The sequence below is a fragment of a genome, unplaced genomic scaffold (genome assembly GCF_019419815.1).
Source record: "Pyrus x bretschneideri cultivar Hongxiangsu unplaced genomic scaffold, Pyrus_bretschneideri_v1 Contig74, whole genome shotgun sequence".
Taxonomy (NCBI): Eukaryota; Viridiplantae; Streptophyta; class Magnoliopsida; order Rosales; family Rosaceae; genus Pyrus; species Pyrus x bretschneideri.
The window spans coordinates 110,722-218,927 of NW_025999814.1; the positions used below are offsets into that span (position 1 = coordinate 110,722).

At 38.0% G+C, this 108,206-nt stretch overlaps 15 protein-coding genes, 1 long non-coding RNA gene, 1 other non-coding gene and 1 pseudogene across 18 annotated transcripts; 8 read left to right on the forward strand and 10 right to left on the reverse strand.

Annotated features, from left to right (window-relative positions):
- The first annotated feature begins 792 nt into the window (after positions 1-792).
- On the forward strand, positions 793-4,039 carry LOC103950429 (aspartate--tRNA ligase 1, cytoplasmic). The gene is made up of 5 exons (XM_048574700.1): positions 793-895; positions 1,150-1,214; positions 3,268-3,375; positions 3,486-3,599; positions 3,698-4,039. The coding sequence occupies exons 1-5, from the start codon at positions 793-795 to the stop codon at positions 4,037-4,039; spliced, it is 732 nt and encodes a 243-aa protein (XP_048430657.1).
- A 16,993-nt stretch (positions 4,040-21,032) lies between these two features.
- LOC103957212 lies at positions 21,033-23,753 on the forward strand. The gene is made up of 5 exons (XM_048574701.1): positions 21,033-21,680; positions 22,041-22,117; positions 23,130-23,181; positions 23,277-23,329; positions 23,750-23,753. Exons 1-5 carry the CDS (start codon positions 21,474-21,476, stop codon positions 23,751-23,753), a joined length of 393 nt encoding a protein of 130 aa, XP_048430658.1. The 5' UTR covers positions 21,033-21,473.
- A 7,547-nt stretch (positions 23,754-31,300) lies between these two features.
- Positions 31,301-34,403, reverse strand: LOC103950347 (annotated as a pseudogene).
- Positions 34,404-36,779: 2,376 nt separating this feature from the next.
- LOC103950348 (auxin-responsive protein IAA31) lies at positions 36,780-38,122 on the reverse strand. Its single transcript, XM_009361544.3, has 4 exons — positions 37,768-38,122; positions 37,369-37,580; positions 37,149-37,245; positions 36,780-36,985 (listed from the first exon to the last, which is right to left on the reverse strand). Exons 1-4 carry the CDS (start codon positions 38,004-38,006, stop codon positions 36,931-36,933), a joined length of 603 nt encoding a protein of 200 aa, XP_009359819.1. The 5' UTR covers positions 38,007-38,122; the 3' UTR covers positions 36,780-36,930.
- A 5,711-nt stretch (positions 38,123-43,833) lies between these two features.
- LOC103950350 (titin) lies at positions 43,834-46,745 on the reverse strand. Its single transcript, XM_009361545.3, has 2 exons — positions 46,550-46,745; positions 43,834-45,690 (listed from the first exon to the last, which is right to left on the reverse strand). The coding sequence occupies exons 1-2, from the start codon at positions 46,592-46,594 to the stop codon at positions 44,104-44,106; spliced, it is 1,632 nt and encodes a 543-aa protein (XP_009359820.2). The 5' UTR covers positions 46,595-46,745; the 3' UTR covers positions 43,834-44,103.
- Positions 46,746-51,274: 4,529 nt separating this feature from the next.
- Positions 51,275-55,259, reverse strand: LOC103950351 (pectin acetylesterase 10). The gene is made up of 12 exons (XM_009361546.3): positions 54,655-55,259; positions 54,232-54,314; positions 53,806-53,935; positions 53,612-53,685; positions 52,891-52,977; positions 52,690-52,814; positions 52,541-52,601; positions 52,305-52,358; positions 52,145-52,222; positions 51,904-52,009; positions 51,639-51,784; positions 51,275-51,508 (listed from the first exon to the last, which is right to left on the reverse strand). Exons 1-12 carry the CDS (start codon positions 54,890-54,892, stop codon positions 51,401-51,403), a joined length of 1,290 nt encoding a protein of 429 aa, XP_009359821.2. The 5' UTR covers positions 54,893-55,259; the 3' UTR covers positions 51,275-51,400.
- Positions 55,260-56,675: 1,416 nt separating this feature from the next.
- LOC103950430 (protein NRT1/ PTR FAMILY 4.5-like) lies at positions 56,676-59,866 on the reverse strand. The gene is made up of 6 exons (XM_048574702.1): positions 59,681-59,866; positions 59,020-59,110; positions 58,649-58,866; positions 58,036-58,458; positions 57,812-57,936; positions 56,676-57,588 (listed from the first exon to the last, which is right to left on the reverse strand). The coding sequence occupies exons 1-6, from the start codon at positions 59,864-59,866 to the stop codon at positions 56,676-56,678; spliced, it is 1,956 nt and encodes a 651-aa protein (XP_048430659.1).
- Positions 59,867-59,939: 73 nt separating this feature from the next.
- On the reverse strand, positions 59,940-67,574 carry LOC103950353 (GPI ethanolamine phosphate transferase 3). 2 transcript variants are annotated; one of them, XM_048574692.1, is made up of 21 exons: positions 67,148-67,573; positions 67,028-67,062; positions 66,816-66,937; positions 66,469-66,558; positions 66,221-66,340; positions 66,036-66,119; positions 65,794-65,871; positions 65,213-65,338; positions 65,041-65,130; positions 64,618-64,653; positions 64,486-64,541; positions 63,592-63,736; positions 63,035-63,479; positions 62,832-62,923; positions 62,113-62,662; positions 61,759-61,894; positions 61,526-61,567; positions 61,212-61,368; positions 61,012-61,095; positions 60,772-60,926; positions 59,940-60,673 (listed from the first exon to the last, which is right to left on the reverse strand). In XM_048574692.1, the coding sequence occupies exons 1-20, from the start codon at positions 67,402-67,404 to the stop codon at positions 60,783-60,785; spliced, it is 2,889 nt and encodes a 962-aa protein (XP_048430649.1). In that variant the 5' UTR covers positions 67,405-67,573; the 3' UTR covers positions 59,940-60,673; positions 60,772-60,782. The 2 variants fall into 2 exon arrangements, with proteins under 2 accessions (XP_048430649.1, XP_048430650.1); XM_048574693.1 differs by lacking the exons at positions 59,940-60,673; positions 60,772-60,926; positions 61,012-61,095 and having other exon boundaries at positions 61,227-61,368; positions 61,515-61,567; positions 67,148-67,574.
- A 111-nt stretch (positions 67,575-67,685) lies between these two features.
- Positions 67,686-70,294, reverse strand: LOC103950354 (F-box/kelch-repeat protein At1g16250). Its single transcript, XM_009361550.3, has 4 exons — positions 70,025-70,294; positions 69,788-69,910; positions 68,879-69,454; positions 67,686-68,506 (listed from the first exon to the last, which is right to left on the reverse strand). Coding segments are annotated over exons 2-4 (1,161 nt in total). The 5' UTR covers positions 69,790-69,910; positions 70,025-70,294; the 3' UTR covers positions 67,686-67,923.
- Positions 70,295-71,024: 730 nt separating this feature from the next.
- Positions 71,025-72,904, forward strand: LOC103950355 (rhomboid-like protein 14, mitochondrial). Its single transcript, XM_009361551.3, has 2 exons — positions 71,025-71,389; positions 71,863-72,904. The coding sequence occupies exons 1-2, from the start codon at positions 71,177-71,179 to the stop codon at positions 72,658-72,660; spliced, it is 1,011 nt and encodes a 336-aa protein (XP_009359826.2). The 5' UTR covers positions 71,025-71,176; the 3' UTR covers positions 72,661-72,904.
- An 850-nt stretch (positions 72,905-73,754) lies between these two features.
- Positions 73,755-78,339, forward strand: LOC103950356 (DEAD-box ATP-dependent RNA helicase 50). Its single transcript, XM_009361552.3, has 8 exons — positions 73,755-74,119; positions 74,314-74,942; positions 75,439-75,633; positions 76,070-76,257; positions 76,856-77,069; positions 77,360-77,491; positions 77,648-77,823; positions 77,959-78,339. The coding sequence occupies exons 1-8, from the start codon at positions 73,831-73,833 to the stop codon at positions 78,194-78,196; spliced, it is 2,061 nt and encodes a 686-aa protein (XP_009359827.2). The 5' UTR covers positions 73,755-73,830; the 3' UTR covers positions 78,197-78,339.
- A 733-nt stretch (positions 78,340-79,072) lies between these two features.
- On the forward strand, positions 79,073-80,941 carry LOC103950357 (50S ribosomal protein L18, chloroplastic). The gene is made up of 3 exons (XM_009361553.3): positions 79,073-79,264; positions 79,955-80,116; positions 80,567-80,941. The coding sequence occupies exons 1-3, from the start codon at positions 79,088-79,090 to the stop codon at positions 80,714-80,716; spliced, it is 489 nt and encodes a 162-aa protein (XP_009359828.1). The 5' UTR covers positions 79,073-79,087; the 3' UTR covers positions 80,717-80,941.
- Positions 80,942-81,012: 71 nt separating this feature from the next.
- On the reverse strand, positions 81,013-81,516 carry LOC125472813. The gene is made up of 2 exons (XR_007254717.1): positions 81,391-81,516; positions 81,013-81,313 (listed from the first exon to the last, which is right to left on the reverse strand). It is a non-coding gene; the product is annotated as an uncharacterized LOC125472813 (long non-coding RNA).
- LOC103950431 (cation/H(+) antiporter 19-like) lies at positions 81,292-85,207 on the forward strand. Its single transcript, XM_048574699.1, has 3 exons — positions 81,292-81,658; positions 81,815-82,816; positions 83,661-85,207. Exons 1-3 carry the CDS (start codon positions 81,470-81,472, stop codon positions 84,921-84,923), a joined length of 2,454 nt encoding a protein of 817 aa, XP_048430656.1. The 5' UTR covers positions 81,292-81,469; the 3' UTR covers positions 84,924-85,207.
- A 6,708-nt stretch (positions 85,208-91,915) lies between these two features.
- Positions 91,916-94,561, forward strand: LOC103950358. Its single transcript, XM_009361554.3, has 5 exons — positions 91,916-92,181; positions 92,496-92,607; positions 93,830-93,901; positions 93,995-94,212; positions 94,300-94,561. The coding sequence occupies exons 1-5, from the start codon at positions 92,072-92,074 to the stop codon at positions 94,400-94,402; spliced, it is 615 nt and encodes a 204-aa protein (XP_009359829.2). The 5' UTR covers positions 91,916-92,071; the 3' UTR covers positions 94,403-94,561.
- A 102-nt stretch (positions 94,562-94,663) lies between these two features.
- On the reverse strand, positions 94,664-96,366 carry LOC103950359 (probable glycosyltransferase At5g03795). The gene is given in 4 exon segments (XM_009361556.3): positions 94,664-94,834; positions 94,837-95,261; positions 95,497-95,717; positions 95,719-96,366. Coding segments are annotated over 4 exon segments (1,227 nt in total). The 5' UTR covers positions 96,241-96,366; the 3' UTR covers positions 94,664-94,775.
- Positions 96,367-97,926: 1,560 nt separating this feature from the next.
- Positions 97,927-101,657, forward strand: LOC103950360. The gene is made up of 10 exons (XR_007254704.1): positions 97,927-98,386; positions 98,510-98,579; positions 99,296-99,420; positions 99,617-99,725; positions 99,823-99,886; positions 99,978-100,033; positions 100,277-100,384; positions 100,542-100,691; positions 100,796-100,968; positions 101,130-101,657. It is a non-coding gene; the product is annotated as an uncharacterized LOC103950360 (transcript).
- A 319-nt stretch (positions 101,658-101,976) lies between these two features.
- Positions 101,977-104,359, reverse strand: LOC103950361 (DNA repair RAD52-like protein 2, chloroplastic). The gene is made up of 4 exons (XM_009361558.2): positions 103,895-104,359; positions 103,782-103,819; positions 103,096-103,187; positions 101,977-102,373 (listed from the first exon to the last, which is right to left on the reverse strand). The coding sequence occupies exons 1-4, from the start codon at positions 104,242-104,244 to the stop codon at positions 102,239-102,241; spliced, it is 615 nt and encodes a 204-aa protein (XP_009359833.1). The 5' UTR covers positions 104,245-104,359; the 3' UTR covers positions 101,977-102,238.
- Between the last annotated feature and the right edge of the window lie 3,847 nt (positions 104,360-108,206).

Below are 108,206 nucleotides of genomic sequence, written 5' to 3' on the forward strand. Positions count from 1 at the left end.
TTGCACACATTTTGGGAATCAGATAGGCATGCAGTTTATTAAACAAAAAGATTGTAATGCAACAAAAACTTATAACATGTGAAAGTTTTAACTAAACAACGTATGTCACTCATCATGTCACGTGACATACAATTGTTAACCTAATTTTTCTTGTATGACATGCTAAGAATAGGCAAAGTAATTGGATAATTGCAGACTATAAGCATGCAAATGATCAACATAATGATTGTAACGCTGTGTAATGTAATAGTAAAGTGACCCAAAAGTCAATTAGGCCAATGAAAGGCAATTTCATAACTTATGTAACAACCATAGAGAAGAAGAAGAAGAAGAAGAGGAGGAGAAAGAGTAAGATGGGCAAAGCAAATTCCATAATATACGTCACATTCAGAAAAGTGTTCACGTGTAGAGAGTCCAAGGGAGAGAGGGGTGGGGGAGGAGAGAGAGGGTGTGTTTGGGAGCGTGCGCCATGTGCGTTGGTGCAGTCGGCGACCTTGCTGAGATGATGAGATAAGAGAATTTAAAAACCAAAAAACTAAAAAATAAAAATAAAAAGAAAATAGTGATGTTCCTCTAATCTCCAAAAAGCCCATCTCACGGATCTTGCCCCACTCTTCCTCTCCACTCCTATATATATACACTATCTTATATAATTATTGTGCCATATCCTCCTTACGCAGCTCCTGCATAAAAAGCTAGGCCTGAGAGAGATTTCAGTCGTCCTCTTCGTTCAGACTACTGTATTCTAAACATAACATTTTCATTGGAGAACGCCAAGTTTTAACAGCACAAATGGCTTCGTGGAAGAAAACTATTACAACTCCATTCAGGAAAGCTTGCACTTTCTTCAACCAGCAGCCAGGAGGGAGAGAGCAGAAGAAGTCTCAGCTTCAAGGTATATACAAACATATTACATCACTTTTCTTATGTGCCGGAAAGTGTTGACGTTTTCTTGTCAGACTATAAATTTAAACGATCGATTCTTGTCAGAATATCCGGTTCAGATTCACAGTTTGGATATACACACGTTTGGCAAGAGAATGTTGCTCTTATATAATATCAACATATGGATATTAATGTGAATTGTGTATACGAGTCATGTATGGGAACCTAAGAGTTGATGATTTCCATGGTACTTAATTTGAACAGGGAGTGAAAGTAGCGTGATGGATCTGCATGGAGAAGTGATGGCATGCTCATATGAAGATGTTCAGGTGATGTGGTCTATTCTGGACAAGTCCAAGGCCTCAGCCTGCAGCATCACTTCTTAACATATATAGATGGCTATGGCTATCTATAATTGAGGCCAAAATCTATCTCAAAAAACAGAAAAAAAGAAAAAGAAAAGAGAGAGCCCACGTCAGCAATTAGCAAATATGTGCATACAATTTGGGTCAAAGCTAGCTGAAAGTAGAGAAAAAGAAGGGGGGATTTGTGAGGCTTTTAATTGTAGAATTGCCCCCATTACAAGAAAGGTGTTTTGTTTAGTTTGTAATTTGTTAAATTAACGAATAGGCTAATCCATGTGATAAACATCGCATTGAGATTATTAATGGAAAATTTAGAAAAGTATTTTCATTTTCTTCTTATCTTCTTCTTGTTTCTCTTGGTTTCTCTGTAACTACCACCTTACTTCTTCTTCCTGGTCCTCATTAAGAAGGCTTTTGCATTATTTTAAGAAAATTTGGAGACGTTAAGGAGGAGAATTTCAAACTACTCATGAGATGTTATATAAAAAATTAAGACAAAATTAACCATACGTGATAGGTTTGTGATACCACTACTTTAACGGCTTCTTTCACGTAAGTCCATTTCCAATTGATCCATTATACCCAAAATAAAAAACAAATTTTGCATGGTCAACTGACTTGTTTTGCTTTGTAGTTCATTTTATTGGTTAGAAAACTAATATAATATCTTAATTTGATGATATTATAGATCAGATTTTTCTGTATCGGCAACTGAATATATTAAATCTCCTTCACCAGTTTCTGTAAATCCATATAAATTAGCAGGACAAATCGAACAAGGTGCAGGGAATTCTAATGAAAATATCAAAAAGCTTCCAACTACTTTTTTCAGCGGTTTAATAAAATCCAACACATTGCTTTTGTAATAAATATCTTGTGCTTCTTGTTGTACTTGCTAGAAAACAAATTTACTACCCAACATCAAAATTTCGCATCTACTCCATATGACACAAATGAATATGCCATTCATGGCATCGAATACAAACGGTTCGTTTGAAAACCCAATTTTTTATTTTATAATAATGAGGAAATTTGTTTGGTAATTTTCTTCAATTTTCGTTTTATGCAGAACTTAGAAATGACTTCTTTCTTTTCTTTTTTCGTGTTGTTAAATTGTGAATTTAGAGTTATAGAATGAAATGACACATGAAAAAGAGTCTATGGCATTTTTTTTTTTTTTGGGTTCGAATGACTTTTGGTGAATTTTGGTATCGTTTGGTACGCGGAACGGGACGGAGTGGGACCAGGCGTTTCGTCTCATGTTTGGTGCACCTAAAATGGGTGGAACACGCTGTTCCACGGGACAAGTTTTGGGTGATTTTTCGTTCCGGCTCCCTCCCTGGAACGACTTGTTCCACATCCGTGGGACACAAATTTATAACATTTTAAGACAAAAAAACCCCTTGTCTTTTTCAATATTTACACCATTCAAATCCTAAAAACAAACCCTAAATCCATTCTCTGCTGCTGCTCTCTCTTCCCGTAGACTTCCTCCTCATCTTTCCTTCTCATCCTTCTTCTTCATCCTCTCCTGTAGCCGTCGACTGCACCCAGCCAGCACGCAGCAGCACGGAGCCACTACCGTCGCACTGCAGATTGACCCAGGTATGCAATTGATATCTTTTGTTGCTGATTTGGGTTGTGTTAATTACTGGGTTTTGTTAATTATCATATTTGATTTGTTAATTACTGGGTTTTGTTAAGATTTGTGCAACTGGGAGTGCGAGTGCATTCTTCGCTGGGTTTTGGGTTGGACGGGTCATGCTGGGTTTAGGCAATGAAAACAGTGGATGGGGTTTGGGCGGAAACAAGGTTGTTTTTCTGCTGGGGATTTTGGGGCGATTGATGGTGATGATATCCATGGATTTTCAGAAGAAATTGATGAATAAATAATAATATTATATAGGTTCTTGAAAAAAAAAAAAAGGAAAAAAAAAAACAAGAAAGAAATGGATTGAAAGTTCCTATGATTGTATTGGGTTTTGATTGAAATAATTGAGATGTTGATCTTAATTAGGTGGAGGTTCAAGTGAGGAAGTTGTATTGTGTGAGTAAGGCTGCTGTTTTACCTATTAACATTGAGGATGTTGCTCTGAGTGATGTCGAAATCGAAAAGGCTTTGCAGGTACATTTAGATGATTTATTTTGAAATGGATTATTGAAGCTTTGTTAAGCTTTCTGGGACTTTCTCTCTTTGTACGTGTATATTCATTGGGTGGTATGATGGGTTTATAGGCCGGAGAGACACTTGTTCGAGTTAATCAGGATACCCGCTTGAATAACCGAGTTCTTGATTTGCGAACACCTGCGAATCAGGGGATATTCCGCATTCAGAGTCAAGTTGGCAATGTAAGTAGTCTTTCCACCATTTGCAGCTATTTATCTTTTTAAAGCTAGAGAAAATCGTTAAGAGTTTAGTTCTGTATGTCGGTTGCATTGTTGTGTAGATCTTTAGGCAGTTCTTGATATCCGAAGGCTTTTTTGAAATCCATTCGCCAAAGCTGATTGCTGGTTCAAGTGCAGGTGGAGTTGCTGTTTTTAGACTCAACTACAAGGGTCAAGATGCCTGCCTTGCCCAGTCACCTCAGCTTCACAAGCAGATGGCTATATGTGGTGACTTCGGCCGTATTTTTGAGATTGGTCATGTTTTTAGAGCTGAGGACTCCTTCACCCATAGGCATTTGTGTGAGTTCACATGCCTTGATGTTGAGATGGAGATCAAGAGGCACTACTTTGATGTAGAATTAGTAATTTTTTGGGCATTTGTTTACCTTTATCGCCCTATATGACGATGTATGTTAACTTATGGTGCAATTATATGCTTGTTTGTTCAGGTCATGCATGATCATTAAACTTATATATTTTTCAATATTGCATGGCAACCATGACCATAGAGACAGAACCAGCCATCTCATTCATGCTAGCCATCTCATCACTTCCAATATTCACTGGCTCGAGGAAGTCTTACTTCATCAACCTAAATCATAGACGAATTACAAATTTTAATGGGGTTTGCATGCGGAACACAATATATACCTAATAAAATTTGGACCAAGAAAAACAAATAATGGATAAGCATATAGTGTTCAAATTTGAACAAGTTTAAAAAAAAAAAAAAAGTCTCATCCCGTTTCACGCATAAATATTGTACCAAACAACAGACGGAACATGAGTATTTTAATCATTTTAATCTTTTGGTTCCGTTCCGTCCATGCGCTGCCAAACGCAGAACGGAACAACTGTCCCGTTCCATCTTGCGCGTACTAAACATAACACGAAACATCCGTTTTGTCCCATCCCATCTGTGTACCAAACGGTACCTTTTAGTCGTTAGATCCAAGGGTTGGTCTGAGGCAGTCGAGGCCTGAATTTGATTCACTCGAAACCAAGAGTTGTGCGGCCGGATCCAAGTCGACCCAAAAGCTAAGTTTTGAGTTTGGAGTGCGTTGCATGTTTTGTGACGTAGAATTGGTGTTGAGGAAGGAAACCAAACTAATGAAATAAAAACTTGATTGATTTTAGGGAGATTTCAAAAAATTGAAAAGTGACAATTTTTTATTTTGTCATCAGTAAAAGGAAAAGTGAAAACTGAAAAAGAAAGGGTTATAGAACAATGTCCAAAACTTGCAGATGGCATTTTTACGTAGTGACAAAAAGCAATCATACATATGTATTGTGATGCGATTTCAATCTCTACCGATTTCTCCCTAACAACTAACTATTAATCTACTAAACACTATCGTTTGTTAGAAAAATTTCAAAACTTACGTCCATGATTGTCTAACGTTGGATTTGAACTTTTAATGCAAGGACAATTCAAAAATTGAGATAGTTTTTCAGTATATATAAGAAAAAAAAAATCGAACTCTTGATGGTTAGATAGGTCAAAAGTTCGATTTTTGGAGAACTCATTATCCCATCCACCGTCACCACTTAAGCTAACCCCAAGATCTTGAAGAAGCTATAAGTTCTCCATGATTTGATGACATTGAAGTTTTGGATAAGTAGATTTATGGAGATAAAAATCAAGACGAGATTCATGACTTTTTTTCTTTAATACTCATTCCTTTCTCAAGAAAACAAAGACTAAAAACTAAAAACATGACACATGCATTTGTAATCACCGATTGAGAACGGGCTAACAGCACACAATATCGATTAAATAAATCTTATACAATCTGTCCAAAACAAATAATGGAGGAACAGTGAAGCACAATTTCTGGAGGAAACTGGTGGAGCAAAGAAAATGTACCTGTCGATCAAAAGTACAAATCCAGTACAACAATGCCGTCCTCCAAATTGTTTGTGTCAGGCAATTACATTATTTGATTTCTTAGTCGGTGGCTTTACAAAAAGGCCACACAAATTGACTCATTTGAATTGATTGATTTCAGGAATCAAAGCAGGGAAATTTGATATATAAGTAGGCTCCATAAGCCTTGATTGGGGTTCTGGATCGTCACTATTTTCACACCGGTGAATATCACCGACAATGCAGGTGCAGGTCATCTCAGTTATCAAAGCAGTGCGTCCGCCTCTCCACTTGCATTCACTCAAGTTAGAATTATCATTCCTCTTTGTAAAGAAGAGTAGGTTTAGAATATCAAATTGTCAGAATAAAAAAGTGCCACGAACCATTTTTCTTTTTCAACCATCACTAACACTTGGATGGATGGATGTGAATAATGAGTGAATCTGTCTTCTTCTTCCTTTAAAGATCAAATTGTCCTATTGCGGCAAGTGGAGAAATGAGGATGATATCCTAAAGTTTGTAATGCAGGCTAGATGGCAAGCAAAATTTTTTTTTTTAATTTTCTTTTTAAGCATTTGAGTGCGCAATATAAGCTAAATGAATAAAGTGGAAGAGTGCGTCGGTGTGTTATCCGGTCGGTGTGTGCCACTAAAACTCAAGAAAATTTTTATATAGGACAACAATAAGGCCATCGATACTTTATGAAACGAAATGTTGGGTGTTCAAAAAGCAATACGTGCAAAAAATGAGTGTAGCAGAGACGATAATGCTTGGTTGGATGTGTGGGCACACAAGATGGATAGGATTAAGAATGAGGATATTCGGGGTAAAGTAGGAGTGGTCGCAATTGAAGATAAGATAAGAGAAAGTCGGTTAAAATGGTTTGGTGCTCTGGTTAGAAGATGTGACTATGAGATAGAGGCTTAGGGCAAAAAAGGTAGAAGAAGATTTTGAAAAAGATTATAAGAAAATATATGAAGTAATTGGAGCTAACGGAAGACTTGGCGCACATGCGCAATGACGTTCTAATATTCATGTAGCTGACCCTACTTAGTGGAATAAGGTTTGGTGGTGGTGCTTGTAAGCATTTGAGTGCACAATGTGAGTTTGGGAATGCCTGCAACCGTTGTGTACAACTGACCTCTCACATCCAGCTCTTAACGTGCTGATCACGTGACAACAGATTTGAGAGGTCGGTTGTATACAACGGTGTTGTAAGTAAGAATTCATATATGGAGGGCCTTTACAGGGTTTGAGCAATGAACTTAAAGAGCCAATATTGGTGTCAAAATGACCAGCGAGTTTTCACTAGGTAGAGAATTCAGACAGACATCTGATCTAGCTTGTCAACTACAGGTACCCTATTTCATGTTACAATTTACATCAGTCACATAATTCAGAATCCCGCTTACAGATGCCCTATGTAAGTTGTATCAGTTCCAACATGTTACTAGCATCACAAGCAGAACATGCAATATATAATATATATATATATATATATATATATATATATATATATATGCGCAGTGATGCATGAAGAATGAAAGTAAACAGACCTGCACGAATGGGAGCCATTTGGTTAAGTGAATTGCAGGGTGTCTTCTCCTTTCTTCTAGCAGAAGAGTTCCAGCAAGTAATAGGGATTGCTCGAGTAATGGAACATGGTCTAGAGAGAGCAGGGGCATCCTTATTATAGCTCTTAGGGTTTCCTCCAATACCGCCTATTATGGTAATTGGATTGATTCCTCTAATCACCATTTAATCCATATATTGTCCTACCAAGGCATATATTGATATCTTCCTTAATTAGGTCTTTCCAATAGTCAACTAATGAGCTAACAATTCCACGATGCATGCTAATCATTCAGCTAATCACATTGAAGGCTGATTACTTGCCATGCAAGTAACATCCTTCTAATTGTGATTCGAAACCCAACACTGGACAATTCAACATGGTTCTTACATTCTCCCACTTTGAGTGTCAAGTGTTTTAATTCGATCGCAACATGTATCGTGGTGATCACTGAATTATTAGCACAACGGTTGTCCCTATAAAACAGGCATGTCCAAAATCGAAACACAGAACTATGGAAACTCAAATGCATATCTTTCTGCATTCTTGTTCCATAATTACTGGTGCATGATCTCAGTGCATGACTGCAGATTATGCTAAGGTGTATGGGACTGATTATCTTGATATCAGTTTCACCCATTTCAATAATCGAGCTTTAAGCTTAAGTTTTGGCTCACAACATCTATCGACAGCCAGTTTATGCAAGAGTATGAACAAAATAATCATCATCATGACAAATTATTGGATGAATTCATAACAATTGATAGATTTAGATGATGAGTGGTCTAATTAACCATTACTCCCACTCATTTGCAGATTCAAATGTTTCATGAACTCTCATGTTATAAACAAGTTTCTTGAACACTCCCACTAGCAAAGCCTTTGTCATGGGATCAACCAGCATGTAATTTGTGCCAATGTGTTCAATGTCGACAGTCATCTTCCTTATTTCATCTCTCACTTTCAGATACTTCATATCCATAAGCCTACAAGCTAGTGACCCTTTGTTATTTCTTGAGAAGAACACATCTGCTTTGTTGTCACAAAATAATATCAATGGCCTGTGGATTGAATCAACCACTCTCAAACATTTGATAAGATTTCTCATCCCTATTGCTTGCTTGGTCGCAGTGTAACATGCAATGAACTCTGCCTCCATGGTGGAAGTGGCAATTGAAGATTGCTTCTTGCTCTTCCATGACATTGCTTCATTTGCTAGCATGAATATGTATCCACTTGTAGATTTCCTGTCATCCATGCAGCCAACTAAGTCTACATCACAGTAGGGCACAATTTCAAGATTCTCCATATGACTGTAAACTAGCATGAAATCTCTTATCCTTTTCAAATATCTTATTACTTTCTTGGCCGCCACCCAGTGAGTTGTACAAGGATTTGATTGAAATCTACCCAGTACACTCACATCAAATGACAAGTCAGACCTTGTGCAAACTTGTGCGTACATCAAACTTCCCAGTAGTGATGCAAAAGGCTTGTTTTTCATACTTAGCCTTTCTAGTTCATTTTTAGGGCAATGATCACTATTGAGTTTGTCACACCCTTGCGTATAGGCATCTCTCCTCCCGAGCACTTTTCCATATTGAATCTTTTGATCACTTTGTCAATATAAGCCTTTTGTGATAGTCCAAGTGTCCTCTTGTTTCTATCTCTTCGTATTTCAATGCCTAGAACAAAATGAGCTTGTCCCAGGTCCTTCATTTCGAAGCTGTCAGTGAGCATGTTTTTTGTTGTACTCAGAAGCTGCATATCTGAGCTTGCCAACAACAAGTCATCCATATATAGGACTATTGGAGCAATATTCGAAAATATGAAAAATAACAATATAATTCCAATGATAATAATCATAAGGAAATTCACAACATCAATTATATATGAGATTAATATAAACAACTAGAGAGAAAGTTAGAATAACTGACAAACTTGGAGATTGAGGCTTGCATAAATGCAATGTCCTAAAGATAGAATTTCGCCCCTACTCTTGTGCTTGTAGTTCGGTAGGCGTCAATCTCCCATGATTCAACAATCTATAATCCGAAGTCAAAGCATTTCAATTTTCGGACTCTAGCGAACTTTATATATTCCGTACTCTCAAGACACAACTCGGAATTTGACTCACAAAGCATGAGAGAAACAAAGTGGGGAAACCTTATTTCTCCATAGTAAAAATTAACTCTAATTTTCTATATTTAATGGTTTCATGTGTTTTAACAATATTTTTCATTCAATTATTAAAATTATATATTACAATATTTCATATTATAATATATAATTTCCAACAAGGACTAGAAAGATGAAATTTATCCACTTACTTTCAGGTAGATGCAGTCATCCATTTTATTTTCTTCAAAACCAAAGATAGATATGATTTCATCAAACTTGAGGTACCACTATCTCGAGGCTTTCTCTAAACCATAAATTGACTTGTGCACTTTGCAAACCATAGACTCATTCCCCCTTTCAACAATTGTTTCATGAAAATTTCTTCTGTTAACTCCCCATTTAAAAAGGTTGTTTTGACATCCATTTGATGCAGTTCAAGATTGAAGTGTGTTGTGAGAGCCATTATAACTCTGAGAGAATCTTTGGACGAGACTGGTGAGAATGTCTCGTTATAATCTATCCTTCTCTTTGAGTGAAACCTTTTGCAACCAATCTGGCTTTGTATCTCTCTACTTGTCCTTGAGCATTTCTTTTTGTTTTAAATAGCCACTTACAACCAATTGCCTTTTGAGATGCATGTACCAGAGACCAGACCCTATTCTTTTTCATGGAATCAAGTTCTTCAAGCATTGTTGTGTGCCATAAGCATGCTTGAATGGATTCCATTGCCTGTTTGTATGTGGTTGGATCATCAATGTCACCAAAATCAGATTCAGATTCCTGCAAAAAAACATTAGTAATTTGAAGAGATAGTAGGTTTCTTGATTTTCTCAGACTTTCTCAATGGCATGGTGCTTGCTTGAGGATTGACTTGTGGTATATGGATGTCAATACTCAATTGAGGTTCACCAGTAGTGGTGTTTGGAGCTCCTGCAATAGTTTCAGTCATATCATTGTTAAATGCAGTGTCACTGGGAGGATCCTAAGCTTCATTGTGAAATTGAATGTTGACATGTGCTTCTTCTGTTGTCACAAGTCTCTCATGCAAGTTTTTGTCACTGGTGTCATGAATGAAATCAGTGGGGGAAGAATGTTGGTTGCTTCAATAGTAGACTCAGGTGAATTATCAGTAAGTTCTTCAAAAGTGACAACATCTGTGGAGAAATGAGGTGGATCAGTATTCTCAATGAACTTTGCATTGTGAGTTTCTTGTATTCTGGTGTGAGAATTGGGACAATAAAACTTATATCCCTTTGACTTCTCTGAGTATCCAATAAACTTGCAAGTCCTTGTTCTTGGATCTAACTTCTTCTCATATGGATTGTAAAATCGTGCTTCTGCATCACATCCCCAAATATGAAAGTGATTGAAGCTAGGCTTTCTTCCAGTCCAAAGTTCATAAGGTGTAAGATGCACTAACATGCTTGGCACACGATTAACAATGTAGTTTGCAGTCTTGAGAGCTTCACCCCACAAGAAAATAGGCAACTATGATCTTGAAAACATGGATATCACCATATGTCTTTGAGTGTTCTATTTCTCCTTTCTGCAACACCATTTTGTTGTGGATTTCCAGGGGTTGTATATTGTGCCATTATACCTTCTTGGAAGAGATAGGATGCAAAGGATCCCAGCTGTTGTCCCTTTTCAGTGTACCTGCCAAAGTACTCACCACCTCTATTGGATCTCACTATTTTTATTTGTTTTGGAAGTTGTTTTTCTGCTTCTAATTTGAAAATTTTAATACACTCCAAAGTTTGAGACTTGTGTAAGATTAAAAACAAGTAACAATATCGTGAGAAATCATCAAAGAATGTTACAAAGAATGTGTTATCACAGATAGTTTTATTTGGGAATGGACCACAGATGTCAGTGTGAATAATTTCAAGTAAATTTTGACTTCTTGTGGCATGCATTTTTCTGGCGTTAGTGAGTTTGCCTTTAAAACAGTCTATGCAATCATTAAAATTATCAGAATTCAACCATGGCAACATGTTTTGCTTCATTAGTGTGATGATTCTTTCTCTAGAAATGTGCCCCAGCCTCTTATGCCAAAGCATGGGGGATGTTTCATCAGTGAGCACTCTTTTAGAACCAGCAACGTTTACATTGAAGCATTCATTCACATAAGCACATTCTAATTGCCACATATCAGTTTTAAGAGAAGCATGACCAAGCAAAACATCTTATTATTTGAATGGAAAAATTTGACACTCTCACTATCACCAGTAAATATGAAACCAGACTCAACTAGTTTAGAAGCTGAAATCAAACTCCTCCTCATTGAAGGTACAAAAAGAACTGGATTTAAGACCAAAATGAAACCAGAAGACAACTGCAACTTGACACTTCTAATTGACTCTACAGCCACTTTGCTCCCATTTCCCATAAGGGCATTGTAATTAGCTTTATTTGTCTCCTTTAGTTTTGTAAATCCCTGCAAACAATTGGTAATGTGAATGGAGCTGCCAGTGTCAAACCACCAGCTTTTTGGTGGGATAAAAACTAAATTAGACTCTACACAAACAAAAATATTTATAATATTACCTTTCTTAATTAACCAATGTTTGAAACCAGCAAAATCTTTTCTCAAGTGACCAACTTCTTTGCAAAAGTAACAAGGTTTATCAGTGGCAGGTGCATTAAAATGACTCTTGGTTTTGAAATCATGAGATCCTTTAGAGGGGTTAGAACTTTTAGCTGAAAAGTTTGAGTTCTTTCCTTTCTTACCAGCAGGCAAAGTTTTCAGGACAGTGGTGGCAAGCTTCTTACCCTTGTTGGAATGCACTAAGTTCACATTTTCCTCCTTGTCAGCCTTGAGTCTTTCCTCTTCTTGCACACACATGGAGATTAAGTCATTCATGCTCCATTTGTCCTTCTGAGTATTGTACGAGACTTTCAACCGACCATATTGAGCTGGCAAGGAATTGAGTGCCATATGAACAAGAAACTCATCTGTCATTGGTACTTCGAGATCCTTGAGCTTTAGTGCAACGTCTGATATTTTCAGCATGTGTTCTCTTACACTCCATGAGCCATCATATTTCATGCTTGTGAGTTTGGTGAGTTGGCTGCCAGTCTCAGCTTTCCCAGATTCTTGGAACTTGTTTCCTATGGTGTCAAGCAGTTCTTTGGCTTTGTCACATTTCGGAATTCCACCTCTGACAGTCTCATTGATTGCTTTTCTCATTATTGCCAGTGCCATCTTGTTTGCCTTATGCCATTTAGCATGCTTGGTTTTCTCTTCTGGAGTGCTTTGAGGGGTAAGTGCTCGAGGTTGATCTTCATCAATAGCAATATCGAAATCCATGAGTCCCAATTCAATCTCAATGTCCTCCTTCCATTTCTTGTTATTGGAACCATTCAAGGCTTCAATATTAGTGAAGTTGAGTGAGGTCATTTCTGCACCAATACAGACTCGCAAGACATTAGTGTTGTTCATGTTTCATATTGACAGATATCAGAGAATTAGTTATAATTTAACCAATTCCCAACTTCATGAGTTGTGCAATTCAAAATCATCTTTAGACCGAGACTAATGACACTAGTTTTGCATAGCCAGTACATAAAATACAAGGGAAAATACATATAATTTCAACACTTTTGAGCAGATGAAATTTATGCGTTCTTGTCAATTCCAGGTCCAACTATACATTGATTTAAAGTCTCTCAGAACCAATGAAACACTTTTAAGCAGAATCATTTTCAACAATGACTATAAACCACTATTTTGTCATAAGAAGGTGATAAACAAGTCAACGCTTTTGAGCAGATGAGCATGTTAGCATGTTATCCTGCAATTTCGAATTCCATGAGTTGTCTTATCTGACTAACAAATTTTTGAATTCTAGTTATGATTTAAAAGTGTCTGTATATATGTATATATGTGTATCAATAGTGGAAGCATGTTATAGGATCAATTTTTAGTGTATATATATACACATATCAGCAGCATATAGCAGTTAACACAGATATCAGTAATTGGATTTCGATATCATGTGTTTGAGTGATTGAATAAGTATCATAAAAGGATGCCAGACATATTGTTTGGCTCTGGTACCAAATGTAAAATGTATCAGTTCCAACGTGGTACCAGCAGCACAAGTAGAATATATATATATATATATATATATATATATATATATATATATATGTATGTATGTATGTATGTATATATTATATGCAGTGATACATTAAGAATGAAAGTAAACAGACCTGCACCAATGGGAACCATTTGGTTAAGTGAACTGTAGGGTGTCTTCTCCTCTCTTCTAGCAGAAGAGTTCCAGCAAGTAATAGGGATTGCTCGAGTAATGGAACATGGTCTAGAGAGAGCAGGGACATCCTTATTATAGCTCTTAAGAGTTTCCTCCAATACCGCCTATTATGGTAATTGGATTGATTCCTCTAATCACCATTTAATCCATATATTGTCCTACCAAGGCATGTACGTGATATCTTCCTTAATTAGGTCTTTCCAATCGTCAACTAATGAGCTAACAATTCCACGATGCATGCCAATCAATCAGCTAATGACATTGAAGGCTGATTACTTGCCATGCAAGTAACATCCTTCTAACTGTGATTCGAAACGCAACACTGGACAACTCAGCATGGTTCTTACACCCTACACAACTTAATTTCAACCATCACAGCTGTTTTATAATTCACCGAGCAATCCTTTCTTCTTTCGCTTCAAGGGCCTCCACTTCCACGGTAGATAGAAGATCAACGATGGGTTCGTCTACATTCCACTCCTTTCTTTTCCTGATACATTTAGGAGCAAAGTGGCAAACCACTATTAGTAATTTTCACTTTTTCTAACAACTCTATCAACTAAAAGAAATGTTACACACAAGGTACTGAACTTAATCATATCAATCAGAGGGTTGTAATCAGATAAAAATGATGTTCCAACGCTGGAGGGTGAATGAACCCTAGACATTGAACACTTATTATAAGGGACGCTATCAGTGGGCAAACTCATAATATTGATCGAGAAATTCAGTACAACCTTGTGTTCGAACTCATATGATCTTAACATGAACCCTAAATCACATATTGAGGTATACGACTAGAACACTTACCTGTTGAAGACATTGTTGCAACCCAAGAACTTCTTCTACTCACTAGGAGACCTTTATATTCATCTAGTGATAGAACCTATATCGCATAACACTTTCTCTGTGAGCAGGGAATTCTTGTACTTATAGGGGCAATGGCAGCCAACTCCCATGTATCATGGAGGGTTGGTTCTTTCCCGTTGCCTCAAATCCCTAACGTGCAGGAGCAATTGTGATTAGTGCACATTTTCAAATGCACATTGGAAGTGTATTCCTCAATTATAGGAGATAGCTTTACATGTATTCAAACTCTATTTGATTTGTATTAACAACCTATTAAAGTATTCAACGAAAGGTTCATTTGAGGGTGTGAGGAGAGAGAAATGAAGGAGAATGAAAGAAACAAAAGCTAGATAAAATTGGAGTGAGGAGGGCGGGAGGAGAGAGAAATGAAGGAGAATGAAAGAAACAAAAACTAGATAAAGAAAACCTACCAAATTGTTTTCATTTTGAGTACTCAGTGCACATTTCCTTCTACTTCCTTCCAGTTCCCAGCACACCCCCCCCCTCCCTCTTTTCTCCAATGAAGACTTGGGGCTCATTTGGATTTGCTTTTAAAATGATTGAAAGCGCTTTTATAAAAAAAATATTTTTAGGTTCCAAAAGCACTTGAAGGGTGCTTTATGCAAGAAGCACTAGTTATGTGTTGAGAGTTGTCCCACATTAGTGAGGGGACAAGTTTGCTATGTGTTTATATGGTCTTGGGCTACTCCCTATATTGCCAATTGATTTTATGGTGGAACCTCAATTTCATCATGGTATCAGAGCAGGTTGTGTTGTCCATGTGTTAGGCTTGAAAATCGGCCACATGTGCAGGGGCATGTTAAGAGTTGTCCCACATCGGTGAGGAGACAAGTTTGCTATGTGCTTATATGGTCTTGGGCTACTCCCTATATTGCCAATTGGTTTTATGGTCGAACCCTAATTTCATCATTATGTGCTTCTTCCATGAAGCACCAATTGGTTTCACGGTGGAACCCCAATTTCATCATTATGTGCTTCTTCCATGAAGCACCACTTTAAGTGTTTTTCCAGGATTTACATACATTTTTACTAATGATTGGTTTTAGAAACATTTTCACCAAAAGGACTTTCAGTCATTTTAAAATTACATCCAAACGAGCTCTAAGACTCCTTATTCCTGCAGAACTAGACAACCGCAGTAGCAATGGACATTAGGACTCAACAATAGCAGGAAGCATAGGCGATGCAGACGTCTTTGCTTTAACACAAACGACAGATCGTTTGTTACGTGTATATATATTTTTAGTTCTTAAGTCCTTGTTTAAGTGGCAAGAGGTGGATTGTCATCCCACATCGGTGAGAGAAAGAAAGAGTTTAAATATAATAACTCCACTCTAACTAACACCGTATTGGTGTTGTTAGAGTGGGACCATATATTAAAAGTAATGTGTTTTAGCTAGGATTTGTTATTTGCTGAACTAGTCAAACTCTTAGTTGTGGCCTTGAAGACGGTCACTATACCTTCTTGATGTGGTACCAATATTTGATAATATTTGGTTGCAAGGGTTCCGATATCAGTTACTGATGCACCGCCAACTCAAATTACACGGTAAAACCAAAAAAGTAAAAAATACAGGCACTGTCACTAATTTCTGATGAAAAATTACTGGCACCTAATTGTAGTGAAATTGGTAGATAAGGAAAATAAGGAAAACGAGGCACCTAAACCTAAAATGCCTCTAAAATAGTTGGTAGATATATGATGATGAATACCTCTATACGTCCCTTTCCTTCATCATTTTATAAAATCTCAGCATTGGAAGAGAAGCATGTATATGGACTACTTCAAAAACTTCGAGTTAAGTAACACATAAAATATCATAATTAGTAACTCCAAAGAAATGCAACCACAGGGTGGGTGGAAGCAAATTTAACAATGCATGATAATATGGTTTAGCTGACTAGCTACACTACTTGAGAATTTTCATGGACGGTGACCTCGGCCTCCACCAAGCATCCATTACAAAATCGCCCTTGCCGGCCTGACAGAAAGTGTCCAGTGCAATGAAGTAAGACCAACCCCAACTCGGACTCGAGGCATCAAACCAGTGATTAGTAGCTACATGAATAGAATAGATTATTTCACTTATATAAATACACACGCACGCACGCACACGCACACGCACGCACACACAAAATGTATACCTTCATGAATAAGAGCGCATTGTATATATATTAATAGAACGTGCGCGTCCAATCTAATACCAATTAATTAGCAATAGCATGGAGAGACTTGAGATATTTAAAATATTTAGGCAAAGCTTCCTTTTTCGATGTGGAATATCTAAACGTAGTTAATTATATATCCACAGAAAGAGTTCAACCTTTATTTGCGTATAGTACCTTTTTGACAATGATTAGTCTTGCGATTCATTCGACAGACGATGCGCAGGGAAAACTCCACACAAGTTTTGGAGCGAGGAGGGAGGGTTTCTGGATCAGCCAGAAAGGAGAAATATGAGTACCTTTTCCGTCCGAGTTTCCCTTAGGATAGCGCACTATCTTCCTGTAACCACAAACAGTACGTGAAATTTAAGGACAATGCCTCATTTATAAGTTGATTTGATCTTCAAGAGCAATGCTTCATTGGGCACTTTATCTGCTAGACTATATTTCAAATTGCATAGCAAAATTGGCTAAAACAAAAATTATTGATATTGGTGATGGCCCATGCTTGGTCATGTTGGTGGAGCAATACTTTAGTACTAAAAACTATTTGTCGTTGGAAAATTGAGTCCCATGTAGTATTACAAAATAATATACAGTTTATAAGTGGAAGGTTCACTACTAATGTCATTGGGGTAATTTGATAAAAGTCACATTTAATAATAGGTAGTTAAGTTGTGGATAATATCAGTGATGTTGGTGGGTGGGTGGTGGATGATGTTGGGTCAAAAGGCTGACCATGCTCGGCACAAGGGTATTAAAAGAATAAGTCTTCAAAATGTGAGTTGGCTCTAGTGAATGAATAATGAATGGGCTCTTGAAAATACGTGTGAGCTCAAACATAATGAAATTGACCAATTTTTACGTGAAAAGTGGTTTTCCGGTGTGAAACTGTGTGGATCTATTGTGAGGATGCATGTTAGAAAATATAGTCCGACGCTTGGAAATATAACAAGATAATATACATTTTATATGTGTAACAAAGACTTTTTAACTAAAATGGTCCCTGAGATTTGCACAACTCCTCAATAGAAGTAGTCCATGAGTTTGTCCATTATCAATCATTTTGGCCATTCCATGAAAATTCTCGATTAAATAAGGTTAAAATAACAAAAATTTGTCAAATCAGTTGGCCCATTATTTATTAAACTGAGGGTGTTTTTGTTATTTTGGTCCTTATTTGATATAATTTTTTTGTGGAATAACCAAAATGATTGTTGGTGGACAAACTCAGAGACTACTTCTATTGATTTCAAATCTCTAAAGCCAAAGTGATGAGTTATGCAAATCTTATGGAACATTTTGGCTAAAAAGTCGAGGAGTTGACGCGTTGCTGAGCGAGTTTCTGGAATGTATCTCTTTCGACAGAGTCAAATTATTCGGCGCTCAAATCCCAGTCGTCGTCCTCCAACGCCATTGTTGGACAGGAAATTCAGAGAGTTGCAGAGTGCCAAGTCACAGACTCAGTGAGTCACCACTCTTGCATTTGCAGAGCATTTGAATTTTTGGGGTTTTGGATTTTGACCTTTTTGCCCTTTTTGCGACATGAACGTCTCTCTCAAGCGCCAAAAATGAAGAAAGTAATGGTGAAAAATCTGCAGCCGTTACACACGTGATTTGGGGGTTGAACTCTTTACATTATGATGTTTATGTAACCAACCCAACAAACAGCCTTTAGGCTTCCTATCTAGGCCCGTCATCAGGATGGCCCACCAGGCCCAAACTATTTTTCTTTTATTATTCTTTAGGAATTTTCTTTTAATCATGGTTTTCAATCTGATTTAAGGAAAACGAATACCACACAATAATACAAAAGAAACGATCAAGGTGCATACCAACCATCGAGTGGAACATCAAAGTCAAAACGACATGGCAGACTATGAAGATGGTTTCTAGTGACACTTAACAACATTTTTGCATCCTTTACAAAACAACTTATGTTAGACATGTCCAAAGACAAATATGACATGGTTGAGAACTTGAGACGATTTTAAGAGAGCCACTCTCAAAATTACCCTTTCTTAAGTAGCTAGAGCATGAACGAGTTGGGAAGAATACATTTCAAATCGGCAAATCTAAATACGCAACAAATCACCCAAAACTTAAGAAAATGAATAGTGAAGAAAGGAAACCACCACTTTCAACTTTCAGGAAGATTTTCAATCGAATGAACCCCTAAACCATCAAGAAACTGATTAGCCGCAAAACCCACTGAGCACCGCGACCACCACTTCTTGAATCAAATGAACCTCTAAATCATCAAGAAATTGATCAGCCGCAAAATTCACTAAGCATCGCGACCACCATTTCTAATTTTCACGAAGATTTAATTTTGCAGAGGATGAGAAGGATACACCACCTAAGGAGGATACACCTATGTTGAGTTCACTAATTTCATCCTGTTTGATGTTTGTTTTAGACGTTATGCACACTTCTCACTTTTCTCCTTAGTCTATGGGTTTTTCTCCCACCTTAGGTTTTACTCATAACGAGGTTTTGTGAGTTTTACTACCAATGCATACTTTCTTAAGCTTGAGACTCGCATTTGTCCTTTGTGCCGTCAACTTCATCAACTGTTCTACCTTATTTGCTAAAGATCTGATGTGATGTTTTGTTGAGTATTTACACACTCAAGGGGGGAGTGTTGCAGTTATATTTGGAATAGGAATGTGATTGTGTAAATCCTAGTCTATATAGGGATATCTTTTATATTCCTTTTAGTAGTCTAATTCATATTAGAGTTGTAATCCTAAAAGGGTAAGATTTTACCTATCCTACTATTATAAATAAAGGTACAAAGGGGTTATACAACACACACCTCATTATTAAATCTCTCTTTTCTCTCTCTCACTACCGTAGGCCTCTCTCTCTATTCTCTTAAAATAGCTCACTTAAATAGGTTTACAACATGCATAAGTTTTTTTATTGCTAGAAAAAAAGTGAAAATTAAAATATTAAGTATAGGTCCAATTAATCAATTGTAATATAGATAAAATCATATGATGATGATGATTTTTCATCTCAATCAAAAACTTATTTATGAAAAAATTATACTCATATTAATATGTAAGAAGATGAAAATTTTTGGGGCCTGCAGAAATTCAGCACCCTATACACTGCACCTTTTGCATACCCCTAACGTCGCCTCAACTCCGACGACAATGACATTGACCTCCACTAAAGTGACTTTTGTGGTGAATGTTGGGAACCCCACCAAAAGCTCTGAACCTACGAGTAGCTATAAGAGGAAAATCAAATTGATTCTCAGTAACTCCCTCAGCCAATGTTAAGTAAAGTGAAAGATGGGTACCCTTTGAAGTACTATTTCCCTTGGGATATATCATTATCTTCCTGCAATAACCAACAAATTAGTGTAAAGTAAAACTCCAAATAACGTACAGGTTTTAATGAAGATGCATTGAAGAAAGTTGACAGTTATAAAAAAGAATGCTTGCTTAGTTTATTATCTCTGGTTCCCTGCGGTGAATGGTTTGGAGTAATAGCATTCATCTTTTAACTTTGAACATTTCTTAATCTTCCAAACATGCGTGTACTTTGCAGCATTCTTGATCATTGATATGCAGGTTCCTTTGCCTGCTCTTCTTTCTTTACGGACAAAGACCTCCGCTCCAAACACACAGGTGTCATTAATGACATATCCATTGGAGGCATCAGTAAGTTCTTCAAGGGAGATAAGTTTATTAAAACCCACATCAGTCGCCTCCCCATGAAGGCACTTTTGCATTATCTTATCATCTAAGTACCGCAACACGAAAAAAAAAAATCAGTAAAATTGAGCAATGTGTTTTACATATAATGAAATATTAACTGTTCTATATGATCTGCTGGATGCATGAGAATTAAATATAAATAGATGGGTATATAATATACGGAAATGAGTTCTGCACACTCCCTTGATTCTTCTTTTGATTAGATTTATTCAATACAAAGACAAAAAATAAACTTAGGTGTTCAAGGGGAGAAAAGGAGTGTGTGGATATCACTTAGAGAAAACACACATACACGTACACACATCATGTATACCTCGAAAAACCACGTAGGTTCCCTTTTCCTGATCAAGGCAATGCTACCTGCACCACCGTACACACATCATATATGGCGATTCTTTGGAATGCTACCTGCACCACCGTGTCCTCTGCCGTCTTAAAACATCCATGGGTAATTCGAGCAATGGAGAAATACAACAAATTTGAAGTCCGGGCGGTGGCTTCGCTCTCATGCAGCGTTGTTGGATTGCTGGCCTCCTGCGCAACATTATTCTGCGTGGTTCACGCAACCAGACGACGCCCCTTCCCACCCCCTGCACCCCCCCCTCCACCGGAGCAAGTAGTCCGAATTCAAGTGGTGTTCGACTCCAATAATCAACAACCGGCGATACGTACGGAGCAATTGTAGTATTTTAATTGTTTTAGAGTGAACGGTTCTAATTTATATATATATATTTTTTTTTTCTTCTAACTTTTGCGTGCTATTTTTTTTTAAATATCCCTAACTGCTAAACATTACTTTAGTCTAAAGTAGGAGGGAAATTGGCACTATTCATATGAACAGTGTTTTGGACCACATTTTAGTTTATTTACAAGATTGCCACTATGGTGAAGGCGGCTGGGTTAGTTCGTTTTGGGCTGTGTTTGCTGGGCTTACCTCAATTGTTGACGAGGCTGGCCCTTTGGGTGTTCAAATGATGGGAATGCCCATCTAGGGTTAGGATCCGACGGCCCGGATTAAAAGTTTGGAGGATACTTTTGTCATCTTAATTGTCGGAACTGATTGGGATCGATGATGAGGGGATTGTAGGGCAAACGGGAGGCCATTATCAGTTTCTGCTACTCTCCGCAAACCCAAATTTCTTCGTATCGTTCCAGTATTCAACGACAAACCCAGATCCCTAAACGCAAATTTCTTCATTTTTTTCCCTCCTCCCGTTCCTACAGGAGCGTCAGATGTATCCAGATGAGCTGATCCTCAAGTCCAAGATCTTCAAGGCCACATCGTCACCAAAGTCATCGAGTACGGCTAGAAGCATGTCGAGCTTCGAGACGGCGATAGCACCGACGTCGGCAAGAGCGGCGATTAGACTATCAAGAAGTTTGTCGGACTTCATCAACGAGATCAAAGCTGATCAGAATGTTCTCTTTGATCTGGTCTTGGTGAGTATCGTGATCCCAACTCTTTGTTATTATTAGTTCAATTTCTCTGTTCGAGTCACTGCAGAGTTTTCTGTCACTCAAAAGCAGGAGTCGCTTCGGCTCTTCATTGTTCAGCAGCTACACCAGAAACGATTTGATTTGATTACGAGTCTTTATCTGTTTGAATAATTATATATATTGTTCGGCTGTCTGCTATACAAATTACCACAAAACAAGAAAGATTTAGTCACAAGTAAATAAAACTATAATTCTCTCTTAATTAATGCTGCAAAATCTGTGTTGGGTCAATAATTGCAAGCTATTTTTTTCGAGAAACAATCAGATTATTGGATCTAAGTTTCTAATTGTTTTAATTTTGAGGCTTCAATAAAATCAGCACCCACAGCTGGAGGAGTCAAGAAGCCTGACCGCTACCGACCTGGAATCGTCGCTCTTCGGTAAGTTTTCAACACAATATAGTTCAAATCCTCTAAATCATGTTCTTGAATTTTACAATTATGTATCGTGTTCTTTGCATTTCGTTATCCGAACTCTATTCGTTGAATTTGGTTACCTAAATCGTGCCTAATATTTGATGTGGCCAGTGGCTTTGTTGTATGGCTGGCTGATGTGATTTGGGAGTGTTTTTAGTCAATGGGAGACAGGGGACAAAGGTGTGGGGCAGCGAAGTCACGTGGGATTAGGAATTTAGGATAGTAGAGTATTTGCTAATTTATAGGATTAGAAGTCTTCCTTTAGTTTTGTCTTGGTGTGATGAAAAAAAAAATGGGTGAGTAATTTTAACTCCTGTTTAAGGTAATAACATGTGAATTGTTCTCAGGTATATTGGAACTAAATTTTTCATGATGCTCTTTCCTTTTCTTTTCAGTGAAAAAACATACTAAAGCAACAACGTTATGGTGGTGGGAATAAGCGTTCTCAGGTATGTATGGATGTGTGATATGAATTAGCTGACTGGTGTTGAAGCATCAGTCAATAAAAAACAGATAGGATCTCAAATATTATACATTAATCCATGCATAATGTTTTTGTTATCCGCCCTGCATCAAGGTGAGAAAGGCCTTCTTTATTTCTGGCTCAATTATTAATTGAAAACTCATTCATATTTTTTCATAGAAATTCTGTCATTATGCACTGCTGTTTAATTGCTCTTTTTGGATTTTCTAGCCAAAAAGTAGGTCAGTGTATATTTATTTAGCTCCCCTGATTTTTTTTTTAATTTTTTTTTTGTTTGTTTTGTTGGGTGATGCAGTTTGATCGAATCAGGTTGAATTGAATAATCCTTGAAGTGACAAGAAGGAGCTGACTGAGCAAGTAATAATTCTTAATTACTTACATGTTTTCATTTTAATTTATGATTTGATTGGCCCTCATAGAAATTTCGAGCTCCATAATTGTTAGACCATTGATGTGTTATGAGTATTGATTAGTGTAGTTGTGTAAATATAGTGTATGGGTGTTAAGTAATTCAGATGTTATAGATGATCTCAGAAGGGAAGGGGTATCCCCTTCTTCTTTTTTCTCTTGAACTCTCTCTATCAAAAAACTAAAACATGGCCGCCAGTTTTCTTATCCTTTAATCGCCGATCTCCTCAGGTTTGCCTCAAACCGGTGAAGGAATCAGGGGAACAGAGCCCAGACTATAAGAGGTATATTTTCACATCCCTAAATTTTTATTTTATTTTATTAATTTCAATCAGATCTGAGAATTTCTAAGTCATGGATCTATGAATAGTGTGTGTTGAGTCTCTGAGCATCTTTATTTTTTTTTTTTTTCATCAAATGGTCTCTGTAGTGTCTGTGTGTGTTTGTGCATCCATGTATGAATATGATCTCTGCAAGCTCATTATTGTCCTGGGAAACCACCTAAATTATTGATACCTTGCTTTCTACGTACAATGTTATCAAGTTCTATTTTCTAGATTTCTGATTTTGGGGTGGAGGGAGTGCTAATATAGTAATTTTCAGGTATTTTGTGTCTTTTGGGTAACTTTGTGATATGCAGTTGATTTTAGGAATTGATTTATGGTGGAATGCACTGACATAAGTTATTGTTTTTGTTAATGCAGATGACGAAAATTGACCCGAGTTCAAACTGAAACAATATGATTATTTTGGTTATGGTGAGAACTCAGAACCCTTTCTTAATCTTTCCTGTTTTTGGAATTGAGAAATTTGGTTAATTTTATGATGATTCACCGAGAATTTGTTAATTGCTTTAATGCATATAAGATAGGGTTTCTGCTTTGTAGGATCTATTTCTGGTCTTTAGAAATTGCTTGATTTGGTATTGTCAAATGGTATATGAATTTCCATGTTCACTTTGTCAGTATGTTGTTGTAGTAGTTTAATTGGATGCGATATAAATTGAGGTGTTGACATGAAATCGGACACAGGTAGTTTTCCTTGATTTCACGGGATAAAGTTGTAGTTTGATTTAGGCTATAAATGATAACCAAATTAAGTTGAATGAGTTGTCACAATCAGAGACGGCTGATGGCATTTTGAACTGCTCAGATACAACTGAAGTGGAGAAGGATAGCTCAGTGGTTTCCTAAGGTGCAATGCTACTTCAGAATGCTTTAGTTCAGAAGCCAGCAGAATCAAATGACAATCTTGGGCCAAGAAAGAAATCATTATCTGATATTGGGAACCTACTGGTATGCTTCATTATCCTTTTTGAACCCTGCTTTATTTTTCTTAAAGAACTAAAATGTTTTATAGTGAGTACTTTATTCTCTGCTCTATTAATTTTCTTACCCTTATATGGGACTGTTTGCACTTCAGAAGTATTTTTTTAAGGTACTTATGACTCCTAATTGCCATTTTGCATTCAAAATATACTCTTGCTTGCTGCGGTTTACCCCTTGGAGCATTTCATTTTGTTTCTCCTTACTCTCTGACTAAAAATTTTTAAACCCTATATAGGTGAATGCAGACGCTGCAAAACCTGCCTTAAAGAACTGTAGATGCTGAAGACAAAAAAGAAGCAAAGGATACATTGCAAGCATAAGGTTGAGATATGGAAGAGAACATTATTCTTCATTTGCCTACGCTTTTTACTACAAATTTAATTTATATGCTGGAAACTTACGGTGTCATATCATAATTCAATACGAATATATTTGGATTATTGGATAAGCATCGGCCAATTGGAAGGTTATTAACTTTTCTTATAAAGAAATCAAAGTCATCTTCTCATTTTTTACGTTGAAGATTTGGTTGCATTTTAATATTTATAGGCCAAGATGAAAGAAAAAGATTAGGCTAATTGTTTATGAACCCCTAAAATCTATAGTAACCTATTGGAAATTATATGATATTTTAGATGTCCTAAAGGTTAACGTGCCAAGTCATTATGCTGGCACTATTCTGTTTTAGTATTTGTTGGATTAGAATGTACTCATTGTTTTAACTGAGTATTATTTTTGAACTCTTATGGAGCTTCTTTGGCATGGTAAGTTAAGTTGCATATCCTTTTTTTCGTTAACGGAATTCATTATCTTGCTATATTGGCAATTAGCAGTGTGTGACAATTGGTAAAGTGTACGAATAAATGTGTGGAAGTTTGAATTGTACATATGAAAGTGAATTTGAACAACTCTAACGATTGAATTTGTAACACAGTTTAGCAGTTTTTTTCAAAAACTAACTATTTCTGCCAAATACTCAAGTATTATGTCTTCTACTTTTCTACTTTCCCTTTTCTGTGTTTTCCCCATGTAGTAGGCTGATTACATGAAACAATGAGTATAATACTGATGATGCAATATGATCTACAAATGAATGGTTTCTTATGGCATGCATATCCATATATAGCAAGCAAAGTTTCACTTAATTGGTTATTATATTTGATTTGAGTTAAACTTGAATTCCTGGATTTTGACTTTTAGTTTGTTTCTCTGTTGCAGAGTTGGCTTCATTTCATTCTAGTGACTCTTTAAATAGGTCCAAGAACTCACTAAATAGGTAATTGTCTTATATCTTCTTCCCTCTTTGTGTTTATATTTATTTTTCCTGAGTTGTGTTCGAATATGACAAACAAGAACTACAAGGGCAGCTAAGAATATCCAACAATCCATTACCGGTTGAACAACTAATTGGCCATATATTTTAGTACAGTTAGGTCAGGTTTTTGGGGATGGTTGTCTCTCTATATATTTGTTTCATTTTCTCTCATTTTGGGTATTCTTCTCTTTTCTGTGTATTTATTCTTTGTTTTAAGGTCAGTTGCCTATTTTTATTTTATGTTTTTTTTTGTGGGTTTTCAATTCGTTAATTTGTGACTCTGTTTAGATTTTAATTTCTTCTTTCGTTTATGATTAAATTGATGTTGGGTTTTGGTTGTTGAAAATATGATTTTTTCTGCTTAAGCTTCTTGGCATTTTTCTGGGATTTTTAGGCTTTCAGTTGCAAGGGTAACAGAAAACCCTAAAATCCTAGAAATCGGTATTGGTATTTGTATTAATGAATTTCCATTTCTCTCCCAAAACAATTTGTTAATTGAAAATTGTTTTCGTTCTGCCGAAGGTGGTAGTGAAATTGGATTTACATAATGACAGAGAAAATAAAAAGGCCTTGAAAGCAGTCTCCAGCCTTACAGGTATCAATTTTTTCTTTTAAGCATGTTGGTTTAATTTGGCTCCGTGAAAAACTTAGAATATAATAAAAATGTAAAAACAATTCTGAATTATTTTTCATTCATCAGGACCCACTAAGTTCTTTGTATTGGTTGATAAGTTAATGAAAATTTGTCAAGTTTTATGTTTTTATGTATGCTTATTGTGTATAAAATGATCCATGTCTGTAAAAATTGAACCTTTGGCTTATTTCTATTCAAAAATTAAATTTTTCGATCTGCTTTTTCATATTGTGGGATGAGTATTTTGTAAGAACTTGACCTTTGGCTCATACATGTGTAAACCTGAGGATTTGGAGTTGTTTTCTCTGTTGGTTATGAATTTTACGTGACTAAATTGGTGGTTTCGTATATTAAGTTAAGTTACAAAGTAGATTTTTCCTTCGTTTTGGAAAAGTGTGTAGATGAGATTATTTTGAAGTTCCTGTTCATTACAATATTATGATTTTGATAAGAGCTTTGTCTACATGTTTTTTGTTGAGTAATGGTTTACTTGGTTAGAAGAAACTCTTTGAGGTTATGTTAAAATCTATTTTGTGGATGAATCTAATTAGTTAAATTTGGCGGGTTTAAGTTATGTAAGAAATTTAATTGCAAAGTTGAGTCTTTTTTTTTTCTGAGTTATGTTAATAATTCTACCTAATTTTTTTGTAAATTCATGGTTGGGTTTAAGTTATATTATTAAACATGGATCATTCAAGTCTCAGTACAACTGGATGTTTGTTTACTTGCACAAATTTTTTGTGCATAGAAGTTTGTTTCTGCTTCTCAGGTTCTTTGTCCCCGTGTTTATTAATTGTGTTTTTCTCTATTCATTTGGGTTGTCTCAGTGATTGAAGATCTTAGTCAAGGTTCTTTCCCTATCATTTCAAGCTAGATTAGCTGATGAGTGATGCTCTTTGTACTGGTGCGGTATCATTGGTGCTCACTTTGTATTTTTCCAATCACTATATATCTGCTCAACTCCTGGGTCAATTATTTGCCAGTAGAATGTTTAATTGCTTGATCAATGATGTCGATTCAATTTGAAGAAGAGATAGTACTTTTGTTCAATAGGGATTGAGACTCATATATGAGTAAGATGTCCCAATTGTTCATTGATTCTTAGGTGCTATGTCTTTTTAGTTGCTTTGTGTAGAAACTATTCATGCCTATTGCGCCTAATACATTCAAGTCTCGCAGCAAAGCGCGGGCATATTTTCTCGTGATATCCAAAAGGATAGACAAACTACCAGCCTAGCAATAGAAATCTACATATACCTGAGGCCATGGCTCCAAATCAGTGGGAATGCATTTTGAGATTCCAACAACCAATGTTGAAACAATATAAGGGATATGAACTACAACATTTTCATATCCCCTTCAAGTTGTGATTGGTAGGGATGTATTTATGCTATTCCTACCAATCACAACTTGAAGGGGAGTTTGAATACCGCGAAAAACCCATTGGAATAGCTATCAACAACTTACAAGATGATGAATTGCGCTTTCAGGTACGACTAGCAAAATTGTTGAGCTTGGGCTCAGAGAGGAAGTGGTTGAAATGTGCTGTTGCAGATTCTGATAAGTGTAAGCTCAAAAGGAAAAAAGCCAGTGAGAGAGAGTAGAGCTAGAGAAAGAGTGGTTGTTAGAAAAGTTGAGGAATCTTTGAACCCTCCTCAAAGACTCACAAGATATGCAAGTTCCACCGTACAAAATTCTACACTCCAGGCTTATCGCAATTCAATGGAATACGACATGCACAACTATGTCTTCTTCCGTCTTAGAAAATCACAGGGTAATTCGAGGAATACAGAAGTACAAGAAATTTGAAGTTTGGGCGGTTGCTTCGCTTTCATGCAACATTCTTGGTTTCCTGGCCTCCTACGCTACATTTATATATGTGATACACGCCAACCAAAAGAACCCCCACCCCTACACCGGAGCTGGCGATTCCCGCCCCTACACCCCTTCCCTCCTCCACTGGAGCTGGCGATCCAAGAGACGGTCCTCGATAACAACCCAAAAGTGGTCAGAATACCAGTAGTGATCGACCCCAACAGTCAAGACAAGTGATACATACTGAGCACAATCAAAGAACCGGTCAAGGGACGGTCCCTCGAAACAATCCAGAACTGGTCAGAATTCAAGTGACAATCAACCCCAACAATCAAGAAACAGGAATACAACAGGCGATCGACCCCGTAAACCATCAAGAAACTGATCAAATGCAAAACCCACTGAGCACCGCGACCACCACTTCCAATTTTTCGAATGAACCCCTAAACCATCAAGAAACTGATCAGCCGCAGAACCTATTGAGCACCGCGACCACCACTTCCAATTTTCAAGAAGATTTTCAATTGAATGAACCCCTAAACCATCAAGAAACTGATCAACCGCAAAACCCACTGAGCACTGTGACCACCACTTCCAATTTTCAGAAAGATTTAATTTTGCAGAGGATGAGAAGGATACACCGCCTGAGGAGCATGAGACTGTTGTGCAAAGAATTGATGAAGGAAGACAGCATGGCTGACAATGATAATTTGGGGCAGTAGTTGTATACAATTACAATAGGGCGATGTTCAGTGCATTTACGTGACAAGATCGACGTTAACTTTGTTACGTCTTACTTTTTCATTTAAACAATTCAATTTGAACAACATGTAGCTTTCGATTAAATGAAAAAGTAAGATGTAACAGAGTTAATGTTGATCTTGTCGTGTAAATGCATTGAACATCGACCTATTGTAACTGTATACAGCTACTGCCCCAAATTCTCATCGTCAGCCATGCCGTCTTCCTTCATCAATTCTTTGCACAATAGTCTCATGCTCCTCAAGCTGTATCCTTCTCATCATCTGCAAAATTAAATCTTCCTGAAAATTGGAAGTGGTGGTCGTGGTGCTCAGTGGGTTTTGCGGCTGATCAATTTCTTGATGGTTTCGGGGTTCATTCAATTGAAAATCTTCCTGAAAATTAGAAGTAGTGGTCGCGGTGCTCAGTGGGTTCTGTGGCTTATCAGTTTCTTGATGGTTTAAGGGTTCATTCAAAAAATTGGAAGTGGTGGTTGCGGTGCTCAGTGGGTTTTCCGGCTGATCAATTTCTTGATAGTTTACGAGGTCGACCGCCCGTTGTATTCCAGTTTCTTGACTGTTGGGGTCGACTGTCATTTGAATTCTGACCAGTTCTGGATTGTTCTGGGGGACCGTCCCGTGACCGGTTCCTTGATTATGCTTTATATGTATCGCCGTTTCTTGACTGTTGAGGTTGACCACCACTAGAATTCCGGAGGACCGTCCCTTGGATCGCCAACTCCAATGTAGGGAAGGGAATCGCCAGCTCTGGTGAAGTGGGGAAGGGGTGTAGGGGAGGGAATCGCCAGCTTCGGTGTAGGGTAGGGGGCTTCTTTTGGTTGGCATGTACCACGCAGAGGAATGTAACGCAGGAGGCCAGGAAACCAGGAATGTTGCATAAAAGCGAAGCAACCCTCCAAACTTCAAATTTCCTGTACTTCTGTATTCTTCAGACTACCCAATAATTTTCTAAGATGGAAGACACAGTTATGCATGTCGCATTCCATAAAATTGCGATAAGCCCTGGAGTGTAGAATTTCGTGTAGTGGAACTTGCATATCTCGTGAGTCTTTGAATAGGGTTCAAAGATTCCTTGACTTCTCTAACAACCACTCTCTCTCCGACTCTACTCTCACTCTCACTGGCTCTTTTTCCTTTTTACTGTCCTTTCCAATCAAAATCCCTATAGCGCAGTAGCACTGAGAATGATACTTCTAGGGCTGGTTCAATATGGGATACCGAACCAAAAACGGCATATCAAGTTCCAAACCGACTATTTTCGGGATAGAAATTTGATGACCGATCCCAAACCAAAAATTCGGTATTCCCGAAATATTTTCGGTATTTCGGGATTTCCCAAAACCGAACCTGAAATCATCCAAACCTGCATTAAAAATTAAAATTTTAAAACCCCAATTTAAAATCAGAGACAATGGTGAATCGATGAAAATTGAAGGTCGAGAGAGAGACAGAGAGACAGAGTGTAGAGATAGTCAGACATTCGTCTTCCTCATGGCCTGATCCCTTAATTCGAAACCCTAAGCCCCAATTTGAAACCCCACACACATAGAGAATCACTGGAGAGAATCAAAGGTGGGGATGAAGCAGTGAGGTGTGGTGGTGGTCGAAGTGGAGAGAGTTGGTCGGAGTTTGATTGTGAGAGGATGGGTGGGTCTTCGAATTCGAGAGGAGAGACAGAAAGACTCTGAAACTTTGGCTAAGGCAGAGATGGGAGAGACACTTTGTCTAAAGAATTTGAGTCTTTAGACATCTTTTTGCAAACTTTACTTATTTTAATATTATATAATAGGCTATGTTTGCAGTTTGCTTGGTAGTAATTTAGACAACACACAATAGTCATGTGCTTTTCTGCACACTTTGTTCTTTGGTAGTGTGGGAAATACGAAGCAAAAGGAAAAGAAGATTTCGAGATTCCTGAACAAATGAAATCTAGAAACCAATCCCATACCAAATATTTCAGTATTTTTCGGTAGGGGATTACCAAAGTTTGGGATAGTTTGGGTTTGGGTTTGAGATTTTTTCGGTTTGGTTTGGGATTTTTGAGAATTTTTTCCAGCCCTAAATACTTCTATGAATAATATATATAGGGTGGTAAGTTTCAACTTTTGTCCCTAGATTTTGTTAATTAGCAGAATCATCAACATTTTGTTGCGAGGTTATTTTGGCAACTAGGATTGGGTGAGGTTGGTTAAGATAATAATACAGTTAAGTCGGTGGTTGTTGTAAGCATCCTATTACACAATTAGAGTGTGGGAATACCTGCAACCGTTGAATACAACTGACCTATTCCATGCAACTCTTAACGCGCTGATCACATGACAAGCGGATTTGAGAGGTCGGTTGTATACCACGGTGTTGTAAGGAAGAATTCCACATATATGGACGGCACTTTGCCGGGTTTGAGCAATGAACTTGAAGAACTAGTTTTAGTGTCAAAATGACTAGCCAAGTTTCACTATGTATAGAATTCAGACAGACATCTGATCTTGCGAGTCAACTACAGTACCCTATCATCAGTAACATAATTCAGAATCTAATCTCTTACAGGTGCCCTACACAACTAAAATTAAACCATCACAGCTGTTTTAATTCATCGAGCAATCCTTTCTTCTTTGGCTTCAAGGGCCTCCACTTCCACGGTTGATAGAAGACCAACGATGGTCTTGTATACATACCGCTCCTTTCTTTTCCTGATACATTTGGGAGCAAAGTGGCAAACCACTATCAGTAATTTTCACTTTTTCTAACAACTCTATCAACTAGAAAAAATGTTACACACAAGGTACTGAATTCAATCATATCAATCAGAGGGTTGTAGTTCGGTAAAATGATGTTCTGAAGCTGGAGGGTGAATAAACCCTTGATACTCACACATAATATAGGGGCCGCTATCAGTGGGCAAACTCTTAATATTGATTGAGAAATTCAGTACAACCTTGCCCTGTCTTCCTCACTTTAAGAGAGTGAATTTGCCAGCGTGTAGGACTTTAGCATCTGTATGTGCCTTGGATAGGTTAACATTCACACGGAAACAAAGTATTCAACGAAAGGTTTGTTTGATAACTATTTCATATGTAGTTTTTATTCTTTCTTGATTGAGATGGAGGAAATGCATATGGAGGAATGAGGAATGAAAAAAAATGGAGGGAGGAGGGCGGGAGGAGAGAGAAATGAAGGAGAATGCAACAAAAATTAGAAAAAGAAGCCTACTAAAATTGTTCAGTTTTTAGTTTTCATTTGAGTACTCTTCTAGTGCACAGTTCTTCCACTTCCCTTGAGTTCCCAACACCCTCCATCCCTCTTTTCTCCCATGTATTTCCTACTCCTAGTCCTAACAAAAAGGTGAAAACTAAAAACAAAAAATGAAATGGTCAAACAAGCCTTAGTTTCCCTTTCCCGTTTCTATGCGGGACGACCAAATCATTCTATAGGTAAAGAATGGAGGCCATAGTCTTTGTTGTCAAGCATTTTCCTCCTTGAAGTAGATCTACACAGGAGTGAACTGGTGATTGTGAGTTAGGTTGATAAGTAAGAAAATTACAGTTCAACAGTGTAGTGATTCCAGGAGGATTAAGGGCAAAAGAAGATATAGAAAATATATGATCTTGGTCTTTGGGAGACCAGTAAAAGGTTGTCTGTAGACTCTGTACCCTAGTGAAGTAACTAATTACCAGGTTGAATCTGAAAAGAATTCCCCTAGAAACTATTGCCAAAACAAGAAGAGCAACTTATAGAGAGAAAGAGGTGCCCACAAAAAAATGCCAAATACATGCATAAAAATCAATGAACATAACTGCAGTAATTTAGTTTATTTAACAACATAGACCATGAAACTTTCCAATTTCAGCGGAAAAAAATTTCAAAAACATAGTGGGTAAGAGACATACCGAACAACACTAGATCTGTGACCAAGTAACTTCACCAGGTCCAATCCAGTACTACTGACTTTACTGAGAGAGAGAGAGAGAGAGAGAGAGAGAGAGAGAGAGCCAGAAAGGCGAATTAATCACGCATAAATTATATACTAGCATGTAGGCTTCACCATTTACTCTCTTCCTATCTTAATTAAACTAATTGTGCACAACAGCTAGGAAAAGGGGAAAAACTTTCATTTCTGTAAAAACACAAACCTGACTGGAGCATACTCAACTCCACGGCATCCCTTCTTGCTTATTCTGGTTTCTCTTACTGAAGCTACACTTTGAACGACAATCTAGAAGATGAAATACAAAAGAACCGTAGTAAGTGGGTACAGGTTAAAATGTTCATTCACATGATTTGCAAAATTTCTCATATAAGGTAGCATAAACACATATTAAATCAAAGAAGCAACAAAATCGAACCTCATACAGTTGTTCTCTAATTGAAAAGGCAATTGCCGGCTGCAAAAGAAGAATAACTTCTTTTAGCAAACAGAAAAACATCAACATTCCAAATTTGACACAAACGAGAAGCCTTTGCCCAAATTAACTGCGTTCCCCAAAATTGCAATCATTTTAAAATTAAAAAAAAACTCTGAGTGTGATGACTTACACCAACTTCAGGGTCTTGAATACCTAAATCTGCGCAGAAGGTTTTAGCAAACTCTTCGTGATCAGTTTCGAAGTTGTTCGAGTCTTGAAATCCACCAAACATAGACAAAACCCATGAGTAAGAGCAGGATGCAGTGAAATGATAAGATGAAACAAGAACTCTCGAAGCTTACGCATAGAAACTGGTCCCTAATGACAGTGCGGTTCACTCGAAGATCAAGCTGAAAGTAGAAAAACATCGTCACAACAGTGTCAACAAGAAAAAAATACATGGAAAGGTTGTCACTCTCCGCTGTACATGTCTTGCCCCTCAAGTGATCGAAATTCAACAATTTGTGACTGACACCAGACAACATAGTCATAAGCTATCAACATTAAGCATTTAATACAAAATTTGATGGGAAAATATTTGACAAAGTTGAAATGCCAACCTGAATGGCAGAAGCAATGACTGTAATGAAACCCGGAGGAAGCTTCAAGTCTTTTGCTGTCCTCCTCGCAAACACCACAATCTCCGAGTCAGGGTCTGTCACCAAAACCACCAAATATCAAAACCCAAGTTTCAAAATTTGAAATAAAAAACACAAACAAAAACGAAAATTTAGAAAAATCCAGAGAAATACCAGATGGGTTCCAAGTGAAGCAGTCTTTGAACCTTTGGCCGTCGATGTCGAGGTCCAAGCGAATTGGTACGAAATTCTGAGCTGTTGGCCTGCCCCAGTGTGAAATTTGTCAACACAATCAAAACTTACCGGGAAATTTTTCATCTTTTCCATGAAAAATAATTTATTTTTCCAGGAAATTGAAGACGAAAAGCAAAAACTTCAGAGAATTCGAAAAAATTAGAGCAAGAAGAAGTAAGAAACTCACATTCTGAACTTGACAGGGCCTCTGGAGGAAGCCGACGGCTGGCCCTTCATGGCTTTCTCCTCTCTTTCTCCCTCCTTCCACCATTTTTTTTTTTTTTTTTTTTTTGTTTCTTCAGTTTATTGAATTTCCGAGATTCCTTCTGCTTTTGTTTTGTTTCCCGAAAATACCCTTCCAGATGCGTTCTTCCTTGATTTTTTATTGACGGGTTTGTTAAGTTGCGGGTACGTTTGAACTCGATGTCTTATGATCCATTAACCCAACAATTGATTGGATTGGGCCAATGCGGTCCTACCCGCCAGTTTTTTTTTTTTTTTTTTTTTTTTTTTTTTTGGCTCCCTCCCGCCAGTTGTGGATCAACATTTTATGGAACAAAAGGTAGGGGAAAAAAAATTACAAGCGGTGTTTTACATTAAATTACACTAAGGAGAAAGGAGAGGAATTGAACTTGAGACGCAATGGGTTAAAAAATAATGTTTTAACTACCAATACAATTCACCACTTGCGTTTAATTCTTTTCTATTATGTGCAAGCCAAATACTAACTAAATAAACAAACTTGTATTTTTTGTTGAGTTTTCTTTTTAAAAGTGCAATATTCTAAACAATTCTACTTTACAAAGAGGGTGATTAGAACTTTTTTTATTGAAAGGAGATTAAAACTTGAGTAGAAGGGAACGGAGTCAACGGACACACCAACTTAACCAATTGGCATGATATCTGCACATTTATTTCTTGGACTTTTAAAATACAAATTTTCAATGCGTTTTTCTTCATAAATTATCTTTGAACTGAATCCAAATTAGTGACTGGAAGATCATGGGCCCATAAAGTCCAACAGGGCAATAATTTAACGTATGAAATTGTGTTGACTCTCTATTTGTAATTTGGATGGTGCTATCCACATATCTCTTTTTACCTCCTACATATTTCATGTTAATTTATATCATTTAATCTTCTTCAATATATTCGACCCTACAACAAAAAATTGAAAAAAAAAAATATGAAAGGTAAAAACATGTGTATAACCTAACACTTTTCCAACTATATTGACTCTCTATTGTAACCCACCAAATTCACATCTCTTGATGTTCAAATTCTGCTCATAGCAAGGGAATAGCTTGCATATAGCCTTTGTTCCATACCTCTTTTTCTATCGCTTAAATGACTAGTTACGTGATAAGAGATATAATTATGAAACGAGAACATAAGTTTTCAAGTGATGATTCGAGCTGGTATGGTTTGGTTGTTACGTTGTTGATTGGGCTTGAACCGGTAAGGATTGGGGTACCTAACATGTACAGTGACACTCTAGACCTTGGATAGATTTCCAACATGACATCATTGATGAGGATGACTTGGTAGCTAATTAATTAAACTTTTATAATTCCCTTGGTGGTCACACAATTTTAATCAATAAGGAAGATCATTGCCCCATTTGCCATTTGCCATTTTTCTCTGATTATCAATTTAGGTCCCTTAGTACTGCTCCTGATGTAATGTAACCTAGTGGTTGGTTCATCTAAGTTGGCCTGCCAAGAATATAACAAGAATAAATAAAAGGGTGTTGTGGACAACAAACTTTAAGCTTAGCAGCTGAAGAAGATCTTTCGCTATTTCAATTGTATGCACATAACAAAAGAGATAGATACAAGTAGATACGCAACTGGTTTAAATTCTCTTTAGCCGTTGAGACTACGAAAAATAAGGTTTAGCTTCCTAGTAATTTTTGAGACACCACCCCCACGTTTCAAGAAATTGGGTGGTCAATGTTTCCACGTCTTAACATTATTATTAAGATCAAAATTATATGCTTATAACTTTATCATCTATCTGTGAATTAATCCGAGTTAATTTCTGCAATCAAAACGATAGGAATCATGAGCATGATGGCGTGCACGTCTAAGCTCACCAACACGTGTAGCATGCAAGTCAGGTCTTTGATGAGGAAGATAGTTGCTAATTATAATTCTTCATCACGGGAACTAAAAGGCAACAATCTTGTTGTGATCACAAGGGACTTTAAACCACACAATTCCCACCTAACAACGCGAAAAGCACAGAAGAGAAAAAAAGGAAGTGCACAAGGAAAAATAAAGACCAAGCATGGCCCTATATTAGCAAATTTTCTACCCTCGTAGCAATATTTCAAAAGCCCCATGTTTTCCTTCACCGTTACTTCTGGAATAAGTGGGTTTGATGTGGATTTTGAAGATGCTTCTGAGAAATACAAGAAGTACAAAATACAACTGTTATATATCCAGACACAGGTGTACTAAGCTGGGCTTAAATATATTCTTTTTTCATTCAAGTTTAAATTTTCTCTTCGAAAATTAAATTAGATTATAGCATGTGGTCTAATATCCTAGTAGATAGGGTATTGTGTTTCTCCCCATACATCCCGAATTCGAAACTCCTCCCTTACCCTATATTATTGTAATAGTTTCGAACTCTCTCCCCTCCCCTTAATAAGATTATGAAAAAAGAAGAGAAAATGCAACTGTTATATATTTGATAATGTACACAAGATTGGATGTAGCCAAAATATGTATTAAATCTGATTTCTTTTGAGTAATTAACAAGTTATAAACCACCACTAAGACAAAAATGATTTGTCTGAGAAATATAATTCAACTAACATCTGTCTGCTCTAGTGATCTTCAACCTTTTCACTGTGGTCAAGAATATCCTGTGTTTCAAAGCCAAAATATGAGAAACACAACGTTAGGACACAAGTATTATGAAAAACGGAGGAGAGGTTGGTAATGGAAATAGAGTTATTAAACGCCCGTTGGATAACCATTTCGTTATTTGGTTACCGAACCAGCAGTCCTAGGGTTATGCGTACTTACTCCCAAGGCACATCTCCAACCAGCATCCAGTCCCCTTCTTGATCTTCATAAGTTAACACATGATATTTGTCCGAATGAACATGATTATTCTCGGGACCTGCTCCCAAAAAATAGTGCCCAAATTAAAATACATAAATAAAAAGGAAACCCAAATATGATTTGATCTCATAAACTGGTGGTCCTATATAAATTTGTTAATTTTAATAAAAAATGAACTCACATAGAATGGTAGTCTTGAACATGAGGCAAAGAGATGAAATCAAAGCAGAATAACCATCGTGGTCAAACAAATTCAATTTTCTACCAATTGGAATGCCCTCCAGGTAGACCTTCACAAATAAGGAGGGATGGCGCCTGTTGTCTGCTGCGTTCCCTGCAAGTGTGCTCCTCAAGATAGATTTGATTGGCGGCCAGTTTATCAGTGCTTGCTCCCTGAAAAAATGTCATCAACTTTCAGTCATAACATATATACATACATATATATTAGTTTATATATATATATATATGTGTGTGTGTGTGTGTGTGTGTAAACCACAAAAGCCAACCGAGATGAGGGCTTTTTGCTCGTCAGAAAAGGAAAAAAAAAGAATTGTGCATTGGGGTGGGTTTTCATACATACCTTGGGGTTGAAGTGGAAGACAAGTCACTGTGATGAGAAGGAGAGATGCTGAGGCCAAGTCTCAGATCAGTGCTCAAATCTGTTCTGGTGATGCTGAGGCTATTGCAGTAATTTCCATTGATTTTCCGAGAAAGAGAGGAAGAAGATGATGAAGCAGTAGGGCTAGGAAGATGATGATCAGGATGGTTGCTGCTATCTATTGAAGAAGATGATGAATGCGCTGCAGCTTTTCTTCCCATTTTCTACTCAGATGTGTTGAGAAACTTCAAAGTGAAAATACATAAAAAGCCGCTATCTCAGGCCATGAATCTATGTGCATAATATATATACACACACAACTACACCGGAAAAGAGATGTAGCCAAATCCAAAACAAAAGACTAGTCAGTTTGATTTTATTTTGTTACAAGGGTGGCCCACCATGTCCATGCAACATATCCCACGTGGATTCATTTCTCTAATTAAAAAAAACCTTCAATATGGTTGCCTAATTTGGACAACTCTCACACCATATAAAGTTAATGTCAAGTTAATAAATCCATAATATGAGAATCTTATGTCTTTATGAGAAATATTAAACGAATGACACCTAAAAATATACCAAATAGTTTGGTACCTGAATTAAATTTTTATTTAAAACCAAATAACCTACTCAGGCACTAACAGGTGGAAAAAGTTCTCAAGTATTCAATTAACTTAAAGGAATCAAATTTAATTTAATCTCCTTTTACCTAATGTATAATACTTGTCTATCTATTTATTCTGGTCCTGTGTAATGTACTGACCATCTTCCCCAAAAGTGAAATCTTTTCTCCTTTTTCTTTTTTATTTCTGGTCATGTTTCTGTGTAATTAACCATGCAAGCTTGGCAATCAAATTGCATGCAGGCCCTCTTTGATTATAAAGTTGAAGAGTAGATAAAATGTTAATTTAATCACATTCAATGTCCCACTTCCAGATTGTACAATTTTTTGAAAGCCCCCAATCAAATTGAATATGCATACAGAGGCTTTTAATTAATTCCTGTGTGCTACTCAGTTTGCTGTCAAGGAGAAATGTTCAATTAATTCAACGGCTGCAGGGGCTCTTCTGCTGTACGGTTGTGAGTTCATAAGTGAATGACAGAGAGAGAAATTTTTAGGTTTTTTTTTCCTCTAAAGCAGCTCTAGGTCCTAGATGTTCGTTTTACAGAAGGTTTAGAAAGAAGGGTGTCGATCGGACTGAGAAATTATTGTGTGTTACTGAAATATTGTTAAATGGTATAATTAATTCAAGGTAATACAGAAAGGAGAATATAAAACAATTGTATCCAAATATAAAATCGTTGTATACATATTAATTTATTATATCACGTGACAATGTTTCAGTACCATGCGATAATTTTTTGTAGTTAAATGATGACATCCATATATAGGGCCATAGACAACTTAGACATACTTGGATTGGTTAATGTCTCCCTTCTCAATAATAATTGTGTGTTAGAAACTATGTTAAACAAATTTAAGAGCTTATAAAATATTAATCTAGAGCTTTATCCAGACACAATGGACCAACCAAACCAAGGAATTTGATGGGGCAGACAACTGTTTCTTTATTATCTAAGAACCCTAGCCCTTTATAAGAAATAAGAATAAAAAAACAATATGAAGGAAAGATGAGGAAGCAAGGGCAGTTTGCTTAATTAGTGCCTAGTGGAGACAAACAAACAATTAATAAAAGTAACAATCTCGTCTTTGGAGAGCAGCTGATCTGCATTCTTGCCCTTTTTCTCCCTTTTTTTTATTTTTAAATTATCTTTTACGATTTGTTACTAATCATATTTTATTTTATGATTAAACACACATAGTAAATATATAATTTTGTTAATATGGGATTAACAGGTCTTTTGGGACAGCCTTCAGCGGCCATGCACAAACCTTGTTCCCTTCACATTACTCCTTCTCAGGCATAGGCTCATGGTGATGAGCCACCCTAAAAATTCTGTAAGATATTAATAATGATAACAACAAATTAGTTAATTAATATATGTATTATATGTATAATAAAGTGAAGTGATTGCTTTCCCACCACCCATCAGACAAAAATCTACCCCATTCAATATATTAATTTCTTGTTGGCAACTTTAATTATATTTCTCACGTGACATACTATTTAACATAAAATTGAACCTAAAATTTTTCTTGACTCATTAAACATTTTGATATATGAAATATGAAATTTTGTAGATTCAAAAGACTCATTAATATCAACGTCATATGTACGCATGATAATAGTCAGATGTTTGATGATATTATTGTATTAGATTCTATTTGATTAGAACGACACGTGTGCCATTTGGTATCGGTTGGTGTAATAATGCAAGAGGTAAAAGATAAGGTTAAGGGGAGATTAAAGCAAAAAGAGTGAGAGAGGGGATGAGGGAGACAAAGATGGAACATGAAGGTTTTAAAGTTATAAAAAGTTCAAAAGTCGTAGGAGGTTCGATTGAGGTGTTTGATAAATTGCTTGAGTTCAAAGACTTTTGAATTAATCCAAGAGACCAAGACTACGTCTCTCAAAAGCCAAGACATGAACCCAACTTTATCAAACATGCAATCAACTAAATTCCGCACCCAACGCCTATAAACCCACCACTCTCTCTCTCTCTCTCTCTCTCTCTCTTGCAAAACTAATGCAGAAATACATGCACTACATGAGCATCTAATACACGTGCAGAAGAATATAGGATTTGTTATGTGAAACGAGTAACATATATAAATTAATTATTTTAAGATCAATACATGCTTCCACAAATCATTGTTTCAATTTTAGCCCTCACACACATGCATGACCAGTTATCATGTTTTTGTAATCATCCCATTAATTTGAGAGGTGCCGGCCGTGACCTAATTTTTCATACTCATGAGATTTTCTTTCATTATTGTGGATGAGAATTCAATTAACATAACTCATATAACCTAAGCAACAGTCTAGAAATCAGTCATTTGAGCACAAAAACTTTGATTAAGGTGTACAATCTCGAAACAAATAGAGTGCATGTAAGTGCCAATCACGTGTTACGCTAGCACTTGGAGGCTCCACAATTGCTATAGATGAAAGACTATGATAGTATCATACATGATTGACTTTAGCACAGCTCCTTCCAGATCTTTTATACATGTACATGTACATATATGCTCTAACAATGACCACATATGCATCATCATTATCAACGACCTAACATATTTCCAACAATCGTTCTTACCTGGTTTGAGCAAATCAGTCATGCGTTACAAAAAACAGTTCAATTATATATCTTGTTTTGTTCCAACAATCCAACAATGTGATCTTTTTATCAAAAGTCATAGGCTATTTATTGATGTGACCAAGGAAATCATTCACAAAGTCACAGTTTATCTAAATGTATTAAATTGTTTGCATCATATACATGTCACAGACGGGAAGTGCAAGTCTTGATCTCAAAAGCGAGTGGAGTTAGATTCACGCCCCAAAAACCCCCTTCCCCCTTCAAATTTGGGATGGTTCTGGCAAGTACGGGGCACCTAAATTTAATTTGTTTATTTATTTTGGGGTGGGTGGGGGACAGGTAGGCAAGCTTGGTCCTGAAGAAAGGTTTAGGGTCCAAAGGAAGAGTGAGTGAGGGGTAGAAGATTTGGGGTTGTAGCAAACAAGGAAGGGTATGAGAAAAAGGTTGTTCCCCCTATGTTGCTTCCGTCTGGCACACAGTGCTTCGCCATACATATCTTTATCGTACTTCAATGACATTGATCTTCATGTTAATCACTTTGTGTACATCTCAAGCATGCATACGTCTATAGTGTACACATATAATAAATATATAAATACATACATATTTTATATTAATATTACTTTGCTTTTGCATTTCTTCTTAACTGTTAATCACAATCTGATACATACATACAACCAATCACTAAAAAGATACCTAAAAAAATACATATCTAATTGTGATTCGACTTATTTATAAATATAGGAGTTAAGTGTTTCTATATGAAAAACGCTTTTAAATTCCATATACCATGGCAACTCACCGTATATTAACTAAAACCAAATTTTCTTTAAAAATATATATATATATATATATATATATATCAAGTTGAGATTCGTTAGTAATAAATGATTCTTTTTTATTTTTTACAAGAAAAATTAATATCTTTTTTATATATATAGAGCCAAGTATTTTCGAGCAGCTCACCATATATAGAGAGGTAGCTACTCTCTCACTTCCAATTTGTTCCAAGCTGGCCTTGGCCAAAGCTCCCAACATCTAATTACCACTGCCCCCATAGTCACCTACAAAATGTCATTTTCTTATCCATTTCTTTTCTTCTTTAAGCTCCCACAATTTATAAACCCAATAAAGGTCATGCATGGGCAACTGAGGCACCGAATAACCCCTCTCTTTTCTTTGCAACTTTATTCTCTCGTCCAATTCCAAGCTGTATTCTGTGTGTTTTATGTCATTGCTAATTATTCATTTAATCACCCCAATTCCTACTAATCTAGATATACATAGAGGTTAATCTCACTTCTTTTTCTAGTCCTCCTTTTCGTTCTCGGTCAAATATAGCAAGGTATTATTTGAGTTGAGTTACCCCACATACGCATGTCTCCTTCCCGTGGCTGATTTACTTACTGCATCGCTGAAGTGGGGGCACGAACACGATCCCTTTTCTAGCCTTTGCTTTGTGGTGTTTTCTTAATGCATATATTCTTTGTCAGGAGACCTTTTCCTGATTTATTCTACAAATCACAACTATATCATCGCTCCTATTCCTCCCAATTACGACAGGACGTTATATATTTTGAATTCTTCTAATTTAAAAGTTTAAAATTCAAACTTAAGTGTATAGTAGTGGAAACATTGGTCCTCTAACTGGCAGAGGTTGCATATGTAATCCTATTGCTTTTAACTTAGTTTACTTTGCCTTTGTTCATCTCAGATGGGGTGGCAGCCCATGTTTAAATTCTTGAAACTCCTCGATCAATGCGTACAAGTAAAATGGGAAATGTGAAAACAAATTGATGTTTAGTGCATTAAGAAAAAACATGAATCAGGTTTGGACCCAAAGAAAGAAAAAATGGATTTGCAGTTCTCAGCAGCCAGCTCACCTGGGGTCAGCCCAAGCAGAACTCATTTTAGGCTTTTAGCCCAATTCACAAAGAAAGCTCAATGTGTTTTTGGATAGGGTTGTAAATCCGCACGAAATAGTTCGAGTTTGCGGGTTTAGCTCGCCTTTCACTCGTTAAAGTTCAGTTCGTGAAAGAAATAAGAAATAATCTAAGCTTAATTTGGCTCTAAAAGAAAGAAGCCAAACTTGAACTTTCATATGCTCGGCTCGTAAAACTTATCAGCAGCTTGTGTCGGTGATTTACAGTTTGGCTTAACTCATCTACAACCCTACTCTTAGGATTACTTTCAATGTGGCCCGGTTAAGTAGTTGTTCTATATACATGTGATCAAAGAGAAAGGTTGTATATGTTTTTAATAATTATAGAATTAAGCAGCAATTTGGCAGGTGTAACTGTAAGCCTGGAAACAAGATCTTTTGTAAATTTGGGCTCTAAAGCTTTGATATGAGAAGACTTTGTCACAAACTTTACGGCAGTGGTGTAGTTTTGTCATGTAAATTGCTCTTTTAATATAGGTCGTTAATTTAAAGAGAATAGTAAGAAGAGTCAAATATGCTACTTTTTATGATATACGGCTTTTAAGGATATTGTCTATTAGTTTAAAATGTTGAGTTTTGAGGCTATTTTTAAAAGTTTTGTTATTTTTTGTATGTTGCTTTCAATTAGGGTTCTTAACCACGCTAAGGGTTGAGGTAGTTTGTAAAATAGTTTTATCTTTACTTTGATTTTGTTATTTATATTATTATTTAATATGACTTGAGGTTTTCCTCAGGGGATTACAAATTCTTTAAGGTTATCGTTTGATTTTCCTTAATTGACTATATGATGTCACAATGTGTTTTTTCTCGTCACACGCAAAAAAAAAAAAAAAAAAAAAAAAAAGACTATAACTAATGTAGATGTAAGCTACAAATCATTACAACTTTAAAAATGTAATATACAAATAAATATAACGTTCGATTATATTTCACACAAAAGACTCACCAAAACAACCATAAGTAAAAAAAATCAATAAAAACTATCTTTTTCCTGCCCAAAGAACTAAAAGAATAAAGAAAAAAAACTCATTGCAAATCCCACACAAAGCAAAACGCATGGTCTCTGCCCTCATGGGGAAACACCAAAAAAACCAACTACACAGTGAATAAAAATCCATAAAAAACTATCCTTCTCCTGCCCAAAAGAACTACTTGACACTGACTTGTTCATCTGCTTTGACTTCTGGTGCCGGGGAAAGCACTTTTGAGCTTGGAGATTTCCCAATTATCGCTTTCTTCACCTTCACAATGGACTGCTTCACCTTCGAAATGATCCCACCTGACTGCTTTTGTGCTTTTACTGAAACATCTTGCTTCGCGTCCTCTTTGGAGGCCTCAAGTCTCTCGGCAGCAGTCTCAGTTTTCGCTTCTTCGGTTTTCTCCAACTTACTTTCGGGTTCAACAATGGCAGAAGAAGGCGCAACAACAACGTCATTCTCTTTAATGTCCGTGTACTCTTCTTCTTTCTCCGATGCTACATCTTTCACGGCGACTAAATCTCTATCGGCAACTTGTGCAGCATTTTCATCAGTCTTCTCAACGTTCTCTTCAGTTTCTTGTTCTGTTTTCACAATCTTCTTCTCCTCATCCTTCTCTGCAGCATTTTCGCCTGCTTCTTTTTCGGTGTTCTCAGCAACTGGCTTTTTTACATCAGGAACTGCAGTATCTTTCTCAGCTTCTTTCTCATTTTTTTGTGCTTCCTCAATGGTTGAGGCAGAGCTAGAAGTGGCAGCGTTTTCTTCAGTCTTGAGTTCCTTCTCAACATTTCTCTCCATCTCTAATAAATCTTTTAGCTGTTCATGTTGCTTGCCCTCCACTACACTTACAGTGTCTGAATCTTTGACAAGAGGCGTTTCACAAGGCGCCTCCACCGACTGACTAGCAGCTTCTTCGGTTGAGGTAATAGCTTCAGAAGCTTCAACCCTTGGCTTCTCATCATCTATCTGTTTCTCAACTGCTTCGATGTCTGGTTTCTTCTCATCAGATGCTTCAATTGCTTCGGTCTTTTCGGGTTCTTTCCCAACTACCTCGATAGTTTGATCCTTCTCTGCTTCTTTCTCAACTTCTTCAGTCGCTACATTCTCCACTGGCTTTTGCTCATCTGCTTCTTCAGTTGCTTCCGTCTTTTTGTCTTCTTTCTCAACTGCTTCAATAGTTTCATCCTTCTCTGCTTCCTTCACAACTTCCTCAAATGATACATTCTCCACTGGCTTTTTCTCATCCACTTCTTCAGCTTCTTCTCTAGACAGCTTCTCATCCGCTTCTTTCTCAACTGCTTCTGCTTTTTCACCAGCTGACTTCTCATTTGCTACAACGGCTTCTGCCTTCTCTGCTTCTTTCTCAACTGCTTCACTTTCTATTTTCTTAACCGGATTATCTTCAACTGACTCAGCTGCTGGTTTCTCCACTGGTACATTTTCAACTGCTTCAACTGTTTCACTAGCTGATTCTTTTGTGGACGATTGCCCTGGCTCCTTATCAGAACTTTCAATCTCTTCCGAGACTACTTCGCCCAGAACATCATCAACCTTCTCAGCCTCAACAACGACAGGAGTCTCGGTCTGGTTCTTGTTATCCACTGGTGTTTCTTCAACCTTGGTTGTAGAGACCTCTGAACCAGAGTTCTCTGCTACAAGATCTTCCTTTGCATCCTTTTTCTCATCAGGTTTGGGTGGATGAGGACTGTCACTCTCCTTAACCTCATGTGTTTCTTCATGAACTTTTTCCACAATTGGCTGCCATAACTCAAAATGATCTCAGCTATTAATTTTAAATCATAATAACAGATTGGTAAAACAACATCAAGCATATCTAAGAAAAACTGTTTCTACAACCTTTGTTAATGATGAATTTCGTGTCAAAGATTTCACAGAGACAAATCACCGGTCCACTATAAATCACGCTAATATTATTTCTAACTTGTATATTACCACTACTAGCACATTAAGTGTAAAATTTTATTACAAAAGTTTTCAATATTATTAGTAGTGGAATCACACACTTACATATATATATATATATATATATATATATATTATTTAGGGCAGTGATTTGTGCACCCCTTTTTCCCCATGCCCCATAAACTTCTCTCTATTTTACTACCTGTCAGATTGAATAAATCAAAAGAGAATCAAGAGGCGAAGAAAGGGTGCTTAAGGAGAAAACAACGTGTGAAGATAGACCAGTGGATTTTACATCAGTTGAAGATGATGAGCAATTGAACTGCCAAAAATGATAAACCAAAGAATCTAAATTCCCTAGATATATAAACACATAATTATTACCCCTAAGCATCCAAATATCACTATACAATCATAGATGTTTATATGTTGTGGAAGGGTGTTGGTCTTCATACAGCTTTAAAGCAAAAGTTCAAGATGTTTTCACCGCTAATTAACAACTGAAACCACAGAGAATCGGAAACAAAACTGTGTAAACATAGAACTCGATTCTACAAGAATTTTCATTTGAGGGATCCAAAGGACTGGCTTGTGACTGAAGTGAAGTCGTGACAAGGTATCCGTATTGGGAGGTGACAACATCTAATTAAAGAAAGAGCTAGCAAATTAAGTTATGGAATTTAAGCAGGTTTACCTGATCATCAGCAGGCACAGGTACTGCAGCAGCCTCAGTAGACATGGCTATGGGAGGAGAATCAAGAAGAAAAAGAAGAAGGAGAAGTGCTTTTCCTTTGCAATGAGTGCTTTTGCTTTGGAATTTGAGTTTGAAGAAACAGAGAGGCAAAGGGAAATGACTGAAGAAAGGATTAAAAGCATGTATACTATATATTTAGAAAAGCACTTGACAGAGAGATGGCCATATGAGCTCGTCATGGCATGTATGATGTATGCAGGGAAATTAATATTGGTTATTACTAATAGTATGGGATTGTATTACCACATTAATCCCAAAAGACAACTCATTCCTCCCACCCTCAATGTACTAAAATTTTAAATTTTAAAATAAGCATATATAATCTTTCATAAAGGAGTAATATTTCAAATATTCAACATCCTTTCTTCTATGTATACATGGTGTCACGAACAAATCCCCTTTTTAGATTTGGTATTTCAGGTGTATCTATAAGAAAATGTTCGGCTCTTTATATATAAGGCGTTATTTCTCCTGATAGAAGAAAATCAGAATTTATGAGTTATTTTTACATATGCGACAATTGTAATTTACAAATAAAGAAAAATGACTTCTACACGCAATAAACCAAGAAAGTGTCTGTAATATTTAAAAGAACGATTCATACGTGCATACCAAATACCAATCTACAAACGTGCTACACCAAAATCATCAATCAATCAACCCACCCACAAGCCCCGCCCCACCCCCCTCCTCAAAGTACTATTTTTCAAATGTTTTTAATTAGTTGCCTTCAGAGAGAATGATCAACCTCAAGTGTTTCAGATTAAATAATATATATGATAAAGTGTTAATCAACAACCATCTTTTGAGTTGAAAGCAACCAAATATTCTTCTGCAACATAGAATGTGAAGTTGTTAATTGGCTTGCCACTTGCCAGCCTAGCTACGAACAGATAAACAAAACCGACTTACTATGAAGCTGGTTGTATTCAGGGATGGATGGATGGATGGATGCATGGATAAGACTCAATTTTTTGTATTCCAAATAAACGAGGAAAATGAGTGGATCAAGACTCAAGTTTTAGCGTTCTAAATAAATGTGAGGATTTGGGGAGTATTTACTCAATTACTAACTATGTGGTTCTCTTTCATTTCAAGACTGATCATGTAATGAGCGAGAAAGATATGATTGCAATCAGTTAATTCAATCTGATCACATTTAACATTATTGCAGTATGATTAATATATAAAATCAAGAAAATCTGAGTGTGCTTTCCCCCACGACTCAAATTGAATACGACATGAGAGAAGAAAACAAGCAAAACATTTGTGCACATATTATTGTTTGGGAGTGAGGACTGAGAGGAGAGGAGAGGAGAGGAGAGGATGGATATAAAAGCAAAGTCCAAAAGCTTGTGTGAGTGAGGAAGGGGATAGACAGAAAGCCGGGTAGGGCCAAGAAACCCCGCGTTGAACTGACCCAAGGGGCATGTGGAGAGACAGATCCCACTCCATGCACCTTTTGTTTTCTCAACAAATTTTAGAATGCATGGACCACCCACCCCCTTCCTGGCCTTTAATTGCTTCATATCTATCTTATATTATGACCACATTTTACAATTGCCCAAAAGAAATGCAAGTGATTAATCTTTTCTTAATTAATATTGACCAACCTGTACCTTAGGGTTTAGACTTGGAGAGTCGCTCTTGTGGGCGAGAAATTTTGCATTGTGATCAGAATACGGATGGTACACCATATGTTTTTATATAAATGATGGGAAATTTTATCTTTTAAGTTATTAATTTTTTAACACACATCTCACTTTTTGTATAGTGACACATGTCGTACCACCTCGTATTCTGGTCACACTGAAAAATCTCTCCTTGGGGGCTATACCGCAACAAGTTCATCCCCTTTGCAATTGGTAACTTGGAAAGGCTCTTGTCCAATTGTCCTGTCAATTGGCAAACATGTTTGGTCAATGTCACAAGAAAATCTGATGTCTTACCCGCGATATATCTTCTTGTGTTTGCAGCGCTCAATGCTCGACAAACTTTTATCTCCACTTGTATGACAAGTTCTCTCTAGTGTTATCCATGTTGGCGAGGAAGAATTAGATGCAACGACTTCAATACCCTCTCTCTCTCTCTCTCTCATATCTGGTCACGTGATAGGTAAGTTTTCTCCATTTTTGCTGAATTCCAAGTCTGGTAATCTGGCATGGCGTCGATATGCTCATGAATCATGTTGCCCTAGTTAGATCTCGATCTAGCTCTCAAAGTAAGCCCATAGTTGAAACACAAACTTCTCTGGCTGTCCATACATGGGGCCATTGCAAATTCATTTCAATTTTTCCAAATAGCCCAATAAGTCTTACGAGTACGGTCCAATTGATAATATTATTCGTTAAGGATCTCAGTATAAGATTGAGGCCCAGAATTAGATACATGAAAATGCTTATTAGGCCCATTTGAAATCGGATATGTTCTTCAGTAAGTGATTTTCACATTCTTAGTTTCTTCTCTTACATTCATATGTTCTCTTCAATCGTTTTTCTTATTATTTATATTCCATTCAAAGGCTAAAAAATGTAAAAAGAGAAAAAAGAAGTGCAGAGGAGAAAAATAGAGTGCAAAAATAGAGCAAAAGCCAAGAGTACAAAGGAAGCCCACAGAGAGGCAAGCAACAGGAAAATAAAGACATAAATAAGGTAATGAAGGAGGGTACATAGGTAAAAGACGTTGCAACAAAAGCTAAAACATCGCCCCCTTCACTACCGATTACAAGAAATTAGGAATGATAAGGTAACCCATCATTGTTTAGAACATGAACCAACGAAGATGGAGATCGGTTAACTCAAGTGGAATCGCTCATCTCCGTATTGCTTTTCGATGCCAACCGGTCCGCTGCCATGTTGGTCGATCTTGGAACCCAAGACCAACAACAAGCCTGAAAGGACTCCCCAAGCCGCATGATTTTGACCAATTTGGGAAAGGCCTCCCAGCTGCCAGTTATTGAGGCATCCAACAAGCAAGAAAGATTTTCCTTCGAGTCAGACCCAAACAATAATCATTTCCATACCCATCGAACTGGCAAGTTCGCAGCCGTATAAAATTGCCATTGCCTCTGCTGCGGCGCCTTGATCTTCAACTTTCTCGCCGCCACAAACAAGCCATCATCGTTTCTTGCTATAACCCCAGCATGCCCATTACCAGTGGCAGCAGCCCAACTTGCATCCACATTCAATTTCATGTGCTATAGTGTAGAAGTATGTAGGAAATGCAAGAACAAATGGACTGTAGTATGCAAGGCAGCAAGGGGTTGAACATGATGCGAGAATAGTATTTTGGGAGCTGGCTTTCCGGCCAAGCGCCGCTGAGGCCGAAACCCGGTCGATAGGGAGTACAGGCGGCTCAAGAGGTACCATCAATAATAAATATAGGGGTTCAGAATCCCTATATTATCAATCAATGGCTTCTATTACTATACATAGGAGTAGTTTTTATATATGCAGTTCATTGCATCAATACACAAGCTACGTTTGCTTAAAACTTGCATGCATGCACAAATATTTGTCTAGTCCATGTGCCAAATCGTTGTTACTTCCATAATTCAATCTTCCTCCCAAAACCCTCCCTCGGAAATTTCCGTTTATTGTTTATCAAGTTCTACCTCGCATTTGAAAGATTTTGCTGCAATATGTCCGGTTGTTTTTGGCCATCTTTGTTAGATTTGAACTCTCTTATTCGCTATTATGCGTAATTGGATTGCTAGAGACCGAGCTTACACCTACCAGTCAGATTGAAACTTGTTAAATTTTGAATGGAAATTAGCTGAATTGGAATTTTGTTTAGTTCGACATTGCCCAAAACCTCAATTTATCTCTAATTTGTCCAAATTTCTTGGTTCTTAAGTAAGTTTACAAGGCTCATTGAAATCATGTGTAGTGACATTATCAGGTTGCAGCTTGACATGATTTCATAACAAATATCCATTTCCAATTAATTAAAACTGATCAAAACTTGTGTATTCAAACTTACACACTGCTAAGGAACAGGGTGTCTGCTCAACAAGCCCGGGAGAGGAAGAAGATTTACGTCAACGATCTGGAATCAAGAGCCAAATAATTGGAGGATAGGAATTTAAAGTTGGAAGAGAAGATATCTACGGTTGTTAATGAAAACGCCATGGTTCGAAAGGTGAGGCTTCTGTTACTGTTGGTTGAGTAGTATTACATCCACATTGCGGTTTACAAATCGTATAACTCTTTCTAATGGTCGAATTTGAAATCTCTGTCTCAATTTCAGGTTCTTATGAACACAAGGCCAAAAGTAGGCGAAGGTATTGAACAGAAGCAAGGATCAGTTAAGTAAGAGCAGACAACCATAAAGGAGTTCTTTTAGGCAGTCATGGGTGAATATATTTAGAAATTCTTTAGAGATCAATTCCGATGAATGTGAATCACAGCCTTCGATTCTCCAGCTACATATGGCATTTGTGCATCACTTAGTTTGATATGAACACTCAACCAGCTAGTATGTAAGTTTTGATGAACTTCTGTCTTCTCCCTTTGTACCATGTATTTCTCATGAAAAATAATTTTTTGGATGAATTTCATTCGAGAAATTGATCGCATCTTTGTCAACTAGATGTTGTCAAAATATATAACTGAAATTTAATCAAAGATTATTCCGTTTATATGTTGGATTATAAAAAACGATACCTGGACATGCTGATCGCTCTTCGAGCTTCACAGCAATGACTCATTTCAAACGGTACATGTTACATTACATGCCCTTGGCTATATAAATTGGGGAGAGAAGACATAAATAGGGATGAAATACAGAAATTCACTTAAACACCAGATTATGGCAGGTCTTGTCACAAGGGTACGGACAATCAATAGCTCTGATACTATACCGATCGAAATACCAGTTTCCGACTGATTTTGCTATCCCCTGCAGATAATTGATGGCATATGAGATCAAGACAGACTCAAGTGTGACAAAATAATGTGAAAATGAAACGACTGCAAATCCATAGATATTTATTTCTTTATCCGAGTTTAAAGTGGAAAAGTGGACATACCTTATTTCCAATAAGGGGAGGATTTTGAGAAAACCAGGTGTCTTGTCTCTCGGTCTGGCAATGAGAAAAGCAAGAATTTATGAACAAACCATTTTTACCGGCCCTCGAGAATCCGCTTACAGCTTTGAGCATCTGATTCCGGAAACCTAATAATTTGTTGAAGAAAGAAAAGAGATGATTGAATTCAGTTCCGAAACACAAAGCATTGAGCATGTAACTAAATCATCATCTGGAACACAAAGCATAATCAAACTAATGAGGTCACCTTGCAAAAACTTAATTTGCCATGCAGCACAATTTGCATTATTGTTTGTGCATGCATGCCAATGGCCATTAGGGTCTGCTGTTCGTGGAGCTAAACTGGCCTGGATCTGATTGAAGGAGAATAACATTTAAATTAATCATTCACTCGTCAGCGTATCACGATTCTACTGCAAGGTATAAGGTCTCATTCACCATATGAATCAGAAAGGAACGCGAGGATGAGAAATTATATATGAACGCACCTGCCATGTATCATAAGCTGCATTGACCAGAAAAAGGGGAGTCTTGACAGTTGCAATTAAGTGCTGGGGGAAAAAGCACTGAAATTTGAACGACGAAGTTAATAATCAAGACAAAAAACAGAAGGGAAGCCTCATTCTAAAATTGGGTTGAGGCGATTACCAAAGTCGGGTTGAGGCGAATGGTACAACTCCGTGGGAGATTCTTTTGCACCCCCTGCAAAATAATTGTATCTACATGATCTTAAAATGTTCCCCACATCAAAGTTCAAACGAGCAGAACAAATTTTAGGAGTTCACAGATCAATGAAAAATTGCACGTCTTCGGTGTGTTAATCATAGAAGCTTCAATCCACATGCTTGTAGGCTAACCACATCAAAGTTTAAATTGTAATATACCTGTAGGCTAACCACTCTTCTAAACATACTTCTCAAAGTGCGCCTACCAGATACATCAATTCTGCAATTTCAGATAACATGGTTATTTATCTGACTAAGAACCAAAAGGTATCGGGCATGCCAAAATTTGTTGAAGAAAGGATACTTACGCGTCAAGAAACAATCCACCATCGCTGAGGCACTTGACTTTAGTAGTTGCGGGAAACATTCCACGAAATCCATCGCAGTGGAGTACAGTTGCAACACCACCAGCAGAACATCCAGAAAGAAGAGCCTAGAAATCCAACAGTAAAGTGTATAATGCTAATACAAGAGTAAAATTATATCATCTCCGAAAAATTAATAATAACCTGATTAGCGTAGCGCATTCCCTTTGACATCAAGTCTTCCATAGCAGCTTTCCAGATACGTTGCCCTCGAAAATGCAATTGGGCAGCCTGAGAACCAAATAAGCCATAATTTTTCGGTCATAACTCATAAGTGATGAAGCTAAAAGAATTTCCTCCAGAGTGTTAGCGGTATACAAATAATGAAAATGTAATTAAGCTAAACCAGAAAACAATACATGCATTAGTGGTAGAACAAGAAATTAGTTCATTTGTAAGATGGAAATGACCATACTAATTGAGGACATGATCAAGAAATCCTGCGTAAAATTCTTTGTCATCCATAATTAAATGTGGAAAATTCTTTTGAAAGAACAGTAGCAGTGTGACATGTTCAAGGAAAAATATAAGAGGAAGGCTTACAACCACATGGCCTTAAGCAGTGAGAAAAAACATGATTGAAAAGAGAATTTTCTGAACTAATCAAATTAACCGGGAGGCGAATACAAACTTGAGTGCAAGACGACATGCACACCACACTAACCAACTAGCCTAACTCACATCTGCAATTTTTTCTCTCTGTACATTACATCTATAAGAATGATGCTTTCTTCGAACTTTGGTCGCATAAAACTTGTTTAACAACAAAAATCTTAAGAACCTGTTACATCACAACCACTGTAATACAGCAACTTTATCAAATTTGAGTTAATACCTCTGGAGTTTGGAAATTAAGCAAACTGACCTCATTTTGACTGTCACCGCTGAAAGATGCACCATCACAATATCGAACCTTAACTCTGTTCCAGTTGTAAAAGTCTGCAATTGTTTGTTTTGCATCCAGAATGTCAGACTACCAGTTACTGCAGAAAGAAAATGTAGGACAAGTAGTGCTTTATGTGTATAGAAATAAAGGACGCAGCCAGATATATAACTTACCAGGGTTTTCTCCAGCCTTGTTGCTCAATATCCCGGAAAACGGTATCTGCTTCTCCATATATGCTGATGAACCACGACGAGTTTTCTTACGATAGACACAATTTCTGATTGTATCACACCATCCTCCTCCCTGTCAATAAAAGAAGTTTAACCAAAGAAGTTTAGCTCCTAACATGTTACAGGTAAGCCACTCAATAAAACAAGTTTAACCAAGGAAGGACTATTCGGCATCTGATAAGTTCCTTCCTAAGATCTATTTCCTATACCTCCTTTAGACACATATAAAAGGAAAATAAGTGCAAATCATCTTTGCCGAACGAGGAACTTTAGATGGTAATCTAATGTGATCAGTTACGAATGAAAAATCCATCTAGAAGTACCAACGGTTAGTATGACCGGTCATAATTTCCTTCAGTTATGACATACCTCCAACTGGATGAGCCAACTGTTTGCTCCTGACCCGTATCCGCGGTGGATGTGGTAAGCAGGTAATGTTCCATCTAAGCAGACTGCACAGGGAAATATTGAATATCTGATTAGTCCTTCTTTTTGCGCAAGCATATGCATTATTTGAAAACTAATCATATGACTCAAGGCATCACTTCCTTTCCTTGCATTTCCTGGAATTGGCCACATGAGCATTTAACTAAGAAACAGATGATTTTACTTTCAACTATCAATGAATCCATCGAATCGTTCGACAAAGAATCAAACTTTAATAAACAAACAGAATCATAAGGATTAAGGGGTATGCACACCAAGATAAACAGTTGAATCACTGAAAAAACACAGTAATATGTAAATTCTACTCTTTTTTCCTCTTTTTTTTTTTGGGTGAAAAAAGAGAACCTGCTCCTTTGGCAGCAGCTCCATTGATGAGAGTGAGACCCACCATCAAGGGTCTGGTGAAAACCCCATAACCATAAGCTGCATAGCCATACACATTACTCTCTGTATAATGCAGGTCTTGTTCCTGGGTGACATTCACTTCCCTAATAAAAGTTCCATCTGTTCTTCTGCAAAACAGTAACCCCATAAACCCCACAACCCACAAAAGCTTCATGTTGGCTGACCCCAGAAATCTCATTGCGCATACAAATGGTAGAAACTAGAGCTAAAACAGCGTTGAGAAAATAACAACAAAAAACCCAAATGATGATTGCAAAACTACAGTTCAAATCAGAGCTATTTTTTTATTTATTTATTTCACTCTAATTCAGCTGAAGAAGGAGAAGGTGGAGACAGAGAGACAGAAACACACAGAGAATGCGGCTGAAGAACAACTTGGGTAATATGAAGAGGAAAATCAATAAGATATGCAATGATTGATGATTGTGAGTGCCTAATTGGAGGGATGTTGGTGCTCGCTCCCGCCAATTTACATTACTTCATTCTTTCCACTGTTATTTCAACTCTTTCATGGATTATTGAAATTATGTAGGGCTCGTTTTGGAAGTTTTTTAAAATGATTGAAAATGTTTTTTGAAAAAATGTTTTTGGATTTCAAAAGCACTTGAAATGCTTTATGGAAGAAGCATCAGATATGTGTTTCTTCTTCTAGAAAGCACTTTAAGTGCTTTTATATGATTTAATTGCATTTTTACTAATGATTGGTTCTAATTACATTTTCACCAAAAAATGTTTTGAGTCTTGTTTTTTTTTAACAAACGATATTATCTACACCAAGGGCGAGGGGGTGGGCTTAGCCTTACAATAAACTAGCAATAATGTGATTCAAATTCCCCTTTGGTGATAATCGAACCTAAAACCTCTTACTTATAAGTGAAAAAAATATCAAGAAACCGTAATACTAAGTGGTAATGCTTTGAGTAATTTTAAGATCACTTTCAAACGAGCTTGTAATGTCAATATTACGTGAGAAAGTCGAAACCATAGTCAGTGAAGATTGATAGAATTAGAGCTTTTAGGGACATTCTAACTTGACCTAATTAACTTCTTTTTTAAGTAAATAATGTATGCCTCTAAATTTAGAGTGGGGTTTAGCGATATTTGAGGGCAACCCTAAACCCTTTATCCAGACTGACTTGTGAGAATGGCAGCCGACACTTTATTTGATCGCCAATCACACCTAGTCGAGAGCTGTACCACACTCTCACTATGCCTCACTCATTTGGTATCTTTGCATGGCCATGGTGTCCCCATGCTTATCAAATATTCAACTTTATCATGCTAGTAGTTCACATTTCAACTTCAGCACCCCATAGTGAGTTCTATCCTAAAAGCTTACCATGCTTTTGCATGTGCCACATTCGAGAAGAACTTTTCATAAGCTTGGAATGTCGTGGCATTATTTCATGTTAATCATGCATTAGTAAAGTAAAAACGCATGACAGTGCGTGATTGGTTTTGAAATACCGTCACAGTAGCATCACATGTGCAGATAAGTTTCATTTCCTTGCATCCACATCTATCATGACAACTTTTTTTTTGTAGTTTTTTTATACAAGTGATGTTAAAAGTGAGGAAAATCAAACGCATGATCGAAGTACAAAGTTAACTACTCATAATCACTTGAGTTACAACCTTTTTATAGCATATATCCTTTTTATAGCATATACGTTGGGGAAATTGGTCTTATAGTATTGGGCACTATATGAGGTTCATATACAGTTCACCAAATTGGAAATTCCCAAATTACATAGAATTTGATCACTTGCAAATAATACAAGATGTTGTGGTCCATGCATCCATACCATAACATTGCCATCTATAGGGCTTTTGGCTTTTGGCTTTTGGGAATTTTCATTTTTATTTCACGTAACATTTAGTACTCAAAACTCAAAATTTATCTATGCATGGAACTAGTACTAGTACTAGTACTTGGGGCATACACTTCGCTTCCTATTTTTTCACTTGGCCCCGTTTTGTTTTTCTTCCTTCTCTCCTGCCTTGGACACAATGCTTACACCACTTGCAGAGAAAGACTGAGGTCCTCCGGCTTTGAGCAACATTTCCTCGTCGACCGCAATGTCATTCTTATACTTGTACCATTTGGCACACCATACATAAATTCCAAAATTAACCACGCTGAGGATCGCAAGGAACCAATAGAAATAGTCCGCGTGGCTTTTGTTCATGTCGCGCCCTTCCAGCCACCCCATTTTGTTCTTAGTGAACTTGCTAGTGATGGTGTTTATAAGCTCAACAAAAACCGTGCTCAAGTAGTAGCCAATGGACAGGGAGAGCCACGAGAAGGAAGTGGAAAGAGAGCGCATGCCGACGGGAGCTTCCTTGTAGAAGAATTCCATCAGCCCCACAAGTGTAAACATGTCCGCTATTCCAAAGATCGCGTAATGGAAAGAGAGCCAGAAGAGACTGATTTTGTAGTTGTGGTGAACCATCTCGTGTTTTCGCTTCACTTCTACGAGTCCTGCTATGGCCATTGAGATAGCTGAGAGGACAAGCCCCACCCCGACTCTCTGGAGGTGGGTTATGCCATTGGGGTGACCCGTGATTTTGCGCAAGAGGGGAACAAAGGCAAATTCGTAGATGGGAATAAGGAGGGACATGAACAATAGAGGAATCACCGGGATTGAGGCAGATGGGACATCAAAATCGCCAATGCGCGTGTTCATGAGGGTGCCTTGTTGGATTGAAAGGGTTTGCAATTGGGCTAAGCATGTGTTCATGAGGATAGTGCTTAGAAGAATAGGCATCATCCTTGTCAAAACCTTCACTTCTTCCACCTGCGTAACTGTGCAAACTTTCCATTTTCCTGCTCCGCTCAGGCCTGCGGGAAGAACGGCTGCCTTGTCTAGTAATCTGCTCAAAGAAAAGTTGTACTTTTCAGTCATTGCCATATTTTGTTTAGTTTGCATGCTTGCTTGAACAGCAAGTAACTATCAACAGTGACTCGATCTAACATCTAATCAGTCACATACTGTCACATGATCCGTTATTGCCAGAAACACGGTACATGCCAATTGTATGCAAGAATTGAAAGCGAACAAGTGGAGATAACAAATTAAGGGTTTGAGGAACCTGCCTGAATTGACTGCTGTGGGGGATGAGCTCTGCTTTAGAAGCAGAATCGTGAGCACGTATTTCATACAATTCATCGGAACTCTGGGGTACCTCCACCTTCCAGTTCTTTACAGACACCACCAAAACCTGCACAACAGGGTCATCTCAAATTAATCAGTCCTCTGTTAATGGCATTACTAATCACTGTTTTTAGTTACCAGACACGAGAGGAAGGGAGAGAAAGACCTCTAGAACTCTAATCAAAGGGCTGTCTCCTGGAACTCGGACACGATAATATGGCCTTCCCAATGCAACAAAGATAAGACCAACCGCAGCGCAGGACAAGGAGATGATAAATCCGATATCCCATCCAACACTTAAGCTCACATACACCACAAATGTGACACCAACCACAGCTCCAACTGTTATGCTAAGCAAAAGCCAATTGAAGAAGCTGGCTATGAGCTTGTGCTCATTGGGATCTTTGGAGTCGAATTGATCAGCTCCTAAAGCCGGGATTGCTCCTCTGATTCCACCTCCTCCAAGTGCCACAAAGGAAATCGAAGCGTAAAACAGTAGGGCCTTTGTGCCATGCACACAGGTTGATTCCAGACAAGGTAGAGGTTGCAGTTTTGTGTAATGGGATTGAATAATGAGCAACATATATCCCTGGAAGTCAAAACACAGCATATATGTATTGATTAGTATAGTCCGGCAATGAAACAGACAGTCTGTTTGTACTAAAGAAAGGAAAGTCCTACATAAAGATTCCTATTGATTAACAGTAGTTCTTTTTGTGTTTCCGGTTAAGATGAATCGGATTAAGTATGCTGGAAGGATGGAAAGAAACAAGATTTACCAGCAACTCGATTACACCAAAGAGTAGAGTCGTGTTGAGGCGATTCATATAGGCATCAGAGATGAATCCTCCAACAATGGTGAGCAAGAATGTAGTGCCCAAGTAATTTGTTGTGGTGGTTGCAGAGCCAGAGAGGTCAAAATGTATGACGAACATGAAGTATAAAACCAGGCTTGCCATGTTTGCCACAAAGCCTATGTTATCGAGGAACATCATTGCTGCACACAAAACACACATACAACAAGAGCTCAAATTTCTGTCTCAAATTAACGTGATTTCGTAAAAATGACACCATTTTTTATATAAGTGGGTCCCACGTATAATGGTAGAGTCCGTTTCTATTAAAGTGTCATGCTGCACTTATCACTTACCAAAGATAAAATAGTTGGCCTTGAATCCACCTTGTTTCCTCGTCAAGGGCTCATAGGCCAAGTCCTTAGCACCAAGTTCATTGTCCAACCCCTACAAAGTATAACCAACTAATATGAGAAAATGACATACAAAATGTAGTAGCTCTAATGAACAACCATGCATGTTTAATTTGATTTTCTTTTGTTCTTTTGTGTAAAATGCTAAAGTTGAATGAGCAAGGCATGACACTTTAAATGCACAGTCCATTAAACAAATGCTTTTAGAAGGGTTAAAGAACTTTTTAGAGAAAAAGTCAAATGTTATTAGGTTCAAAAGCATTTTTTTGGGTAATTTGTTTCTGAAACATTTTCAGAAACACTTGAAATTTTTTATAAAACCAATTTAAAGACTTCCACCAAAAACGTTTATGAGCAGAGATGTTTTCGCCTCAGTAGTTACCATAGCCAAGGATGATAGAGAGTTCCTTTGTTAAAGAAAAGGGTGGTTAGAGACTTTTGGGAGAAGAGTAAGGAGAGAGGGACTCCTACAGGTGTTAGGGGTGAAGGAGGTTGCAAGTGCATATATATATATATATATATATATATACACACACACGCACACGCACACGCACACATATAATTATGATTAGGTGTGTTGTTAAGAGAGCATAAAATGTTACGCCATCATGTCCAATGCCAGTGCCAGTGGCATCCTAATTGTGGGAAGCATACAAAAACAGTGGGCATTCCAAGTTTCAACTCCCAGATCCCAAATGCCAACGCCTAGCAACGCCAGAAGCCGACGGACCGGCCGTGAGAGATCCAATCCAACACAAGTATTCTCAATCATTGTCGCTCTGACAGCCATCTATAATCTAAGTTATTTATGCCCATAATTTAATTTCCAAGCGAGCACTTATGTTCATAAGCGTTTTTGTTAAAAGTGCGTTAATGTAAACTGCATTTGAAAGTGCTTTTTGAAAAAATTCAAAAGCTTTGTCCAACAGCTAAAGGTGATTCTAAACTGCATTTGGACTTAAAAGTGCTTCTAGCTCATAGAAGCGCTTTTTGGAGAAGCACCTGCCAGGTTCAATCTTTATCAAGCTAATAAAAATTTAAACGTATTTATCATAAGAGCAATTCTTACAAAAATACTTATGAACATAAGAGCTTCCTAGAGAAGCAATCCAGCTGGCGGCACCGAAGGCGTTTTGGGTTACACAAAAGCGTTCTTTTTGTCATACTAGAGGCAGTTCCAACTGGAACCCGAGCCTTCGCTTAGTCTTATTCGGGGGTGTGAGATTCTGGCTGCTAAGTTACGGCCAGGAGGTGCATTAGATGCTTTTGGTGGCCTTTACAGTGGAAGACCATAGCTACCCTACAAAAACGTCAACATTTAACTCCCCTTGCACTCCACATGTCCGAGTTTACAAGCGGATCTTCCAATCTGTTCCCTCCAAACTTCTTACAAGCTCATTGCATTCACTTCCCAGCTAGACATCACCTTTGTATTTTTCCATCATTTTCAGTTAGATCACGAGCTATCGATAACTTATTGTACAATCCACATCGTAAGGAAAACGGGTTAGGCAGGTTCGACGACCATTGCTTGTGCACGCTCAAGTCCGGTCGTGTTTGAGCATGAACAGCAGCAGATACAGCTCAAATAGTATTCCTGTTTAAATAAACGAATACGACTATCCATTTGGTATCTCAAATGAATTGCTACAATAATCAATCAATAAACGTGGACAAAAAATTTCAGTTGATTACATGTATGGTTTCTATTTTTCGCTGAACGGGTCTTGTAGAGCATCATCATCTTCTACTTGACTGAAATAGTAATGTGACGCCACACAAACAAGTATGTCCGTGAGGATAAGACCAGCCACATCGAAAACAAACTTAGGAGCAAATAAACCCCATACCTGCAAGGTAAACATGTGGCTATGAGCATATCATGGGAAAAAATTATCATGAAAAGAAGAGAGATTCGTGTTAGAATGACGTTACCATTAGATGCCGCCTATGCATTGCAACGCATATTATAGTGGCTGTGACCAAAGTGGCCGTGATGACCCCATAAATCATATACACCTAAAACATGAACAATAATCGACTCACTCGTGATCTTACTTAAGGAGTCCCTTTTGTAAAGATAAAGCTTATTTCAGTGGCAAACATATGATCTATATGCAAGCCAATAAACTTACTAGAGATAGTCGCGTGAGCATGAATTTCTTCCCTTTCTCGGTCTGACCCATGCGTGCAACAAGAAACGGAAGTCCAAATATTGGAAGGATGAGAGAAAAACCAAATGTGTCCATTGTAAGGAGGATTGCTTGGGGACCTAGGACGAACTCATCGAACCTGAAAATAATACAGGGTTTTAATAATCTAATCCACAGGGCAATGGATATAACTCCCACACTATGACCATTGACCACTAACAAAGGCAAAAGTGGGAGATCATCACTACTGAATTCTTTAGCTTTCAAAAAATACTTATCGGATACCTGTGACTCACCCAATAAATGCAGCGCCGTATCGGAGGCCATCAAAAGCACACCTGAAGGAAAGTTTGTTTTGGGTTATGAAACATAAAGAGGGCAAAAAATGAAGAAAACAATTCAAATATAATATACAAAATTCAACTCTTTTTGTAGGGACCAAACCAAAAGGATTATAAAAACTAACACAAAATGTGCTGACAAGAGAATCAGAAAACATGAAACCCAAAGTAGGAAACAAGCAACAAACCAATGACCAGTGCAGAAAAACAGGCACACAGCAAAAAGGCTCCATTGAGTTACAGGGACGGGATCAAGCGACGTATTCCAACTGCCTCCATCTTTGGCATCCAGTTCTATGTTATCCAGCCTCATTATGCAATAACCTGGCAAAAGTCAAAACAGAATTATTACATGTACCAAAACTTTGAGAACAAGAGCACAAATCATTTTATAAAACCTAACATGGTTTATCTCCAATGCAACAACTTCTACGACTGACCATGTATTCAAAGCAGGGCTAAAAGGTGAATTTTATTGGCCAAAACAATATCATTCAGTAGAAAAATAAAGCACCAAAACTATAAATAACTAAAACACGCACCTCCAATAAGGAATGCTAAAGCAATCCAGGGCCCCTGCTTTCCCAACAGAAGAATGACTGTTGAGCTCCAGGCAGAAAACATGGCCACTGTTTTAATATATAAGACTTTGCTGCAATCTGAGGATTTCCCCCTATTGAAAAACTGATTAAATGCCAGTAAAAACAACTGTCCAAATCCAATGGCATATATCAGTCGAGGAAGGTTATTTCTTCCATTGCCTTTAAGCACCTCGTCCAGATTCAATATGTTACTTTCTGAAGCCCAATGCACTGCTATTAGTATATAACTTATATTAGTTCCTATGACAATATACTTCCAAATCCCCTCAGAAGAGCTTCCAGTAATAGCCTTGCGCAGCAAGATTGCCAATAGAATCAGGGCAACTACTGGTAAAACTCCAGCGAGAATATTCCAAACTGGAAACCCTGAAGTGATCCTGAGCATCCATGAAGGATATGCATTAATAATTTCAGAACTAGGAGCCTGCTTTGACATTCCAACTTCAATAGTAAATCTGCAAATGGTGATCAGAAGAAGGAAAACAAATGCCTGCACTTACATCAGTGAAAAATGATCATTACAGGTAACAACATTTGATCTTGTTCTATCAGAAATGAAATCACAAACTTGTAACAGTAGGTCCACAAAAAATGATTAATAAGAATTAGGGTCTTGGGTGGGGCGCAGTAAAAGAAACTGGAGGTAAACAACTACTTACTTCTAAAATCATCTTCTTCTTCATGATTGAATATCGCATCTTAATCAGTCCAGTCGTGGCCAAAAGAAAGCATGCAGCTTTTCCTTCTTCCACTGATCTCAAGATTGACAATAAAGAAAAAGAGAAAAAGTTACTTTGCCAACATGAGCATTAACCACGGATTATGTGCATCCATATATAACTGAGCAGTAATTATTACTTACAGATAAAACTATTCGAGAGGAAGCTGCATGCACGCATCACCACCATAAAACAAGAAAAAATTAAACCAAAGGATATCCCAGAATCTCCAGATGAAGTAAAAGAAAAACCATATTGCTCTTTCACTTTCTTAATTGCAATAAAATGCATAAGAAGTGACATCAACATAATGCCAAGTCCAGCACCCATCATCTTTAAATTAAACTCGGTCCATTTGGAGCGTGCAAGTTCAGCAACACTTGCCAGGAAATCAGAATACAAATCAATTTGCCTCTTAAGAGTGGGCAATAATTCATTCTGGCTTTCCTTTTCATGTGACAGCAATTTCTTTGTAGTATGTGACCATTTCTCTTCTGCTTTAGCATACATGTCTGCTATGTGTAACAAGTCTTCGTGGGAAAATCCAATAACTGATGAAGCTGAATAAATATCTATATATCTTTTTACCTGAACACGAAGAATCCAACAGTTATTTCAGATAAATGATACACGAGGGTTAAATTTTTCATCCAAGAATTGATGAAGTACATTGACATAATATAAACTGCTAGAGTAATACCTGCCAAGAATTGGTGCAGAGTACATTGGCATAATTCAGCATCCATTGTTCCAACTTTGAATGACTTTGGGAATTGCCCACACTATCTTCAAAATTCCATGTTCCAGCACCTAAAGCGTATAGCTGAGGATTAACTCGCCCAATACTGAAAATAAAACAAATATAAGTGATATAATTCCTTGAACAACAAAAAGCTAAAGTAATGACACCGTGGTATAGAGGTGAACAATCCATTGGACATTGATTATTGTGATTTCTACATAAAAGAATTCAGAAATGAAGGAAGCCAACATACGTTCAGGATATGGAAACTGGAACAAATATTAGACGCCATATATTAGAAATCACATTTTCAAGCAAGTTACGCTTTGTGAAGGATCACCAGACATTGTCAACTGGACAGAAAGAGGATAGATTTGCAGTGTGCAATGCTCTCACAAACTGAGTACCATGAAAACAATGCAAACCAAACCCATATAATCCAAATGCGGGATCATTAGACCTCTCACAAAGATATAAACAACAACCCAGTTTGTATGACATTTTGCATATTAACAGGGTCTCAATAGGTTAACTACAGTGACAGCTTCATCCAATAGATTGCCTTACAGTCTTTTATTTATTTTTTTATTTTTGGTCTGGAAATGAGCAACCTGGTAAAATGTTGTCCATATATAAGCAGTAAGCACTGGCTCAAATAAAGGAAACGAATGTTGACTTCATGGCCATTGAATGTTTCATTTCATTTTTAATCGAAAGTATTGGCTTGCCCATGGTATAATATAGTGTAGGAAAAAATAAGAAGCCGAGGTAGTCATGTAATGATCAATAAAATCAATAAGTAATGACAATCATAATGGCGAAACTTAAACTGACAGGATGCTTACACTACACCTTCCAAAAGGAAAGGGGATACCAAGAAGCGCTGATATTGTCACTGCAAAGTCAAGCTGCAGAGAGTGACTTGACTAAGGATGGGTGATTGGCAAGTAAGACAAAAGAACAAATATATTAACCCATTCTTACCTGCTGGAAGGAACTGGCACATATATTCCTCCCATCCTGAAGCCAAACAATAAATACTTTAATCAGAACAAAAAATTAATTTATGACTCATAAAAACCTAATTAAAAATGCCATTTGAACAAAGAGATTTTCTTCTTTAAAATTCTCTTAAGGCTAATAGGACTCATACCCTATGGAGAGTCTGAAAGACAAATTAGTTTTATGACCAATCTAAGCAAGTTTCATCAATCCCTTTAAGTAATAGGCAAAATTAGTTTTTGAAAATTTAAATTATTTAATTGTCCAACCATTTTGAATGTTTTTCTTTTTCATTTTCAACGAAATCAATCTTGAGCCTCCATAAAGTATAAGAGAAGAATAGCAAAGGGAGCAACTCATTCGTAGGTAGAAAATTTCTGTTGTACTTTGGGGGAGAGGCAGTACCAAGTCTAGTTCACAAGATGAAGTATCACACTCTAATGGTATGGGAGATGGAGGATTCTTAAAGCTCACAGCAAACATGGATGTCTCAACCTGCATTGTGTTTTATTATTAGCACGAGTAAAACAAAATAAAAAATAAATAAGCATTAAGAAAAACATGTTTTGATACGTACCTCTTCAGCACTTCCTCCACCATGATCTCCATTCACAGTCTGACCATGATCGCCCATCACAAGTAGAAGAGTATTCTCATGTATGCCCCCTGGCGCAGACTGCCTCTCCAGTGCTTCAACTACTTTCTAAAGCAAACTGATCAGTTTGTTGAGGAAATTAGGGAAGGATAGATAAAAAGGCTAGACCTATAGGCTATAGCACATTATTAGGTGAACAAGGCGTAGTAAGGGCACCAAGCAGCAAAATGTAAGTTCCTAAAAGGCTAAAACTATTCAATATTTTGAAAAAATGACCCAAAGGTTGGAACGAAAAGGAACCAAATTCAGAAAGTTGAGGGAGAATCATAATTTCAATAAAAATCCCCACGTGTTTGGGCTTCAAAATTATACTTTCATTGCTTATCATGGAAGAAAAGCGAAAAAAACACATAAAAGATATCATAAAAACTGGGTAATTTATCACAGGGAGCCAAGTAACAGCCAACTAGCAAGTAAACAAGAATTAGGAATCCATGGAAGCAAAGCGTCCAATGAAGAATACTTGCTAAGAGCAATTTTCATATGTGAGTTTGAGGACTTACCAGCAAGACATTGTTATATTGCTCCAACTTTTCTATCATTTGCACAGAATCAACCCCAAATATGTGCCCAGCATGATCCTGAGCAATGAGAAAATTTAAAATAAATAAATAAATTATACACAGCTTTCATTAGAAGAACATAATCTGCTTCTTGTATGAAGCCCTTAGAGCAGGTGTATACAATTGGAAACAAAATATCCAAATCTATTTATCACTGCAAAAAGTAAGCAAACAAACTGTACCACTCCAAGAAAGTGTGCGATAAGAACATCCCAATCTTCTTGGTACAAGAATGGAAGAAGGTGGTCAATGCATCCGTTGTCCACCTGGAACAGAAAGACAAATTACTTCTAGCCATGATCATATTCAACAATATGACTGAATTCAAGGAAGGTTAAAAAATTTGGAATTTTTTTGTAAGGCATACCGTATCAAGATCTCTAACATTAAAAGAGGGGTAAGGAAAAGATTTTTCAAAGTGATGAGGAAACAACTGCGTCCATGTATCATCACCCATCATCACAACTCGCTTTCCATTTTTAGCCAACTGCAAGTAGGTCCACGTTTCAGATTGACAACAATAAGAAGTTCTACAAATTGAAAACAAAAAAAAAAAATTACTATTCAACACAAGAAATTATGCCAAGTAAAATCATGGGAGGGGGAGAGAGCAACCTGATGTATCAAGTTATCTTCAACTATAGCCGGAGCACCAAAGCTGTTCCCAACATCAATAAAAGTCGGCAATCCACCAGTTGTCAAGCCCTAAAAAACATTGCAAGGGAAGCAATTGATAAAGTTAACATCCATCCTTGGCACGAGGCCTGCAAACAGGCTCTAATTCACCAAATTCGAAATATCAAAGCATGCATTGCTTTACCCTAGAAACGCAAACTAAAAGCATGGAACAGCAAATCATAATCCATGAAAGGATAAGCTTAAAGTGGTGCACGAGGCATTGTGCAAAGCAACCATCTTGAAGCTAACATTACAATTTAGAACAAGCAAGCGAAAAAGCTAACCTTCAAACGCTGCAAACTCGTCGTGGGCGGATCAGCTATGGCTTTGAAAATCCGAGCAGACGATGCATTTCTAGCTGCCAGGTCTTGTATAAGCTGTAATTTGTTCATCCATGGCTTCAATTCTGCAACATAACATTTATCAAGCACTCGACTTTACAATCGCAATCGCATTGCAGGCAATGACTAATGGAGTGAGAATTGAGAATGCTAACCCTGAAAGAAAGTACTCGGAGCTACAAAATCAAACCTGAGAAAAACAAAGAGATTAACAAAACTGAGATTGCCCACATGATTTTCTTCGATAAATTTGATAAATTTGAAACGGGGTTTACCTGAGAGCGTCGAAAACGATGATTACAAGCCGCCCAACAGCAGGCTTGCTCCAGCAACGCTGCTGATTCGGCTCAACGGTGTCATTCCGGTTCTGGGTTTCTGGAACGGAGTATGAGCAAGGCGATTGGGAAGCGTCGGAGCAGTTGCTGTAAAAGGGAAGCTCCGTCCGGGTGAGAAGAAAACCTCTGGTGAATAAGAGAATGGCGACGACGTGAAGCGCCATGATCGCCCAGTGAATCCATATTCCTTTACCCATCTTGCAAGAATTGCAGGAAGAAGAAAGGGTCGCTGGTTTCTGGGTTTCTTGTGAGATCTTGTATTTAAGGGCAGTGATTGCCGCGCGTTGATGGCGTTTGATTCAGCGGGCTTTCAATTTTCAACTCTCTGTTTTTCCTTTGACATGTTCTGATTTAGTTTCCAATAATTAAATGTTCTTACTGATATTCTTTTCTTTATTGATAGTGAAAACTGTCAAATTCGATTCTTAGCAAATGTGAATTTAAATAACAGTAATCATGTTGTTTTGAGTTGTAATAATTTTTTAACAAAAAAAAAATTCTGATTTTAATTAAATTATAAGGTTTCAAAACACAATAGTACTGCACACGGTTTGTAACTCAATAGAGTTATTGAGCGAATAACTCAATACAGAATCAAAGCCAAAGCATGTTCCCTTGACAAATTTGAAAACATTCTTCCGGCAAGGCTTTTCTTTTCTTGTCAATCCGTCAGTCAGTCAGCTGAAATCGCTCCATTTTATCGTCGGGATACAACTTCACCGTGTTAAAAATGAAGATTCTTCTTCCATGGATGCACACCCTATAACGGTGCCACGAGCTGACCCAATCATCGGTCTAGTTTCCCTCCATTTTAATGGCTTAGCCGATGGATTGCAAACCCTCACCAAACCCAACTTCACAATGTCAAACCTCCCGGCACCAGATTGTTCCCACTTGAGAGCCTTCCCTCCCAGTACATATAGTTCGTGCCTTAAGGCAGCAAAACCGTAGCCAAAAGCCTCCAGCGGCCGAGGGTGATCATGAAAAATCACCGACGGAACTGAGCCTACGGTGTACCACTCTCCCTTTTCAGTATCCCTTGTTTTAATCAAGCTCTCGCCCCAGTCTACAACAGTATATATTCGATTATCTCCGATCACCTGAGCTGCAAATTGCATTGCCCTAGAAAAAGGCCAGATGTCTTCCACAGTGCGCCATGTTCCATCGGATGGAGTAAAAACCTCGGAGGTATTTTGGTCTGGCAGGCCTACTTGATCACTGAGAACATGAAATCTGCCTTTGCATGACAAGCCTAAGCAGTCCATCTGAGGATTGAGCATGGGTGGCAACTCCTCCCATCTGAAAATTTCAACAGTTATAACTCGATTTAAGAATTACCAGATTAGGAAAGAAAACAGAAGAAAGAAATACAACTGAAATCAGTTGGCTATAATATTATCACAAACACGCATCCACGCATACATGTTAGGTCATATCTGCTATTAATACCGTCGGGCCTCACTTTTAACGAGGGGGGGATCAAGATAAATATAAGAAAAGTCAGTAATTTACCAAACTTCAAGGAAGACTGAAGTAGTTTGCTCAAAAAGAAACGGCGAAATGTAATATAGCAAGAAATGAAAAATGAAAAACTTTTCCATATGTAAAAATGACAGAAGCAGTGATAGTAACATCAGATCTCAGACATTAGTGCCAAATATAGGAACATACTTATTAGCCACAGGATCATAAACCTCGGCAAGAGCAAGCCCTCGGGTGCAAGATACGTTGCGGCCCCCAACAACGTAAATTTTACCAGAAACAACACTACATGCAAAATGAGTACGCGGTGTAAGCATGCTTGCCACACTGGTCCATTGTTTCTTAAACGGATCAAACTGCATCACCTCATTTGTTACCAAAGACTTTTGGTGGGGAACCGGTGGATCATTCTGCGCATAGGACCCTCCAATAACGAAAAATCGGTTGCAGACAGCAATACCTGAAAATCCAAAGTGTTTCCAGTCACCATGAGCGGTGGGAATCTTTGGCAAAGGATGCCACCTATCAGCTTCAGGATCATAAGCAACCCACTCATTGTAAGATCCTTCTGTAAGAACAAACAGCCAGTCACCGCACCATCCTTTTCTAGCTTTATAGTTGGCATAGTCCGAGCTGCGTAATAAATCTCTCCACGTCTTTGAGACAGTTTCAAGCAATCCATGGTACCCATGAGACAACTTTGCCAAGCATCTCAACGCCAAATCATCAGACAATCCAGGAATAATACATCGGTGCAAAGACTCCCTATATTCCAAAAGATAAACCAACCAAATCCTTGAGACCGAATACTGGAAAACCGAATAAATGGAAAAACTACATGCATATGGAACTATAGACAAGATAAAGGCCAGTTCTTTGAAAGAGCAACAATTGTATTTACCAAATATAAACTAAAAACTAAAACCAACAACAGAAAAAATGATTTTATGTAGTAACAATCATATAAGAGTTCATTCATCAGCTCAGATTCGGAATTTCGAAGTGACCCATTACACCATTTCTAAAAATCTTAAGCATGGCATTGTTACTGAGAAAAATTGATATGTTAGTTGAGAACTGAGAGAAACAATTTCTTACATATTTTCAGTATATCCAGAAAAAAAAATGGCTCCTTTTGGTTATCAACCTGAAATGGGCATCGGCAACTCCGCTACAGAAATCAAATACCAATTTGAAAATCAAACCCTTCTGATGAATATCCTGCAATTTTGAATTGGGGTTCAGATAACTAAGCAGAAATACAAAATTCATTCATTAAAATTGAGAAATATGTAAAAAATAAAATAAAAAAATTCAATGGGGGAGAAGACTTACAGAAATAGCAGGTAAATGGATTGTTGGCCTTCTGGATTCTGGGCAGAAAATCAAATCCAAGCTAGCTTCTTTGCAGTTTCAGCGGCTCCAATCCTCTGTGGCCCTCACACTTACTTTCAGAAATGCTTGATTCAGAAAAAAAAAAGAAGAAGATGGAGTTGGGGATAAATTGGTTTTTTCCTTTTACTTTTCGTGACGACCTAAATATTCTTTTGTTGATGTAAACATAATGAATAACATAATCATGTACTCCCCTCGCTATCCCTACCAAGGTATTAACTTGGCTAATCAATATATAAGGAGTTCTTCTTAGATGTTTGTGGAATTGTAATCAAATAATCAGAATCACTCATATTATAAACTATTTAATTATCGATTTGTATAAAAATATATGATCGGATGTAATAAAAGTATTATAAAATATTTATTTATTTGTTACAGTTGATTGACTAAACAATCTTATTTTTAATTAAATTTTTTGTAAAAATAATCTCGACAAAGTGATTGATAATATGAACGATACTGATAATAAAGATAAAATACCGTAAATTGATATCATGATATTTTGAGGAATAAGCCCTCCTCGACGTATTAATAAGAAAGCTGATGATCGAACTGAAAGTCGGTGAGATAGATCAGATGAAGATCATCCTAAGACACTACTAAAAGAAATTCATTCTTTTATCATTTAGTCTAGGTAATATCGTGTGTTTAAAAAAAATTAATAATGGAGGTAAAATTTTAGGAAAACTAATGAAAAATATTTGAAAGTTTTGAGTTTTAATGATAAGGATAAAATAAAAGATAAAATGAATAGTACTAGAATTAACATTTTAGTGTAAAAATATGATTTTTCGTTAAAATGAACAGTATTGTGAGCTTGGGTCACGAGTTAATGGGCTATCTTATGGTTCGGCCCATTTCTTAACATAACCCACGAAACTTACGGAAGCCTCTCATGCACGCGCAGGTCACGTGATCAGAGTCCTACAAAATAAATCACAGAACTGAAAAAAATTGTAACCGCCAAGCGGAAGCGTCTTGGACTCTCTGGAAGGTGCTTTTCGTGCGAACCAAGAAGCCAAATCGATTCGAGAGAGGAGGCCGTTGCGCTCGAAGATCAACCAATCCAACGCAGCTCGAAGCTCAAGAATGGTGATTGGAAATCGAAGGCCGCGATCGAACGGAATGCTGCCGCTGCTGGCACTTCACGCCGTCAGCGAGTATTACAGGCTCGACCGGAAACCGCGCGTCACCGCCGGACTCATCGCCGCCAACGCTCTCGTCTACTTGCGTCCAGCTTTTCTCGACCATATTCTTCCATCTATTCAAGAAGTCGGGTTCAATCCTCATGTCATCCTCAAGGTAATTTCTCATTTCTTACTCAAAACCCCCCAAATTGTTGTAAATTTTTAATTTTGGCCCTTTTAATAATTCCATATATGCAATAAAATTTGAATTGTAATATTTTGGTAGATTGTTCTACTAATATTATATGAACAATGTGAATAATAACCCATTTTTGTTACTCTTTCCAGTTTATTTTTCACATTTCTAAATTATGAAAAACCCCAAATTGTTTGTAATGTGCTAATTTCGGTCCTGTCCATGTATATGATGGAACTTGAAATATTATTTTCTGTTAGAATTTCTAGAAAGCCACAACCTTTTTGTTGTTTTGATTTCATATGTCAGTTGGGTTTAATGGGTTCATTGTATATTAATTTGGGTAAGTTGTTTCTTTTTTTTCTGCAAATTTTATAGTTTTGATTTTATATGTGAATTGGGTCCGTTATACATTGATGTGGGCAAACTGTTTTTGCAATTGGTTTGAACAGTATGGGGACTTGAAGCGGTTCTTCTTGTCGCCGTTCTACCACGCTGGAGAGTCTCACTTGGTTTACAACATGCTCTCCCTGTTATGGAAGGGGATTCAGTTAGAATCTTCAATGGATAGTGCTGAATTTGCATCCATGGTTGCTGTCCTGCTGGGTATGTCCCAAGGAATGTCTCTGCTGATTTCCAAGTCCCTACTCATGTTCTTCGACTACGACCATTCTTACTACTATGAATACTCTATTGGGTTTTCTGGGGTTCTCTTTGCCATGAAGGTTGTGCTCAATTCACAGACTGAGAACAGTTATGTGTATGGAATTCCAATACCGTCTCATTATGCTGCCTGGGCAGAATTAGCTCTTGCCCAAATGCTGGTACCTGGTGTCTCTTTCATTGGCCATTTGGGTGGAATACTTGCCGGTCTTGTCTATATCCGGCTGAGGGGTTCATATAATGGTTCTGACCCGCTTACTGCTATCTTCAGAGGTGTTTTTGGTGTGCTGAAATGGCCTGTGAGGTTTTTACAGCGCATGTTTCCGCGGAGGCAAATATCCGGGAGAGGACGTGTTGGTGGGGGTCAGAGAGGAATGTCTGTAACTGGTTTCTGGAGGTGCCATGCTTGTACGTATGAGAATTCTGCTTGGCTAGATGTATGTGAAATGTGTTCGACAAATAGGAGAGGGGATGGCTATGGCAATGGCAGTGGCAGTGGCATTTCACCTCGATCACCACATTATTCCGGTGACCTTACTTTGGAAGAGTTACGACGGCGGAGGTTGGAAAGATTTGGTAGATGGTAGGGTCCTAACTCATGAGGCTTGTTACAGATGCCAGGTGGTGTTGGCAATGCAGGACATGTAAATTTAAATACCCCTTCTTCCCCTCTTCCCCTCTTCCCATTTCATTTGAATGTTTCTATCTGTCATCATTGCTCGCACCTGATCTTATGCTGTTCTGTCGATCCATTTGATTAAAACTTTGAATGTGTTGTCTTGAGCAATCTGATATTTGAGAATTCTATGGTCGTAGGATGGCATGCTTTTATGTTTTGTGTATGAACGTATATACTTCCAAAATGCTATAAGTAGGAAGAGTTGATGAAGGTTACTTGATTTCTATAGAGGAAGAAAGAGTTGATGAAGGCCACAGGAGGATTTATCTGATCATATATATCATCAAACATTTGTTAACGGTTGAGATTGATTTGATGAGAAAGTTTATACGCTAAAGGGAAGTAAGAGAGCATGGGTGGTCAAGAGAGTTTCGTCGATCAAATTATGGAGAGAACGAAACTATTTGCGGAGAGCAAATGGGTGCCAGGAGCCTTGTCTACAATAATTCAGAGAGGGAATCGACTAAAATAATAATTCAGAGAAGGAATCGGCTAAAATAAAATTTTAGAGAGCAAATTGACCATTTGAAGAATAATTGGTTTCAAAGAATAAAATTAAGCTTGATCCCCCTGTAACACTTCTACAGAAGGCCGAAAAATTGAGTGTGACATTAATAATATAGGAATTAAATTTATACAATAGGTCGGAAAATTTAACTGCTAGGAAAGTGGTTTTTAATTTGAGTTCAATATATTAGATTTATGAGTACGATACCTTAAAAATAAACGACAACAGATTACCAATATGGAACTCACGATGCTTGACTCTTGTACCACAATCATTTAAACGATTGTGAAAGGCCTTTACAGTAACACCAAGAAAAAGAAGAAGAAATAAGGCCCAAAATAAGGTTAGTGTGGGCCGGACACAGTAATGTAGTGGCAGTGCCTTGTGTTAAAAACCGCGTGGCTTCTAACACTAGCCAGTAGAGACGATGCTCAATTGCTGATAAGGGGAGCAGGAGCAGAGCAGCAGCAATGAGATAACCGTTGTTAATTGTCACCTCCACCATCCAACTCCAATTCCAACGACTTGCACTTTCACTTTGTATCACAATTTCACACTCAGATAGTAGAAATGCTGGCCAAAGTTCCTGCTCCGGCGGCAGTCAACCACCACCACCACCTCCTGCGGCCAAAACGCCTTGAACCGGAATCATGGATGGCGGGAACCCACAGCTGCAAGTGTCTCTATCTTCATCAGACGAGAAAATGGGGGATTAGTTGCAGTTTCAGTCAGAGACCCACCGATAACCCTGCAGCTGCAGCAGAAGCTTCTTATGACCTCATGGACGATTTCATCGTCCTCGGACAAGACAACAATGCCCCTCCCACTCCCACCACCAGAAACACTACCACCCATCCAGGTCCTCTCTCTCTCTCTCTCTCAATTTCAATTTGGGTTTTGCTGCAAATCTCACATACTTGGTTGGTTTTTCCGAAATTATGAAACTTGAGTCTGATTAGACCTGTAGCTATAGCATACATAATTTTCCTGCTTCAAACTGCACATATGTTTATCCAGTTTGGGTGGGAATTGAGCATGTGCCACCATTTACAGGTAATGACCGTCAACCGGCACCTACTCCTAGGAGAGTTGCTCAAAGTTTCGGGAGATTGAAAGTACATAGAGTGAAATCTATAGCTGAGAAACCTTCTCGGATTAAGCAAGAAATAGATGAAAGCGATGATGAAGTAAATGTGCAAGATGCACAACCATTTGGCAATCCGCGTTCAAGACTTGGATTTGATGGGAAAAAGAACAAGGCAGATGCCCGCGGTCTTGGTGGAAGACGTTCAAGTGATTCCCACTCGAAAGAGTTTAGGGACATGAGGCGGAGGAAGGGGACAGCAAACAACATGGACCATTCTCCTGTGAAAAGGACGGAAAATGGTTTTGAGCCAATCTCTGACAATCAAAACAAGCACCATAAGCCTTATAGGTCTGACGCCAACATAGCCGGACAAAAGGATTCAGCTCCAAGGGGTTCTTCTGCTCACTCAAAAGGATGGGGCAATGGAGGAGGGTCCATGTATGACTTGGCTGAGTTGCCCGACCTAAATCAGCGAAGGAAATTTTCCACCGACAATGACTTTTTCAGTCGAAAATCCTTCAGGGATGTGGGTTGCAGTGAATATATGATTGAATGTCTGAAGAGGCAGCTTTTCCAGCGCCCATCACATATTCAGGTACATCAACATTGTTCCTATATTTAGTTTACATTATGTGAATAGTTTATTTGGTTGTTTGTTTGAAATGTATCCACTTGAATAAATGTCCCATATATAATATCCTCTGAAGTATTATATATAATTTTCCACCTTATGGATTTCATTCCAAGCTGTTAGAATCATCTTTAATTTGTTGCAGCTTTCATATGTCGCTGTTTGATTCTATTTCATCACCACTTCCTTCCTATCTTGTTTAGTTATGTTTGTGTAGTTAGATTGTTGTCGTCTTATTTGGAAGGGCCGTCTCTTTTCTATTTCTAATACTGAGATTGCTTCACTTGGAAAAGTTAGCAAGTTCCACCGTCCTATTGGTAACTAAAAAAGTTCATGCTTAGTCAACCTAGACAAGGATGTACCTTGAAAACGTTTCGTATTGGTAAATTATATTTGATGAAGACCTAGTTACATTTTTTCAAGTACAGTTTCTTGTGTTACACATCTTGTATAACTGCAGGCCATGGCATTTGGTCCTGTTGTTGAGGGGAAAACGTCTATTATAGCAGACCAAAGTGGATCTGGCAAGACGTTAGCTTACCTTGCTCCAGTAATTCAGCGTATAAGGGAAGAAGAACTTCAAGGGCTGAGCAAGTCCTCGTCAATGAGTCCTCGAGTTGTTATACTGGTACCAACTGCTGAGTTAGCTTCTCAGGTCAGTTGCTGTTGGTTTTAATATTTGTTGTCCATCTTGATCTTTGCTCATGCTGGTTGAACAACAGTTTTCTGAGCATATTAGTTTATTGCCAGCTCTTAGTTGTTTGGCCTGGTTCTCTGAGGTTTGCCTACATGTATATGCATGTGTTTGTAGATGAGAAATTTGTAACTTAAAATAACTGCCAGCAGAACAGTACAGCACAAGCTCAACCAGAATTGTTTTTTTTTAAAAGAGAACGGAGGAAAAATCTACAAGTTCAAAAAAATCTACTTGTATATTTTACTGTATATCTCTGGTTTTCTTGATTTACCTTCACTCATTCTTTTGGAGCTCCAAAAGATTATACATTTAAAAGAATCTAATGAATATTTGTTCTTATTTCATCCCACTTTATGGTATATCATCTTGTGACAATGCAAGTGTACTCTTGCAGGTTTTGGGTGTTTGCCGTTCAATGTCAAAATTTGGGGTTCCAGTTAGGTCTATGGTTGTAACTGGTGGTCATCGGCAGAAAACTCAGATGGAAAGTTTAGAACAAGGTGTGGATATCTTAATAGCAACACCTGGTCGGTTTATGTATCTGATTAAAGAGGGCTTCGTGCACTTATCAAATCTAAGATGGTAACCCAGTTTTTCTTTGACTTTTCTGTATAAGTATATCTCTGGGTTGATAAATTAAAGCTCCTTTGTAATTTGAATTTCATTGGTGCATATTTTGTGTACTGCTAATGTACTGCTTTTATTTCTTGCGAGTGTATCAAGCAGCAATGTATCTTGTTTGTCATTCTTGCTTATTCATAAGACATGAATAAGTAACTAAGGATTTTCTTGGATGGGCTCTTGTAGTCTGTGTTGTCAAAGAGTCATAAAATTTATTTAACTAGTCTGGGAGTCTATGAACCTTGATTTCAATTGTCTGTATTTATTACCTAGCTTGATTGCTTTGTTGTGTATATTTCCGCCCAATAATAAAGATCGTCTTAAATTGTTGTACCTTGATATGATTCCTTCACTTTGATGAGTAAATTCACTCAGTCATCCAGAATTAATCTAGGTGAAGTTTAAATAATAGATTAGGAGTTCTTGGTGATGTTGATGTTGTTGACTACTCAATCTCTATATATATTTTGTTTTGTATTTCGTGCTTTTGTTTGTTGGAACATCAATGTATGACAATATATGTTACTGGTGTTAATATATTAGAACCTCTTTGCTGCAGCGCTGTACTGGATGAGGTAGATATACTCTTTAATGATGAGGATTTTGAAGCAGCACTGGAAAGTTTAATCAATTCTGCACCTGTTACCATGCAATATCTTTTTGTGACTGCAACGTTACCCCTTGGAATTTACAACAAATTGGTTGAATCCTTTCCTGATTGTAAAGTAGTCATGGCACCTGGAATGCACCGTATAAGCTCTGGCCTTGAAGAGGTTAGTATAGTTATCCTGTTGTGCATACAATGGTTCTAGAATGTAGTCCTGGTAATGAGGTGAGTATGAAGGCTCTTATTTTATGGTTTACGCAGTTTCATAACATGTCAAGAACAAATTATCACCTTCAATTGTTGGAGAAAAAGGGTGTTCTTATTGTTGCTGCATTAATAGTTTTACTTTTGTTCAAATTTTTTCCTAGCTTCCCATCAAATTTCATCTTATTAGAACTGAAAAGCTTTACGTTACTCCATAATGACGGGATTTTGATAATCATGGTTCATGTCCAGGTGCTTGTAGATTGCAGTGGAGATGATGGAAGTGAAAGATCTCCAGAGAAGGCATTCTCAAATAAGAAATCTGCTCTTCTACAGCTTGTGGAGGGAAGTCCAGTTCCCAAATCGATAATTTTCTGCAACAAGGTAACACGAAACCTTTTCCCTTTTGCGTGGCTTACCGTGTACCTGGGATTGTGTGCATTTACAAGCCTTTCTGATTCTATGTATTTGGAACTAAATTTCTTCTCAAGTCACTTAAGAAAGTATTACTCAGGTTAGCTTTTCCTTGCCTATTTGCAGATTGAGACGTGCAGAAAAGTTGAGAATATATTAACACGTTTTGACAGAAGTGGAACTCGCGTTCGGGTTCTACCATTCCACTCTGCCTTGGCCCAAGGATCAAGACTCGCAAATATGGAGGAGTTCACCAATTCTCATTCAAAGGAAGTCTCACAGTTTTTGGTTTGCACTGATAGGTAGCAATTTCCGTTGCCTCTGTATCATTTCCTGTACTGAACTTTGCATAATAAGTATAGACTGGGTCATTACTGGTTGCATAAAAACGAGTCATATAGCATACAACAAGTTGACGTTTATGAAATATTTGGCAGAGCATCGCGTGGAATCGACTTTACTGGTGTGGATCATGTTATACTCTTTGACTTCCCCCGCGATCCAAGTGAGTATGTACGACGTGTTGGAAGAACTGCCCGAGGTGCTGGAGGAATCGGTAAGGCGTTCATCTTTGTGGTGGGGAAACAAGTCTCCCTTGCGGGAAAGATAATGGAAAGAAACCGGAAAGGTCACCCGGTGCACGATGTACCAGCTGCATATGAGCTTTTGTACTAAAAGGCTTTTTTGCCTGCTTGTAAAAGAAACATGACCACCAATTTTCTTGACATACGCTTGGCTTTCAGAAAACAAGTGCAATATGCTTTTCATACAAGCAATTCATTTTTTTTTTAATTAAATTAACCAACAAGTTAATATCATTTTAACCGTGTAAACATTGGTTGTGCAGTTACACAACTCCGGTAGTATAACGTGTTAACGTCTGAAATTATCATTTCGTTTTGAATGAAAAATTCCAAAATAAAGAATAAAAATTTGAAGTGGCACTTTCACATAAAGTTTTGACTTGTTTATTAACACCTCACAGTTTCTACCTACACTCCACACTTTTCACATCTTAGGTGCAAATACATATGTTGTGTTTTTATTTTAACGCCCCACACTCATCACTTATTCGAATTATGAGGTGGTTTTTATGTTGTTTCTCCTCCCCTTCAAAGAATGAAGATTTAGATTTGAGAATTCCATCAAAAAAAAAAAAAAAAAAAATTAGAATCCATCACTTTGTAGCAAAGAGTGATCTAGCAATGCATAGCATAATTGATTATGCATTAACTTCATAACGCAAGTATAGGCATGTCGATGTCGTCGAGATCACTAAAACATTGAAAAATATAAAATCTTACCTCATGTAAACTTCCAAAACATCGATTTAATGCTCTATTCCTCAAAAATAAATTTTTTCAATCAAGGTAATGAAAAAATAAAACAAAACCCATGGGCTTTGGGGAAAAAAAAGGGTTAAAAAGAAGGAATAACAAAGTGGATAAATGGTGAGTAGTGTTCCGGGTGGGGGATGGATAAGGTGCCAAATTGCAGAATTGGGTTTTAGAAATACTCAGGGAGAGAGACGAAGATAGATAGAGAGAGAAAGAGAGATACAGTACAATGTCAGCTTCGCTTTCGTTCCTAGCGTCTTCTCAGCAGCTATGGCTGCGTCCTCAGCTCGTGGGAGTGGCGGCGACTCCGTCTCCAAGGCCTCAGTCTCGGTCTCTTGTCGTGGAAGCCAAAGCCACCACCAAAAGAGAAGACAGGACCGCCCGCCATACCCGTATCAGAAAGAAGGTACCTTTCCCAACTTCTTCTTCTCTCCAATTTCCGCAATTTGATTTCTTCACTTCCAACCCACATAATTCAAGATAAAATTTTACGGCACAAATTGTTGTCTGTTCGGATTGTATCTTCTTAACTGTCCCTTATCGTCTTCCCTCCCAAGTTCCCAACCCAGAAACTCTTGCTTGTCAGTTTCTGAGTAGTGGGTGTCCAGAACAGGAAAGTGGGTGCCTTCAATTTCATATGCCAGAAACTCCTCGTGAATTGACGTCACATGAATTGGGTTAGCTTGTTCTAGTTTCCAAATACAGAGTTTCCGGTTGAATGTAGCAGATTAAACATAGATTAGCTTAACTGATAGGATCTTGGTTCGAAAAACTCGAATGCTTGTAGCAAAGACAAGGTTCCCATGAGTGGTGCCTCCCAATATTCTCCACAGGCTTTGCTACTACGTTCATTCGGAAAGTTTAATGTTTGCCTTTTTGTTGACAGTTCTTACCTAAAGTTAAATTTTGAAGCTTTGATTGTCTTCTTATTAGTATCATTGATGCACTCTCGAATCCTCGACTTTACCCTTGCAAATGAACTTATGTGGAATATTTTCCCTTGATTCTGTTAGTTTCTTCTCTAATGGATCATTTTGCGAAAATTTGGTTGATTTGCCTGTTCTGATTATGGATGGCGCATCTGTTTGCTTTTCAGGTTGAAGGGACTCCCGAAAGGCCGAGGCTGGCTGTCTTCCGCTCCCACAAGCATATCTATGTCCAAGTGATTGATGATAGCAAGATGCACACACTTGCTTCGGCTTCAACGATGCAGAAACCCATCTCCGAAGAATTTGACTACACTTCTGGTCCTACCATTGTGAGTTAACACATATCTGTTGAACATAAAGTTCGATATTGTTCCTAGGCCATGCGGTTCTTTAGTCTGAAAACTTTGTTGCAGATGTACATCTCTGTGATGGAATTCATCAATAGATAGCCATATTTTCTGAAAACTTTCCGTTAGCTTTATTTTCTGAACCGTACTTCTCAGTTAAACTGTTAACATATCATCAAATCACCAGCTCCTTATACCTGTTGTCTTTTATTTTTGACATTAAGATACATTAATTCCAATTCATTGATTTATCATAAATGATGTAGTAATAAACTTAACAGCTGGAAAAAAAAAAAGTCTTATAGTTCAGCTTAGGTTTTGATCGTTCGTTTATGATTTGGTATTATGTCGATTCTATTTGATAAAACTCGTTGCCTAGCTTTGATGTTTGTTAAACAAAATTCCTGATCTATTCAAGCTATGTGGTATCAGGAAGTAGCAAAGAAGGTAGGAGAAGTCATTGCAAAGTCATGTTTGGAGAAAGGGATCTCAAAGGTGGCCTTTGACCGTGGTGGATACCCATATCACGGACGTGTGCAAGCCCTTGCTGATGCAGCCAGGGAACACGGCCTTCAGTTCTAAGATCATGAAATACTTCAATCCTATTTTGGACCGTCGTACCCCTTTTGTAGTTTTTGTAACAGATTTGGATGGAAGGATGTATCAACGTGTAAGCAGAGTTGCTGTAACCTAGTTAATTGAACATTTGACATTGAGACGCTGTCAATTTTCTTTCCAATTCAGTTTGTATCCCTGAAAATTATACGCATCGGAGATGAAATTCTTATATGTGGTGATTAGTTTGTATCTTGATAATTGACTCATTAGGGCATTGCATTCAAACTTGAGATTTGTTCGGTCATTTGAGATCGGAGTCGAAACAAATTCAGGTTGAAATTATTTTTTCAAACTAACGTTAACCACATGTGGGAGGGGAAGGAGGAATCAGCAGGCACTTCCGCAACTCCCAAGCAAAGAAAGCGTTGAATTTGTTATCATTTGCTATAAATAGTATGCTGGTTTTATTTGTATCACTTTTCTCTCCCCTTTGCTGTGCTAGCTTCTCCTGTTCACTCTCCACAGTCTGTTTCGAATCAAACCAAATTACAGTTACACACATGCAGAGATCAACCGCCGGAGATCCTCGTGTAAGCCGTCCAGCGTCTAGCATCTAGCGTCCTGAGATTATCTTCATCATGTCAAAAGAAAAGAAAATTTGAGTTGGTTCATTTCTTCATCAATTGATTTCTACTCACTGGAATGTTGGTGCGGCCGGCAGATCCATTGTGTGTGTGGTGATCTCTTAAATCTCTGACCAATTCAATCGATCTGAAGATGGCTCCGCCGCCACCGCTGGTTGCCCCCATGAAGGCAACATCTAATGGATCGTTTCAAGGCGAAAATCCCCTGGATTTTGCTATTCCCTTGCTCATCGTCCAGATTGTCTTGGTCGTTGTTTTCACCAGAATACTTGCATTCCTTCTTAAACCTCTGCGGCAACCTCGAGTTATAGCCGAAGTCATTGTAAGTTCTTTCGTTAACCTGATCAATGATTCAAATTCACGATTTAGCAACATAATGATGTTGCGTTTCAGATTGTCTGGTAAGAGAACATTCTTTGTTTTGCTTTTGTAACCCAATATATTTATCGTTCATGCATGCACGCACATATAATTGTAGGGAGGGATATTGCTTGGGCCGTCAGCATTTGGGAGAAGCCAGAAGTTTCTACACACCGTTTTCCCGGCAAAAGCCATGACTGTACTGGACACAGTGGCAAACATCGGACTCCTCTTCTTCTTGTTCCTCGTCGGCCTCGAACTCGACATCCGCGCCATTCGCCGCACCGGTAAGAAATCCCTAGGCATCGCCGTCGCAGGAATCACCCTCCCTTTCGTTCTCGGCGTCTTCACCTCCTTCGCACTCCGCGCCACCGTCTCCAAAGGAGTCAGCCAAGGCCCCTTCCTCGTCTTCATCGGCGTCGCCCTCTCCATCACCGCCTTTCCCGTCCTCGCCCGCATCCTCGCCGAGCTCAAGCTCCTCACCACTGACGTCGGCCGCATCGCCATGTCGGCCGCCGCAGTGAACGACGTCGCAGCCTGGATCCTCCTCGCCCTGGCCATCGCCCTTACTGGAACGAACACCTCCCCGCTCGTCTCCGTGTGGGTCCTACTATCCGGGGCCGGCTTCGTTGGCTTCTGCGTCATTGCCCTAAGACCCCTCCTAGCCATGATGGCGAGGCGGTCCCCCGATGGGGAGCCGGTGAAGGAGCTCTACATATGCATCACGTTGTCCCTCGTCCTGTCGGCGAGTTTCGTGACGGACGTAATTGGGATACACGCGCTGTTCGGCGCGTTCGTGGTTGGGATAATAGTCCCGAAGGAGGGGCCGTTCGCCGGGGTGCTGATAGAGAAGCTAGAGGATCTGGTGTCGGGGCTTTTCCTGCCGCTATATTTCGTGTCGAGTGGGCTGAAGACCAACGTGGCGACCATCAGCGGCGGACAGTCGTGGGCGCTGCTGCTGCTGGTTATATTCACGGCGTCTTTCGGGAAGATTGTGGGGACGGTGACGGTGTCAATGGTGTGTAAGGTGCCGTTCAGGGAGGCGTTGGCACTTGGGTTTCTGATGAACACCAAGGGACTGGTGGAGCTCATTGTCCTCAATATTGGAAAGGATAGAAAGGTTAGTAGTTATAATTATATCACTCTCAATTCTTCTCAAAAGAATTAAATTTGGTTTAATTTTACACATTCACCTCTAATATGATTCTAATACGAGTGTTGCTACACACACCAAATTTTGTATCAGTATGTTATTTAATTATGTTGATCTTATTTTGAATTTATTTATTTTTAATAATTAAGATTCTGATGTGTGTATAAACACATTTGTTCTGCTGAATAAAATTAAAAGAAAAAACCTTAATGATTCTTGGATTCCTAGTATATATAGAGAAAAATTGGTAATTAACAAGAGTTCATGCATTGAAAATTATTTAGTGTCTACTTAGTCATGGTAAGAAAATTTTATTGTAGTCAACTATGAAATTAGGTTTTCATAAATGTTCACTTATGTGGGTGGGTAAAATGTCATACGCATAGCATTACAGTTGCTTATTATTTGGTGGAAAGTCAATTTAGATCTAGTAAACTTACGACTTTTATGGGTGGGGAATCAATTTTACATTTACAGTTGTATAGTATTGTCAGTTCATATTGTGTCAGTAATTCATCAAAGTTCTAAAAGAATTAGATCCTAGTTAGGCGGCAGGCATGAACCTAGTCTAGGTGTCTAGGCAGCTTAGGAAGTGCCTAGACAAGTCTAGATACTATTTCTTAATTTTTAAATACTTAAGAATTAATCAGAACGGTGATCAATTCCTAACGTTTAAGCGGATATTTTTACAATAGTGGTGATCGGTAATGTCACACACAAACCTTGACTTCTCTCCACATATTGTTAGTTATTAGATTACACAATTTTAATTTACAATCTAATTTATGCGTCACCACTGTACGCATGGCAGGTGCTAAACGACCAAACCTTCGCCATCTTCGTCCTAATGGCGTTATTCACCACCTTCATCACCACCCCACTAGTAATGGCAGTCTACAAGCCAGCACGCCGAGGCGCCCCCTACAAGCACCGCAGCGTCTTCCGCAAGAACCCTGACACGGAGCTCCGAATGCTGGCCTGCTTCCACAGCACCCGCAACATCCCCACCGTGATCAACCTCATCGAGTCCTCCCGCGGAACCCGCAAGCGCGGCCGCCTCACCGTCTACGCCATGCATCTCATGGAGCTGTCAGAGCGCTCCTCCGCCATCTCCATGGTCCACAAGGCCCGCAACAACGGCCTCCCCTTCTGGAACAAAAAAAACGACGAAAACAACAAGGACCAAATGGTCATTGCATTCGAGGCTTACGAAAAGCTCAGCTCCGTCAAGGTCCGCCCCATGACCGCCATCTCCTCCCTCGACAACATCCATGAGGACATCTGCGCCAGCGCCCACCAAAAGAATGCCGCCGTGATTTTACTCCCGTTTCACAAACACCAGAGGCTCGACGGCAACATGGAGTCTCTAGGAAACGCGTTTAGATCGGTCAACGAGCGTGTGCTTAAACACGCTCCCTGCTCCGTTGGGATTTTGGTGGACAGGGGTCTTGGCGGAACAGCCCAGGTTTCGGCCAGCGAGGTGTCGTATAATATTATGGTGGCGTTTTTCGGAGGGCGGGACGACAGGGAGGCGTTGGCGTACGGAATGAGGCTGGCAGAGCATCCCGGGATTGTGATGACATTGATTCGGTTTGTGGCCCCACAAGGAAAGACGTTGAGTTTTGGCGCGAAATTGGTCGGGATAACTTCTGACAAGAACAAGGAGATTTTGAAAGAGGAAGACTGCGGCGGCGACCAGAAGGGGGACGACGAGTCGCTTTTAGCGGAGTACATGAATGTGATGAAGAATAGTGGGAATAAGGAGGGCGGCGGGGAGCCGTCGATGTTGTACGAGGAGAAGGTGGTGGACAGCAAGGCCGAGATTTGTGTCGTGTTGAAATCGATGGCTAAAAATGTCAATTTGTTTATTGTGGGGAGAATGCCTCCGACGGCGCCGTTGGCGGACAGTTCGAGTGACTGCGCGGAGTTGGGGCCGGTGGGAAGCTTCTTGGCGTCGTCAGACTTTTCGTCCACAGCGTCGGTTGTGGTGTTTCAACAGTATAATCCCACGTCGTCGCAGCCGCTTGTGGTGGAGGAAGCTGACTATGAGGTGCCGGATACACCAATGGCTTGATTGTTTGCTTCTAATTGTGCGAGAGATGAATAATTAATTGAGTATTCCATCTATAAAGCAGAAATAAGAACCTTATTAACCTTTCCAATCCTTGATTATATATTCAATTAGGAAACGATCTATATTCTATGTCAAAATTTGATTACTTGTATTTCTGTTTAGACCCGATTTTATATTTTCGGTTTAAACAATCGAGACCGTCGAATGATTATAAAGAATTCTAGACGTTGGAATGTAATCGACTTTATACCCAATTAGGCATTAGTGGCCTGTTTCTAATATTTTATTCTAGATATTACTATTGGATTATTGTAGTAATTATCTTGTGAAAATATTAAAATGAGCTTGAAGAGTGCTTGAAGAGTGCAGATTGAAATCAAGGAACTTTCTTCCTCCACGGGTCTGTTCGGGATTCTCGTATTGGAGTTTTGAAGTGTATTGGGACATTATCTTCCAATAATTCAGGCACTGAGTAGTTCAAACAATATGGAAGAATCATAGCCACCGAGTATCTTGGCCAATGTCAAGTATTTTAATTAAATGGGATTAATGAAATTGCATGCATTATCACATCCGGTAAAAGGTGGGATTGCATACAAGATGCGGAGATGAAGTGGGGACTGCATCAGGTTTTTCTACAAAGGAACACGTGGATTTTGAACGATGGTGATAACGCAATTAGGATTGAATCTTTGAAAAAGATTGTACAGAATGTCATGAGGGAAAAGATGGGATCATGCTTTGATTGATGTGATAAGGCGTGGACTTATGTGCATCTGAGATAAAGTTTTCAGAACTTCATTTATTATTGTAATTATGCACGGGATAAATGCGTGGTCAGCAGCAACAAATAAAGACTAGTCACTGTGCAATTGAGACTGGTTTTCATGACTTGGGCATGCAGGTCTGTATAAATACCAAGCGGCATACGATTGAGAGGGTCCTTCCCAAATCAACACATACATTACCCTGCACAAAATTTCTCAACAAATCTGACTGAAGATTGACTGGTTATTTATTCACGTTTCGGTTAACAAGGATTTCTGAGTGCTTGTTGGTAGAGGTCATCTCATCAGCTCAGCGAAGTGAGATGTTACCAGGTTACTATATTCAGCACATTGACAGCCGAATTTGAAATTGAACTTTGCAGAACTAGCAACCTTATCTTCAAGCTCTAGAACCCGAAAACCGAGACGTGTTCCTTCCTCGGCCGCAATCGCAAGATCAAGAAGTCAGCATCGTGCCCAACACCACATCAACATATTTTACTCCCCGGTTGAACTCGGCCAACGAGTTGGCACGTCCCGCACATAACCAAATGACGTAGTTAGCTTATTAATTACTCGGCCTACGTACCACTTAGGCTTGGTAGTTTTTAGGGTCAACAATTTCTTATCAAGTTCTTATTCTTTTTAGTCACTGAGTGCAAATCATTTACTAAATTGATTCATTATTTAAAAAAAGTTGATTTTTTCTATATGAACTATTAAACAATCTGTAATTTGAAATGATCAAGTTCAATTTATATCAAAATTTTGCTGCAATCTCCGATGACTTTGAACCTGGCATGCAACATGTTGAACCTGTCCTACATCCAACACATTCTTCAGCAACGCTATGTCAATTTCCGTTCCCTCGCGTTCTTTATGAACAAAAACTATTACAGTTGTTGTCACGCGGGCGGTAAACCAAATCGCAAAAATAGTTAAATGCAACTTCTTTCAACCCATGAAGTGATTTCCGTTCGATCTAGTAACGATCAAGATAGTTAAACTAGCATAACAGCCGCTTAACGATAAGATTCATAAATCATTATTATATCTTATCACCTAATGATAAGATTCAAATTAAGAGACAATATCGATGTAATTAATAGTAATTCCATCCTTTTGAAATCACTACTAGAATTTTTTAGTCTTCAACAACGGTTTTATCCATTGCCTTTTTCACTATAATACCGGTGTATTGTGAGGTGGTGCTAAATGTAAACAACAGTGTGCTCAACCCTCTTGTACTCAATGTTCAAATCCTCCTCTCCTCAACTCAAATTAATTTATAGTAATTATTTTTTCCTTTATAAAATAAAATAAATAGAAGAAAGAAGTTGCATGGATGCAACAAGTCAACCAAACCTACAACTAGGAAAAAGCCTCTATCCAATTGAAAACTACATCTGATTTCTAATAGGGGTGTGATATCCATACACTCTATTTTACTTCTCACATACTTTTTTAATTTTCGGCTGTTGAATCGGATGAATTGAAGAAGATCAATGGACATAAATTATCAAGGGTGTGTGAGAAGTAAAATGGGGTGTGTGAATAGCACACCCCTTTTTAATAATTTTCAATTTGTTAATTTAAGATGATTTAGTGCTATTTCTCTTAATTTGTAAAAGATAAATTTTTAATTCGATTCTCTTTAAACTTGAATTTGAACTGAATTACTATAGTTAGCCTATCGTGAAGATTTGCTCACTCTTTTATTTTTTATTTTTAATGTAAACAATATCAATCATTTAAAAAAAACCGTTTCTTCTTCTCTCTCCGTTCAGCAACATAGAATAAAGAGAGAAAATGGTGAGAAAGCGGGAGAGGTGATGGAGGGTAAAAAAATCACATAAAGACTGTTTTTCGATCAAATTTTTTCGAGAGATTTTAATTATCTATTTATATATAAAGCCAATGGAAAAGTGAATAGTGATTTTGGTGTCATCAAGTTTCAATAAAAATATTTGAACAGACATACCTTCAAGACAAAAAATTTCAAAGGCATCCCAAAATAATGCATCAAATAAGATAGGGGTATTTTTGTCATTTTCTGACACACCCCGACTTGGAATGTCCACAAAGACTCCAAATCGAGTTGTGTTGGCCGACACATGGAAGGTGACGAAGCCATAAAGTGTGATAGTGTATAAAATGTGCATAAATTTGAAACTAAAAGTGTCTAAATACCAGAGTGCGCTACGAGTGGGAGCGAACCCAATTCACACGCGATGTCAGAGCATAAGTAAAGTACAGTAGTGTGGGTAAGAATCATACCCTTCAAAGTAGCCATCAATATTAAGATTAGCTATATATATATTCTCGTCGATACGAACTTAGCAGTTAAACCTGAAGAGGTACAAAACAGAAAGTGTGAGTAAGCTGTAAAACCAAGCTTCCCAAAACTATGACCTTTCAAACAGTAATAACCCCTCACTGTAATTCCTTTATCGTTTCCTATAGGACAGTACAACATATATACATGTATCCAAACCATACTCAGAAATGACCAAAACCACGGTTTGCCATCAACTCCACCATGCATTAATAAGTAGGCCAAATGAACGTAATCAATACAAAATGATATGTCAGTTAGAGTCATCTAAAATGACATGTACAACTTATCCATATCTCAACAATCATGGCTAGCATATAAGTCGGAATCACCTATAGTGACCTATACGACTTATCCATATCTCATCAATCATGGCTAGCATATAAGTTGGAGTCACCTATAGTGACCTGTACGACTTATCCATATCTCATCAATCATGGCTATTCAATAGCTCAATAAGTATACCTACACAAGAGTCGAAACCACCTAAAGTGATATGTACGACAGGACTGGGTGTAAATAAATATGCTCAAGTGCTACGATCACGTGAAGACTGTACGAATAATCGCGGGTCACCTACGAGTCGGAACCACCTAAAGTGGTATGTACGACAGGACTGTGCACCTACCTTGGATCCAAGGTGAGCGTAAGGTGCGAGATGTGAACATCACGTGAAGGACTGTGCCCTAGCCACGGGCGGGAGCACTAACACCGGGGTGCAGGTTTATGAGCTATACTATATCTCAACACAATCGTACTCACTACCATCACTAGCATCAACATGTACTCTCCTGAAGCTTACCTAGGTGTCTTGCCTTCACCTTTGCACTTGAAAGCATTCCCAATAATTATATGTAAGTAATATACATATGGATATACCATGATGCAATCTAATACTCAACCATGTCGTAGCATTTTCAATTATAAACAATACGGTGTGAAATGTACAATCAATAACGCCCTACTCACAAACTACTTATTTTTCAGGGATAATTATCCATGACAGCCCAATTAACACTAATTTAACTAACTAATTCACAAAACTAAAACTTGCCTTTACCAATTTCCTTCGCATTACTCAATTTCCCAAATAAGGCTTTTGTCTCAAATATATTATGGTTGCATCTAACGTCTCGTTAGACTGCCTACGTACCCTAAACAGAGATCAAACCATTCGTAGTTCATATAGTACTTCAAGCATTCACAATAATTATATATGAAAGTAATATACCTAATCAATTTAAAAGTGTCGATAGAACTCTCAATAATATGTACGATAAAAAGGAAAAGATGGACTCACCTGGAGTCCACGCTATGATTCTCTAGCGCACGCATCGAGGTGTCCTGAATGATTGGTCTCTGTGACCAATTATCAAATCACATCTTAGAACTCTTATCCATAGAATACATAATTCACATAAAACACAACCTCAAAGGCATTCTAAAATAGTTTGAGACCTATTGACCACATATCAACAGTCGATCAAAGATCGACGGTAAGGTCTACAACCCTGTATAACTCAACCCGGAAGATCCGCATATCAGTTTTCCAATCCGCAACTCCAACAATCCACAATAAGTTTCTAGAATAACATATTAAAATTTCATTACTATCCAACGGTCGGATCTCCGCCAATTACCTAAAATAAGTGGTCGTGAACATTTATTTTACTAACTTACAAATCCAATTCAGGAAGATCCGTACGTCGGATTCCCGATCCATAAATTCCTATGATCTTTAAATATTACGTAATATAATGTATCCAATTTTGGTGACGATCTAACGGTCGGATTGTCGATTCACATTTTTATCAAGTAACGTATCGTATCAAATTTAGGTTCCAATGATCAACCTACGTCATTCAAATAACAAAACTAAATTCAAGACATTCGACATAGCCTAAAAATAGCATTGGCGGCCCACTGGCCACGCGCCGCCGCGGGTGGCGGTCGGCCGCCTTGACTCGCCGGAAAATCCAACTATTTCCAAAAATTCTCAAACTTCACAGAAATGAAGATCTCAGTGAGTGGAGCAACTTTCATACCTGCCACGAAGTCCAAAAGTGGACGGAAGATGGTCAATTTTTCCCACAAAGCTGACGGGTGCCTAAAACTTCCCGGTGTCGATTCGTCTTCTACAGTGGTCCAACAGGGTCAAGGTTGGTTGGGTTTTACTCCTGGGATGATGGGCTACAAAGCCCAAGTGGTGGCATCGGCCATCACTTTGCCGATTTGCCGGAAAATCAAAAAGGGTGCCCGGAGCACCGTGAGAACCGCCAACTTTTGTGGCCTTAAACCGCCACATACCATGGTTAATCAAGGTGGTTCTTGGGTGGGTTTTGTAGAGGGGAATGAGAGATTCAAGATGGTGGTGGTGGCGTCGAAAAACTCCACCGGAGTTGGCCGGAATCGACCTTGAAAAATGGGTGGTCGCGAGTGGAAAAACCCACGGGAAAGTTAGGAGTTTTTTTTTTTTTTTTTTTTTCTTCCTTCTATTTTTGGGTCTCACCTTCTCCCTCTAATTCAATTGGTTCCTTCCTATTTGTGCCTAAAATCAGATTGGCCACTTTCCCACAAGGTGGGAATTCAAATAATTTATAACTAAATTTTAAATAGTCATTTTCAAACGTCCATAACTATACCGTTATAATCCGGACTCGCAAACGGCTTTCGCCTATGCGTTCACATCTACGAGTACTATGAGAACATGTTAAAAGAATAAGTCATACGTCTCTCTAGACGATGCAAATTTTTTTTTTCCCAAAAAAATTAAGGATGTCATTTGATAGTATTTTTGTAATAATTAATTTTTTTTGTGCTGTTTTTTGTTTTTTAATTAGTGTCTCACAATAAACTAGTAATAATGTGATTCAATTTCTCTATTTTCAAACATGTTCAAAACATCTTAAGAAGCGTGTAATGTCGGTTATAAAAAAAAATGTCTTTCGCGGATGATAATGTGATTAAATTAGTTGTCAAATGAATTTTTTTTTTTAACAAACGATATTAGCTACACTAAGGGAGAGGGGGTGAGCTTAGTCTCACAATGGGTTGATAATAATGTGATTAAATTAGTTGTCAAATGAATGTTTTTTTTTTAAAACAAAAACGATATTATCTACACCAAGGGGGAGGGAGTGGGCTTAGCCTCACAATGGGCTAACAATAATGTGATTCAATTAGTTGTTCATTCAATATTATTTTCTCTATTTTTAAACACGTTCAAAATATCTTAAGAGGCATGTAATGCCGTTTATAAAAAATGTCTTTCGCACATGCATAATAATGTGATTAAATTAATTGTCAAATGATTTTTTTTTTTTTAACAAACGATATTATCTATACGAATGGGGAGGGGGTGAGCTTAGCCTCACAATGGGCTAGGAATAATGCGATTCAATCAATTATTCATTAAATATTATTTTCTCTATTACAATTCTATAGAAACCGATTTTATTGTGTGAATTCAGCTGTTTTAATTGGTTTATGAGGGGTTTCCTTTAGCATGATCTAAGATTATTCATTTACTTCAAATATTTGACTTTCCTTTTGTCAATTTACGCATATAAATATATTTAAAACGTGTAAATCACGCGTAGCATGCCGTGATTTAAAAAATATTTTTTGCATGTGCGTGAGCCCGTGCATGAAGGCTAGTTCTAGTAAATTGAGAATTATTTTTTTTTGGGACTTTGACATAGACTTTACCGTAAATTAAAAGTTAGGGAAATTTTAAAAAAAAAATTAGGGAGGCTCAAAATTAGTAAGATTTATAATTTAAGGACGTGATAAAATTTCCAAAAAAAAAAAAAAAAAGAAGTAAAGAAAAAAAAAATAGATGTGTGTAGATATTACGTTCGAGAAGGTTGCGGAAAGCGGGGGAGTGCTGGAGAGCGTGGGAACAAATTAAAGACGTGTCCGTTTCGGTATATTTCCCCGCACCGAAGGAAACCAGAGCAGAGCGATGCGGTGAAATAAAAGTGATCCATCCCTCTAGCGGTCCACCGGAGGAGAGAAGAAGAAGACCGAGAAATCTAGAGAGAGAGATGGCTGTGAATCCTCAACTGTTCCCCAATGGCATGCCCGTTCCTTTCGTGAACGAGATGTTCGTTTTGGCCAGAGACGGCGTCGAGTTCGAGGTCGATAAGATTCCCGGGTCGTCGTATTCTCTTACAATTTTGATTGATTTCACGTCTCTCACTTTTTCTCTGTTACAATTTCTTGCGACTCAATTCGATTCTGCTAGTATTAATGATCAAAGCATTCAATCTTCATCCTTCTCAAATGGGGTTCCATTGGAATTTTGATTTGACGGTTGTTTAATTTAAAGTTGCTACATTTATTTTATTTGATTTCTGTGGATTTGTTGGAAGAAGATTGCAGCAGTGTCCAACTGTTGTTTGTTTGTTTGTTTGGGTAAATCGGAATTGGTTTCTGTATTGAGCATTTGCCTCCAACTTGCACTTGCAGATATGACGGTGGTCGTCTGAAAGCGAAGGGAACAATCTACTTGTCAAATATACGGATGGTCTTTGTTTCCAACAAGCCTGTTGGGAGCTTTTTTGCTTTTGATATGCCCCTGGTATGTGACTCTTGCTTCTAACTCTAAATTGCTTTCCTTTCGTCCTTCTGTTGCGGTTTTCTTTCAGAAGTTCATTTGAAGTGAATAAACTTATTCAAAACCTGATGATTCTTATGTAATTCTTTTTTTTTTTTTTGTTAGTGTTCAGTAACAAGAAATATCGTTCGGAACTGCCAGACTCATACTAACATGAAACTATAAAATGTAGATAGACATATAATCTGGTATATAAGAATAGGAATTTGTTCAACGCTGTACCTGTCTCAAATGGAGGTTCTAACACTTTGTTTTTGTTGATTATAACCGTGTAAGCCCCTTTTGATGTTTATATCAAGTCCGAAGCAACGAGCTTTAATTTTTTATATTGGACCAAACAGATGTATTGCTTTTGGCATGTTTAGCTTGCTGAGTTCTTAGTCTGTTTCCCTATTGTGAGCTACATTGAGACTTTGCTGGAAGAATTAAAAACGTTCCACAAAAGGGTAAAACCCCACTGAAAAGGAAAACCCCACACCCTAGTTGAGAAGCACTCTCCATCCACTTGCCCCTTTCCCGTGTGCCCAAAAGCTCGCAGCGCCATTTGTGAGCGTCTTTTTAATTCACTGACCCAATTTCAAATACTTGATTTGATGTCAATCATGAGCTCATCTTCCCCTTATTTTTATGTTTGGTTAGATCTTTTTTTTACTGTTTCTCCGCAAATCTATGTTTTGGGCTATTTAGCATGGTTATTAAATCCTTGGTATCATCATATGATTGATCCGAGGGCCCTCTACTGGATCTTAGGGAGGACAGTAGAATCCTGAGTTAAAGTTCCTGCATCTCTCCTTGCCATTATCTAACCAAGACTATGAACTGATAAATTTGAAATTACAACATATTTAATCAACCTTTTATGTCACAAATGTGTCATAAACCTACAGTCAGCCATTCTCTGCCACTACAACCACCCTAATTTTCACTGTCAACCATCATAATCCCACAGCAATAATAATGTGATATCGAACAGTTGTTGGATTTCAGTCCCTTAGTGGTGCATATTTCTAGGGACTTAGGCGAGTGCTACTGTTATTATGTGTGTAAGGCTTAAAAGCATTTTTTATGTGACGATTGACCTTTTGTCTCCAGTGCAGTTTTCATGCATAGTTGATGTCTCTTCCTGTGTTTCTTTTGTATGTATTTATTTGCATCTCACTGACCTTTGGATTCATCCGGTTTTCAGCTTTACGTCCATGGTGAAAAGTTTAATCAACCAATTTTCCACTGCAACAACATTGCTGGTCAAGTGGAGCCAGTAAGTATATGGGTTAGAGGATTTCAATTATTGGCCATCCCATATCCCGTTTCTGATTTTGGAGATCTTATCGGTCTTGATGGCTAATTCCAGGTGGTTCCAGAAGGTCAGCATGGGGCGCTTTATTCCACTCACTCATTCAAGATTTTGTTCAAAGAAGGGGGCTGTGGGACGTTCGTTCCACTCTTTTTCAACTTGATCTCTGCAGTGAGACAATATAACCAGTATCAACACCCCAACGCTGGGTCTCAGCCTCATGTGGATCCTTTGCAAGCAGCACAAACTCCTGTTGATGAGATGATGAGACATGCGTAAGTGAACGTATTTTGCTGTTTTATGCTTGTAGTCAAGTGGCAGAGAAGGATCATTGGTTTAACTATGATTTCCTAATTTTGCAGGTATGTCGATCCTAATGATCCAACGAGGATCTTCTTGCAGCAGCCCACACCAGAGGCTCAGCTGAGGCGGCGCACATACCAGTCACAGCCCGCCGAACATTAATTGTAGTACGTTTACAAATTGAATAAAATTACATGTTTTAAGAACCCATATTAGTGTGCCGTATAACTGGATTATAGCCACAATACATTTTGTAAGAAGTCTGTTTCTACTTGTACATTACTTAGACTTCTATTGTGAGTAAATAATCCGTTGAATCTTCGTTGTGGATTCGTTACATTTTGGCCTTGAGCGTGTAATTCCTGAAAGTATGTGTTATTGGTTGTTTTTTGGGGGTTTTCTGTAACTGTTGTACTGGTATCATTCAGTTTCTACTACGCATGCCGTGTTTCACAAAGTATGGTGCAAATCGTTCATGTGGTACAAGTGTGATATTCAGCTTTATAAGTGTAAAGATACAACGCCGGAACTTCGTTTAGGCGGACAGACGCAGAGAGCTTCTTTTGAGCCACAGCTGGTAAGCAGTCATGTGAAGGCGTCGTAACCTTTCGGAGTCTCGTGCCAAACAAAATGCCGACGAACCTTGATCAAATTACGGTACAACCTCGCATACGATTGTCTTGTTATAGACAACAATGTCTTCTTCAACAAGGAAACCTCGCCACTGTTGACAATAACTGAGAACTTGGTCCAATCCAAGACATTAGCAAATGGAAGCTCGTAGTGGTTGGATATTATAACCGGAATGCAGCCGTAGTGTATTGCATCACTCACTCTCGCAGTGTTGACCTCGTAGCCTCTGACATGGAGGCAAAACTTGCTTCTCCGAAACCCTTCTTCGTAAGGGTAAGACGGGTTGCCGGGAAATATGTCCATGCGAGTGTCGTTGCCCCATAAATCGATCAGCTGTTGGCGAATGTTCGAGTTTTGAATTCGTCCTGAGAAGTAAACAAGCTTATCCCTGCATTGAGCATAACATCGCATGTTATATTGCTATTGCAAATGCGGTTTTGTCGCAGCAACAGAAAACAATCATGCATATGATTTTGATGTGGTTGCGATTATTTAACCCAGTAACGCTATTGGTCGATCTAGAAGAAGTGATTAGCGTGGTATTAAATTAACAGTTGGACAAAGAAATTAAGCATTACCCAATACAAAACATACAAACTAAAATGTTGGGTTGGAGATAGTACCTGGCATGTGGGGGGTTGAGGGATTGCTGAGGAGGCCGTGGCCAAACCTGCGGCAAGGCGACATCTTTATGCGTAACATACAATCTCTGGAAGTAGCTGGAGGAGCAAGTGAGCTGGATCGCATTGTTGCGCAGCCCGGCATGTTGGGCGCCGGCCTCTCTGCAAACAGAGTGACAGCAGGCGTAGAAGTGGTCGGCGCCAGAGGAGGCGTTCCAGAATTTTGAAGTCTCGGCCGACGGTGGCAGTGTAGTTGGCGACAAACTCGGCGATGGAGGACTCGGAGTGGACACGGGGGTCGTTGCGGAGGACATTGACGGAGAATGGGAGGAAGAAGAGGTGGGCATTTTGTGGGTCGGTGGTGACGAGGGAGCTGGAGAGGAGAGAGAGCTTGAACATGTGCTCGCTGAAGTAGTTTCCGAGCTTGGGGTCGAAGGGGTTGGGGTGGGGGAGGAAGACGGCGGGGAATGAAGCGAAGGAGGGGGAGGAAGGAGGATCAGAATTGTTGGAATTGGTGGGGTAGACGTAAATCTTGAAGCTTTGGAGCATTTCTCGGAAATCGGCGGCGAAGAGGTCCCAGTCGTGGTAAGGGCCTGAATCTGGAGGGGGAGGAGGAGGAGAGGACAGACCCAAATTATGGCTGTTTTGTTTGGATAAGTGGAGGGGGAAGATGGAAAACCAGGAAGCGGAGGAGACGGCCAGCGCCAGCATTGCCGCCAGGAGCAGCCGGCGTTTGAAGTTGGGCATTTTCTTACGTGATGAATACAGAGGATGAATCTTGTTGGTCCTCTTGATCCAAACTTGTGGAAACTCCGACGGGAAAGTGATTTTCTTCACACTATTATTAAATATTTTTTGTTTTTTTAATACAAATAATGACCGGCCAGCGAATTGGGCTCGATCATAAAATTTGGGTGAGGATGGACCCACCCACCAACTCTAATTCTCCACCCATTTTTAATGAAAATCTTAATGACATCTCTAACTTTTTGCCAAAAATGACTTCATGCCATCTTTGACCTTTAATCTTTTGTTTTTGTTGGATTTATTCTGAAAATTATAACTATGTTAATTTTACAGAAAATTTTATTTGAATCCATGTAATATCTTTCTATATCCTTTTTCCCACTAGCATTTTCATGGCTACTTTTTTTTATTTTTTTCTTTTTGCTACCAAACCCAGACATTTGCCTTTTTTTCTTTCTACTGATGTGCATAAGCAACAAATCAAACAATTCATCCCCTTATATTTATCAACAAGCAAGGAAGTTTATAATTTAAGAACATTGGTAAGACGTTTTTCCGTAGAATATTCCAATCGCATAAAGTTTAACAAACCCTTCGGGATTGATGAAAGAAATTGAAACCTAAATACTCAACTTCTAAACTTCAAAAAAAAATTGAAATCAAACGAATAAAATATTTATAAATTGAGTCATACCTTAGTTAAATGATTCAAAACTTCAAAATCACCATCCATAAAAAAAACACTTGTTTTTCTCTACAAGACCTATTAGGGTTTTAGCCAGAATGAACGTAGGATAAACAATAAGCGATGGTAGGGTTTAATGGTTTTATTGATAAATTTGAGTTTTATTATTAATTTCATTTTGTACTTAATATTAATTATGCAATAGGGTAAAATAGATAATTAACAATTTAAATTTAAGTTGGGTGTAGACATGTGTTCAAATAAAAATTTCCTACTTTTAATTTTTAATTTGTTGAATGTTCACTATTTTTCTCTTTCTCTCATGCCCACTAATAGGTTTTTTTTTTTTTTGGTCAAACGATATAATTTTGTTAGATTAGTTACTGACGGAGTTTGAACTCACTCTTCTTTCCATTACTGTGGTAAATGACTACTTGCATACTCATTAATAGTTTGTGCATGGTAGTATAGCACAGCTCTAAAGTTATTGTAAAGTAGTGACAGTTTATTGTTAGTTGAGACAAACAATGAGAGTGAATGACATTTTTACCCCTAACATCTTAACAGAGATTTATCGGAAGATTGACGAAAATAACAAATTGGATTGACATTGCTAACATGTTTGACCATAGGGGTTATGATTAACAAAATATTCACTACAGAGTCAGTTTAAATTGGAGCTCACCATAAGGATTGTGAAAAAAAATTTAGCCTAATATAAATAGAGACGTAGAGCCCGATTTGCCTATAACGTTAAAAGTAGGTAATATTTCGTATGTAGACAAAATTTACCTACTCAATTGACTACACTATTGGAATATGTTTTCACATAAATGGCTCATCAAAATAGATTTAACTACTCAATATCTGCCATTATAAATTATAATTCAATTTTGTCTACTTTAAATTTAATTGTCTAAATCGACATCAGAAGGTAACTGAAACCAGACAAAGCGTTCTTCGCAAGTTACAAAAACTTTGTCTGGTGCAGGATTATGAGAAGAGCCGGGAAACGGTGTCGTTTACTGGGTGTGGTCAGGTTGGGCCACGTCACCAATTTCAATTCTGCACAAGTCGTTTAAGTTCTGAAGAAAGAAGACGATGACAGGGCAGCTGACCATTTGAACAAGAGCGAAAATAATACAGTGGAATTTGAATCTAAAGATCGAAGCTTTTGCATTTGGGTCGGAAAAAGTTGAAGTCTTTGAGCAGAAAAAGCATGGCCAGTTGCTGGGTAAGGAGTCCGCAGCCGCATCCCAATCTCCACCCTCATCGATCTTTCAGTAAGCGGCTGCTGATTCAGCCGCAGAGCCGCGTCCTCAGCCTCTCGAATTCTCAGCGCCGTCGTCGGAGCAGAATCTGCTGCAACTACGACGACGAAACGACCAGGAGACAATCACAACCACCAAGTCCACAGGGTCCACAACCAACTGGGATTCAGCTCTACTCTGAGATTGAGAGGTAAGTTGTTCAGGCAGTGTGTGCGCACCTGCCCCATTGCATCCTGTGGTCGAATTACGCTGAACTAGAGTAGTTTAGAATATCGCCTTATCGATATTTATTTTTAGTTTTATCTACTTTTAGATTACTTACAGAGACAGTGAGGCAAGCCCAAGGTCGTTGGGATGGTACAGGCGACTGGACTCAAGTTGAGGTATCATTTCATGCTTTTTTTTTTTTCGGCTTGTCACATCGGTTTTAGTTTCATTCATGTATGCACAAGGCTTTCTGGAATCTGCACAGGTCAACCATCACAGGATTTCAAATTTTGTTTCAGTTATGTTTATATTCCGTGATGAATTCTGTATTCGGAACCACTTTTATTTAGTTAAAATTCCGTTTTCGTAGTGGATCGAAACTTGGTTTCGTGGTGGATCAAAACTTGTCGAATCTGCGTAGCAAGTTTTACTTTTTGTTTTGAGTTACGAAAGCTAGGTTTATAATGTTGAAACTGTACAAGGAAACAATACATGTCAAACGCCCCCAATCAAATTATACTCTCGTTAGTAAGGACTTAAGCAGCCTCAGAGTTTCTTCTTTACTTGGTCATCCTTGCTTGGGTGTCCGTTTCCTTATTCGCCTCGAAGTGCAACTTATATAAGTTCACACCCATCGCGGCCATTCAAAATGAAAGATGAGTAAACCAGATAGTGGCTGCAGATGTTAATCTGAGAAACTTTCTCGAGCATTTCATAAGGCTCTAGCTTGAACGCCTACGAACCTTTTTTCAAGGAATAGATAGTATATGTTAGACACTGAATGAAAAAGCAGCCATATGTTTTTTTACTCTATCTCTTGTATGTTTCATTTGTGGGAAGGATATTCTTCATTCATAACCTTACTAAACCTATCTATCATTATATATTTCAGGGAGCATGGGTTCTCAAACCGAGAAACTCAGAACCCAAGGCCGTTGTACATTTTATTGGTGGCATATTTGTTGGAGCCGCCCCTCAGCTTACCTACCGTTTGTTTCTTGAGCGCCTCTCAGAAAAGTGAGATTCAGTTAGAACTTTGGTTGTCTGGTAATTAACTTGAATAGTTTGTATCATGCATGTACAGCTTATATGCTGTCCTGATTTCTTTTATTAGAAAGTTGTATTTGATCTTTGTCTATCTACTAGTGGTTTTGATGGAAGTTTCCGCTTTTGAGACAGAAGAAAATATGATTCAGCCATTTATGTGTTGTAGGGGTATTTTGGTGATTGCAACACCATATGCTAGTGGATTTGATCACTTCTTCATTGCAGATGAAACCCAATTCAAATTTGATAGGTGTTATCGATTTCTTAAAGAGACGGTGTGTTTTTATTTCTTATCTTCAGAATCTGTATGTTTCGAATTCTGCTTGATTTTCTTCCTTTGGTACACAAAACCTGAGATGCTTGATTGTACAGGTTCAAGATCTTCCTACTTTCGGCATTGGCCACTCTTTGGGATCTGTCATCCACCTTTTGATCGGTATTGCCACTTTTTTTTCCTAACTGCACTTAAGAGTGCAAATCTTTTGGGTTTAGAAACTCATTACGTTCGTGGCTGAATGGTTGGTTAGGTTCAAGATATGCTGTTCAAAGAAATGGGAATGTGCTGATGGCATTCAATAACAAGGTATTTAACCTCCTGACTTCATTGGTATACATTGCAGAACTCGGTAAGAAGAGAAGAAATTGAGATGAGAAGAGGTGGAATTCTCACTATTTCTAACAGTTTGCTTTATAATTTTTTTCTCATTTAGGCTGAAACCAGTTGAACTATACACCATCTCTTAACATCTCACAGTGCATCATATTTACGTTTAGAACGAAGCAAAAGATAACAAGTAAAAACATTGTTTCTTTCATAATTTGACAGGAGGCAAGCTCAACTATTCCTCTGTTCTCACCTGTTGTCGTTCCAGTTGCTCAAGGCCTTGGACCAATTTTATCACAGATTGCATCATCACCAACAATCCGCCTAGGGGTGAGATTTCTAAAATTAACGTGTTGTAAATTTGTACATGTATGTATATTTAGTTTTTAAACCATGACATATGAAGCGTGATTATGTATCATCTCATTGAGGAATTCCGTTATTCATTTCTAGTAACAAAGAAACTCCGACATTGAAATGCTTGCAGGCAGAAATGACTTTGAAGCAATTCGAAAACCTTAGCCCTCCCATCATGAAGCAAGTTCTTCCTTTAGTTGAGCAGCTCCCTCCACTGTATATGGACTTAGTTAATGGAAGAGAATATTTTGCTCCAAAACCAGAAGAAACTCGGCGACTAGTAAGCAAACCTATAACTATTTACAAGTTGCTTCTATGCTTCTCTTCATATTTAATGTTAAGGTTTACCACTTAAATTTTCCCACTATTGATGCTTTTTCTTAGGTAAAATCTTACTACGGTATTTCCCGGAATCTTCTGGTGAAGTTCAGGGATGATATGATCGACGAGACTTCAACTTTGGCACAGTTGCTAATTTCAAATTCAGGCCATCAGTTCTATGCTAGACATGTCAATTCGCTTATTACCCTGGAGATCACGGGCTTCCTTTGCAACAGGTGAATTTTGTGCCAACCATAGCGGGGAAATGAATCTCCGTAGCTTTTATTTTTGGACATCTGTACGTCAAATGTATACAGTAGAATCCCCGAGTGCAGTTCCAGTTTGATCCATCTCTAAAAGAGGAGCATTTTAGATGAATAATATTTCTATCGTGCAGGCTCTCCCAGATGTGCCTCCGGCAATGGCAGATGCAGTAAATCGCGGAAGTGAGATGTTGGCTAATCTTACTGTAGGGACACCATGGGAGACCGTTGCCAAAGAAGTAGGCAGCACTTGGGGTGTAGAGTCAAAGGTACTTCGTGCAGAAGCATCAAAAGACTTAGGCCTGCTTGTTGATGTGATTGCGTCGTGGATAACTTCAAATGCAGGTCCAACGCTCTTGAAGCCGTGATGAGTTGGACCAAATAATAGCATACAAATCAGACCAAAGTTTTTATCTCGCTGAGACAAGGACATGGTTTTCGATAGGACGACGAAAAGAAATGAAATGGAAATAAAATCTTGTTCATATTCATGTAATTTCAAAGATGTTCAGGTATAGGTAGAAGTAACCAAAACGTGTGTAAATGTACATTTGCTGGGTTGTAAGTTGTAGCAGAAGCAGCTTTTCTCTAAAGAAGAAAAATAGTTGTAACATAAACAAGCATCGGAAACAAGGATAATGATAGTTTACTGTTACTATTGATTCATAAATACGCGACTGCAATATCCGAAACAGCCTCCAATAAAATAGCTTCGCTAAGGGTAAAATAAATAGTACTAAAATTGACTTTCTAGTGTAAAAATGTGATTTTGTGTTAAAGTGAACAGTACCGAAAACTTTTTGTTAAAGTTCTCAAATTCCAATCCGAACTTGGGACAAGTTATGTTTTGAATTAAACTCTATATTGTAATACGTTTTAATTTTTCTTAGTCCCAACTTAAGTACATCGCACCACCGTATAGTTAGAATTATCAATGAGTACTATGCAAGAAATAAAATTCTTGGCGCCCAAGAAATCCAATTTAGGAAATACAAAATTCATCAAGGGTAAATAAGTCAATAACAATATCTTTTAACTACCACTCTATAAAGTAATAACCTAGGTTATAAAATTGGTTTGTTCCCAACTGTATAACTTTAGGAAGGTTTTACTGTAAATACGATTCTGCAGTATATATGACAACTCATCCGTCGGATATATAGGCATAGCGCAATCCGACTTCTTAGCGAATCAAACGAAAGGATGACACGATGAGCAGCTCAACCCTCCCGTCTCTTTGCATCTAATCTTCATGATACAGATACAGGCCAAGGCCAAACCGAGCACACGCTCTGCAGAAAGCAAGTTGCTCAGCTGCAGCAACTGGATCGACAATATCGTCACTGGGTGTTACTGTTCCACTTGATTCACGGTGTGCCTGCATTGGTGTGTCAGATCAAATATTAGAACTGTAGGTGTTATCGTATGTTCCTCAAGGCACCATTTTAAAACAGGAGATTTACAATTGAAACTTGTGGAGATAAAGACCATGACAAGAATTCGATGATGGTGAAATCATATATAACATTGGCAATGCACTACTCCCCGAAAACAAGGCATCCAGCCAGTAGTTATACATTACCTCACTGCCTTTGATTTTGAACTAGAAGAGATAAAGACATGCTTCTAATTGTTTACTTGTGTAGACTGTTTCGCTCTTTCCTTAGGCATTTTCTTGCATATAAGGTTTGTGACGCTTTCTGGGCACTCAGTTTTAGGTCATTTAACACTTCAAGAATTCAAATCCACATTAACTTCAGTATGTATTAAGTGCTCGTTAGCATAACGTTTTTGTCTTCCACCCAAGTCTCCATCTTAAAACTATCGTGAAAATTCTAAAAAAGTGCATCAACCACCAAAAAGATAAGATGGAGGAGACTCTCCAAACCTCTTAAATTAATAGTACATGAAAGATTCACTTCCTAATACTTGATAGTACCAGTTGTTTTTAGGACCACGATTCCATAAATTCAAAGCAATCACACAGAAGGAAAATACAGTCAGAGGTATGAATATTATTATCACAGGTAAATAGTTATCAAACATGATATGCTATAATGTAGAAATAAACCGCAGTAGATAGAAGAAGAAGGGCCAGACCTCTCCATCAGATCCACGTACAGTGACACGGTATACCACAGTCACGCTTCCATTGTCAGAAAATATAACATCACGGACTTCTCCACACCATCCTGTAAAAGAGAATGTTAACAGCTGATAACATGTGGAGATTCACTAGAAATTAAATTAAGTGGTCAGAGAAAGTAAATTTAGTCACAGTTCACTACACAGGGCAAGAGAGAGTAGCAGTCGGGCGAACTACCTGAAGCTCATAAACTTGAATTGGGTTGCTAATCTTAATACTCTGCCTAAAACTCATAATGAAGGCATCAAGGTTTCGTAAACTAAAGACGAATTTGGGATTAAGAGCAATGATGAATAACACGCACTCCAATTACCAAACATACATCGTAGTAGTGTACTTGCACAAATATTGAAGAATGATTGAAATGAAAAATGCACATAACATGGCATCTCCTTGCCGAAACGCATGAGACTGATGAAGATTACAGACAGCTAATTGCTTGCTAAAATCAGATTAGCAGTTAAAAATACACAAATTACCAAGTATTGATTACAAAAGGGAGAGAAACAATTTGCAAAATTTTTCTGAAAAAAAAAAAAGTTGGGTATTTTAGAGCAATTAAAAATTGAGATTATAAGGAATTATGATTGAAAGCTTATGAATTTGCAAATTGAGAAGATGAGGAAAAGAAGGGACACACCAGCAGCGTAGAAGCTCAACATCCGGTTGGCATGGTACCTACCCAATACACAAAAGTTCCATGAGATTTGTTTGGTCAACGAGAAAATCAAATGAGAGAGGAAAGAAAATTACCAGGGGATGAAGGTGGAGGAGGGACCTTCAGCTGCCGTATGGATGATGTTATCAGGGATTCGCTTGTTGAGATCTCTGAGGATTTCAGTGAGAGGGCGAGTGATGAGGGACGAGTTGGAATACGAAAACGATTTGTCTAGAGGCACCACATAATTCGAATTGGGCACATCGCCACCGCTGCTACTCTTGCATGCGATCATACAAACCCTTCCTCCTCCTCCCGTTCTCCTCCAACCCCAGATTCCAGCTCCGACCACTCGAGTTTGGATCCGGATGGAATCGACCCGACACGGAACCGGGGAGGATTGCAGGAGCAGAACATTGCTGGTGGTACTCGTCTGTAACGCCATTGTTAGTTAGTCCACGCTCCTCCACACCCCAAGTCTCTCTCTCCTCTGAAACTCCCTCTCTCTCTCTCTAGAATCTAGGCGTCCGGTGGCGGGACTGGTAGATGTGAAGACGAGCGATTGCTTGTCCAAATTCTAAGAAAATTGCGACACGTGCGGCCCAAGATCACAACTTTTTTTTTTTTTTTTTTAGTACTTTTCGTTGCGCTGTATTTTGACTATTGATTTTTTTTAAATTTATTTATTAGGGTATTGTCATTTTAGTCTTTATTGAACAATTTTAGTTTTTATTTAACAAATATTTTTACGCAATGGTCAAAATAATTGACGGTTGACTTTTATTTATTTCAAATTTTAAGAATCAAAATGAGAAATTATGTCAATCTCAGATACCATTTTAGCTAAAATGCCAACACCGAAGTTTATCTAAGTTTACGCTCAATTTTTATAGGGTAATGGTATTCACACACTCATTTTTATTTCTCATACTCTTGTTAATTTTTTATTGTTGTTCTTCTTCAATTCATTCAATTTAATAGTTAAAATTTGAAAATAGTATGTCATAAATAAAAATAAATGTATGAAAAACACTACCATTTTTTTATACACACCATTAAATTATAAATGTAACGTTTTATAAGTTCACCAAATTTATTCCTTAGAATATCCTTAAACATCATCACCAGACACCAACACACCAACCGACGGCTACTGACCTGATATGCTGAACAAGATTTTTGTATAAATCTATATGTAATGTAGGGAGATGTTTTGATGGGGTCTAATTGATCAAGAAGAGGATTTGGGCTAACCATGGTTAGGTATTGTTGAAATTATTTTGAAATCAGTTTTTTTTTTTTTTTTTTAATTGGGACTAAAATTGTTTTTGGTCAAAATCATAACTCGAAAACAGCAGAAAGCAAAAGTAGCTCTATCTGCGCTTATGAAAACAAACGTTTTTAATTTTTTGTTCACAGGAAAGTTACTTCAAACTAGCTTTTGTTCTACCGTTTGATACGTGGGACGGGACGGAACAGAGTGGGACAAGGTGTTCCGTCCCACGTTTGGTGCACCTAAAACGGGTGGAACGAGCTGTTCCACGGGACGAGTTTTGGGTGAATTTTTGTTCCACTTCACCCCCCTGGAACGACTCGTTCCACATCCATGGAACACAAAATTATAACCTCTCTGTCTCCTTCTTCTTCCTCCTTGTTTCCATCCGAGGGCATCTTTGCTCCCGGTCCGTTCCGTTCCGTCCTGTCCCGTCCCGTCCCGTCCCATTCCGTTACGTCCCATCTCGTCTGCATACCAAACGATACCTTAAATCCAATGCCTAGCAGCCACCCTGTAACCCCAAATCCCCTACCTACCCACCCAACCCTAGCAGCCATCACCACACGCCCCAACCCGCCTCCCCACCGTATCGAGCCACCTACACGCAAGTTGCACCCCGGAGTTTGGTGAGTTATAAAATACAAGGTGTTGTACACCAACCCTTCAACTACATAAACTACTAATTCTAATTGGTTGGTGATTAAATTAAATTAAATGTAATATTTTTTGTCATAATATGTTGATGCTACTGCTTCAAGCCCATAAAAAATTCCCAATTTTTTAAGTTAATATGATCATACTTTTAATTTTAATTTTTGAACATCCACGGCATGTTGATCATATGATTAAAGTTGATGCCATAGTGATTAGAGTTCAACAACATATCAAATTTCTTTGCGGTCCTACGAAAAGAAATGAATTCGAACACAAGACGTTTGATCAAATGATGATTGAGACAAGCCACTCAAAATGTTTGTTTTCTTGCACGACAAATAGAAGTTGACGTGAGCTCGATCGGTCGCACACGTTGCCATCCTTCATAACAAGTTGATGAATTCAAACGTATTTTTGAGCAAATCCACGACGAAGAGGAATTCAATTTTCATTCTTACGGTACCTAGTGAGGAAAGACTAGGAAAATGATATAGAAAATCATAAGTAGTACATTGGTCCAATCTCCACCCCATATATTTAGTTGATTTTTCTTTGGTAACTATATGCACTAAGCGCTGACGTTTTTTTCAAGCTGTCGCATCATATCCAAAGGTTAAACTTTAAGTTTTTAGATCAAATCCAACGATCAATTATGCAACGATCGCCCGTGTTTTTAGGTACCCATGCATATAACTAGTTTGCTAATCGTCAATTAGTTTTACAACGAAACCTCATTTTCACCGAGAGATGCTTGGATAAGCTGGCTGCCAAGCTAAATTCATTTTCCAAGAAGATCGTAACTTTAACATATAACATTTCTGCCCTTGAAGTTTCACCTATCGATCTATGACTACAAGTTACAACCAAAGCCTACCCTAGTCTCCCTTCTGCGGAAAGAGACCAGATTTCGAAATGTTCGCTATGTACAAATCCAAGATCAAGAGTATTACATAAATTACAAGCGCACCAGACGTACCCATGTATGTAATGTTTTTTAAGGATTGAGTTTGCATCATGTGGTAACCCGTGTTACCTGTCCTTAGAAAAAAAAAAAGACTAGCTAATGGCTTCGTTACGGCAGTCCACCATTTTGGAGGCCGGAAAACTCACATATGCATTTCAAACTTCCCCTGACCACCCTTTCGCGTTACCTGTCATTTCCATAAGACGCTAAGTTAAAGCAAATAATAGGATGGTAGTTAAGACCAAAAGTAAATTACTAAACAGAATGCTACGCAAAACAAGTTTAGTAGCCACCTCTTCCAGGCTTCCAGCCTTCTATAAAAATGTTGAAAAAATTAGGGGTCTGATTGCTATAATAAATGACATAGAAAATCAAGAAATAATTCATGGAATTATATATCAAAATAATGCATGCACATGAGTAACCAATGTTACATGAACATGATATAATGGATTAGAAAAACCTAGAAAATATAGTCGAGGCAAGTGTTGGACACTTTGTCCTTAAGACAAGTTTACGCCTCACTACGGTGCTCATGGTTGATCGGCACATGTCTCCCAAGATACAACGACCACGTCCTTATAATAGTAGCACTCCAAATCACAAGGTTCCATGAACCACGATTATGTTGAAAACTCTCACATACGGACTCAATGAGACTCTTTAATATTTAGTGCACTCTATATATGATTAGAAGGCTTTCCTGTTTATAGAATGTGAGATACGTATTTGAAAAACATGTGACTATTCATGAAGAATAAAAAATTGTAAGTCTTCATTTAAGTAGACACATCTATCTATCAAAAAGCTCAACTTCTAATTTCCATTCAATTAATAAATTTAATATAATATTATTATTATTAAATTTTCCAACCAAAAATTCTGCTGCACTTCATTGCGGATGCTTTGCACATCCCTAGCATAATGTCTGTGGTCTTCCACCACCATTAAACCCTGCAGTCGCTGCCTCAATATCTCCAAGGCACCATCCAACCCACAAAAGTTCTTAAAAACGAGAGGCTTGAGAGCTGCGGTTGTCCTGAGTTGCAGAAGATTCTTAAGCGCAACGAGGGCCTGCATACCACTGCAAATAAAGTATGCCATCATAAAAGTCACCAACTTCCTAATCCAACAAATCTGCAAATCGTGTGCGAAGTTTTTTTATTTTTTATTTTTTTAGAACAACGATATATTTAAAATTAGAAGAAGCAGAGTCTAACTAAGCTACACAATCGGTAATCTAATTTAATGTCGAATTCGTCATCTACGAAATTCAAATATTTCACTTACAAATAAAGAGAAATACTACTAGACTGTAGTAGTGAATGACATATCATGTGCAAGTTGAGTAAGCACATCAAAATACAACTTAATTGAATTTATCATAACGTCATTTCTTGTTCTGTTTTCACCTTAATTTAGTTAATCATATAAATTGATTTTTCAGTAATTTTGTGCACATCTTCAAACTTAAAATCACAATCATAATTTGTGCAGTTTTTGTTCTGAATAA

What these genes read in the sequence shown, in the direction of transcription:
- LOC103950351 (XM_009361546.3), bottom strand. Translation starts at nt 54,892, where the DNA reads ATGAGATTTCTGGGGTCAGCCAACATGAAGCTTTTGTGGGTTGTGGGG. An exon ending in TTCGCCTCAACCCGACTTTG is followed by an intron (nt 52,223 to 52,304) that starts GTAATCGCCTCA and finishes TTCAAATTTCAG; the next exon opens with TGCTTTTTCCCCCAGCACTT. An exon ending in GCAAATTAAGTTTTTGCAAG is followed by an intron (nt 51,785 to 51,903) that starts GTGACCTCATTA and finishes ACAAATTATTAG; the next exon opens with GTTTCCGGAATCAGATGCTC.
- LOC103950431 (XM_048574699.1), top strand. Translation starts at nt 81,470, where the DNA reads ATGGCTCCGCCGCCACCGCTGGTTGCCCCCATGAAGGCAACATCTAAT. An exon ending in GAGTTATAGCCGAAGTCATT is followed by an intron (nt 81,659 to 81,814) that starts GTAAGTTCTTTC and finishes ATATAATTGTAG; the next exon opens with GGAGGGATATTGCTTGGGCC. An exon ending in ATATTGGAAAGGATAGAAAG is followed by an intron (nt 82,817 to 83,660) that starts GTTAGTAGTTAT and finishes TACGCATGGCAG; the next exon opens with GTGCTAAACGACCAAACCTT.
- LOC103950354 (XM_009361550.3), bottom strand. An exon ending in TATGATCCTGTGGCTAATAA is followed by an intron (nt 68,507 to 68,878) that starts GTATGTTCCTAT and finishes TGAAATTTTCAG; the next exon opens with ATGGGAGGAGTTGCCACCCA.
- LOC103950358 (XM_009361554.3), top strand. Translation starts at nt 92,072, where the DNA reads ATGGCTGTGAATCCTCAACTGTTCCCCAATGGCATGCCCGTTCCTTTC. An exon ending in TTGCTTTTGATATGCCCCTG is followed by an intron (nt 92,608 to 93,829) that starts GTATGTGACTCT and finishes TCCGGTTTTCAG; the next exon opens with CTTTACGTCCATGGTGAAAA. An exon ending in TTGCTGGTCAAGTGGAGCCA is followed by an intron (nt 93,902 to 93,994) that starts GTAAGTATATGG and finishes GGCTAATTCCAG; the next exon opens with GTGGTTCCAGAAGGTCAGCA.
- LOC103950357 (XM_009361553.3), top strand. Translation starts at nt 79,088, where the DNA reads ATGTCAGCTTCGCTTTCGTTCCTAGCGTCTTCTCAGCAGCTATGGCTG. An exon ending in ATACCCGTATCAGAAAGAAG is followed by an intron (nt 79,265 to 79,954) that starts GTACCTTTCCCA and finishes TTTGCTTTTCAG; the next exon opens with GTTGAAGGGACTCCCGAAAG. An exon ending in ACACTTCTGGTCCTACCATT is followed by an intron (nt 80,117 to 80,566) that starts GTGAGTTAACAC and finishes ATGTGGTATCAG; the next exon opens with GAAGTAGCAAAGAAGGTAGG.
- LOC103950430 (XM_048574702.1), bottom strand. Translation starts at nt 59,866, where the DNA reads ATGGCTGTCAGAGCGACAATGATTGAGAATACTTGTGTTGGATTGGAT. An exon ending in TTGGTGTAATCGAGTTGCTG is followed by an intron (nt 58,459 to 58,648) that starts GTAAATCTTGTT and finishes TTTGACTTCCAG; the next exon opens with GGATATATGTTGCTCATTAT. An exon ending in CTTTGATTAGAGTTCTAGAG is followed by an intron (nt 57,937 to 58,035) that starts GTCTTTCTCTCC and finishes CCTGTTGTGCAG; the next exon opens with GTTTTGGTGGTGTCTGTAAA.
- LOC103950348 (XM_009361544.3), bottom strand. Translation starts at nt 38,006, where the DNA reads ATGGGAAGAAAAGCTGCAGCGCATTCATCATCTTCTTCAATAGATAGC. An exon ending in TCTTCCACTTCAACCCCAAG is followed by an intron (nt 37,581 to 37,767) that starts GTATGTATGAAA and finishes ACATTTTTTCAG; the next exon opens with GGAGCAAGCACTGATAAACT. An exon ending in GTTCAAGACTACCATTCTAT is followed by an intron (nt 37,246 to 37,368) that starts GTGAGTTCATTT and finishes TTTTGGGAGCAG; the next exon opens with GTCCCGAGAATAATCATGTT.
- LOC103950356 (XM_009361552.3), top strand. Translation starts at nt 73,831, where the DNA reads ATGCTGGCCAAAGTTCCTGCTCCGGCGGCAGTCAACCACCACCACCAC. An exon ending in AGCGCCCATCACATATTCAG is followed by an intron (nt 74,943 to 75,438) that starts GTACATCAACAT and finishes GTATAACTGCAG; the next exon opens with GCCATGGCATTTGGTCCTGT. An exon ending in CTGCTGAGTTAGCTTCTCAG is followed by an intron (nt 75,634 to 76,069) that starts GTCAGTTGCTGT and finishes GTACTCTTGCAG; the next exon opens with GTTTTGGGTGTTTGCCGTTC.
- LOC103950429 (XM_048574700.1), top strand. Translation starts at nt 793, where the DNA reads ATGGCTTCGTGGAAGAAAACTATTACAACTCCATTCAGGAAAGCTTGC. An exon ending in AAATCGAAAAGGCTTTGCAG is followed by an intron (nt 3,376 to 3,485) that starts GTACATTTAGAT and finishes ATGGGTTTATAG; the next exon opens with GCCGGAGAGACACTTGTTCG. An exon ending in TTCAGAGTCAAGTTGGCAAT is followed by an intron (nt 3,600 to 3,697) that starts GTAAGTAGTCTT and finishes ATTGTTGTGTAG; the next exon opens with ATCTTTAGGCAGTTCTTGAT.
- LOC103950361 (XM_009361558.2), bottom strand. Translation starts at nt 104,244, where the DNA reads ATGGCGTTACAGACGAGTACCACCAGCAATGTTCTGCTCCTGCAATCC. An exon ending in GTTGAGCTTCTACGCTGCTG is followed by an intron (nt 103,188 to 103,781) that starts GTGTGTCCCTTC and finishes TCTCTTTTACAG; the next exon opens with GATGGTGTGGAGAAGTCCGT. An exon ending in TACGTGGATCTGATGGAGAG is followed by an intron (nt 102,374 to 103,095) that starts GTCTGGCCCTTC and finishes ACACCAATGCAG; the next exon opens with GCACACCGTGAATCAAGTGG.
- LOC103957212 (XM_048574701.1), top strand. Translation starts at nt 21,474, where the DNA reads ATGTATCCAGATGAGCTGATCCTCAAGTCCAAGATCTTCAAGGCCACA. An exon ending in CCTGGAATCGTCGCTCTTCG is followed by an intron (nt 22,118 to 23,129) that starts GTAAGTTTTCAA and finishes GTGTAAATATAG; the next exon opens with TGTATGGGTGTTAAGTAATT. An exon ending in ATGATCTCAGAAGGGAAGGG is followed by an intron (nt 23,182 to 23,276) that starts GTATCCCCTTCT and finishes CGATCTCCTCAG; the next exon opens with GTTTGCCTCAAACCGGTGAA.
- LOC103950350 (XM_009361545.3), bottom strand. Translation starts at nt 46,594, where the DNA reads ATGTCTACTGAGGCTGCTGCAGTACCTGTGCCTGCTGATGATCAG. An exon ending in CTGTGCCTGCTGATGATCAG is followed by an intron (nt 45,691 to 46,549) that starts GTAAACCTGCTT and finishes GAGTTATGGCAG; the next exon opens with CCAATTGTGGAAAAAGTTCA.
- LOC103950355 (XM_009361551.3), top strand. Translation starts at nt 71,177, where the DNA reads ATGGTGATTGGAAATCGAAGGCCGCGATCGAACGGAATGCTGCCGCTG. An exon ending in ATCCTCATGTCATCCTCAAG is followed by an intron (nt 71,390 to 71,862) that starts GTAATTTCTCAT and finishes TGGTTTGAACAG; the next exon opens with TATGGGGACTTGAAGCGGTT.
- LOC103950353 (XM_048574692.1), bottom strand. Translation starts at nt 67,404, where the DNA reads ATGGGTAAAGGAATATGGATTCACTGGGCGATCATGGCGCTTCACGTC. An exon ending in ATCCCCTTTCCTTTTGGAAG is followed by an intron (nt 63,737 to 64,485) that starts GTGTAGTGTAAG and finishes TTTTATTTTCAG; the next exon opens with TATTGGGCGAGTTAATCCTC. An exon ending in CCTCTCGAATAGTTTTATCT is followed by an intron (nt 62,924 to 63,034) that starts GTAAGTAATAAT and finishes TCTTGAGATCAG; the next exon opens with TGGAAGAAGGAAAAGCTGCA.